Source organism: Meriones unguiculatus, chromosome 10 (genome assembly GCF_030254825.1).
Source record: "Meriones unguiculatus strain TT.TT164.6M chromosome 10, Bangor_MerUng_6.1, whole genome shotgun sequence".
Classification (NCBI taxonomy): domain Eukaryota; kingdom Metazoa; phylum Chordata; class Mammalia; order Rodentia; family Muridae; genus Meriones; species Meriones unguiculatus.
The window spans coordinates 104,112,587-104,255,381 of NC_083358.1; the positions used below are offsets into that span (position 1 = coordinate 104,112,587).

Below are 142,795 nucleotides of genomic sequence, written 5' to 3' on the forward strand. Positions count from 1 at the left end.
TTTCACTCAGGTCAGTGTCAGAAGGGAACTTTTTGTGGGATGGGCCCCACAGATACAGCCAGGCATCTGCCTCCCACTCCTAAAGTGCCTTTGCATCATGGTTTCACAGACTGTAAAAATGCTGCACCAGCCTCTCTTTTCTAGAACAGTGTTGACCCTTGTCTGTGCAAATAAAACAGACTTAGGAAGAGTGTGTCTGTTCAAATAAATCCTACCCCTCTCATTTGGCAGGAACAACTAGTTCCCAGGACTCTACGGGCAACCCCCCCCCCCATCACTGTATATTTCCCTGGCTCTTTATGCTAGCATACAGGGAGAAGTGATAAACTTTTTATTTGGGTGCGTGTGTGCTCTGTGTGTTTCTGCATGTGAGTGTGTGTAAGAGTGTGCATATACAGTCCAGAAATTCACTGGACTGTAAATCCTTCTCTTTAAAATAATACATATTATTTTATTTTGATTGTGTGTGCGTGTGTGTGTGTGTGTGTGTGTGTATCTATATGTGAGTGTGTGCATGCTTGAGTGCAAGTGCCCTCAGAACCCAGAAGAGGGTGTTCGAGTCTCTGGAGTTGGAATTACAGGCAGCTGCGAGCTGCCCAGTGTGGGTTCTGGGAACCAAACTTGGGCTCTCTGCAAGGAAACACAGCATTCAAGTCACCAAGCCATCTCTCCAGCCCCAGCTTAGGGCTTCTCACTGACCTTGGAGTTCACCAGTTTGGCCAGGCCAGCTAGCCATCAAGCTCCACAGGTCCCCCTGTCTCTGCCATCCCTGCAGCGGGGTTTTGGATATGTGTTGCACATAGCTTTTTCCTAACCCTCTAAATTTTTGTGTGTGTGTTTTTTTTTTTTTGTTTTTTGTTTTTTGTTTTTTTTTTCTGTAACTGTTGAAAGTCCCTGGCATTATGTGTCTCGTACACGTGCTGAAGACAGCAGTGGAAGGATTTGCTGAGATGGGAAGGGACCAGAAAGCTGAGGAGATGGCAGACTGTGGAGGGCTCTTATAATGTATTGAGGTAGGGGAACGATCTAGAACTAATGCTTTGCTTCAAACAAAACCACCTGGCATTGTTGGCTAAACAGGATGGGGAAAGAGAATGTTCAGAGACTTTGCACTCATTCTCAATCCATGCTACCTTACCCTAGCATGCTCAGTGTCTTGGTGAAGACGATGAGACCAAGGCGACTCTTATAAAAGGAAGCATTTCATTGCGGTTTCTTACAGTTTCAGAAGTTCAGTTTGCTATTATAAATGGCAGGGAGCACGGCGGCAGGCAGGCAGATACTGAGCAGTAGCTGAGAGCTTTACAACCAGATCTGTAGGCAGGCAGGTAGGCAGAGAGAGAGAGAGACAGACAGACAGACACTGGGCCTGGCTTGGGTTTTGAAACCTCAAAGCCTGCCCTCAGTGACACACTTCCTCCAACAAGGCCACACCTACTCCAACAAGACCACACCTCCCAATCCTTCTCAAGTAGTGCCATTCCCTGATGGACAGCTAAATCTTCAAATATGTGAGCCTATGGGGTCCATTATCATTCAAACCACCACACTTATGGAGGGTGAATATCTTCCTCTAGGAGAGAAAGCTTAGCTCATATCACTCATGTCCTTAATCAGAGCTCAGGAACTTTCCAACTTCATTTATTTCAAGCAGTTTCCTGTTGGAAATCCAGCAGAGGGGTGGTCAAACTCTCCATTGGAAGTCTTAACAATTCACACTGCAGCTCTAGCTGGCTCCCTGGCCTGCCCTTGGCTTGCTTCGTGAACTGATTTTAATATTCCACAATTACCGCAATGTGCTGTGGAATCTCAGAGAAGTTGCTTAGGTTCTCTGAGCCTCATATGCCTCATCTGTAAAATGTGAGGCTCGGGTGAGATTAGTGGTTTCAGATTATTATTATTTTTTTTCCCTGAATGAACGTCCACGTAGCACTCTGGACTATAAAAATGATAAAAACAGAGCTCATAGCTGGACCTGAGGCATTTACTGACCCACTGTGTATTGGACGGAGCAAACCTACTGTGTGTTGGACATGATGCCAGAGGCCCAGGACACAGCCTCTTCTACCATGTGAGTGAAGGAGGGGACAGACAACTTCTGGGTTTTGGGCACAGGAGGATGCTGGCCAGAGAGAGGAGAATTAGTACCACTGTGAGCCAACCTCAGATGCAAAGAGGGGGAATCAGTGAGTCAAAGCCTGCAAAAAACCCTTCTAAGGCTCCCTTACATGGTGGGGGTGGGGGGCACACTGCCATAGTATATCTCATTGGTTCTCCACTTCCCTGGCCTGCTTTCCCTGTTACCTCATTGCTCACTTCTGAGGTCATGTCTTAAAGGAAGGATTCTACCAAATCAGTGTGTATCTGGAGCTTTCCTTGGCCGTGTGAAGAGGGTAAGAGGCACCGTCGAGGCAAGGACAAGAAGAGCCAGCGTGAAGTAGAAGGGAGTTCTGAGTGGCTTCTAGACCGTCCTGATTCCGTGCAGTTAGCAGCGCGTTCTTGGACTTGCTTGCCACTCGTTGGCCTGGACACTCAGGCCACTCCAGCCCCTCAGTCACTGTGTGCTTAGCGAAAGCAAACCACTCCTAATATTTACCCATCCCTTGCAAACGGATGACTGTGCATGCTCCTAGGTGAGAAGAGAGGCAGAGCGGCTGTTGGCTGCTCCTGGAGACGAGGCTCTTTGTCCCAGAGCTTGCGGCCCTCTGCCAGTCCCAGTGCCCTCCTCACCACACAGGCCTCATCTCACTGCAGCCCTTGGCAGCCAAGCAGAGCTCAGAGAGATGATTACCTCATTGCATGTTGTCTGCAAATGAGGAGTTCGGATTTAAAATGTCTTTTGAAGGGCAGGAGCTGAGGACTGGATTTTACAATAAAGAAGAGAGCAAAATAGCTTCTACACAAGCAAACAGGAGTAAAATGAGGGGGATGGAGAAGTAAGGGTTCGGGGGGGGGGGTGTTGATGAGCTGGGAGGGAGGACCTGTGAGAGTCCTATCTGTGTGCTGGTGGGGAGTCACAGATTTCAGCATAAGCATTCCAGCCACTGCGTACCGTGGAAACGAAAACACCAAAAATTACAGCATTTACAGCGTCCAGGAGGTAAACACAAGTCAGTCCCTAGCAAGAGATCATCCGAGAAGCCGGGACCAGAATACCATTTCTGTATCGTTGTAGGCAGAGAGGCTGCTGGCTGGCATGACAGAGAGCGTCGGTAAACCCGTCCTCGCACAACACGATGACAAAGTGCTCACGGCTCTCCTTGTAGGACATCCTTCAATAAGGGCTGATGGCATCGTGACAAAGAGCAATCAGTAAAAGCAACTTTATGGGGGTGCCGATGTGATGTATCCGAGTATTAAGCTCGATGACAATCTCTTTAATTCATAACGCAGGGGAAGATCTTAGGGATTCTGGAATGTACAGGCTGCATTTTCTTCAAGTAATCTTCCATAAATATTGTTTTTTCTCGGCTGAGCTTTAAAAAAAAATATTTAGAGACAGTAAGTTTGAAATCATCTTCTGGATGTTGGCTGTTCTCGGTGTTGGGTTAAGCGTGAAATCATCTGTTCGGCAGATTAATCATCCCAGCCAGGGCAGACCTACATCAGCTGGAGAAGGGCAGCTGTCTATGACTCAGAAGTAGAGCTCCAGTGTTCTAATGGGCAGGGTACCCTAGAAAGTCACTGTGGGTTCGAACTCAGACGTCAGGAGGTATGGATGTAGCCGCTGTTGGAGTGAGAAGTGCCCACAAAATCATGGACAGCGAAATATCTACTCCTGTATCCTCTCCAAGACAAATGTACCCTGCAAGTGAGGGGCTGGCTGAGCTAAAGGGGATGGTGAGTTACAAAATAGACAAAAAATGAGGCAATGCAGGCCATGGAGGTGACTGAGTGGACAAAGGCTCTTACCCTGAAAACTAACAACCAGAGTACCATTCCTGGAACCCATATGATGGAAGTAGAGGACCGGGCCCCTCCTATGAACTGTCCCCTGGCTTCCATATGCACTGTGCCGCACATGTACACCTGTGCATGTACACACAGATGCACATGCTAATAACACGTATTTTTTAAAAAAGCTAGAGAGATGGGTCAGTGGTTAAGAATGAGTACTGCTCTTGCCTAGGACCTGAATTCAGGCGGTTCACGCCTGTCTATAGAGTAGGCCTACACTTTCCCCATAAAACAGTGGCGTCTGCAGGTGAGCTCTGTCCTAGAGCTTCAGGGACACCTGCCCAGCCCTTGCTATTGTCAGTTAGAACAAAGGCTGGACTTTGCAAGGGTAAGCTGCATTCAGATGAACTGCCCATTTTAGGGAAAGGACATCCCTCAGGTTAGCTGGTCTATGGCTTCTCCTAATGCAGCAGACTGCTTAATAGATCCCTTCTCAGGAAGGCTTAACTTACCTTCAGGGTGAATGTGTTTTAGAGATGAGGGGATGTCACCCTACAGAGCAGCGCCATAGAGCTCTGAGCCAGCTCTGGCCATTACAAACTAGGCAGGTTCTCTTGGCTTTTTTTTTTTTTTTGTTATTATTAACCAGTGACTCTTCGAATATTCCAAACAAATATGATCCCTTCCTTAAAAGACAAAACTTCAAAACAATCTGAAGATAGCTTACTCGGAGCTCCACATTGTCTTCTCCAGTCCTTCCATGGGACTGTTTCCATATAAGGCAACTCTTCTGTGGCAGAGGGTTGACAGGCTCAGCAAATGAAAACATGGGATGCTGAGCTGAACCAGAGTTTCAGAAAAATGAAGAGTGACTTTTCAATATTACAGTGCTTCATAGAATATTTAGGGCATATTACTAAAAAGGTATTGTTTGATTACCTGAAAATCAGATTGTAGTGGGCCTCCTGTCACTAGCCTGTGACCCTACACAGCCAGTGTACTCTGTAAAGACTTAGTACTTGGGATGATGCTCCACTCACACCTCTGAGGTTAGTGGGATCAGGTGAAGGAAAGAGAAGAGCACACCCCATTCTTCCCGTGCCTTTACTTACCCCTTAGGCTTATGTTTACAGCCAGGGTGGCGACTGTCCTGACAAAAAGCTCTCTCCCTGGCTTCAGCTGGACGGGAGGACAAGAGGTAGGCCAGAAGGGGTAGCCTCGGGTACAGGCTAGCCCTTCCTTTCTCCTTCGATCCTTCCTCCTGCCTTTCCTTCCCTGCCCCCTTCCCTCCCTCCCTCTCTTCTCCATTACTGTGTGAGGAGGGTGTCCAGGGCCAGGGCCACAGAGACTTCATAACATGCCTCGTGTTTGCAGGGTGCTTTACAGCAGGGCTTCCTTGCCATGTGCTTCTCTCACACTGTCCCGCAAGGGGGGCTGCCAGGGGGAAGGGGCCTGTGGGATATTTTTGGTTCCATGGAGGTGGGCTTGGGGCAGCCTACATTCCCCAGAATATCTTCCTTAACATTTCCCACCTTAGCCTTTTAGGGCAGCAGGAAGGATAAGGATTGGCAACTGCTTAGCCCTCTTCCTCCCCTTGTCTGTTAGAAGGGCACTCAGCTTCCCAGAGCTCACAGCATCACCAGCTCTCACTCCTCACCAGGTGTGGCCTTCCCAAGCCATCATCCTCTCTCTTTTTAAAAACGCTAATTCCATTTTTCTAGTTCTACCATTTGGGCTTCTTCTCTCCCTCCCTCCCTCCCCCATCTTTCCATTGCTGAAGAATAAGACCAGAGGCAAGTGTCCTACCTCTGAGAAAAGTTCCCGACCCTTACATTTCTCCTGGATTAGTAATCCCCTAATTTCAAAGGGGAAGTTACCTCCAAACACAGAAGGAAGTTTTGAATGAAAGTGATTACAAGGGATAAAATGTTTCGATAGAAAACACTTTTTTTTTTTCTCTAAGACATGGAGGTCAAGGTGATTTGGAGACCATGCAGAGGCTGTTGGCAGTAACTGAGTAAACTACCACATCTAGATGAATCTTAAGAAAAATTAGCAAACTCATTTATTTGGAAACATTTTAACATTTTCATTCTCAAAGTTAAACGATACAGTGTTTTGTTTTGTTTTTCTGTATCTCAACAGGAATATCTGTTTGGGAGGAGAGTATGTGAGGGCTTTCGTAGGGTGTTCAGAGGCCACAACTGCAGGCAAGTGTTTATTATGAAGAGCTAATAAAGGGTGGCTGGGATTCCTGCCCTTGATGGTCACAGAATCACAGTGAAACCCAAGCTGGGATTCATCCTCCTTGGGGGTGAGGGACGGTTAATTAGGATTACTAGAAAGTGAGTCTTCTTGCCTCAGTCAAGCCCGTACAGGAACCAAACAGAACCACAGGTTGGGGCAAGAGGCTTAACCTGTTGTAGAAAGTTACTCACTCCGGCAAATAAATGCCTGTCATAAGGGAAGCATCATCAGGGAGATGAATGGAGCTACTGTGGGCTTCTTCGTCAGAGGCATAGTATCAACTGGTAGTCAGTGCAAAGAGTGGTAATGGAACCCAGTAGCTGGTGTTATTAATTCATGCTTATTTTCTGCTACATCAATGGCTCATCAGTACATTCTCATGACAAAGTTGACTGGTTGCCAGTCAGTTGACATCCTGGATCCACTTCCTCTTCTTTGCACTCGCCTGGCCTGGACAGTCTCATTTATTCCCACCTGTTGAGTTGCTCACCATAGTTCTTTCTGTGATTATAAACTGTACCATTTGTTTAATCGCACCTGAGTGCTGGGATGGGGGGAGAGAAGGATCTTCCCCGCCCCTATCACGTTATGTGTACCCTTATTGTAGTTCACATCTATCGAGCTCCTGGTCTGCTGGACTCACTATACAGTTAGCCTTTTGTGAGGTCTGTAAAACCTTCCCCAGCACTGATCACTTCCTGGCTGGTTCCTGACTGTCCTTTGCACCTGCTGCCACACCCACTAAGTCGCCGTGCTGGCTATAAGCACCCCAGAGGCAGGAACTGACTCATGGCTGTAGTTCCAGGGTCTAGCTCAGAGTCTCTGCACATGGAGGGCGGGCTTTCCAAGTTCCAGGGTTGGTTTGTTAAACAAAGGGCACAGAACTCCTCTGCAGCACTGCGGGGATACAAGATGACAATGCGTCAGCCTCTGAGGTCCTCCTGCTATTAGACAGAGGTGGAAACAATACGCGTCGTGTGCTGAGCTGACCCTGATCAAGTGCCAAAATGTGCAGGCCAGACTTAAGCATTCTGGGTGGTAGGAAAGCAGAAAGATTGATGAGCTGAAATCCGAGCTTCCGGAGGAGCCAGGCCTTACGTTCCTCTGTTGTTCCGGCATATTTCAAAACTTAACATTAGGCTTGTATTCGGGCTTCATAGAATGGAGAGAAACAAAAGAAAATTAAACTTCCCTCAGAAAGTCTAGGAAAAGGTTGAGGTGGGGAGGGAAAAGGAACAACTGGGGTACAGGTGGGGGCGGGGAAACTCTGGGGAAGGTTTGGTGGCAAGATGGAAACTAAAAAAAAAATCTTTGAGGCAAAAGATACTGGACACCAAAGTTATGACTTTAACTCTGTTTAACTGTTGCCACCCTGCAGGTAAATTCCCATTATTGAAACACCAGGAATTTCTTTCTTTTGGTCTTTTGAAACAGGGTCTCTCGTAGCCCATGCTGGCCTTGAGCTCTGTTTGAAGCCACGGATGCCCTTGAAGTGATCCTGCGGAGTGAAGGCCACCATGCCTGGCTGGAAATAAATTTTTAAGAGTCTCTTTCGGAAGGCTTCACACCTGACTTCACAGTCACATGTCAGTTAGCAGAAATGAGAAACACTTGTGGCAATCTGAACGGGCGACGTTCTGCACCAAAGGGGGCAGTTTCCCCAGGAACATCTGTGATTTGTTTCACATATATTAATGAGAGGCCGGGGGGGGGGGGGAGGAGGGGGTCGCGGGATACCAGCGAGCCTTTTTGAGTGTCTGAATCATCCCTCTGAAGTTTTAAACAAGGAACACTGATTTTTCCCCTCCAGCACTGTGGAGTCTTTTGTATTCAAATCCAAAGCACAGAACTCTATTGTGGGAAGAAAAAGTCTTTAATGGAAACCCAGTCGCGTCCACTTACAGCAATGAATATAGTCTCGCGCGGCAGACACTATTTGAAACACTACGGCTAAGAATAGGATGGTGTGGGGTTTTTTTTCTTTTTTTTATGGGCACCTTCGTTGGAAGTCGTTCTAATTAGTACCACAGGGACCTGGAGAGGACGGAGGCAGGCCCACCCAACTACAGGGTGGTGGGCAGTCAGGTCCGACGCTTGTGGGATCTGATGCTTAACTCAGAGTGCCTGGCCATCTCTCCCAAGCACACCAGGCCTCTGGACCTTGAGGGGGTGGCAATCCACAGCCTTTGAAGGTCTTTCAATCCTAGCTGGGTAATTATTTTTAGCAAGGGCTAAGCAGGGGGCGGGTGGCATGCTCAGCTGGGAACCAGAGGGTGTACGTGTGGGTTGCTGGCTGCGGGACCCTCGTGGGGATTCCACAGCGAAGGAATGCTGGGCGTCCCGGGATAGGGGCCCAGCGATGGGGTTTCCAGGCCAGCCTTCCAGGCCAACTTTTAAAGGTCGGAGGAAAGTTTTTCGAGGGGTGGGGGCCCGAGGGGAAGGCTGGGTGGGCTCGGACGTCTCCTCCCCTTTAAGCGGGTGGCCCCGGCGCCTCCTCCGTTACCTGGAGCGGGGAGGGGCTTGGGAAAGTTTGTGTTTGTTGCTGGCAAAGCGCCGGGTGGGAGGCGCGGGCGGGCGGACGCCACGGCTCTTCCCTTCTGCTTTCGGGAGGCGGTCGGGGCTGCGCCCTGGGATCGGCGGGGCCGGCTCCGGGGCCCGGCGGCTGGCGGAGGGCGGGAGGGGAGGAGGCGGAGGGCCGCGCCGAGCCAGGTGCGCACGTCCGCGCCGGCGCTGGGCTCGCTCGGCCGGCGGGGAGAGAGCGGAGCAGGCGCGCGGCCCGGCGGAGCAGCCGACTCTGGAGCAGCCGGAGCTGGAGGAGGAGGAGGAGGAGCGGCGGCGGGGAAGGAGGAGGAGGAGGCGGAGAGTCGCTCCCGCCGGCCGAGCATGGGGCGCCCGGCGCCGAGGCCGCTGCTGCTGGCGCTCCTGTCGCTGGGTGAGTGCGCGTGGGGCGCGGCGGGGTCCCGGGGGGGGGGGCGCGGCTGCTGCGCGGGGCCTGGGGCACCCCGGGTGTCCGGGGCGGCTCCCGGGAGACCCGGCTCCGGAGCGCGGGGCAGCCGGTCGGGCGGGGAGCGGTCTGCGGCCGACCCGAGCCCGGTGCACATCCTCCTGGGCCCGCGCCAGGGGTGCCCGGAGCCGCCCGGCCTGGCCGAGCCGGGTCCTCACGTGTGTCGGGGGAGTGGCCGCTGGCCGGCTCCCCCACAGCGCTCTCTACCTGTTGGCCGCCGGGAACCGGGCTCACCTTGAACTCCCGGCCCCGGAAGGTGCGGGCGGCCCCGGCCCGCGTGCCCGGCTGGGCGGAAATCTGAGCCTTTGCTGTGCCCCGCCATAGCCGCGGCCGGTCCGGGTCGCTCTTCATGCGTTAGCCCATGCTTAGTTGCTTTTCCAGGGAAGCAGGAGAATCCAACTTCCTTCCGCGAAGGTCACTGGCTGGCCCGGAGCGTTTCGGTGACAATCGTATACCATCCCCATCTATTCAGTTGTGGCTAGATCTGCCTCAGCGTTGCCTTCCAGGTTTTCCTGAAGCCGGCTAGGTTCGGATTTATACACAAAGACCCGAGAGCCCAGCTCTCCCAACTTTTCTACCTGTTACTTTTGTCGTTACTGCCCCTTTCTCTTCTACCCTCTGGAAACCCTTGGTGCCTCTTGGTGGTTTGGCCCAGTATCCTCTCCCCCCACCCAAGGAATCTTTCCTGGGCTTACCGCCCCCCCCCCTCCATTTTCCATTCACTCCTTACACAGACACCATCTTCACGTAGATACCCTGGTTGATCTTAACCAGCCACGAGGTGTATTTATTTAGTGCCTGCCTTGGTACACAGAAAGGCAGATCCCCAAGTGCCATTATATGCTTGGTTCCTTGTGATCAGTGTCGTCTAGGACAAGTGGAATTCCAGACCCAGCCCTAGGTTTCCCTTCCAAGCCCCTGCAGAAGACAGACCTCAAGCTTTTGCAGTGCACATGGTGGATGTTGTCTATACCAGCCAGGCCTCAGCTGCATAGAGCCTAAATGACTGCACTTCCGATGGCCCGAGGGTCCCAGGGGAGGCCTTCCTCCACCCCTCCCCTCCTGCTGGCATTAGGATTTTACTATCCCAGCCCCCATGAGTCCTGGCTGCCTGCAAACTAGCCTTTCTAGCTGCTTCCTGGGATACCTCACCTCTGAGGGGTTTTCTGGAAATGACCGCCTCCGAGAACTGGTCTAGCCACAATTGTAAAGCCACAGCCCATGTGCAGAAAACATCCCATAGTCCTGTGGCTTCTGATCCTAGCCCCTTTAACTTCCCCCCACCAGGCGCCTGCCCTTGTAAGTTGTGTATTTGTTGAAGATAGCTGCAGATGTTCCCCACCATTGAACTGGCTTACGTGTCTGGGTCAAGCAGGGCCACGGCCTATGGTTGCACAGATTGTGCAGGCCGCCGCTCCCAGCTGCCACTCACTTTGTGGTTTATGTGACTGATTCTCCCTGGGGTGGTCAGTTTGCAGTCTTAGGTATGAAGCAGCTCAGAGGGTAGCAGGAGGTAGAAATTTAAAAAGAGTGCCCTTGAATGGGCTGGGGGTTACAGCTCTGTGGAAGAGTGCTGGTGTAGCTCTGGGTTCTATCCCTCACCCCCAACAAACAAACAGACCGCAGCCAACAACCAAGGCACAGGGGGAGCACAGCCTGATGATGGCCAATGCAGATTCACCAACCAAGTCTCTGAACCGACGACGACATGCCATCGATAAGCTCCGCCCCTTGGTACCTCGCAGGCTGTAGCTTCAGCCTGACCCCTGAGGCAGCCTTCTAGTGGACCATCACTTTCCAGAGTGAGCCCAGAAATGGCGTGTATAGATAAGCAAGCTGAAGAGATGTCTTCCCTCAGGTCTTGCTGCCGGAATAGAATCTCAGTGTCGCTGCCCTCTGCCACTGACTTGCATGGTGACCCTCTGGGCAGTGACCTCCACCTGTACCCTAGCCCTTTGTTTTGTTGCTTTTCCCAAGCATGGGTTTAAGCTGTGTCCATCCTTCTAAGGGAAACCCACACTATGCTTTTCCAGTCTTAGCCAAGGAAGGCCCTGGAGGTTCCCCAGGAGGACAACTTTCTGGCCCCTCCTGTTGGTTTCCTCCAGCTCCCCTCCAAGGTCATCTTTTCTCTGATGGATCATTTTGGGGTTCCCACCTGTGTGCATTGCGCCCCTGTGATTCTCCTCCCAGGGGATGCCTGTTGCATTTGCTTTCAACTCTCCGCTTTAGCTAGTTTATTCTAAGGACCTGCTTGCTAGTTCATGGAATCTGTTGAGCCTCCTAGCCCACCTACCCCTGCGCTTCCCATGTAAATCCCTTTGCCCTGAAAGCTCTCTTCTGCCTTAAAGTTTTCTCAGTAAGCCCACCGACCAAGATCAGGCCAGAACCACTCAGTCCCTCCTTGCCCCTGTCTGTCCTTCATCCCTTCATTTGTATGGAGTTTCATAAGTGCCTACTCTGTCTGTGATAAGAGTAGTGCCTTGAGTACTGGGAGTTCCCAGCAAATGACCAAGGTACAGCACCTCACTGAGTGGTTGACTGGGCTGGAGAGATACATGATGAAAACAGCGCAAGCCCTGACACGGGGGAGAAGCAGGGAGGAGTGGGATTCATTTTGACTTGAGGGTGGGGGTTGCTTTTGCTGAAGAGGTGACATTTGAGCTGAGCCTTGAGGGTAATTAGAATTTTGAAAGAAACAATGGAAGAGCATCCCCGGGCTCTGGGGAAAAGCCTGAAGTGTGGGTGAGTGAAGTGTGTGGCTCCCTCAGAAACGGCACCCGAGTTCCCTGTCCTGAGATGGGAGGAGGAGATGACTGGGGGAGGGGAGAAGCAGGAGGAGGGGCTGGAGAGACTGTGTACTGTTGGCTCCTTCAGGGTGGCCAGGCAGCCTGTGTTTCATGTCATAGCTCCTGTTCAGGACACCGAATGTCATTGTTCCCAAGTCTTACAGCCCTACTCGATTTTTTCCCCAAAAGTAGGGAGCCCATTGGAATTGCTCTCTTTTTATCCCCTTAGGATAACACATAGGGCATGTTTGACCAACTAAACATATATAAATGGGAATGTCCGTGTGTGTGTGTGTGTGTGTGTGTGTGTGTGTGTGTGTGAAGTGAGTAGCCATGAAAAGTTTGCAGCGTGGTGGTGGGTGGGGCTAGAACCTTAACTGGTGTGCAGCATGAGACCTGGAGATTATGGAGAATGATTAATATATTCTCTACATCTTTTTTTTTTAATTGCAAATCTACTGAAATAGCTTTTAAATGACAAAAGCATCACACCTCTATTTTCAAATTCCATTGCTGTAAAAGGGTATTATGCTAATTAGGCAGGCTAAACTGCCTTAACAGGTATACTTCTAGCACAGTGGTTCAAATAGTAAGACCCCTTTTCTCCCCCCTGGGTGGGCCCTTGTTTCACACAGCCATTCTTGTCCCCAAGTTGTTGACCCCTCCATCTGGTTTTTAAGATCACTTTATCTGTCACCCTTACTTTTCAGCCCCCCCAAAGGAGGGAAACAGCTTGGATGTTATAATGGATACTTCTTTGGCCAAGCTAGGAAGTGACATCATTTCTGTGTATGTTCCATTGGAGACAGTTTAGTTCCATGTCACACTAGCTGCAAGGGAAGCTAGAAAACACAGAGGAACCTGGCGGCCATCTGTCGGCTACTGTGAAAAACGGAAGGATGGATTTGGGATTTGGAGGGGCACCAAGCAGTCTTATACAGAATGCATGGCACAAGATAGACTGTGTCTCCCCCTCCTCCCCCCATGGTACTAGAGAATGAAACCAGAACCTTGTACACTGTATTCCTGAGCCTCATCCCCAGCCTTGTTCTTTTCTGGTGGCTTCTGTAAGGGCTGGGCACCTGCCAGGCACAGAACACCAATACCTATCACTTGAGAGCCAGGCTCTCGGTTACCGTCCATCCGTCATTGACATCTTGGGAAAGTCTGTTATTTTCTTCTTATAGGATGAGGACCTGGGTGCCCAGAAGACTGAAATCACTTTTTCAGTCATGGCAGGACCCCATCCTGTCCATGCTAAGGATCAGCTGACCATTGCTCACTATGCCATATGCTGTCCATTGTTTGAGCTTTAGATAAAGCAAAGGTGATCATGGTTAGAAAACAAAGCTGTAATTTAAAATAGGATCCGGGGTGTGTGGGGGCCCAGGTACAGTCTAGAAGGGAGTAGCGGTGTCAGCGCGTACTCCTCAGATGTGACGGCCTGCAGCCCCTGCAAGTCCTCCTTGCCTGCTCAGAGGAATGAATGGGGCACAAATGAAGCTTGCTGCTCCACAGGGCACTGGATATAGAGGAAAGCTCGCAGGAGAAGCACGCATGAATCCCCCAAGCTTAAACAGCCTTTGAAGTGCTGTGGTCTTCAGAGATTCCTTGGCACTTATTTCAGCCTTGTTAACAGAATTCCTGTATCTGCCAGGCTGATTAATGCCTGCCCTGGCTATAATTATTCTTATTAGCCGGCTGGATAGGCGCTGTGGTTGCCGCTGATACTCCTTGCAGGGCAGTCGAACTAGGCGGCTTTTATATGGCTATTTGGTTTTAGTGATGAGCTGCTGAGCTGATTTTTCTCCCTATAGATGAATCTATACGTACATACTGGCGCTGCGTCTGGCAGCAAATAAAGTGTGGGCTTGTCTGTCGGAGTGTGTCTGCATCTCACTTTATCAAATGAAGTTGGTGGAAGCTGTCAGGACCAGTTCATAGCCGTTTGGTTTAATTGCATTGGTTTCTTTAAGGCAGGGCTGCTGGGCCATTTGACTCTGCTTTGGGAAAATAACACGAAGTGGCAAAAAAATTCTAAATAATTCATCTTTAGAAAAGGCAAAATGCTGGAGATGGCAGAGTCCATGGCTGCTTTTTTATTTTTTTTTTTAAGATCTTGGACTACCATCTCTACTCCCCAACACACACACACACACACACACACACACACACACACACACACAGCAACTACAGTCTTTGGGAAGGAGCAGGCTCAGCCCCAGTGGCAAACGCTATCACTTACCAGCAGTGTGATTTCCAGGAGACAAAAAGACAATGGAAGTGTGTGTTTAGGTTCTTTTACTGCTTATTTCTCTCGGTGCTCCCCAGTGTTTGTGCTGGGTTATGGCGTCACTAAGTGGCATGGTTCAAGTTTAAGCATGACATTCCACGGCTCCACGTGCAGCCTGTTTTACACCTTTGTGAGCAGCTGGAACGTGGAGGCGTCGACACCACTTGGAACGTTTCAGGGGATCGGGGACCGTGTGTTGGATGCTGCTCTGTCTTGGGTGAATCTGGCTGAGAACATTAAAGAGCAGAGTTGTGCTCACAGGTTCAAGGTTCATTGCAGAATGCTTGCCGCCGTGGAATCTAAATGACACAGAGGCACTTTGCAGACAGATAGGTTACTTCTCAGGCCTTAGAAGTGACCATGAGCCAAGAATATCTTGGAAATGGCTCTTCCTTGTTCTTGCTCAAAGCTGGAGAAGGCCAGTACTTCACAGCCTGTGGGCTGGGTGAGGAATCCCTGTCAGTTTCGTGTGGGTTGCAGTTGTATCGGGATTCTGGTAGTGGGTCCTGGGAGCCCCCAGTCAGAGGCCACCGCTAAGCCCTTGAGCCTTGTAGATACTATCGTTGCTGAGTGTGCAGTGACGAAGGCTAGTTAGTGCCTGTCACTTTCAGGGATCCTCAGCATCCCACCCCTTCTTCAGGATGCGCTGTTGTTTGGAGATGGAAATGGAGTCAGGTTTGGTAATGTCTGCTGGCCTTCTCAGATTTAGAGAGGCAGAAGCAGGAGGATTGAGAATTCAAGAGTAGCTTGGGCTAGATAGTGAGACTCTGGGAAAAAAAAAAAAAAGAAAGAGAGAGGGGGGAAGGGAAGGAAGACGCTAAGCAGCTTTGAGACATTGTGTGGACATTTGTCCACACAGCAGATCCTGAGCCGGGGTCAGTTGAACAGGTCGGGCCTCCTGAGGGCTGGGGATTTTGAAGTGAGCAGAGCAGGGCAGCTTCAAGCCTACTGTACGTGGTGGCACAAGGTACTAGACGTGGGGTTAGGACCTTGACGGAAAGTGGGTGAAAGAGTTGGGTTGACGGCAGGTCGGAAGGAAAAGTTCTAGAAGTCGTCATGGGGAGGGTCGGGAAAAGAGCCAGCGGAGCACCCTCCTGGCAGGAAAGCCGAGATGAGTGGGAGCTGGCTTGCTGAAGAGGGAGTGGGGGCGGAAAGGACTTCTGCGAGCCAGAAGGCTAGAGAGAGAGAAGTGCAGGCCTGGCATGGAGGGTCGCGCCTGTGAACACGGCCCTCGCAAGACTGTCATTGGGCTGGGGCTACGCGGGGAAGGTGGATTTGTGAACAAGTGCTGAGGACTACTAAGTGGATAAGCAAGGACATCCCAGACAGCAGGGGCTGTCACCTGCCTTCCCAACGGGGGGCCAGGCAGAAGACCACTGTGAGGGCGGGGCCTGACTGGTAGGATCCAGGAGACACTAGCGAGTGGAAGAGCCACACGGGGAAACAGCTGGAGAGAGGGGAATAAGCATGACTGCGTCCCAGGTGGACACCACAGAACAGGGACAGTGAGGCTGGACCTCAGGGGGAGTCCTCGGCTCTGCGTGGTCCAAAAAGGGTTTGTGGGGTACAGGCAGAATTTGGGAGGAGTGCTGTAGTATACATGCCCCCCCCCCTGCAGTCCTCTTAGCCTTTGCAGCTCTAGAAAGTCCCCACAGTCCCCACATTGTAGAGACACTTTCTGTATGCCCCCTTTCTTCTCTGCATGTTTACAGCTTCTGGGTGTTATCTAATGTCTGGATCGGCAGAACTAACTTACTCTCTGATGGCTATTTTTATGTCTCCTCTGTGTGTGTGTGTGTGTGTGTGTGTGTGTGTGTGTGTAAGTGTGAGGCTTGCTGGCCCACAAGCCCCAGGGATCCATCTGTGTTCACCATCCCAGTGCTGGGCTTACAGTGTGCACCGCTGGGTTTTTACATGAGGGCTCGGAATTGAACTCAGGTCTTCTCGGCTGCATGGCAAGCACTTACATACTGACCCATCTCATTAGCTCCCTTGGGTGGGTTCTTGAAAAATTACAAAGGAAGGAAGAGAAGAAGAAAGAAAAGAAGAGTGTTTGTGCGTGCTAGACAAGTGCTCCCCCACTGAGCAACACGCTCATCCCACCCGTGCCATGGCGTAACCCATCTCTTTTCTGTCTAATCACCTAAGAAGGCTTCAGTAATTTGTTACAGATAAACTATTACATGTGTGATTTTAAAAACTATTTCTATACCTGGTACCCCTCCCAGTTGAAAATAACCTACATGGAAGGGAAAAAAAATGTACTGAGTTTAGGCTTTGGAACCAGCCCTCCTTTGAACTCTCTCTCTTACTCTGGGGACCTTAGATAGGTTCCTTTACTACTTTGAAACTCACTTTCCATCTCTGGGAAATGGGGATGAGAGCCTCTCCTATAGGATTGTCGTCAGTATAAAAATTATCTTTAGAATACAAACATTCCAGTCAGCGTGTATCCATACTTACCTGGTGTGGTCTGGGGTCGACATCAGTGCCTGGGGGAACTCTCCAGATTCCGTCCGCTGTGCTGGATCTGAGTCCAGGAGCCTCAGATGCACACTAATGAGCAAGAAGTTTTAGTCCGCAAGGGTACACAGCACACAGAATATACGGCAGCGTGGCTTTCTCAGCGAGCACCGAGACAAAGGTCATGGTCAGACTGGAGCGGGTTAGTGCTGGGCTTGGTGGATGTGGGAGGCATTCAGTTAGCAGTGCAGGATGAGGATGGGGAGAGAGTGGGCATGCAGTGGAAGCCGCCAGCTTGCTTTTGTGTTTAATCCACCAGATTTGGCACGTAGGAGGGATGACATCATGTCTTTCCATGGAATTGAGGTTAGAAGGATGGGAGACCCAGGACTTGAGGGAGCCGCTGAGGACATCCTAGGGAAGCTTGGCCAACGAGGGCAAGTAGGACAGACAGGTGAATGGGACGTCAGGGTTTGATGGCTCTACAGAGGGTTTGAGGGTCCAGGATCTAGAATCTCCACCATTGATGGGGCAGCCGGTCATCAAATAAGCCCTTAATCAGAGTCTGTTGTTTTGGTCAGTTTAGCTCTAATATCAGACTAGGGTTGGCCTCAGGCACTTAGATAAGAGCCGTGTAACTTCCTAGAACCCACAGCCCCCGATGTAGTAGAGAAAATGGTGAAAACTGGTGCTGAGTTGGGGGCCAGAAAGCAAGCAATGTAAGAATCCTCTAGGAAATGCCTTTCCAGCTTCTGTGTAGTGCTCAGCTTGTACCAAGCGTTACACTTACCATGCACTGACTTGTTGAATAGGCTTTGTGACCACACCAGATTGGTCCTGTTATTATGGAGGGACTTGGGCGGGGAAATCAACTGCTCGGGGTCACATTGTCAGTGACAGAGCTGGTAAAACACAAACTCACGCACCATTCAGATGGACCTCTCCACATGAGACGGAGTCGATGCAAGTAGCTAGCATTTGTTCACAATTGTCTCACTGTCTTTGAAGACCAGAGGCTTGGATCCTGGCCCTATTCCTTCTCCTCACTGGTTTCTTGACCTTGAACAAATTGCTGAGTAGCTCCTTGCCCCCGTAAAAAGGATTAGTTTCGCTGGTCCTGAAGGGCTTACCTTCTATGTCCAGACTTCTCTGAGCATACTGACTGTTGCTGTTGGCCATATGGGCTCCTTGGTTGGTCCTGGCTTTGCTGGCCCGTTGCCATCTTCCCCAGCCCTGTTTGGGTTTGCAGCCCATGCCTGCTTCTCACTTGCCTGGCCTGGGGCTGGTCACTGGTTGGTGCCACCAAGGGCTCTGGATATTGTCTGCCGTTCTGTGTATCAGCAACTGCTCCTCATCTCAACCCATTTTGTGTGCTGTGAAATGGGATCTCTTTCTGGGTTCTCTAGGGCTCTGGGATCCTCATCACCAGGCCAACTGGGCTTCCAGACTAATATCTAGGGAAAACAAACAAATAAGCACAGATACACAGAAATGGTAAAAACCCATCCAGTGTTTTAAAGCGGCTGTTAACTATATTCCTGCCTTTTATTTGTTGTTGGTGCTAGTTTTGATTTGAGGATATACATTATTAGTAGGTTGGGATTGTGTGATTAAGTCCCAATGTTCAAAAATGTAACTTGTATTTTGTTCTACTTTTATCCTTCGGGTCTCCCATGGAGCCTGATTGATGGCTCTGCTCTATAAGACTGTGCTTGCACTTGCATGCCTACCCAGCTGGTGCCCTCTCCCTCTCCTCTCTCTCTTTTACTGCTCTCTACTTCCCCTCTCCCTCCCACCCATGCTGGCTTCATAGTCTTCCTGCTTCCATTCATAGTCTTCAGCCTCCCAAGCTCTAGGCTTGCAAGCACGTGTCACATGTCTAGCACAGCAAGAAGGGATACAGATATTGAGATGTGTCTAAACATTGACATTGTTTTGGATTTGACACCCTTCCTGAAAAGGTCAGAGAGTTCAGATTCTGATACCCCTTCCCCGAGTAGGACCCTTAGTTGGCTAAATGTGCCCTGGTGTTTCCAGGGGTTTTCATCCTTCCTTGGTCCGAAAGGAGAAAGTTCAGGATGTTTCTAGGTACCATCCCACTGAGGGATGCATCCTAGAAAGCTTGTGAGACACTGATAGGAGCCTGTGCTTCTGGCCCATGACTGGATGCGGCTTGGCTGTTGCCCAATCCTCCCTGGATGCTTTGAGGTGCAGCTAAGTAGAGCAGTGCCATCCCACTCGTCTTGTGTGCCGGTATTGGCTAAGAGAGACCCCTTTAGGGGTGAACTCTGAGTGCTGAGTAGCTTGCTGCTTGGCACTATTCTAGAGGTGATGGGTGCGCCCTGCCTTCGAAATGCATCGTCTCCCTGGATGACCAGGAGCAACATAGGACTTGGTGTTGATCCAGGGTGTTGCCTCTTAGCTTATATTTCAATGAGGAGTTAAAAAAAAAAAAAAAGGCGCTTGGCACAGCTATTCATTTTTCCATTTTCTGAAAGCTGGCACCTCCAAATGTTTTTTTTATTTATTAGAAGACATTACAGTCTGTCATCCTTGATTGAGAAATCCATACAGTAAATCCAAGTTAAGATGATGATGCCTGACCCAGGGCCGGGTACATGGCGGGCACTTTGTCATATTAGTCAGTGGGCATGGCTGTGGCTGTAGAAGGAACAAATGTTTATGCCTGACTGCTAGTCTCCTTTGCAACACAAGGCATTCCTGCTTTCCCTCAGAGGCGCCGGGGAATATTTGCCGTGTTCCTGTTTGTGACACATTACAAAGGAATTAAGAGGTGCAGTCCCGAGAGGAAGGAATGGAGCCAGTTGTAACTGAACAAAGGGGTGGATCCTGGGTGCTTCTAAGGGTCTGAGTGAATGAGTTATTAGATGGCCATGCTTATGGGTCTGTCAGAATTAAAGGGCTGTGTAAATGGGTCCGGGGGCTGTTACTGTGGAAAACCTTTGCAGATCAGGTGGGCCAGGGAGTGGAAAGGTGTTTGGGTAGGGAAATGACCAGTGGGAGGAGATGAATGTGCCCAGCGTGGAATCCCATTTAAGGATTAGCTGACTTAAGCCGGGAAAGTAAGAGACCTCAGGGGCCGTGGATATTAAATTCTGGGAAGGGGAGTGGGTGGACAGGAAGACTGTGTGCAAAGTCACCCTGAAAGGTGTTGGCAGCTTCGTCAGTGCCCACAGAGCTGCTGGAGCCACATGCACACACGGCCCGTGAAGCCTTCTGGGGCTTCCAGGAAGCAAGCCTGCTAAATGAAGGTGATAAGTCAGACCATAAGCCTATTTTTGGTTGTTTCTTACAAGGAAAACGGCTCACCAAACAATTACTGATGTTCCCCTTCGGTCTTTTAACACCGCGTTTCTTCAGAGGACTATCCCCCGAGGAGAGACACAGATCAGTTGTAGAGGAAGGATGGGATGTTCGTTGGTGTTCTGCGGAAGCAAGGTTTATGTAGTTGTGTAGCTTATTCATTGGAGCCCCACTTTAATAACCATTTATCCACAAACAGGCTTATCTGAAATATCAGTATGAGTCCCAGAAAGTGCAGTGCAGTGCTTGGTATATGAGTAATTGGGTAAGTTCCTCTCTTCGGGCATCCCTGGAGGGTCACAGAGGCAGGGAGGGTTCTTGCTCACCTCCGCGTGTAGCAGCATGGTTGGATTTACCTATATGCTTAGAGAGCACTTGTGGGATATTTGGATATTATATGTATTCATGTGGTACACACACAAACACACACACACACACATTCACACATGTGCACACACACAAACACATGCCACACACTCATACGCACACACACATAGAGTGAGAAAGTCTCCGCCCTTCCTGTGGATCGTCCCTGCTCTTTTCTTGGCAGCTTGTGTGTAAGACACAGTATATGTAGATTGTCCCTTCAGTGTGCCCCGCCCCTTCCTCCCTTTGTGGGCTTGGTATAGCCACAACAGCATCTGCTCCCCCCTCCACACCCCTCAGCTTCATCCTGAGGTTCACAGCGAAGAGAACAGACCTCCTTCACCCCAGTGATTGCTTCCAGCACCTTGTGGCTGGGTTGGTCCCAACCACAGAGTCTGCTTGTCATCACTGTTGTAGCAAGCAGCCAGCTCTGAGCCACGTCTCACTGTCTGCATCGCTCACGCCCATTATTTATTGTCTCTTCTGTGCCAGTCATTATTCTAGAACCTGGGGCGCATACAGACATAGACACAGTCCCTCGATTCCTTAGCTGACAGGTTTGACATCCACGGGAGGAGAGGTGGTGATGGAGAAATGTCCAAGGATTGTTAAAGACAGAAAGTTGAGAAGAGCTTAAGGAAGCCGGGGAGCATTCTGCTACTTCAGGTATAGGTGCTTTGGCCAGTGGAGTCACTGCCGTGGTCACCTCTTCATCTGTGCATGCGTTTCTAAAGGCTTTAGTGGCATGTCATTAAGGCTCTGAAGCACCTGGGCACTTGGCTGTTACTATCCCAAAAAGGAGTGCCGTGGCGTGGCAGGAGCTGGTGTCGAGAGTATCGAGACTGGCAGGATCGCTTGCTGTGGTGCTTAACAGCCCATCTCATTGACGGTGCCAGGTGTCATCCTCACAGTCAGCTGTCACACTTGCTCCATTCACGTGCCCTTCGCTTCCCGTGATGAGCTCGGCCAAGAGCTTGGTTGAAAATGTCTTAGTGTGGGACTGTCTCAAAAGTGAATGAGATTGAGTACTCCTGTTAACCCATCTGGAGGAAGAAGAAGCAAAGGGCCACCATGCCTTTGAAATTCCAGGAACATGTGGAGAGAGCAGGGACCACAGTTACTATAACATCAGGCTGGGCTGGGGATGTGGCGTGCAGGAAGCCATCTGCCCCTGGTCTCACATCCAGTGAGGGAGACAGACTGCTTCAAGCTTGAATGCTGATGTGTAGGCTGCAGGCCTTCTACAGGCCTGAACTCTGCCTGGGTGGGCACCGAGGTTTCAGCAGTGTGGACTCATTTGAGCTCATTAAGTCAAGAAATTCGGTAGGTTTTGTCTGGCTGAGAAGGGGCAGGTATTCCAAGCAGATGGAAGTATGCAGGGAAAGAGATACCCTGATTTATCAGTGCTTCTTGGCTTTTTTGTTTTGTGGGGGGTTTTGTTTGTTTGTTTTTGTTTTTGTTTTCCCTTGAGACAAGGACTCTCTGTGTAGCCCAGGCTGGTCTTGACCACATTACATATCCCAGACTGGCCTTGAACTTTTGACTCTTCTTTCTGACCTCCTAAGTGCTGGGGTTTCAGGTGTGGCACACCCCCCTCTTCTGCTTGCTGACTTTGAATGAATAAAGAAAGCTTGCAGCTGGAGTGAAGGCAGTGTGTGGGGCATGCCTCCAAAAGAGCCATACATGTGGCCCAACACAAAATTTTAAACTTACTTAAAACATAGTAGATTTTTATTTTGAAAAAAAAAAAAATATATTTTTTTGTGACTTGATCACTTGGTTCCCACAGCAAAAATTTTTGTTTTGTTTTTGTTTTTGTTGTTGTTTTGTTGTGAATCGAGTTCCAGGACAGCCAGAGCTATACTCCGGTCTCAGAAAAAAACAACAACAGAAAAGAGCCTCCCGTGTCGTCCGGTTGAGTTGATTTGTTTTTGTTTGTTCTTCTGGTTTCTCTGAAATGCTTTCGGTCCCTCTATTCCTTTACTTACTGATGCTTTTCTTGTTATAGGATCTGTCTGTCCCCAGTCGTGCGTACCAGTGTCTTGTTCATTGACCAACAGGGGCCCTATCAATTCGTGTGGCTCTCTATATACAGTGGGTTTGTAGGAAAGAGTTTATGAATGCAAGGCATTTTCATTCCCGTCTCACTGATTGAATCTTTTCTTCAAAAGCCATCCAAACAAACTCAGGACCGTCCCATCTAATTTCTTGCATGGCAGAGAATCACACTCAGCTCTTTCTGAGCCTCCTCAGGGAAGCTACTGTAGACCCCACACCACCCACGGTGCCTGGCAAAGTCTTCGGATCTCAAGAACAGGTTCTAGGTCTTGCTGGAGGTGGGGCGAACAAGCCGGAGGAAGAGGAGAGGCTGGCCAAGTAGGGAGTGGGGGAGCATTGCCGGAGAATCAGCTCAGGTGTCCTTCATGCCCATTTCGAGCTTAAGCTGACTCTATCCCCTGTTCTCTTTAAATTCGCAGCTCAGAGGAGGACCAGGTGTTCGCACACAACTTGGCAGGCGACGCTGGGCAGTTTGTACATGGAGAGGAGCGAGGATGGCTGAGTAGTGAGGGATGCTAGGCAGAGCCTGGGCCTCTAGCAGCTGTTCATTTTATAGAATGTGCTGAGCCAATCCTTGTGGATAGCTGGTGCTCCATCCGTGTCTGTGGTCAGAGAATCATTTTAAATCATCTTGTGTTTATTGGGTTATTCTGTTTAGTCAACGGTACAGATTGCCTCAGAGTGTTTTTTTTTTTTTCCCCATCTCTTTTAGAAAGAGTTATCATTTGGTCATATGACTTTTTGGAACCTCAGTTTCCTTATTTAATCCTCTCCAGGGTGAGTATTAAAGCATGTGAGCTCAGTTTGCAAACTGTAGGGAACAGTGCTGTAACTGCTGCTTCTGGTTGGTACAGCGTCCCTGAGTGCATAGAGTCAATACTTAGTTTGCTCTATTAGGTTAAGTTCCAGCAGGGAAGTGGAGCCACTCTGAGTATTATGGGATAGGAGTTAGGTTTCACACAGCTGTGGGAAGAGCTGAGGAAGTCAAGTTGAAATGGGATCTGGAAGGTCAGGAGCCGGTCACTGATTGGCTGTCCTGTGCCTGGGTGGGCGGGCAAGCCGAAGCCTGGAAGAATCCGGTACCAAGCAGTTGGAGTCTCCTAAGACTCCAACTTAGAGACCCAAAGGATATATCCCGTTGTTTAATTCTGTGCTTGCATCCAAGTACCCAGTGGTCTTGGGGGTCACGGGGTCCACAGGAGCAACCTCTGGGAAGACGCAGGAGAGGAAGAGCAAGGACAAGCTGGGCTCAGGGGCACTTCTGTTCTGTCTCCCCCTGCCTCTACCTTGAGGACCACCAGAGCAGAAGGCCTGTGGCTCCCTCCTACTGCCCAGATCTCACGTGTTGTTTTCTCTCGTCCAACTCTAACCTGGAGTTGCAGGGAGAGGATGATTCTGGAAAATGTAGTGTGGGCTTAGCCAAGTTGATACAATCCAAGGCCCACAGTTCCATAATGTAGCATCAAAGATTTGTATGGCCTCTGCCTACCATGGTTTCTCTAGAAGCACTGCCAGACGGGGTTCAGTTAGTTGAGTCCAGTCTGTGAGTCGTGACCTGGGAGTCTGTGCTTGGTTGCGGAGACCCTCCGGCCCTGACAGGCTTCCTTACCGCCACTGTCTGTGATACAGGAGGTAATAATGGTTATTGAGGCAGTGGAAGCGCTGGCTGTGAAGAACCTGTTAGTTCTAGTTCACGTGGACACAGAAAATGGCTCCCGACAGTCACTTCCTTCCTCTCTTGTGACCTAGGGAACGTAGTCTGAAGGCCAAGAGATTTCTAGATATAAACAACCATAGAGGGCTATAGGCCTGTTGAGGGAACACGGTTTCGCCCTCTGGAACACCCTTCTTGGTCCCTGTGGCCTGTCACACACCACCCCTTCCAGCTGCCTAGTGGACAGTTCACTGTCCGAACCTCACTGGTTTTCTCCAGTGCAGCCATTCTCAACCTGTGGGTCTCCACCCCTTTGGGGGGGGGTTGTATCGGGTATCCTGCATCTCAGATATTTATATTTTGATATTTGTAGAAGAATTACAGTAGAAACAAAATAATCTTATAGTTGGGGGGGTGGCCACAACATGAGGAACTTTAAAGGGTCTCAGCATTAGGAAGTTTGGGAACTGCTGCTCTGGTGTCTTCCTTGGAAAGTGGTTTTTACTGGCTGTTAGCATCCCAGATCCTTCCGTGCAGCAGAGAGCTGCTGCCTCGGTCTGATCAACCCCTCGTCACCCCACCCTCAACCCCCTCCACCCCTGGTAGTCCATAGAGGAGAGGACCAGGAGTAATTCACTGGCTACCAACCACATCTGCTCTGGGCACATGCTCTGTACGTAGATTTTTGTCCAGGCTCCTCCCCTCACCTGACCATTTTTCAAAGGTCTAGTTGGAATAATGACCCCGTGTGAAGCCCGTATCACCAAACCCCTTCGTATGGGATTGCTCTAATTTTTTTGACCACCCCCTCGCTCCCCCCCGCCCAGGCCATGTTAGCACTTCCCTTCATTATACTGTGTACCTCTCAAGACTCCAGGCACACACCATGTGCCTGTGGCCCAGCATAGGCGTTCCTTGCACTGCATTTGTTCATTGAATTAATCGTTTACATTTGTTTAATGTGTCTTAGAGAGCACACTAGTCATTTTCTTGTTGCTGTGACCTAATGCCCGATAGGAAGCAATTTAAAGAGAGGAGGGGCTTATTTTGGCTCACAGCTCCGCTTAATTTGGTCCCTGATGGAGGTGCCAGGTGGTTCCATGGTGGCAAGAGTGTGCGTCTGGTATTCTTCACCACCTCACTTCCTGGTGGAACAGGAAGTAGAGTGCAGACAGGCTGTGGAGCCAAACTATACTTTCAGCTAGGCTCCACCTCTTAAAGATTCCACAGCCTTCCAAAACCACTTGGAGACTGAGTGTTCAAACACAGCATATAGGAGACATTGTGCGTTTGAACCCCAACAGTGAGGGTCCACTGAACTTTTTAAAGGTTTTTGGAAACGGGAGTTCTCTACATAGCCCTGGCTGTTCTGGAATTTGCTTTGTAAACCAGGCTGGCCTTGAACTCAGAGATCTGTCTACCTCTGCCTCCCTGAGTGCTGGGATTAAAGGCGTGTGCCACCCCTCCCCCTTAACTGAACTTTTTTTAAAGGGCTCATTCTAGTAGAATGCCTTGCTGTGGGAAGGCATTTTGAAGTATCGCCGTGTGTGACTTTATTTCACGTCTCTGCTGGCCATAAATTGTTTAATGTGTACGTTGCAGCTATCCTATCACTTAGGAACTGTCTTGACGAACACTGGCATGCTTCCTTTATGCCAGCTCTCCCAGAGGCAGGCTGAGGGAGACAAAGGTTTTTCATTTGTTGAGGCAGGAACTCTGGCAGAGGCATTGACTGTAAGGTTTGCAAGTTTGTGCTTCTGTGTGTGCTCGCGTCTAGCTCACAGGAGGGCTGGAACATCTTTGCAGGACTTCGTGGGCACCTGATCTCCTGGAGGACCAGGGAAGGGTGGGTTCGGGGTCTTTGGCAGCCGAAGCACCCTGAGCTCCTTATTTCAGGGCTCATCTTTGCCTGTACCGCTGTCATCGTAGCAGCTGATACAGCTTACAAATGGCTCCAATCTGCAAGCCAGATGATAAAAATTTGAGCAGTAATAGAAACAGATTGCAGGAGTGCTTTGTAGGGAGGCCACACTCTGCAGGTCTTGATTTAGAATAATGTTGATGATAACCTGAGAAATAAAATTATTTCCCGTGGCTATCAGGGGGAGGTGGGTAAGGGTCGATAAATAAAGCTTGGTCTTTATTGTCTCGTTTCTCTTCATGATCCCAACGGTTGCCTGGTTGCCGGTAGAACTTGCTGCCTCGCACATTGCTTGTGTAGTTGTTTACCTAGAAAGCCTTGCCTGGCATTTTCAGCTTCTCCTCAGCTATTCCAGGTACAGGGAACCTGAAGGCAGCTAATCACTTTCTTGAGTACGCTAAAGGGAGGGAGGTGGTAATCTGGAAAGAACTCTCCATTGTTATCCAACCATCTGCTGCAGAGTGAGAAGTCAAGGCCTAGGGCTGCCTGGGCACCCTTCTGAGAGGACTTCCGTTAAGGGTCCACTGTGTGTGTGTGTGTGTGTGTGTGTGTGTGTGTGTGTGTGTGTGTGTGTGTGTTAGAGTTGCCATCACTTTTATTGCTGTGTCTGTGCATGCACACGTCTGTATGGGCGACCGTGGAGTCCAGAGGAGATAGTCAGATGCCTGGAGAGTTACAGGTGTGTGAGAACCACATACTGTGGGTATCTGGAACCAAACTCCAGTCCTGAAAGAGCAGTAACCAATGAATGAGTTGTCTCTTCAGCCTCCTGGAATTATTTTAACAAGGCTCTTTTTCATTCCCCACCTATCTACTTATTAGAACTCTTATCTCTCCACTTCATGACTCATTTTTCTGTTGCTTTGTTGCCCCCATTGGGGAGTATGAAATATTTCAGAAGGAATTTCCAGCTGTTTTTCTCTCCCTCAGAGCAGACAGAACCAACAGAGGCAGAACCAACTCAGCTTTTGGTTGCAAGAAAGCTCAGTGTGTAAGCTGCTGGGCTGGGGCCTCAGCCCTCACTTTTGCTGTCCTGACCGTCTTCAGGCCATCACTTCCTCTTCATCTGTAGCAGGCTGGGAACACCTACCTCCTGGTATGCTTGTTGGACCAAAATCCTCTGAACGATGCTCAGCTCAGAGCATGGCATGTCGGAGACACAGAATATGGTCTTAATAAATCAGACAGAATGCATTTCAGGGTAAATACTTGAGCGACGCTCCAAAAGTGTGGATAGTTTTCTGTTTCTTCCCCAGTTGTTATCCTCACCACCCCCAACTCCCGTTTTGTTGTGTTGGCTGGTTGCTGTTTGAGACAGGCTCTCATGGAGCCTAAGCTGGCTTCTAATCTTGCTGCCTTCACCTCCCAAGTGCTGGGATTTCAGACGTGCACCACCAACACCCCGGGCTCAGCCTTTCATCTTTGTGGTTACCCTAGAGGTTAAAACACACATCGTTGCACATTTAACCAGTAACCGTTTCAGCCAAATTTACTTACCATCAGCAGAATTAATGCAGAAAAGTTTAAATTGGCCTAAGGTTTTTTTTTTTTTTAAATTATTATTTTGCTTGAATTTTTATAATTTTTGATTAAATGTACCTTATTTAATTATTTAATTAAAGTAGCTAAAAACAACAAATCCTGTCCATTGTTGATTTCTCAGTGTCATCTGGTGAGTTTCTAAAAAATACTACTGTTATGTTGTGCAGGCAATTCAACTGGCCCGCTCTTAGGGACCTTTAGGGTCCTGATAGCGTCCTGTGTCATTGCCTGAGTTCTACCTCTGATGTCATCTAGGCCAGGTACTTAATGGTTGGTCTGCCGCTCTCTGCCTTGCTCCCTTGCTCCTCTCTGTCGTGGCACCCCACCCCCTTGTCTGTCTCTCTGTCCTTCCCTCTCTCCATCTCCATCCAATAAATATCTTTCATACCAGATCTGTCGTACATGTGGCGTATTTTAGAATATATATCCCAGCAACTACATTTTCATTTGTGTTGTGTAGTGTATGTGTGTGAGCACACACGGTCCTAGGACAGCTTACGAAAGCCAGTTCTCTGGCCAACTGAGGTCATCAGGATCAGGGTGGCATGTGTCTTTACCCAGTCCTACCAGTGAACTTTTTACCACTTCTGAGACCTCTGAGCTCCAATTTACTCCACCCCACCTACTACTCATATACTTTCATTATGTATATAGATTGAATTAAAAAAATGTCACTGATATTATTTGGTCAGATTCTGTAGTGCCACCGGGATAGTCATTCTTGTCTCTCTTTTTGCCTTCTTGTGTTTCAAGAAGAACCAGCTGTTTCTGTCTGAACAACTCTACTTAGTGTGTTTTTTATGCCAATTAATTATCTTTTTCCTTGCGGTGAATTGGTTGAAAGCATATTTATTTTGCTTTCCACTTAAAAGTACCCCATCCCTTTTTTCTCACTTGGCAGTTACTTTTTGAGACATCACTTTAAGGCTGCCATTCCATGGTTTTACGAGCATCATTTCCGTTGAATGTCGGTTCTCAGTTGTGCTGTGGCCCCTTCTCTGCCTCGGCAATTTTCCTGGCCTGCGCTCCCGTATTTATCCTGCTAGTGATATATAATGAATGTAGCTTGCTTTTGCAGCACACGAGCACTCAGTTGAAGACAAATCTTAGCCATAATCTCTTAAAGAATTTATTCTCTCTTCTCACACCTTCTGGGACTTTCTTGCAAATATTTGTAACCTTTTTCCTGTGCCCCACGTAGCTCACATCCTCCGTCGTGTGTTTTTATCCTTTCACACCTGGAGTCTGTTAGATTACTTATCCTGGATGCTTTTATGCTACATCTAATCTGCTATCGGGACCACTTAGTGAATCCTTAATATTAGTTACTGCGTTTTTTTTTTTTTTTTTTATTTTTTAGAATTTAAATTTCCATTTTAATAGCTTCTAGTTTAGTAAAAATCCTGTTTCCTACTTCTTTAATAGGTCATGGTTATTTTCGTCTCCATGTCTGGGCACATCAGTGTCTCTATTCCTATGGCTCTGTCTCTAGTGTGTGTTTCTTCCCTTTTATTTTTAGCTATTTGATTCTGTCATCTCATTTTTTAAACTTTTTATTACTATCTCTATTCATGCATGTGTGTGTGTGCGCGTGTGCGTGTGTGTGTGTGTGTGTGTGTGTGTGTGCGCGCACGCACACGCGCGCACATCTATGTGCTAGTGCCCTCTGAGGCCGGAAGACAGTGTCAGATACCCTAGAGCTGGAGTTAATACATGATTGTGAAAGGGGATGCTGGGAACCTAACGCCTTCACATGATCAGTACGCACTCTTCCCCTCTAGCCATCTCTCCAGCTCATTATTTTAGTTGACTCTGTGTGGTAGCAGAGGTTGATCCCAGGGGCCTTGAACTTACCAGACCAGTGATCTCCCATGGAGCCCGGCTAGCATCGTGACTGCCCCATAAGTGATAGTTGAATATGGAGAAGCCATTCAGTCCCTGGATGATCTCATCTTCTGCCCGACAAGATATGCTTTTTTCCTGCTGCACCAGAAAATCAAGAAGCTTCCCTTTCTCCAGTAAGTCGCTCGGATGCTGCCAGTCTAGAATGCTGTCTTGCTGGCTCTAGTTCCTTTTTCAGCTTTGCATTTTCGATCCAAGAACATGGCCCTTCCAGCCTTATAGCTAGAAGCTGTTTGAATTCAGAAATCCAGTTTTGGTATCCTCATCCTGTGAGTTGGTTTTAAAAATGCTTATGTACTTGCTAGGCAGCTTGCTGTTTGAAGCAGGCCTTGCTGTTTGACTTTATTTGCCCAGGCTGACCTGGAATTCACTCTGCTGGCCTCAGGCTCTCCGGGATCCTCCTACTTCAGCCTCCTAAGTGCTGGGATTACAGGTGTGGTTTAACCTGTTAGTTTTTCTTTTGTGTTTACCTCCCAGCAATTCATCCTGCCTTCTGATAAGTCTTTATGTGAGAGGAGAAGCCCTGTATCATATTTGCCAGGGTCACTTCTTGGCTGGTATCCCCTGGCAGGTCCATCCCCTGTCCCCGTCTACCCCCCCCCCAATCTTGGCTCTTCAAATTAGTTCCTGGCTCTGTGAATTGTTCAAAGCTCTGTGTTTGGACGTATATTTCCTGGCCTAAACCACTTAAGAATCTGGCAGGTTTCTCAAGAGTAGAAGCACAGGGCATGATTGGGTTCACATGACCGTGATTCATCCCTCACAGAGGCATTGATCCAGGCTGCCCCAGTTTTAACCTGACCACCGTGCTGCTTCCCAAAGGTAGCTGTCTGATCCACACTAGTTTATTATGCCAGAAACAGTCTCCTACAAGGGGAAATCTGAGTTACCCACTTCTTAGATTTAGGTCTACTTATCCCTCCCTCAAATACCTCGTGGGAACTTACAGTGAAATACACAAAGAGGTGCAAAGAGAGCTCACAAGGTAACATGGAAAGTAAGAAGGAAGGAAATAACTATTTGGAATTTAAGCAAAATGATTTTCATAGTTGAATGTCATATTTAATACTGATGCTCCTTGAAGCCAGGGTACAAAAAGAAACAAGAATTTTATATGTATTTTTTTTTTTGGAAGGGGGAAGACATACAAGTTGAAATAATGACCGATGAAGTTAGAAATGATTTTATTAAATTTTTTTTTCCCTGTAGACTTAATAAAAACCATTTTAAATGAGAATCTGTTTACTGCTCTATTTGGGGACCTGGTAGAATGGAGCCTAAAAATGAGGCAGACTAAACTCTCATGCAATAGCCAACTTTATTCAGAGCATCAGACAATTTATACTCTGAGGATTAAGAAGAGTAAAATATACAGTTAGGAGCACAGGCTGCACATGGCAAAATGTTTTTCCGTAGAAGTCTATAATTAATAGCAGCAAGCAATAATGAGTAATCTGAAGTAACCCCCCCCCCCATTCACTACTTCTGTGAGGAGCACGGAAGCGCATTCCAAGAACAATTCCGTGATTTGAAGAAACTGAGGGCATAAAACTCTTGCTTTGTTGGAGTTTTCTCACCAGCACGCAGAAGTCCCCTTGCGTGAGTCCGTTCTTGGACCGCGTTCCACCAAGAATCCAAAGGCAGTGGGTGCGGAGGCCGGACGCTCCTGAGCCCTTCTCTAAGCGGATCTCAGCTGAGCAGGTTGTGGCAAGTACAAGGATCTTAGCAGTGGGGATTGGCGCTGACTCACTTGGTGTAGAAGCCTGGAAGGTTTGACGTGTTCTGAAGCTATCATAAGTGGCCCCAAAGGTCAAAGATACCTTTGTAGTTTGTGTTTTCTGGAAGGGGATGCTGGTACAGCTGTCCCATAGCTTTGGCCTTTGTTTTATAATGGGGTTCTGTTGGGGTGTTTTTGTTGTTGTTTTAAACTAAATTTTAGTGGGTTTCAGCCAGGTGGAGTTTTGTAATGCAACATGATAGCATCCTCAGTGGTACCTTCTTCACTTGAGTAACTCCTCCGTGGGCTAGGCTAACTTGGCTGTGCAGTGGAGGATGATCTTGAACTTCTGATCTTCCCGACTCTAGGCTCAGTTTATGCAGTGCTGGGGACTGAACCCAGTACTTCCTGAATGTTAAACAAACCCTCTCCCAACTGATTCCGAGTAGTACCTTAAAGTAAGCAGAGAAATGGTTTCCGTTGGGCACAGTAGGTAACACAGGCATTTACTCCCAACATGCAAGACACTGACGACATTAAGCTTGAGGCCAGCCTGGACTAAACAACAAACTAAACGTAAGTTTAAACTAAATGGCTTTCATAGAAAGGTTTCTTATATTGACCCCTGGAAACAAATGAAACCTTGATTAAAAAAAAAAAAGATACTAAACTTTTTTTTTTTTTTTATTACTGCTGTATGCCTTCCTGCCTGCGTATGGGCATGCGCACCCCTCCATGTGGGTGGGAGGTCAGAGGACAACGTGGCCTTTCTCCTTCCACCATAGCATGCCTTTTGGAGCTGGAGCTGGTGGCCAGGCTGGCACAGCAAGTACCCTTTACCCACAGAGTCACCTACTGGCCCTCAACTGTTGCTTAGAAAAGGCCTTTCTGTGCCGAGCTATGGTGGCATTGTTTAGGCTCAGAAATGATTGGGACTCTTAATTTGAAATACTGGTAGCACTTGGAAACTCAGTGGAAATTTGTCTTTTCCTCTTTCTCTCAGTTATCAGCTGTTACCAAAGGTTGTGACAAAAATTGGCAAGTTTGGCTCTGCAGTTCCTCTTTTTGATTTGAGAAAAGCCATATGCTCTCCCTTTTACAAGTTATATTTATTTTTAAGTATCGTTTGTCGCTATTTAACAATATTAAGAGGAATCTGTACTAAATACCAGATTGTGGCTGGCAAGTTGAAACTCTCCGAAAATCTGAAATCTCCATTTGCTCGGATGGGAGGACACCCCAGGTTCTGGCATGCAAGACATTGTTCAGGTTTCTGAGTTTTCAGATTAGAATTTGCTCTTTCAAGCATCTGTGCCCCCTGCCTCACCCTTTGGGGTGAAATGGCGAATGACTGGAAGTTAGGGGTTGAGGAAAATATAATCTACTGTGTATTTTTGAAAGTCACTTTGTAGTGGGTAGAAAGCCAAGAAGCCAGTGAGGGAGTTATGGCAGTAACGGTGGAGAGAGAGGGAAGCTTGGGCCAGGGGGCTTGCTTACTTGGAGACAGTTTTTGCCATATATGGTAAGCAGCCATTGAAGAATTCTGATCCATAGGACTCTGGAGAGATGGCTTAGTGGTTAGGAACAATGGCTGCTCTTTTGGAGGGTCCAGGCTTGATTCCTAGCACCTACATGCCATCTCACAACTTCACAACTGTTTAACTTCAGTTCCAAGGGATCCAACACTGCTTTGGCAGACACTAGGCCTGCAGATAGTGTCTAGATGTACATGTAGATATACAAATACACATACAATAAATCGTTAAAAAGATAGACATCTATAGAGAGATCCACATAGATATAAAATACACATAAAATAAAATAAATCTTTAAAAATTTTTGACTGGATTTGTATGTTTAAAAAAAAAAAGAAAGGATTCTAGTACTCATGTGGGAAAGAGCTTGGAGAATTAAAATAATGAGCTGGATTCACTTCCAGAACTCCAGTCACTAGGAATAAAGACAGAAACCACAGAAGGGAGGTAGGTTCAGGGCTCAAGGCCCTGGGAGCCAGCTCTTTGCCAAGGGATAGAGGTAGGAAATATTTACCCATTTGGAAAATCCCAGGAGTGAGGGGTGGGATGGAGTGTCAATCGTGGCCATATTTTTTTCCTTTTTTTCTCCACGTGTATGTATGTGGTATATATGTGTGTGCACATGTTCTTGTGTGGGAGCTTACATGTGTTCAGGGGTGCATGACTGTGTGTGCGTGTGAGCATGGAGCCTATAGGTATACCTTGAGTGTGCACCTCAATAGCGCTCCACATTTTTGGGGTTAGTGTCTCTCGCCGATTAGCTAGACTGAAGGGGACCAGCAAGCCCCAGGGATCTTCCTGTATCTGCCCCTTCCCCCAGCACACTAGGTTACAGCTGTACAGCAGCACCACTTGAAGCTTTTTATGTAGGCACTGGGTATCTGAACTCAGAGCCCCGAGTACTCGGTGCCCACTTTACAGAGACTGAAGCTCCGGCAGAGGGCTCGGTGGTTCTCCGGAGGTCACCTCTGTGCCGCTGTGAAGGTTCTCATGGGAGATCCTGAATTGTCTGGCCATCTCTAAAATTAAGTAAAGAATTGATCGCTTGTTTCTTTTTCTGAGCGGCGGTGATCATGGCTGTAGAGGGCTCGGTCACTGTGAGTAGACAGATATTTTATTTTAAGACTCTTTTGAGTTACTAGAGATGAAAATTAACTTAAAAAAAAAAACCATGAGGGCAAATTGCAAGAGACTGCCATGTCCAACGGAAAAAGGCACATGTGTTCATGGGCGCACACGTTGGAAGGAGTGTGTAGGAAATGGCATGGAAGGCATGACCACGCCTGAAGATTCACATGCTTCTCTCCGCCCTGTGGTCTGAGGGTTCACCCAGATCTGCTGTTCTGTGAGTAGCTTTGTTCTGCAGTCAGGAGGGCTGCCAGGGGACAGTCCTCCATACAATACAGGAGCAAAAGCGTCTCTCGGAGAAGTTGAAAATACCCAGGGGAACTGGGATTTCCCCATCTTCGCCCAGGTTCCCATTCCTAGGATCTGAGGTTCAAGGTCAGCCTGAGTCCGCTGCAGCCAGTGGTGACTGAGGCTGTGGGTGGTGTCTGTCTGTAGGCCCTGAGCTGCCACTGGAAGAAAACAGCCTTTTCAGCGCCGGTCAGCAGAACCCGGGGTTATCCTCCTATTCTCTGCGTGGATACGTAACCGCCCACGCTTCTACCAACTTTTAGATTCTGATTTTTAAAGTTATTCAGTAACTTCATACATGTATACAGATGTGTATACAGTATGTATGTGCCCTCTGCTCCCTGCCTTTTACTCCTCCAGGCTCTGGTCTTGAGACAGGGTCTTGCTAGGTCAAGGAGCCACCAGCTCCTCGACTCAGGTGATCCTTGACTTCTTGAGTAGCTGGGGTTAATATAATGCTTTATTTAATTTTGCTTTCTTATTTATTTTCAGTGCTAGGGGTGGAACCCTGGGCCTCACTCATGCCAAACCCATTCCTACTTTATTTGATTTTCACGACAGAGGTGTGATTTGGGGTTCAGCTGCCTTTCTTAGGGCAGGAAGTTGTTTGGGGCCTGTCCCCAGCTCAGCTAGGACAGGAAGACAGTCAGTCCCCATACTTGAGCAGTGTTCACACTGTCTGTCAGTGTTTCTTTCACATGGTTGCTTCCTTTTTCCTTTCCTGAAGAAAAGGATAATTGATAATGCATTCGAAGTTAGAGGAAACAAGAGTTACTTTTTTAGAAACGACCCTCAACTTTTTTTTTCAACCCTGAACCAAATGTATGCCATGTTTTCATCATAATCTTCACACATACCTTTGTTTACCTAACAAAGCGCTGTATGTAGCAATATTTATCCCTTACCAAGTGCACTGCACTCTAATCGCTCCTGTTCATTTAAAATTCCATTTTTAAAAGCACACACAACCACTGTAAATTCATTTTGGAATCCATTAATAGGCGGCCACAGAGTTTGGAGAACATGAATTACACCAGCAATAACCAGGCAGCCCTGGTGTGTTCCTTCCTGGGACTCATGCCCCCGCAGACCAGGTAGCTCCAACAACCGCGCCTCTTCCCTACAAGCTAGAGGTCAAAGCGAGGTGGCCACAGGGCCTGTGCCTCCTAAGGCGGGGCCTGCCTCTCCGAGCCTGTGCTGGCTGGCTGCCAATCTTTGGCATTCTCAGTTCTTAGATGCATCACCTTGATCTCTCCCTTCATGGCCGTGCAGTATTCTCCCTTTGTGTCCAAATTAGCTCCCTTTTAAGGACGCCAGTCATATTGGCTCAGAGGCCTACCCTGTGCCATATAACCACATCACAGCTTGCCTGATGACATCTTCTGTGGCCTTATTCCCAATTAAGGCCATGTTCTGGCATACTGGATTTTGGAATTCAGTGTGAGAATTTTGCGTGAGGCACACAGATCAACTCATAGTGGCTGATAGAATTATAATAGCGACACTAACAGGCCCCATCATATTGAACCTGCATTAACTTAGAGGACTCTCAGCGTAACATTCTGTTTTATTAACTCATGATAGCATCTTATCTCATTTTATAATCAAGGAAGCCAAGCTAAGAGAGATTTAACCCTGATCTTGACTCAGAGCCCATGCTGTCTCCTGTATGACTCATTGCTGTATCAAGAGAAGTAGTCTAAAAAGAAGTATAACAGCCAGGTCATAAACACTACAGAACTGTGCTGAATGAAGTTCACTGTAGTGAGACCTTCTGAAGGGACTCACCTGTCCCTAAGCGCCCTGTGCCACAGCTCTGTGGATCACGTGCCCTCCTGGCAGGTAATGCCAGCCCACCGCCGGCCCTGTCCGCTGCGTTCCTCTCCCACCACAAGCTGCTGAATTCCTGACAGCACCAGGCAGCCTCCCTCCTTCTGAGCTTCCCCATCCGCCTTCTGAATTTAGATCAGGGTGAAGAGTAGAGAGAAGGAAATGAGCCAGAAAATAGAAAATTAATACTTGGTGGAATTGTCATATTTTAAAAATAATTTATAACCAATGTCAGATAACAGGAGTTAAATCATTTTATCAGCAGGCTGCTCTAGGATTTGAAAATTGGCATCCATCATTATAAATCAGGTCTTGGGAATGGTCTCTAGGGATGAAGGTTGATGTGGGATGGGCAGAAATGTAAATACGAGCGTGGCTATGTCCTTTCCTTAAATACAGGACCTTTCCATATCTCATCGCATATAAAGATATGTTAAATGCTAACAGAAGAGACAAAGCTATTTGAGGCCACCGTTAACCCACTTTTCATATGTAGTCTGCCTGTCAGCACTGGGAAACTGGTTGTGTGGAAGGCATTCATTTCAAGGTGCTGCTTCCAACCCATAATTTCAGGGATGGCCTAATCCCCTTCTTCAGGGTCCATTTTCTTAGAGACTCAGATGCCACATTCTGCCCTGGACCCCTGAGCAGAAGCATCCATCAAATGTCACTTTCATACAGAGAAGGACCTCCGTGATTAAAGGCCCACCTTCCATTTTCCTGTCGTTGCAGCTGTCTGTCGCGGGCGTGTGGTGAGAGTCCCCGCGGGCACCCTGGTCCGAGTGGTAGGCACAGAGCTGGTGATCCCCTGCAACGTCAGCGACTATGATGGCCCCAGCGAGCAAAACTTTGACTGGAGCTTCTCGTCTTCGGGGAGCAGCTTCGTGGAGCTCGCCAGCACCTGGGAGGCGGGCTTCTCGGCACAGCTGTACCGGGAGCGGCTGCAGCGGGGTGACATCCTGTTGAGGAGAACTGCCAATGACGCTGTGGAACTGCATATAAAGAATGTCCAGCCCTCAGACCAAGGCCACTACAAGTGCTCAACCCCGAGCACGGATGCCACTGTCCAGGGCAACTATGAGGACACAGTGCAGGTTAAAGGTACGGTCTTCGCACGGGGCCAGACTTTCCTCTGCTGCCGCAAAGAGACTCGGTTCCCCCGTCCATAGTAGTGACGGTGTCTTACCTGATGATGGGCAGAGGGTGGACCAGTTGTCCCCTGGGAGCCCCATCCCCTTTCCCGGTGTAATTCTGATGTATCCTGTGGCCAGTGAGTTGTAGGCGCCATGGTGTGGTTCACCTGTGGGAATCCCACTCTGGAGCCAGCTCGCCTGTGCAGTCAGCTCTTGGCTCTGCCACTTGTCAACTAAATGGCTCCTGGCTCAGTCCATGCCTCAGCTTCCTCTGTCCAACAGAGCCTGCCTTAAAAGGTGTGGGGACAGGAGAGCTAACCCAGGCCAGGCCTTTCCAGCTGCGTCAGCTGGCAGGCATCACTGAGCTTCGGCTCCAAGGGAGGAATAGACACTCCGATTTCATGTCTTTTTCTCTGTGATCTTCCTGAGTTAATACCTGTTTGCATCAGAAGTTGTGCTTGCTCCTTGTAGACGAAAAACCATGTGGTTACTGCCATTTCATGAACCCAGCCGGGCAAAGTTGACATCATAGGTATCTGCAATAGCTTGAGTTTGGGTTTTCCCAGCCTTCAAGTGCTGCTGTTGGATTTGCTCACACATTCAATTATCTGAATCCAGTGAAGAAGATAGGGCAGGCAATTTCCCTAATTTACACTCGAGATGGAAGAGCATAGGTTAATTACTTGCTTAAAACGACATAGCTCATTAGTAAATGAGCAAGAAGCCATTTTAATTTGAGGCTAACAAAACAGAAACAATATTATTACTATTCATTGTATGTTTATTTGTGCCCTGTCTTTTTTCTGAAAATATTTGTTTCAGGTCAGGAGTGTGTAAGTAGAAAATTATAATAGAAAAGTAGTGGGCTGATCAGGTGTCGGTCCACTCTTTGTCGTGGTTGGTAGAAATTGCTATAGCATAGCTGTTGCTTTTCCTTTACCAGACAGACCATGAGGGAATGAAATGTCAGCCATACCATTTCATACATACCAAGGCATCAAGCTATCAAATCTACCTCTTACATCTTCCCATAAAAAGATACAGAATGTACCTGGCTATGGTGGCACACACCTGTAATCCCAGCACTTGGAAGCTGATGCAGGAGGGTTGAAAGTTTGAGACTAGCCTAGGCTGAACTGTACAGTAAGTTCAAAACCAGCCTGAGCTACATGGTGAGACTCCATCTAGGGTTGAGGGCTGGGACATAGGAACCTTGAAATTCAGTGGTAGAGTGATTGCGTTGATATCCAGGCTCTGGTTTGACTTCTAGAGTTTGGCGGAAAAAAGATCATGAATTTTTTTCTTTTTCTAAGATTTTTACTGTTAGACATTTTTGCTCTGAGTTAAACAGTACAGCAGATGACCCCTCTATCAGGTCAGGTACACCCTTGAGATTTATTATGAGACAGAATGGCCCCCCCCCCACCCCTTCCTCCGTCTCCCTGCTCCTCCACTAGTCTTTGAAGGCAAGAGAAGTAAGGGGAGGCTTTTCTTGGCTCAGGAGAGCAGAAGGAGAGCATGAGAGAGGCTGGCTGGCTGCCCAGGTATAGTCTCTGGCAGGAGGTAGACGTGGTCCAGCATGTGCCTGGCCTTGAACTCATGGGCCTTGAAGCTGTGCATCCTTCTCCTCCGTGAGGAACTGTACTTGAGAGTGTAGCCACGCTGGCTGTACTCACTGTATGTAATAGAAGGCCACTATTTTAGTTTTGTAGAAGTGATGGGCTTGTGGGAAGTCTTCTAAAGGAGTAATGGTTTCTGCTATCTGGAGTAATCCCTTTATGAGTGTATAATCAAGGGAAAGGCCAAGGGGCTGATGAATTGTGATGCTTGAATTGTGATCCACATGTGTAGCTCCTGATGTGCTTGGAAGATTTTCCCAGCCCTTGGTAGACAGCCCCCACCTGAGTGCACAGATCACGTGATCAGCATCCATCACGTCACTTCTCCCAAATCTCCCTTTCCTGGACCATAGAAGTGGTGTGCAGAGAGAATTCTGGGATATTGATCTCTTAAACCACACACACATACACACACACACAGACATATTCTAAACTGTGTTTTGTTTTAGCACCAGGTGTGAGGATACATGATTTACTTCATGCCCTAGCAGAGATGTGGTTTTGCCAGCTGCAGACAGTTTCTGTGTTGTGTGACATTTGGAATTCTGGGAACTTTTCAGATGGTGTCTAAGTGCTAGGGCCCTAAGAGGCGGGGTGGGTTGTTATTGGTGGTTCAAGGGGTTTGGTTGCGGTTTGTTAGTAATTGTGCTCAAAGAAGAAATCAGATTCAAGGATCCCTAGCTCTCTCTTTCCCCTCTATTCTTTTTTCTCCCCTATCTAGTGATAGGGGGTGAAACGGGGCGGGGGATAAAGGGTGGGAAAAAGAACCCACAAAGTAATAAGACAAGCCACAGTGGTGGCTTCTTCCAGTAGGTGCTAAGAGTTAGCAGCAGAACCTTCAGCATTTCTTGTCCCCTTCCTTTTGTGGATATTCTCTGCCTAGGATATGAGCCACAGGTACCTCCTACCCACCCAGAATCCTGACTTGGCAGCTCGCTTGTCTCTAGACTGTAGGCACCCTCCTCCAGCCTCATGTTCTAAACAAAGGATTACTTGGCAGTCATACCAGGCTATTTCATCCTGGTGCCCGGCACTGTCCTGGTACTTATTGGACTCTCTGGATGACTCCATGAAGGAGGTACAGTCATCACCCACCCCTTTCTGGGAAACTGAGACACAGAGGGCCGAGTAACCTGCGTCATGGTGACAGAAGCACCCACAAACCTATTTTAGCTGGAGTTTTGTTATTGCCCCGTTTTAATTTCTGTATAATTGCAACTCAGAAAGTCAGTTGAGATTGTGGGTGTATCAGAATGGGTGACTTGCCCATCTGGGCTTTAAGATGGGATGAGGAACCCTTCTTGGGTGGCTGCCATGGCTCTCGGCCAGACTCGTGGAAGGTGGCCTATTCTTTTTTTTATGGGTCAGACCATTAGTGACCACTGAGTGACATCTCCCTCTGTCCCCCACAGTGCTGGCGGACGCCCTGGTGGTAGGCCCCAGCTCCCGGCCTCCTCCGAGCCTGAGCCTGCGTGAGGGGGAGCCCTTTGAGCTTCGGTGCATCGCATCTACCGTGTCGCCGCTGCACACCCACCTGGCGCTTCGGTGGGAACTGCACCGTGGCCCCGTGCACCGCAGCATCCTAGCCCTAAGCCACGAGGGCAGGTTCCATACAGGCCCTGGCTACGAGCAGCGCTACCACAGTGGGGACGTGCGCCTGGACACAGTGGGCAGCGATGCCTACCGCCTCTCCGTGGCCAGGGCGCTCTCTGCAGACCAGGGTTCCTACCGGTGTGTGGTCAGCGAGTGGATCACGGAGCAAAGCAACTGGCAGGAGATCCAGGAAAAAGCCGTGGAGGTGGCTACCGTGGTGATCCAGCCAACAGGTGAGCTTTTGAAAATGGCGTCACCCCTGTGGGATTTACCTCCCTGCTGTATTTTGGGAACTTGGGCTGCTGCTTACTTTGTATAGGAATGTTCTTGTCTGACTCAGAGGTTAAGAATGATGTCCTGTCAGAGAACATGGTGTTCCCTAAGGCTGTGGGTGGGGCCACTCATACCTGTTGCTTTAGCTTTTTTGTTGTTGCTGTTCTATTTATTTGAGTCCTTAGATCTGCCTTCCCTGATGGCTTTTGGCTTGTGTGTGTGGCCGACTCCAAACCTCTTGCTCATGTGCATCCCCTAGACCTGCCTTTCCAGCCCCTATCAGATGTGCCACCCCTCCCAAGGGACGGACTCCCCAAGGACTCCTTGCTTCCCATGTCGTACATATTCCAGAAAAGTCCAGCCAGGGTCCCTATAAACTTGTTTTTGTCCTATAGTTTATAAATAGGCCCATTTTAAAAATCCTCAACTACTAAAGCAAGAAGATAGGAAGGCACAAAAGGGAAGAGAAACAAGAGAGGAAACCATTATTGACTTATTATTCGACAAGCATTGGTCGAGAGCCTACTGTGCTCAGTATTGTGCTGTGTCCTGGGCTCAGAGGTACTGCAGGCTCAATCCCAGGTCACTGGAGCCTACAGCCTCTGCAGGGACGGAGTCCAGAGAAACCCTTGCAGGCTAATGTCACTGCTAGGGATAGCTGGGTGTGCTTGGTTGTCTAGGATAGCGGAGGCTCCTGCCTCCTGGGAGACCTTGGCTGGGCTCATTCCCTGCTCAGGAATGTGAGTATGTGGCTGGCTCTGTTTACTGGAAAGGAAAGCAGGAAGCTGTAACCAGTGATTGTTTTTTGCAATGTGCATGGTTCTGGGTAGCATTCCTCGAATCAGAAAGTGGGTGCGAACATCTTCATAAGTGCCTTCTGTCAGCTGAGGCGTGGCCATCGCTGTGGGCCTTGGCTCCGTTGGCTGCAGAAATGACTTTCCCCATGAACTGAGGTCACACCTTCTTTAGCTTAAGTGGTTGTCATTTGGAATCTGCCACAGGAAACCTGTAGCTATTCCATGGGCATCAAGCAACTATTTTAGTGAGGCGGGCGGAGTAAAGAGCTTAGCTTGGCAGCTAGTTCACCATCTGATGGAAGAATTTCAGTGGTAAACACAGTCCCCGTCTTGCAAATCCCGTAGCAACTAGTTGTACGATTGGGATTCAAGACTCTCAGGCAAATTATAGCAGCTAGCTCCAACCTGAGGCTGAGGCTTCACCATCTTCTCTGGTGTTGAGCCCAGTGCCTCCCAGTTGCTCAGCAAGCACCCATTGCTTAGCTGTGTTGTCCTTTTATTTTGGACCTTGCTAAACTGGTCCGGCTGGCCTTGAACTTGTGTTCTGCCAGCTTCAGCCTCCAGAATAGCTAGGACTACAGGCTTGCAGCAGCGCGCTTGGCCTTGTGATATTTTTGTGTGTATGGGCATCTTTGGCAGTCTTTTGAAGCCTGTAACTCTCTTAATTCTTGAAACATACTACACAAGGTGACGGGGGAAAGAATTATATTGAAGTAGTTATCAAAATACCTTTAAGACGAGTTTGTTTTATACTATGTTTCATTATTAACACATGAAAATAAGCCACGCTGGCAGGCCTGCAACCATCATAGTTTCTGGGAGCATTGAATGCTAGTGATGTTTCCGATGTCCACAACTACTGTAAGGTGATAAAAGAAGACTTTTAGTTTCTGTTTGCCAAGCCCCAGGAATAGGCCGTACTACACCTTGTTGCTCATTTTCACAAAGGGAGGAGCTGAAACATTCTGGCTCAGCTGAGGTTAATGAAAATAAAAATAGGGACAAGTTTTCCTGCCCACACGCGTGGACTCCCTAAATTCTCTGTGGATTGTGAGAGGGTTATGAGTTCACTTGTGTGCATGCCCTCTCTTTCCCTCCTCTCTCCCCCAGCCTTGCGGCCTTCTCTATATCTTTATTTATGTTTTTAGATAGGCTCTTACTGGCCTGAAACTCACAGGTTTATCTTGAACTCACAGAGATCCCCCTGCCTCCGCCCCACAAGTGCTGGGACTGAAGACATGCACCACCATACCCAGCTGGGGGGATAGTTTTTGCTTCTTAACAACCTCTGCACTGGTCACACATGACTGCTGTTCTCTGACCACAGTGGCATTGTAAAAGGCACAGACCTACTCAGATAGCAAAGCTCTGGGAGTGGCTGGTGATACAAATCTTAGTATCTAGCTTGAAGATTTAGCTTAGTCAACAAGGGAAAGCCTGGGCTTGCCACAGGCTTTGCCCTGATCTCCTCTTCTCCTCTTGCATTCTGAATCTTTAGAACTGGCTCCTCCTCCCCCTAGCTTGCTCCATTTCATCTCCCATTGTCTAGAGTATATATATGTAGTTATATAGTTATATTTCATTATAGGGAAGATAATTAGCCACTTTCACAGAGAAAATGGCAAAGTGGACTGCACATCTGAAAAGACATTGCTGCCAATATTTCTGGACCCTAGGAATGTATTTCTTGGTCTATAAAGAAGGAGAGAGAAAAACAAGTTACTTTCAGACTCTTTTTCCTAATTCTATGCCCACCTCATTTTCTGTCATGTGTTAGGATGTTGGCTTGAAAAGTTGTTTGAAGAACTGTCAAGCTTTGGAAATATTCATGTCTGCAAGAGGTCATGGGCTCTTGGACTGGGTGTTTTCTAAACTGGGCACTAGTCTTTGTCCCTGAGCTTCCTGGGAATTGCAGTGGTTGTTGAATGGGTTTTGCTAGAAGATGAAGACTGTGTCTTACTTGACTCCACAGGGAGAAGTTGGCTGTCTCATTTAGTGACAGTTCCCAGAGCATCATTGTAACTTGAATTTTTCCACTCTGATTACAGATGTTTGACATCTTAAAAAAAAAAACCAAAAACTAAATAGAGTTAAATATTTCCATTTAAAAGCTTTGGCAGTGGAATGCTGAACAAGACCTTCCATGAGTCTGTGACACCCAGTTCTTCCAGGCTTCACCTAAATATAGCTTACTTTTAATTGTCCACAGTCATGAGAGGACGGTAGCATGGAAAATGCAAAACTCATTGGGTTTGGGGTTTAGAGCGTGTCTCATGCCTGACTTTCAGCTGGGCATGTCTAATGGAATGATAGTCTACATACATCACGTCGTGAAGGACTGACTCACGGGGAGAATTGTCTGCTTTCACTTTCCTGGCTCATCTTTGTAGGATTTTCTACCCTGCCCCCAGGGTGCTGGAGTCAGTGACACTAGGAGAGGGCTCTGCCATGGAGCTACCGTGCTTCAGCCCCCATATCAGTGAAATGACAGCACCCACCTCATGTTATTTTCAGAATCAATATACAGTAAGTACATCAAAGCTATAGAAGTTTTTGCTGGTGTTTGCTGGTATTCATTGCTTCTCTTTCCCAACACCAGTTTAGTGTGTCATGAATTTATCCATTCATCAACAACTCCTCAAGCACTTACAACTACACAAGGCCTTCTAATTTTAACACCATAGATCAGCCTTACAGGAGGTGGTCTAGAGGGAGGTACGGAGAAGGGAGGTTCTAGAAGGGGAGAAACACCGTTTGATCACTTGACAGACTTGTTTTTCCTCTTCTAGCTCTGCAATTGGCTGTGCCCAGGACAGTGTCTGTGACTGAAGGAAAAGACCTGGACCTTTCTTGCAACATCACAACAGACCGTGTGGATGACGTCCGGCCAGAGGTGACATGGTACTTCAAGAAGTCACCTGATACCCCCTTGCTTGCCTCCCACATGCTGGCTCGGCTGGACCGTGATTCTCTGGTACACAGCTCACCGCATGTTGCTCTCAGCCACGTGGATACCCGCTCCTATCACCTACTGGTGCGAGATGTTAGCAAAGAAAACTCAGGCTACTACCTTTGCCTTGTGGCCCTCTGGGCTCCCGGACACAATAGGAGCTGGCACAAGGTTGCGGAGACCATGTCTGCCCCGGCCGGCGTAAGCGTGACCTGGCTAGGTGAGTAGCTTGATGATCGAGCGCCTCTTGGCCTCTCTGCCCAGTCCTTCCTGTGCGCTCAGGAAGTGTGAGGCCTTCTGCCTTATTTAGGTGTTTGGATCAGACAAATGTCCTTGAGCTCCCCTGCTCCCAGGCTGTAGGGAAGCAAGACAGGCTGAGTGTGGCCAGCAAGGGGAAGCATAGGCAGTATTTGTTCTGGTGCACTTGGAGGATGTAGGTTTCCCTGTGTGGAGAGCCGCCTGCCTGTGGGAGCTGAGCTGGCCTCTTGGCAGGGGCTCTTTGTTGGAGGGAAAGACAGCCATTCTGTCTCCTTACTCAGACTCCTGGGCATTTCTGCCCTGGGCTAGTGCTCCCTGAAGCTCAACAAGAAAGAGCAGTCACCTCCTCCAGCCAATGAAAAGTGTCTTCTACCCCCACAGACCTGGAAGCCCACGGTGGTTTTATCTGTAGGTACGATTAGCAGTATGGCCGTCCACCTCCCTGTCTCTCCTCAGGTGCTCAGCCCAGGTGTTTCCCAGGTGGAGGGGCAGAGGTGTTCCCTCACCCCATGCTTTTAGAGCAGCTTGTCTCAGGTGGGAAGTCTACTGGTATGTCTTCTTGGTGTCACCCAAGAACTGGTGTCCCAGTTGTCATGTATGTCATCTCCCTGGAGTGCCCTGCCCTTATCACATATGTGGTTGTGGCCATGTTCTGCCTTGTCACACGTGAACTGATACGTCCCCATCTCGTCATCATGTGTTCTCTCTGGAGAGTGTTCACTCTATAATATGTGTGCTCCCAGGTAAGTCCTCTTTCGTCATGGACACACTCTCTAGAGAGTGCCCACTTGAGCGTGTGTGCTCCCTGCTGCCCTCACCGTATCATGTATGTACTCCTGGCTGCCCTCATGTTTTCGTGTGTGTGCGTGTGTGCTCCCTGACAAGTCCTCAGTTCATCATGTGTCCTTACTGCCCATACTTTGTCTCGTGTGTTCTTCCCTGCTGTCCTCACCGGACCATGTCTGTGCCCTGGTCCTTGCTTTATCGTGTATGTGATCCCTACCATGTCTTGGCCTTGTCTTACATGGCATTGCTGCCTTCGGCCTGAGCTCTCTTTCCTGTGGTGCCCTTTTCCTCGTCTTTTTCCTATGCGCCTGCCCACTGGAACGTGTGACTGACTAGCTCCTCTTTTGTTCATCGAGGCTTGTCATTGCCATTCAGCTTGGGGGGAGGGGGGACAGTGGGGTATGCCTGGCTCCCCACCTGTATCATTTCCCCAGTGGTCAAGTCTGTGGTCAGCTCTTCTGTTTTCACTGCCCTGACCGTGGTTTGGGCCCTGACCAAGGAGGCAACACAGATCTTTAAAGGCCAGGAAATGACTTCCTCCTGTGTCTGATGCTAAACCTCCTGTGTCGTTCTTCTCCGTCTTCATAGACGTCCTCTGCAGGCTCAAGGGTGAGCTCTCTGTCTGTCTGTCCCTAATAAGCCCTTCTTTGGCACAGATGGGAACTTGGCAAGTGGTATCAGGGGTGAAGGGCAAAGAGTGGTTAGAGAGCAGTCTGTAGTGAAAGTCCAATCGGGACAGAGACAGGGGTGAGAGAGAGGTGTGGGGGTGTTAGTCAGCCCTGCTAGCAAAGTGGTGCTTTGATAATCTGAAAAGCTAAAGGAGCAGGCTTATCTGGAAAAGGCTTTCATTGCTGCAGTCAGAGCCTGTGTGTGAGATGCACTGTGAAGTCCTGAGCTGGAACAATGTTGGCCCAGCTAGGACTCTCCTTAGCAACCTTCAAAATAAAACAGATGTTGTCAGCACCAGGAGAAGAGTTTTCATCTCTGGAGTCGAATCTGTCTCACGGCTCTGATCCTGGTGCATTGTGTGGTGCTGTCAAATCCCCACTCTGGCTTTCTCCCCTCCCTCTCCCCTCCAACTTCTGAATCCTAGCTCCAGGATTTTTTTTTTTTTTTAAATGCTGCCTGCACTCCAATTCAAGGGCTTCTTTGAAGTTCGGGTGTATTGATCCCACATACCCTGGGGGAAGTGCAGGCACCATCAGACATCAGGGAAAGCTCTGGGAGGGAGTGGGCTTTGTCACTGGAAGGGATTTGTTGGTGACGTGTTCTCCAGAGACGGAGGGGAAATAAAGAGGCTAAACTGTGGGAAAGACTCCTTTATTATCCTAAGGATCCTGTCGTTTGTTTTCCTGCAGAGTGCCCGCTCCACTGTGAAAGACATCAGTTGCACCTCTCCAGTGCACACCGAACCCCAGGCCCTCACCGTGCCTTATTCGGGAATAGGCACTCGATCAGTATTGACTGAGTGGGAAGGGTACCAGCCCCAACATACAGATAATAGAAAACCCATGCATAGAAAAACCAGAACTGGATGCAGCCATGGCCGTGGCTTAGAGTGTGAGAGACCCTTGCACGCACGTAACACAACGGGAGTATGAGCCCTATGAAAAAAACAACTGAGTTCTTCTCGTTCTTCCCAAGACTTCACCCCGCTCCCTGTCTGTGACTCATGCTCTGCAGCTGCTTGGACACTTGTCAGGAGACGACTCGGGCCCGAGTACAGCCACAGGCCTTTAGTCACAGTCTGCAGACTGCATTCTCTGCCCAGACACTGAGGCAACGAGCTAGCTGACCTACGTGTTGTCTCTAGATAATTTGTAATTTGTGTGTTCCATCAAATGCAGCTGGGAACTTGTATAGGATAATGAAGATGGGACCAAAAAAAAAAAAAGGCAGGATGATAGATGACCTACTAAATATATAGATTGTCCTAGGTTATGTGACATGGAATGTTGTCACAGAGGCATTCTTAAGAAAGTTGGATCCCTGTGCAGATATAACACTCGGTTTTTCGCTTGACATGTTAAGAATTACAATTATCATCTATTGAACACTTACTTTTGCCAGGCACTAAGGGAGAACTTTGTATGCATTCAGTGGTCAGGTAGGATGACCATCCCTGGAAAATTCACTCCCCCTCCCCAATGGATAATACTTGATTCTCGTTTGGGATGGCTCAGAATTGTGGCCCGAGTTGATGCTATCCTAGGCATTGTCGTCATATGTGGGGAATGTCTTTCGTTTTGAAAATCAGCTCCACATCCTAAGCTGGCCAACCCCAATTCCTAAGGATGAGCTCTCCCTGCTCTCACCTTCAGAGCTGCTGCTGCTGCGCAGGTTGGTGAGGGTGTGGGAACTTAGTTCTGTTATGTTACATGGGCCTGATACTGATGGTCTGCAAAGTCAAGGGTCCTGTGCAGCAGGCGGGGATCTGGGTGGGGTTTTTTTTTTTTTTTTTTTTTAAGAAGGTGAGAAAAAAAGGGCCGTTTGCTAGGATTGGTATCCCCCTTTGAAGGAGGAAAAGCTGTAAGTTGGTTTGCAAAATGAAGAACAAAGCAGCAGACATTAAAATATAATCAAGATCAAAAGGGACAAAGAGAATCGGAGAACAGATACTTGAGGGTAGTTGGGATGAATTAGTTGCTGCATTTGAACACTGAAATTGTGGAGTTTTGAAATCGAGAGACAGAGAGATGTGATTATCCAGTTCTCTGAGGAAAGAAAACAAACTCTTTTCGAAGAGGCAAACTTTTTCTTGGCACTGAATTTATCCCATACTTTTTCATTTCCTGGGCAGTAGATAATTTAACGGGCAACTGTTTTTTTTTTTTTACCAAAGGCCTTCAGTGATCGTTCAAATGGATGTTTCTTATACCCACACTCTCTAAGAGCTGATGGTGTGAATTGTAAGTGTGTAAAGGAGTTTCTCTCGAAAGAATTTGAATTGCTTCAGGAAACAAATGTTGCTTTGTGTTTATCCAATTTAGTGTATGGCTGAAAGGTAGGGAGCCCAGCAGAATGGCCAGTTAATCTGCACATGTTAAGCCATCTCTGACTGCTATCAGATGTCTTAAACGAGCCTTTGGCAAGAGTTGGATACTAATTAGTTTATGGTTGAGCTCTCTGCAAGTACCAGACTTCGGTTAATTAGAGAGGGTTCCGAGGGCTCGGGAAGCATGAGTGGGAAGAGGCACCACGGTGGGAGGAGGCACAGCTGAGCTCTGAGGGTCAGCCTAAAGCACCTGATTTGCAATCTTCATCACTGGAGGGCCGGCCCTGTTTAGCAATGGCCAGCAAGGGAGGTGATTGGTTGGTTGGTTTGCTTGCTTGCTTATTTGTTTTTCTTTAAAAGGAGCTCTTAATCTGCTAAGTACTTGGTAGAATCGCCAGAGTTCTGCCCCTAGGACACCTTGTTTAGATCTGTGGAGCTTTTAGCATGGCTGTTGCCTGCACCTGCCCAGGATTATTCCAGAAGAGTGAATGGTGGCGCATTGGCGTCAGCGAGCCGTGTGTGGATTCCTGCTGTAGGCTTTGGTTTTATTGGTTTAGTGGGATAATGCATAAAGCGCTTGGCACAGTACCTGGCAGTTACACGCTCCATTCCCTGGTGGTAGTGGTGGTGATCTCTTAGTGCTCAAGGGTCTTCTCCGCCAAGTTGTTAGCCAGTTAGGACGCAGGAGAATGTGTGCAGGCATGGGGGAATCCAGCATGGAGGACACAGGAATGTGTGTGGTGGAAGTCACATTCCCAAGAGGTGCTGGGGCCAAGCGGGTTACCCTCCCCCCACCAGCTCTTCCAGTTGTGCTCCCAAACCTGTATGTCTATGGCCCTCTCTGAGAGGAGTGAGTGAGGATGAAGAGAATGCAGGGAGGGCATTTTTTTTGGCTGATCATTTTGCTCTGAAATGGCTAAGGCTAACTTCTGTCGTGATAATTGTTCTACTTAGGCTCTGCAGAGCCGTTCCCCCACCACAAGACTTTACTTGTAGACATCTCTGTTTAAATATTAGAGAATCTTTATTACACAAACGACTGTGCCAACTCTTTGACAGTCGGCCCCTGAAGTATCTGCCCACTTCAGAATCCACAGACGTAGACTGCTCCTTCTGTTCTCTCCCCCTTGTGCGATCCACCCATTCCTCTATACCAATGTTACAGGGATCTTAGAACGCAGTGGGGGGTGGGGGTGGTCGGTCAGAGCTTCTCTGATAGCATCCCGATGGGCTTCTGGGAGGGAGCAGGCTGTGAGAAAGCCTTGGTATCCCTGGGGTGGAATGAACCCGGCCAGCTAAGTTGAGTTGGGAGCCAGACCAAGTAGATAAAGTCTCCCTTGCAGTTTTGTTCATAATCTTTACAAAAATTCTCTAACTTAGCACCCCCCCTTCATGTTTTGCTTGTCATTTAAAATAAACACGGAAATAATACTGATCCCATAACATTGTTGTAAAGATTAGGCCAAATTCCAAGGAAAGTATGGCCTTCTAGAAAGGCCAGTACCTTCCTAAGGCATCTAGGAAGCCCTCAGTAAATGCTAATTGTTACCATTGTTGCTGTAGAATGGGGAAAGGGCTGTATACCGGCTTTATAGAATTGTCGGAGTAAATGGAAGGCATCTGTATGCCTTGCTGACACACTGTAGGAAAAGCCTGTGGTCCTTGAAAACAACAGGCAGGAAACACTTGAGTCTATAGCTCATTCAGTGATTCTCAGAGTTTTTCATGGTTTTGAAAGTTGTGACAAAGACACGTAATGATCCATGTTTCTAGTAGAATCTTTCTTCTGAGGAGGGGTCACCTGTGGGCCTACAGCTTTGGAGAGAGTGTGTACATGAGCAGGTGTGAACCTGGTACCCAGATTAGAGAGCAGGCCCCTGTTCTCACATGCTGCTGGCATTCATTTTGGAATGGCTCCGTGTTCTGTGAAAGCGCTGATGGCGTGGGTTGTTGTTTGTTTTCAGCCTTTCAAAACAAATTTACAAACATTCACAGCAGAAGAAATAATCACCAGCTTTAACTGTAAGTATCTTGCTCATCTGATTTCAGCTCTTTCCTCCTTTGGACATGCACGCTTTCTCTTTTATCTATAAGAGCATAAAACATGCTTCAGATGCCGTATCTTTTCTTTTGTGAGTTAGGATCTCTTTCTTTCTGTAGCCCAGACTGGCCTTGAACCCAGGATCTTCTTGCCTCTGCCTCTCACATGCTGGAATTACAGGCATGTCCTGCCACACATAGCCTTCATATACCATTTTACCCCTGAATACTTCAGGATGCATCTTAACTGATGAGCAGTTTTCAGACGGAACCCTCCTTGCATTCTTAGCTGATTTCTTGATGAGATCGAGCAGAATGTAGCAGTAATCAGTGGTGAAATACCATGCCAAAACCGAGCATTTTTATGCAAAATATTAAATCTAGTCCAATTCAGCCAGTATGCTAATATCTTTAATGTAGAAGGTGCCTTATGCATAGTATGTGCAGATGGGTGCTCTGCATAGTCCTTAGCCTTGGGAAGAGTCCTGTGAGGTTCCATGAGAAGTACACACAAATAACAGACGTTCAGGGGCAGTGTTCTAGTAAAATCCCCAGAGAGTAGGGAGGCTGGCAGGTGGTAGGAAGATCCCTTTTGAATACTTCCCGAATGAGGAGTGGGGTTATGGGATGGATGGCATGTGGAGCAAGTCTGGAGGAGGCATTCTATGTTACCATGGTGAAGCCACAAAGAAAGGGGTGTTGTAGGTGAGGCCCAGAGAAAGACACACCCTGCACAAAACAAACAAAACGGGGATCCACGTCCTGACTCATGTCACTCTGATGTCGTAAGTGGTATCCTGTCTTCTCTAGGAGTGTTCAGCTCACAAAGCTGGTGGACAACCCTGACAAACCTGGACACTCATTTCTCAAGCCAAGAGCCCACTGTCTGTATATCCAGTCTGAGGCTGGTTGCAGTGGAGATGGGGCTGAGGATGGCTCTAGGAGCAGCAGGAGAGCAGCCACGGAAGCCCACGGAGACATTTTCCTTTCCTGCCAATAGGAGATTCTTCTTATACGCAGATGGTCTGCGGCCCTGCTGTGTTGTGCCCTCCCCATCTCCTGGATTCACAGGAGGGAGACAGGCTCCTTTCAGGGTGGAGAGTGGAACTGAGCAGGAGATCCTGCTCAGCTCTTTCCTCGGCAGATGGCTGAGCATGCGCCCTGGGTGATGAGGTTGAGGGTGTAACAGGGAGGATGGCAGAGACTGGGACAGCAGAGTGCTGAGAGAATGGAGAGCAGGAGGTATTGGGTTAGGGTGGGTTCATGTGGTGAAAGTCTTGATTGTAGGCTCTGGTGCATGCTCTGAACTGAGCAGGTAGGAGGAGCTCCTGGAGGCTTATTGACTGTGACTTGCCAAGTGTATGGATTAGAGAACCACTGGGAAGCCATGACAGCCTTGCTGGAGGTAGCGAGGGCTACAATGATGGGGCTGTTCCCTGGGATCTCACACTTAATTGCTGTGCATCAGGCTTAGAATGGGAAGAGTGGAAGGGATACTGAGGAGGCAGAATGCCTAGGGCTTGTTCCCTCGGGGTATGTAGGCAAGAGGGAAGAGGGGGAGATGGGGTGCACCTCATGCTGGGGTGGCCAGGAATATGGTCCTAAGAACAGTCAGTGGAGAGTTGAGAGGGGCAGTTTGTGTTTCTTTGGTTCCAGCTGTGTTTTCCTTCGCGTGGATGGGTGTGGGGGAAGACGAAGCACTGAGGTGGGTCACATTGTGACCTGGCTACAGGTAGGATGGTGTGGAGCCTCAGTCAGCATTCCTGGTGCAGCCGTACATCTGTGTTGGGCTGTGAAGTCTAAGGGAGAGTTGGGACAGAGCGGGGTACAAGTTGGGTTCTAAGACACTGACGGAATGAGTTTGGGGCATAGCCAAGGAAGGAAGAAGAGGGTAGCAAGGAAAGGTACCCTGGTGGAGTTTTCCCTGACCACTGAAAGGTCAGCCATGTTTCCACTTCTTTATCATTTTTTTTTATTTAACTAGCTGACCAGTTAACATTGTATACGTATATTATACATATGTGTGTATGTCTGCATATTATATGAATGTCTGTATGTATTGATTTTGGTTTTGTCTTTATTTTTGAAACAGAGTCTCAGCATTTAACTGTCTGGCCTGGAACTCACTGTTGTAGACCTAGCTGACCTGGAACTCACAGGGATTCACTCACCTTTGCTTCCGGAGTGCTGGGATTAAAGGGCATGGACGTGCATGTGTTTAATCTCAGCACTCAGGAGGCAGAGGCAGGTGGATCGCTGTGAGATCAAGCCTGGTCTATAAGGCAAGTCCAGGACAGCCATGGCTACACAGAGAAATCCTCTCTCTCAAAAAAGAAGGTATACACTACCACATCTGGCTTAACATCATATATATATTTATGGTGTACATATGATATACTTTATGTGTGTGTATGTGTGTTTGTATATATATATAGTGGGTGAAAGTAAACCATGAAAGACAGAAGGATTTATTATTAAGAAGTACTTGATCTGTTTTAGAGAACAGAAGTCCCAAGGAGAGCATCAGGGCATTCCAGTTTCACTGGTCACTCGGGCTCAGGTTCAGACCCATAGGAAGCTGTTCTCTGCTTATATTCCCTGGGGGCAGTAATTGGCAGTGTCATTGCCAGCACAACCTTGAGTGTCCTGAAAATTGTCCCATTGAGTACTGGAGCTTAGAAGCTGTACAGTTTGGAGGAGAGTAGGTTTGGCTCCAGAGAGATGCTGGTCTAGAAAGGTAGGAAGGATACAGCCCTGGAACGGGATCTCCACCCATGCGCCGTAGGAGGATATCACTTGCCTTTTAAAGGTCTCCTTTCTGGGTATGAAATGGGAACGATGACTAGTGAATAGTGTGTGAGGGTTCTTGTAAATGTTGGCGTGAAAGTATACTTCTCCCAGTGTGCTTTCATTTGTGTTGAGGGGAGGGTACAAGAACAGTAAGGCCACAGCATATTTGTGGAGGTTAGAGAAGAACCGCCTGAAGTTTTTTTCCTTCCACCTTGTTGAGGCAGGCTCTGTCGGTCCTGCTGTTTCTGCCATGCTGTACTCCAGGCTAGCAGGCCTATGAACTTCCAGGTAATTGTCCTGTCCCTGCCTTCCATCTTGCCAGATAAGTGCTAGAATCACAGATGAGTACCACTAGGCTTTTTACGTGGGTTCTAGAGATCCAACTAATGTCAGTCAGTCTTGCACAACTAGTACTTTTGCTGGCAGGACCATCTCTCCAACCCCCTTTATGTATAATGTCATTCTTAATCTTTGCAGCGAGGTTAGGATGTGTGGGTGTGGTCATTGTCTGCATTTTTACAGAGGAGGCACCAGAGAGCTTAAGAACTTTGTTCACACTTGCCTGCAGGTCAGTCTGCTTGCTGATGACCCCTTTGGGTCGTACAACCCTTTCACAGGGGTTGCCTGAGACTATCAGAAAACACAGACATTTACACTGTGATTTATAACAGTAGCAAAATACACTATGAAGTAACAATGAAAATAATTTTATGGTTGGGAGTCAACACAACGTGAGGAACTGTATCATAGGGTCACACTGTTAGAAAGGCTGAGAACCTCTGTTAGAAAGGCTCGAAAGCTTGACTGTCGGGTGCTGAGAGGCCTTGTTTGTCATCTGCATGTGAGGACTTTCGCGGGTTTCTGGGAGGATGCCCTTGCCACAATCACTTGCTGCTGGGGAGCTTATGGTGTGTTAGCCCCCTTCCAGGAGGTGGGAAAACATCCTCAGAGCACCACAACATTCATTCATTCTCTCTCTCTCTCTCTCTCTCTCTCTCTCTCTCTCTGTCTGTCTCGTGAGGCAGCCAGGGTACATGTCCCAGCAGCCTCTGGCACCTCTGTACACATCATCACAGCCGGGCTGCTCGCACAGCAAGGCGAGGTCTGTGGGGTTTCCCTCCACGTGGAGCCCAATCTCACTCGCAATTAAATGCTCGTGAAGACGAACATTTGAAAGAATTGAGGTTCTGAGTTCTTTCCATTTCCTATCCCTGTGAATCATGCTTGGAGAAGTCACGATGTTATAAATTTCATTAGAGGTGTAAATCACAAAAGAACAGTTCCTTGACCTCAGCAGTTTATAATCTGCGTGAGTCATAAATAAAAGCAGCAAGAAATAAAACAAAATTGCTAAAGGTGATGGGGATAAAGAGAGCACTGGAAAATGGAAGGCTCTGTTTAAGTAGAACCATTTTTCCTCATAGAAGAAAGAGTGTCTAGAACGAAAAAAAAAAAGGTCAACTTTTCTAATAATCTTACCATCAATCTAGGGAACAGATGTCGAGTACCTACTGAGTTCCAGGATCTCAGGGATGAGACTCTCAAGCAGAGAGTCATTGAAAGCATGTAAGTGGTGCAGAAACGACACGGGAGCTCAGAGAAAACGCCGTCCCCAGTGACACTGCGGCTTGCAGAACAGGCCAAGCACTATTGTACCACAACGCCATCAGCCTATATGGCGGTAGAAGAGCCTCCCAAGTAGGGGTGACATGTGGAGGGGGTGGGGAGAGGAAGGAAGGCTACGAAGGGGTGTTGTACAGGCTCCTTAAGGGGGAAGTATGGAGGAGGCCTGCAGCCAGTATCAGGAAGTGAGCGGGGATACTGAACAGGCTCACCAAGGCCAGGTTCACTATGTGATGGCTTCATGGTTGGCAGAGTTAAAGGGTGAGCTGTGTGTGGCAGTGAAAAGAATATCCTTTCAGGGAGTCTTAAGTGAGGGAGTGTTGGCTGATTGAATACAGAGTCAGGGGAAAATAATAAACGAGGATAAGACTTTGTATGTGAATGAGGACCAGAGGGCTTGCGTTTGGGGCACAGCCAGGACTGGTGGGATCCTTAGCCCTAGTGGGACTGGTGGGCCTCAGGTTGCACGTTGCTATTTGATGAGACCTTTGCGTTGCTGCTCCAGTGGGAGCTTCGGAGGTCTGCAGGCGTGCTTGGCATCCTAGAGACAGTCCTTAGAATGTGGACACTAAGAAGCTGAAATCTTCCTCAAAAGCTCCAACCTCCCCGATCACCTGTTAGCTTCTCTCGTCCTGCGGAAATAAGGCTTCTGATCCTGGCCATTTGGCTTCTGGCCTTGGGAGTGAACTAGCTAGCTTGCTCTTTTCCTTCCTTCCCTCCCTTCCTCCTTCCTTGCCTGCTTTCTGAATTTCGTCTTTATCTTTAACGGGTATGGATGTTTCGCCTGCGTGTGTGGCTGTGTACCACATATGTGCAGTTTACGAGGCTGAAAGGTTAGATCCCCTGGAACTGGAGTTGCAGATGGTTGTTGTTTTGAAATCCAATGCAGCGAGGGGGGATCTTTGGTGGGCCCGACCCAAGGTCCTTGAGAAATTACACCATGGAACAGATCCGGTGTAAGAAAGGTCTATTCGGGGAGGGAAGAGGACCTAGGAACGGGATAGAGGTGGACAAGTAGACACGTAGATAGGCAGACAGGGAGGAGAGCTGCGCTGTGGAGAGAGCTGGGGTGGCGGATGGCAGCACACCCCTGGCAGTGGTGGCGGGTGATGGTGGCAGGTGATGACCTAAGCAGTTGCTAGGTCCCTGAGAGCAGGCCAGTGGAATTGCCTGTACGCTAACAATTGTGATTGCCACGTGGGGGGTGGTGGTGGGAGGTGAACCCAGGTCCTCTGCAAGAGCAGCCAGTGTTCTTACCTTCTGAGCCATCTACTTGACCGCCTTAGGAAGAAGTGACCTTGCAAGCTTTGAGAAACGCTCTTTCTGCCTAACACGGAGACTCGACTTTTATCCTAAGAGTTGGTAGGATGGACACTTTGTCAGAATGTGAGTGGCCCTTGACTTGGGCTTTGCCAATTCTTACGTTGCTGGGTTTTCTCTCTTCCCTCCTTCAGAACCAGAGTACCAGGTCTACCTGAACGCTTCTAAGGTCCCTGGCTTTTCAGATGACCCCACGGAACTGCAGTGCCGGGTGGTGGACACGAAGCGTGTGGAGGCCGGTGTCCGACTCGCTGTGTCGTGGTACTACAGGATGAACCGTCGCAGCGATGACGTGATAGCCAGTGAGCTTCTTGCAGTCATGGACGGGGACTGGACTCTGAGATACGGAGAGAGGAGCAAGCAGCGGGCCCGTGACGGGGAGTTTATTTTTTCTAAGGAGCACACAGACACGTTCAGTTTCCGTATCCAAAGGACTACAGAGGAAGACAGGGGCAGTTATTACTGTGTCGTGTCTGCCTGGACCAGGCAGAGAAACAACAGCTGGGTGAAGAGCAAGGACGTCTTTTCCAAGCCCGTCAACATATTCTGGGCCTCAGAAGGTAGGCTCGCCGTGCTGGCCATGGTTCAGTTTTGTTTTAGTCTCGTACGTCTGTGCTTGTTTAAGTCGTCATCACCCTCCGCTCACACTAGGAAGACATGCTGATACACGAGGGAGCTGTGCTTACCGTGTGACCTTCTTTGCCCTCCTTTGCCCTCCTTTGGACTCTACTACCTCTTCAGTGTCCCCAAGCCAGGAGGAAAGGGCCTTGGCAACTCGCTAGCATTAGTAAAGCCTTGCATGTCCCAAACCCCGTTGTTCCTTTACCTTGCTTTCTGTTGCCAGCCTCCTCTCCGAGGACAGTTGTCTCAGGGACCTGCCTCAGTGGTAGTGTTTCCCTCGCACATTCCTTGACTAGCTGGGCATAAAGGAACCAGGCTCTCTTCTTGCTTTTCTCTACCGTTTTCCGTGAGCCCCAGAAGCCCCCTCTCTGCAGCTCCTTGCTCAGGGCCACGCCTCCTGTCACTCATCTTGATTGAAGCCTGGATCTGCTTGGTTGCCAGTGCTTCTAGCTTGGTTTCACGGCCGCTCCGTTACTACTCCTGGCCGGCTGGCTTTGTTGAAATAGTCCTGGGTGCTTTCAAAAGGAAAGGATGCCAGTAGAAATCATGCTTAAATTGGTCTGAGGTGTGTACAGTCTAGACGCTGGAGTAGAATCCTTAGAGTAGCCACCATGGAGGACGCTGGTATAGACAGTGACAGTGCTTTCATCCTCGGTCCCCTGTCTTTGTCTAAATGTCACATCCTCTGTCCTTTTTGGTTCCAATTCTGTTTATCAGACCAGCTCACTTCTGGTAACTGAAACCCAAGCCCTTGACAGCTCAAGTGCCATGCGTCTGGTTCTCTAAGCACAGTCTTTCTAGTGCGTTCCCTTTAGAGCTTCAGCCCTGTTGATCCTGTCATCTGCCATTGTTCCTCCTCCTTACTGAGTCTTCGCTTCTCTCTTACCAGGAAGTCCAACATATGCCTGTAGCCCTCCTTGATAAGTGGCAGGCCTAGGGGCTAAGGAAAATTATGTGATCACCTACGGATGTCATAGCCGAAGGTCCTAGCCAATCATGTCCCTCCTTTGCATCCGTAACTCTCGTGCCCTGCCTTGCTCTGTCCTATATTCTGCTTAAAACACAACCCGACTCAAAGCCAATTTTGCTGTCTCTTTGGCTGCATATGCAGAGCCAGATGCAATTGAAGGAAATAACTTTCTAACAGTGGTCTGGTCTCCCTTCCAATCTCCAATCCTCTCTGTCACGTGGGCTCTCAGCACTGAGAGTCATTCTGGTTTCCTTTGTGTGTTTACTTCTCCACTCTCCTAAGTGATAATTGCATGCCACCTGCTCTATGCGCCTCCTCCCCCAGCGCCATCAGCTCCTTGCCTTGCTTCTCCATCCCCTATAAAAAGATAGTCAAAAGAGAACCTCCATCCGCCATGCGCAGCATTGAGCCTATTACTTGCCCGTATGTCTTAGCAAAGGTCTCACCGCTCAGGCACATGACCTACTCTCTTACATCTTCAATATTCTCTCTCCTCTGGTCCTTTCCCATTGGTCTGCTAACATTGCTGTTAGAGAAACTAATTCTGATTTATCTTCTTCCTTCATCTTCCTGTGTCTTACAACCCTGACCACCTCTCTCACCTTTTGTAGTGGTGCGTTTGATTTAACTATATTTAATATCTCTTGTTTCTCCATTTCTCTATGGTCTCTGCTTTCCCCCTTAACTGTATATATAAAGATCGCCAGAGATTAACACACCGCAGAAGCCTGTCCTTCCTGGGGTGGGACTGTCCTTTTCCTTCCAGAAATGCTTTGGCTTCTCCCACGGCATGTGGGGTGCCTTTCTCAGACCTGTTTTCCATCCTCACTGGCTGCCTCCCTACTCACTCTCCCAGTTCCCAGCCAGGACACACCAGGACGTAGTTTGTGAATTTCTGTCTGACTCCCTCAGCAATGTCCTCACACTCCACGTATCAGTCACTGACTTCCATCTGTGCGCATTTATCCCAACATGTTCTGGAACTCCAGATCCAGTGTTATGCTGCCTTATTGCCTGGCAGGCACCTCTCAAATTGCTGTCCAAAATGGGACCTCGGGTCTCTGCAGCCTGTCGTCTTCCACCTTTAGATGCTGACCTAAACCTTCACCTCTGACTCCTCATTTTCTTTTTTAATTTTGTTTTGCTTTGTCTTACTTAATGTGCTAGGGATTGAACCTAGACTCGAGAGTGTTACGCAAGCCAGCCACACCCTGACACCTGACTTCCTCCTTTTGGTTGTTTGATTTATTTGAGGCCCTTTTGTTTTCAGGGGTGAGATCTTATGTAGCCCAGCCATCCTCAAGCTCACCATATAGTCAGAGATGACTTTGAATTCCCAAAACTCCTGTCACTACCTCCCAAGTGCTGGGGTTACAGACACTACCAAGCCCAGTTCTAACGCCTCATTCTTAAGGCAGGTTTAGAGTCTATTGGCCTGTCATGGGTCACTCTTAATTAGACATTGTTTTCTCTCACCTCTAGTTACATCACCTGCCTCCTATCTGGTGTCCTTGCATCCACACCCTTAGCACCCAGTCATGAAATTCTTCCACCGTAAACCTTCACAGATTCCAAATCTCAGAGAAAATCCCAGTGTCCTCTCAGTGGCCACTTGTGCCCTGTAGAGACTGATCAGCCTCTCCCACAGCTCTCCCACTGCTCACTCCACTCGGGCTCTGCCGCCCTGAAAGCTTTCCACTCCCTCAGGTGCTTGGTCACTTAGTGGAACTGGCCGACTCCGTCTATAACTCTGCTCCCTTTCCCTATATACATTCCTGCCCTTTCTCTCTCTTTTGTCTGTTATTCTTGTGTAGGTCTTACTTTTTTTGCCACCTAACCATAGTATGTGTTTTATCTGCTTGTCTTCCTCTACCAGCATATAAGGGGAAGGCTCCTGTACCTTCCCTGTTGCGTTCCCCGTGCCTATGATATGAAAGATGACAGTAACCATGTTTAAATCACGAGTGGATGGCCAGACTCACAGGAGACTCGAGAACGAACATGGCTGGCTCAGTAGAACCACAGAAAGCATCATCTCTCTGAAGACAGTGTACATGTGCAAAGATTAGTATTTGACAGAGAAGCCGAAAGAACACACAAACTCATTGGTAGTGTCATTGGCTCAGAATCTTAAAACTGCATCTCTAAAGTTAAAAGTGTAAACTAGGTGGAAGTGGCCATATCTGCAGATACAATTATATCATATCATATCATATCATATCATATCATAGCAATTATAGTTGTTATAGTACAGAGTTAGGCAGAGAAGAGCCAAGCTCGAACACAGGCTAGCTCAAGAAGGCGTACAATCCAGGCGCTTAGCAGAGAAGGCTGTGGTGTGGCTAGCCTAGCCCAGCTTCCCTGGCTCGTTGGATCTTGAGAGGCACCTTAGCTCTCTGAGTTCCTTCCACGAAACATCTCTAGGATTTGAAATTTCTGCAGTCCACACTTTCACTGTCTATGGCACCACAGATCGCTTCTGACTGCTGCTTTCCCCTGTGGCCGTTTTCAGCCTCTTCACAGATGCGTTACTTTGTTTTGGAGTTTCCAGATTTTCCTTAGTGTCATCGTGTGGCGAATTGTGAATAAATCCTTATTTCCTGGGTGCTTTGATTTTTAGGTGCATATCCACTTTAACCAAATCTGTTAAAAATGACCTCCTTCTGATTCTCCCTTCCAGATTCTGTGCTTGTGGTGAAGGCCCGGCAGCCGAAGCCTTTCTTTGCTGCGGGGAATACATTTGAGATGACTTGCAAAGTGTCTTCCAAGAATATTAAGTCACCACGCTACTCTGTTCTCATCACGGCTGAGAAGCCTGTTGGAGACCTCTCCAGTCCCAATGAAACCAAGTACATCATCTCCCTGGACCAGGATTCCGTGGTGAAGCTGGAGAACTGGACCGATGCATCTCGAGTGGACGGTGTCGTGTTAGAGAAGGTCCAGGAGGATGAGTTTCGGTACCGAATGTACCAAACTCAGGTCTCGGATGCAGGGCTGTACCGCTGCATGGTGACGGCCTGGTCTCCTGTTGGGGGCAGCTTGTGGCGAGAGGCAGCGACGAGTCTCTCCAACCCTATTGAGATTGACTTCCAGACCTCAGGTGAGCAGAGAACTCTGCAAAGTCGTAGACTGAGCCTAACACGTTAATCAAGGGCCCTATCCTTTGTTCATTTTTGTGTGTGGCATGTATGTGTGGCATACATGTGTACATGTGTGCTTAAAATCAAGAGGAAGCCATCAGGTGTCTTGCTCTGTCACTCTGCCTTATTCCCTTGAGACAGTTTCCCACTGGGCCTGGAGCTAGGCTGATGGCCAGAAAGCTCAGGGATCCTTCTCTCTCCCCACCACCAGCACCACCACACACATGCTGGGTTGCAGGGTTTTTACGTGGATGCTGGGGATTTGAACTCAGGTACACATAATCAGGAAGCAATCCCTCTTACATATTGTGCTGTGTCCCAAGCACCTGTCGTTACCTTTTCAAATACCTTGTGATGTAGAATTCATATACCATTTAGCTTATCCATGTAGGGTCCATAATTCTATGGCTTTTTATATAGTTATAGGCTTGAGCCGCCATCAATCACCATCGTCAGGTTTAGAACATTTCTGTGGCACCCAAACGAAACTCAGACCTCTTACCTAACAGTGTCCAGCCTCTCATCCCCAGTATCTATCCTGCTTTCTCTATGTATGGATTTTCCTGCACTGTGTACGTCACACAGATAACATCTTTTGTCTGGCTGATTTAGCTGAACGTAGGATTTTCAAACATCAGCCATGTTGCAGCATGCATTCCTTCCATGTTTTCTGACTGAGTACTTCCCCGTTATATGGTTAGGCCATGCTTTGTTTATATTTCATCAGCTGGACAGTTAGGGTGTGTGCAGTTCCCCGCTGTTATAATTCTGTCATGAACACATATATGCAAGGTTTTTGTTTTTGTTTTGTTTTGTTTTTGTTTTTTTTTTATTGTAAGCAAATGCTTTTATTAAAAAAAAAAAAAAAAAAGACTGGAACTTATACTTCAGCCTTCAGGGAACACAGCTGAGAGAAAAGAGCCAGGCTTGTCTGCAGCCCTAGGCCTGCCTCTTAGCAGTGTCTCCACGCAGGGATGACCCTCAGCCTTGCTTTGCTGCTCAGTTTCGGATTAGGTAAATGCCCTATAATTTGGCATCACCAGAGTTGCTGTGGCGCTGTGGTGTTGTTGGTGAATCTGTCAGCTTGGTTTCTTAGGAATGGTTATTTGTGATACGCATGTCTACTCACAAACGAATGTCTCCTTAACAGCTAGAATATTACCGTGCTGTAAGGCAGAAAGGCCTGCATAGCTACAAGGTATATGTGCTCAAGTGGCAGTATTTCAGATTTATGTGACTCAGTAGGCTCTGGCACACCTGTCTGTATATGTGTCACTAGGGTCTGAGACATCTCCTTGTCACTAGGATCTGACACACTTGTCTGTGTCTATGTCACTAGGCTTTGACACATCTGTTTCTGTGTTACTAGGCTTTAGCACACCTGTCTGTATGTATGTCACTAGGCTCTGGCACACCTATCTGTGTGGATGTCACCAGGCTCTTACACACTGTCTCTGTGTATGTGTCGCTAGGTGTGTGTCACTAGGCTTTGGCACAGCTGTCTCTGTGTGTGTGTTTCAGTGGGAAGATGCTTTTCATGCCTCACATCCCCAGTTTCATCCAGAGGATCCACTGAAGAGTTGTCACTTGTGACTCTCAGACCAACAGTCTTCACTATCTGCCCTGCATGCCAGTCAGGGATTTGAATGCCTACATTTCTACTCACTCTAAAATTCCTATCACTAATTGAATCAGTATAACAAACACAAGATGCTCTGACTAAGTTGTTGAGGGGTGGAGAGATAGCTCAGAGATGCCACGCAGAGGTACTACTTCTGCGGAGGACCCAGTGTAGTTCCCGGCATCGCTCACCCACCTTTAACTCCAGCTCCAGGGAATCAGTACCCTTTTCCGACCTTCCTTCGCAGTGGCAGTCATGTGCATGTATTCGTACACGTGATTAAAAATAAAGTATTTTATTTTTAACCTCGCTTAGAAAGATAGTCTTTTAAAAAGAAATCATTCACACCTACATATAGGTAAATCAAATCGGCCTGCCTCTGTTTTCAGAGTGCTGGGATTAAAGGCCAGTGCCACCTACCTGCCTCTTGCTGGGTGTTTTTTTATCATGGGAGGGTGCGGGAACTTAAACTAACTTATCAGATGCTTTCTTCCCCCCCTTCATTTGTGTTTGTTGAGATGATTGCATGATTTTCTCCTCTTTTGTATGTATTAATTCCATCTTACTTTACATTTGTTATCTGATCATTTGTTGTTTTTTTTTTTTTAAACAAAATCCCAGTCGTTCGATTTTACCAATGAAGACTCAGGAACTGGATGCTGGGGTGAAAACCTGCTAGCTCAGAGAGGCAGAGAAAGCACCCAGCTGACCTTCCTACCCAGCTGACATCCCAGAAGGAAAAAGGAAAAAGCCAAAAGCCCAAAGCCCTTTCATCTTCTCCACACTGTCTTACATACCACTCAAAGTCCCTCCTTTCTGTTTCTCTCTGTCAGCTGGTTTCTTGCTCCACCTCTTGACAGAGGGTTAACTATCCTGTTTACAGAAAGCTTTTGGATTAAAGGTGTGTGCTAGGGTTGAGCCACTCCACAACTAGAAACAGGTTTTTACAGTTCAGAATCTCAGGGTTCACCGATGGGAGCCAATATCCTGCAAAATCATTCTTTCAATTTTTTTGGAAGATGGGAGATATATGTATTTCTGGGTTAGGGACAGATACTGTGTCTATTTCTTAGTTCTATAAATCTCACCATGGCAGCTAGCAATCAATCTCTTCTTTCCTTCCAGGTTGAAAAGATTCCCTAAAACCTATATTCTGTCATACTCTGTTCCCATCTTAATTAGAAGATGCCATCTGATTGACCAGCCTAATGCCCACATTGCCTCACCACCACCCAGTAAATTTGAACTCCCAAGAGCCTTCACTTCCTGTACACCAACAGCCCTCCTTTAAGATCCACGACTAGGAAGTCCTCCCCAGGTCCACCATTCTGATCGGATCTCAAGCCTTGGCCTTTGTTAGCAGGGTCTGGGTTTCCCAGGGGATGTACTAGATCATGGCTTTCACCGACCCACGTATCAGGGCTAAAAAGAGATTTAAGCATGCTGACGTAAGATTCAGCCTTTTAAAAGAACAGCATTTTTTTTTTTTTTTTTTTTTTAATATACACATTGTACATAGAGTGAAAGCACTCAGAGGTTAAGGGCACTGGGCACTCCTCCAGAGGACCTGGGATTGAGTCCCAGTATCCACATGGCAGCCCACAATTGTCTGTAACTGTCCAGTCCCATGTAATCTGAAGCCCTTTTCTGGCCTCCATAAGGCCCAGACACACATGTGGTGCTCAGACATACACGCAGGGAAAACGAGCATATGCTTACGATATAAATAATAACTAAAAAATTAAAATAGAGCCAAGCAGTAGAAAGCAGAGCACTTGTGGCCCTATGAAACACTTAATTTCGCTTGTTTGTCTTTCTGAAACTTTTCCTTTGGAGCTAGCTTCATGACTTTGAAATCTTGGCTGTACACATGCTTTTCTGACCCACTTCCTTCCCCTTTAATGTAAGATGATCTTTTTTTTTCCTATTACAGTAAATGCTGGGTAGGTAGACACTAGCCCTAGACACTGGCTGCAGAGAGGGGCGTCGTTAGCCCTGACCCCGTGGTTGGAGGTGCAGATGGGCCGCAGGGTGTGTTTGCAGTAAAATGCTGCCCCTAGAAGCCTCTTTCTAGGGTGGGGTTGGACACAGTGGTGTCAATGTTTGCATTTAAAAGTTAAGTGGTTCCCATACTCTCAGCCCACTAGGGATCCAGAGGGCCCTTAGTGACTCTGGCTGCCCACTGAATATTCCGAGCATAGTCTGTGGTGTGTGAAGTTAACCAGACAAATTCCCTCACAAAACAGCATTACCACAGAAATTGGCCATAACGAAAATATTTCTAAATGTCCCGTTATTCTGGGATAATGGCCATGTTAACATCGAGCTATTGACTTCATTAGAAGGAAAGCCACTACTGTGAGTTGTTTGCCACAATGAGGGCCTTCTTCCCTGGGCTTGTCTGCATTGTAAGACAGAGCACAGACCCTCTCACAAGCCCTCCCTTGGTTCCCACGGGCGTTTTGACTTGTGACTCAGAAGGTATTTGGGGTTTTCTCTGCAAATATAAAGAAAAGTGACATTTGTTCAAATTAGTTAAGTCTTTCTTCGCTGTTTCAAATAACAAAAATACATAAATCAGTAGATCATTTCAATGTTTGGTCACTTGGGGTTATCTTAGAAAGAGCATGATTGCTTTCAAAGAAAGCTCTTAGCAGGGTTGTGTATTATAACGAAGTTTTTAATCTAAGGGAAAATTATAATTCCCTTGTTCACCATGGCCACTGCCACCCTGAGCTAACAGAAACAGCATTCCCAGGCATTTTCACAGAACTGGTTCAGCGCAGTAAGGCTGGCACTGTCCCTCCGCTCAGTTGTGGCCAGAGCAGTTCCAGAGTATGAGGACCTAAGGGAGCTGGGGCCATAGCTGAGGCACCTGAAGGAGATGATGTCCTCAACCTCTGTCTCATTTTTCTTCCTTTCCAGGGACTGCCGTGTTCTCAGGCCCTGAAGTTAGGTTCCCAGGTCTCCCTAACACTCCCACCTCCATAACCAGCCTCTCTTAACAATTCTCCTCGGACTACACAAATTATTCATATCCAGAGTGCTAGGAAAGCAATTTAATGACTTATTATTAGTCATCAGATTGAAGTGAAAATAGAGCCAAAGTCATTTCAGCTCATTGCCTTCTGAAGGTATGACCTTTTGCACACTTTCCTGATGGAGCAGCTTTTTATGGGTGCTTTTAAACATGCTTTGGGGTACATTTTCCTTTCTGGTAATCTGAACAAGAAAACAGTAATGTCTCTATTCCTCAAGTAAGCATTAGCTCGGCTTCCCAGCCCACGTATTTATGCTTTCCTGAAAATCCCCAAGTAGAATCTCATAGCACTGATGTTCTAGAACTTCCTTTCACATTTTGCTATTCCTAGATTTTAGAAGCTGGTATGAAAATGTTAAGCATTAAGCTGTTGGGATCAGTTTGGCTTGAGCTATGAGATGTTGTTACCTAAGAGGGAATCAGAGGTAGTTTTAAGGCTATCATTAGGCTGCTGGTATTCTTAGGGAGATGTGAGACAAAGCCTATCTCAGTGGAGGTTGTTCTGGTTTGTTTGATGCTAGTTTAAACTAGATGTGCATACATACACACAAACATGCACACACATTATGCATATATATATAATATGCAATTTTTATGTACACATATGTATATGTATATATGTGTGTGTGTATATATATATATACACACACACACACACACACACACACACAGAGAAAACTTCCATAAGCACCCTGCCTCCCCCAACTTGGGTGGTCTTTTAAAGGATTCTCCAAGCTACCTCAGTTTCCTCTGAAATCCTAGCATTTTCTCAGTGCCCCCACCATACTTCATGTAAGCATTGCCTTACTGGATTTCAGCCTTTTAATCTGGGGTCTCAGGGTTCCCACCAGTATGGCTGAACATACTGAGGTCACTTAACCCAACTGTGAGCAAAAGCACAGGGTCAGCTCCTGACCCTCTGGTCTCTAGGCCACCTTGGCTAGTTTGAACTGCACTGAACCAGAAACCAACTCAAACTTACCAGTTGGGAGGTGAGGTAAGCATATCCATCAAAGGAAGCTGTGGCTGTCAGGCAGAGAAAGTTCAGTTCAGGTTCAGTCAGGACTGAATTCGGGTAGATGTGCCTAGTGCACGTCTTTGAATAGAGAAAGGAGATCTTAGAATACCTATTTTATGATTTTTCTAGACCAGTTCCAAGGAAAGAGAACCACGTTTAGGTACTGTTGGAGCTTCAGGAATGGAAGTTGAACTCGTGTGAAAGAGAATAATGTGACTTAAGTGTTGCTCTCTTCCAGGTCCCATATTTAATGCCTCCGTGCATTCAGACACGCCATCCGTCACCCGGGGAGATCTCATCAAATTGTTCTGTATCATCACTGTCGAAGGAGCTGTGTTGGACCCAGGTACCCTCCCTCCATTCTTTCCCCGCCTCCGGTTGCTTTTTGTAAATGTTTCTCCTGTCATTCTCACTGTGTCTCTTAGATGTAGGGGCTGGGGTTTGGACTGTCTGTTGATCTCCACTTGTCTTGCAGGGTTTCTATTGCTGCAGTGAAATACCATGACCCAAAAGCAAGTTGGGGAGGAAAGGGTTTATTTGGCTTACACAGCCACATTGCAGTCCATCATGGAAGGAAGTCAGGGCAGGAACCTGGAGGCAGGAGCTGATGTGCAGGCCATGGAGGGGTGCTGCTTACTGGCTTGCTCCTCATGGCTTGCTCAGCTTGTTTTCTTATAGAACCCAGGGTGGCCAGCCCTGGGGATGGCACAACCCACAATGAGCTGTGTAATCAGCATTTGCTATTTTGTTCTTCTTTCTTTCACCTTTTTCAACTCCCTAGCACTAGATAAGAGAGGAAAAAAAATATAGAGAAGAAAGAAGAGATTCCTCAGTAAAGTCAGATGTTGGAAAGGAGATAATGTCATCATTAGACAACTTCCTGGTGATTAAGGGCATCCAGTTTCTTGGAGCAAATTTGATTTTCACTATCAGGATATCTAACTTCCTGTTGCTAACTACTTAGCAAACCTCAAGCAACAACAACCAACAACCCCCATCCACCCCCAACGACCAATACCACCAACCCCCTCATTGGGGCTCTGGCATTTATATGCCGTGTGGAAAGTCCCCAGAATTCCAAATGTCACACAGTTGCAGAAACAATCTGCAGCTGGCAAAACCAGGCCTCTGCTAGAGCACGAGGTAAATCATAGTCGGCTGCTGCAAAGCAGCCCCATATCCCCACACCTGGGATTAAAACAAAAACATATAATATTTCTATGTTTTTATAAAGAAACCAAAATCCCAGAATTCTCACTACAGGACTGGGCCCTCCCCAGTCAGTTACTAATTAAGAAAATGCCATACAGCCAGATCTTATGGAGGCGTTTTCTTAATTGAGGTTCCCTCCTTTCAGACACAAACTCTAGTTTGTGTCACGTTGACAGAGGACTAGCCAGTGCCGCACTTTTCCTGACTGGCTGCTGGCTTGGGTCTGTGAGGCCCGTGTACCTGCTGTGAGAAAACACTTTTCAGCGAAGTCAGTCGATCTCTTCCTGGCTTGTTGTGGCCTGGTTGGAAACCCACTCACAGATTCTTCCTCCTTCCGTATGTCATTCTTTCTCTCTCGGCTCCTTCCATATACAAGAACGGCTGGGAATGCTGGGATAGGGCAGTGGACATGTTCAAGGTCTGCCCCCGAGAGCTTGTACCCATGAAGAAATACAGAGCAGAGGAGAAGGGATTTATAACTTAGGTTATCTTCTTAAAGCCTTTCCCCCATTGTCCTGAAGATGGAACCTTGCCCATGCTAGGCCTGTCCCAAGCCACATCCCCAGTTCTACAAATCTTCTCTTTACAGAAAAGATTAGCCTTGCCAACAGATGCCTCAGAATTGCTGGCCCATCCCTCATGCATTTTCTGCTTGGTGCAATCAGCAGCCAGGTGACACCCTCTCTTTTTGGTTCCTCTGGTCTTAAAGGAGCATTAAAGGCATTAGGGTGTTGTCCCATTGCTGAGAAGGACTGTACCCACCTTTGCCTTTTCCCAGAGATTCTTTGAAGAGCCTAGCTTGCTGAGGCCTGCCCTTCTCCCACTTACTGTGGCCCTGACACTGCCCCACCCCATCCCATTCCTAGCAGAGTCATTTACAAAGTCAGCCAAATTCTGTGAGTTCTCGTGTGTATCTGTGTTGACTGCTGGAAATGTGGCCCTGAGACAGGCAGGCAGGTTTTCTTCTGTGTGAAAGGGCAATGCTAATACACAGGGATGGTGGACCATGCAGGCCTCACTGGCATCAGGGAGTAAACCACTGGATAGCCACCACCATCAGGGTGGATGCCTAGCTTTTTTTTGAACTTCTGTTCAAAGGTTCATGTGGCTATAAGCTCAGGATCTACACACTTCCTGTGAAGAACCTTGTAGGAAGTAGTTTTGCCTCTGTGGGCCAGATGGTCTTGGCAGCCCAGCTCTGCCTCAGACACAGGGAAGCAGCAGTGGGGGATAATATGAACAAACAAGCATGGCTGAGGACCAGGAAACCTCTGCTCATCAGAACAAAGTGGGCTCCGTTTGACCGGCAGGCATGGCTCCTGATGATAGCAACATTTGCCCTCAAATGTGGATGCTCTTTAAAGGTAGGAGAAAGGAGTTTTTGAGGCTGTAAAGAAAGGAAAAGAAAGGTCCTCCCATCACGCATGCACACACACACACACACACAGGGCTGCCTAGCTTGATCCTTGGGGTAAGACATGAGAGGCTTGGTTCTGCAGAGAGAGCACTCGCTGCTTCACTGAAGCCAGGATGCATGGAGACAGAGAGGTAGCTTTGAAAGTGGAAACGAAGGGAAAAGTAGAAGAGATGGCCAGGGAAAGGCAAGCAAAGCCCCTTTAAAAGTTCACATAGTTGAAGAGCTGTTTTAAAGCTCATTTATGATATGTACGGAAATAAACCCTCCAAGTGCTCTTTCTCAGCAAATTAATAGGTCGCCAGTTGTGCCTTTCATGCTTTTCTCCAATGTAATTGCAAAAGCTATAGGTAGCTGGGATCTTGCAAATCACAGTTTTCCAGAACTTTGCACTCTTGGTCTGTGTGGGTGGAAGATTCTGAATAATTAAACACAAATTGTGATTTCCTTCTTTCTTTCTTTTCTTCATGTTTTCATTCATCCTGTGGGCTCAGAGAGGGAATTCTCTATGGGAAAGTTGCATAAGTGGGCTGAGAGCCAAGGTACTCCTGTATCACAGCAGGGCGGGAGTAGCCAAGCGTGGGTGGCACCATGGTCAGGCTCTGAGGCTGAGCAGAGGCTGTGTGAGTCATGGGGGGAGGGGCGTCCTGATCCTCCAGAGTGAGCTGGGAGGGTGCAAAGGAATGGAGCCCAGCAACCATGCTAATATGGTAGCTGAGGGTAGCTAAGGGGCTTTCCAACCATTGGTGCTCGGTCGTTGTCTGGAAGCTGAGTGGCTGAAAGTTAAGGGTCTTTTGAAGCCTCCCTGAGGCATTTCGAGGAGGTTTGGTTGGAGAGCGGCAGGATCTGATACCTGCACCACCGTTCCTGGTAAGAGGAGGTGGCTCAGCACAGCAGCTGTCCACACGAGGGACCCACAGCCTTGCCAACAGGTAGTCATGCTCTTCCTTCTAGCAGCGTCTTCTTGTCCAGCCATGTGTGGAAATGAGGGCAGTCACTTTTAATGAGCGCTCGCCGTGGTTGAGGCATGGTTCTTGGCAGTATTTGTCCATGCTGTTAGTTGCATGTTTTTGTGTGTGTGTGTGTGTGTGTCTGTCTGTCTGTCTGTCTGGAGGCCAGAAGAAGGTATCAGATCCCTTGGAGCTAGATTTACAGGCAGTTGTGAGCCACCTCACATGGGTGCTGGGAACTGAACCCGGCTCCTCTGCAAGAGCAGTAAGTGCTCTTAACCACTGAGCCATCTCTCCCGACCACTGTTAATTGCATTTTACAGATGAAGAAACTTAAGTTGCAATAAACTAACGTGGCTCTTCTAGGTCATGTGGCCAGTAGGGACAGGGATTGTAGCCCAGGCTAGCCCACCCTCTGATACACACCGAGGAATGAAGTAATGGGAACACCTCTCTGCCTTGTCATTAGTAGCCACTCTAGACGTACATGTGACAGCAGAGTTTCCCTGGCAGCAGAGCCCACTGTGCACAGGGGTGGGTGGAGGAGTAGTGGAATTACCATTTGGACACGTTTAGAAATGCCCGCTTTTAGTTCAGCTCCATTCTGTCTTTCATGGTTCTGGGTAACATTTGTTTGCCTTATAGTGTGTTTTCCAAAGTTACCAATGCACTTACAATGAATGAATGAGTCTTATTTTTGTTGTTCAGCAAAAACTGCCATATAAAAAGTCCCGGGCCAGGGCTATAGCTTACCAGCAGAGCACTTGTTCAGCACGGCCCTGGGTTCAGTCCTCGCTGTTTTTTCAGAAAAAGGGATTTTGTCAAGCAGGCTTAAGATGCAACTATTTGTGATCTACGGCCTTCACATGCCGCCTGGATGAATCTTAGAGTTCAACAGCTGGTGTTGGTTAGTATGGTCAAGGGGGGGTCTGGGTTTAGCTTATGACCTCAGTTTCCACACTGAGTTAATCCTGTACCACCCTCTTTCCCTTCTTCCCAGCTTAATTTATTTGAGCCTGTTAGAACCTCAATTTCACAGAGTACTTCACGATCCTCCAGCTTTACTCTCCGGGACTATTAACTGTGTTCAATTTTCTCAGCTTGATTTTTTTTTCTCTCTCTTGTTTTGAACTTAAATACTTCTGCAAGAGGGAAGGAAAAAAATAAAACAACAGAAACCACAGAGAACAATAAACCCCAAACTGTCTACAACTTTAAATCTGGTTCAATTAATTTTATATACAATCCATGGTTCTTCTAGTTGAAGTGCCAGGAGACCCTACACTCCATGCCCGGGCTTCGCGCGTAGGTCTGTCTGTGGCCCAGATCTTCTTCCTGTGGTTCCTCAGGGTGGGGTGGTCAGGCTAGATACTCTGTCACGAGCACTGTGCGACCTTGCCACGGGTGGATGTGGCAGTCCATCGTCACAGGCTGCCTGGAGGTTCAAAGAGGCCAGACCTGACCAGGAATCAGGTTTACAGCCATGGGAATGTGTGCATCACCTCTGCTCACACACTGACCTCAGCACTTTGGCTAATCCACAGACGACATGGCCTTCGATGTATCCTGGTTTGCAATACACTCCTTTGGCTTGGACAAGGCTCCCGTCCTCCTATCCTCCCTGGACCGGAAGGGAGTCGTGACTACGGACCAGAGGGACTGGAAGAGCACTGTCAGCCTGGAGCGAGTGAGCGTGCTGGAATTCTTGCTACAAGTGCATGGCTCTGAGGACCAGGACTTTGGCAACTACTACTGTTCTGTGACTCCGTGGGTGAGGTCACCGACAGGTTCCTGGCAAAGGGAAGCTGAGATCCACTCCAGGCCCATCTTTATAACTGTGAAGATGGATGGTGAGCTTCCTTTCTGGGTGTTTAGATTATTTTCTAATACTGCAGCACATAGAATCCAGGCTTCCATAGTTTGATCCGGCTTGTTTGATCCAAGCTAGGGCCTGGCTTGGGCCAAAGCATTTTTGCAAGATGCTAGCTTTGCAATCCTGGCCAGGTGATACCACTGGGAAAGGACTTTTAGGAGCCTGGGCTCTCCTGTGGTTCTGTGGAAATCCAGTTCTCGGTATCCTAAGGTCGCAGTGGCTTCTGGGGGTGGGGAGGGCAGAGGGGTCTCAGGTTAGGCCGCAGAATAAAGACTGACTGCTCATGCCCACCTGCTGGTTTTTTTGTTTCCTTGTTTTTAAGATGTGGCTCAGGCTTGCTTCAAAAATCACTGTCTAGCCCAAGGCTGTCTTTAAACTCCTAATCTTATCTCTACTTCCCAGCACCCATTGTTTTTACTTCTTGGAAAAGGAGTGCTCCCTCAGAGCCACTACCACAGAGTGGGGACCTCTTGGAAGCTTGAGATGGGAAAGGGTCTCTCAGTTTTCCCCACCTATGCCAACACCACCCTATCCAGCCCACCTCTGCCCCTGAGCTTCCCAGAGCTGGGCGATTGTCCCTTTACTCTCAGAACGCATGTCTGCCCTATGAAAGCTTCAGAGTGCTATGCCATTTGGAACAGCTCCATGGAGAGAATTAATTCCAGATGCTTCATCGGTCAGGAGAAGCCTTGACCAAGAGCATGTTTCCTAGCAGTGAAGCAGTTTGAGGAGAAAGGCCTTGGAACTCCAGTTCCTCCTCACTTGGTCTTTCTGTTCTGTGGCTTTTCCTGGGGAGTCTACTTACACTATGAAGACAATGGTGACTGGGCAGAGAAAACAGTTTCACTTAAGTACAGTTTGGTGACCCAGGGATTTTTTGCTTTGTTTTTGTCTTGTTTTTTTGAGACAGTTTCCTCTGTGTAGCCTTGGCAGTTCTGGACTCACTTTGTAGACCAGGCTGGCCTCGAACTCACCGAGATCCGCTTGCATCTGCCTCCCCGGTGCTGGGATTACAGGTGTTCACCACCGAGCCTGGCTGACCCATTAGTGTTACAGGAGTGTGGGCAACATACAGGCACTGAAGAAAACTCCCCCCCCCCCCCCCGCCCCAACTCCCACCCCCACCCACATACCAGTAACTACTAACTACTTACTTATCAGAGAAGAGGGAGGAGGCCTCCTGAGCCACATCCCCACCCTCTCCAAAAGGGAATGTCAGTAAACCTGACCTTGAGAAGAAAGCACAGCCAGTCTTCCTTGAAGCTGTGCCCTGCTTGGAGGCCAGAGCTCCACAAAACCCTTTGTCCACGTCCTGGAAAAAAAAAAAAAAAAAAGTGGCAGTTGTCTCCCGTGGGGCTCTTAGGAAAATTAGATCATTCTAGACATTAAGGATCTGGCCCGAGGCAGGCATCTACCCAAAGTACCGGGGCTTAGGGGGAGGGAAGATGGCGCCAGGGTGGGATCTAAGCTTGTCATCTCTGCCCCATTTGCATCTTAAACTCTGCTTGAAGTAACTCCATATGAAAAACCCAGATTTACCAAACAAGTAAGGGAGTGATTATTCACTTTGCTCGATAATTTACTATAGTGTTACTTAAAATAGCGCCTTTAGTACACTTCAGTTATTTGATGCATAGGAATTGATTTATTCAGTCCTTTTTTTTTAAAAGATGCATCTGCCGTTCAATGTGCGGTGCCCTTACACTGACTTTTAAAAATCAATCTCCTGCCAAAACTCTACAAAGAAGTTGACATTCAAAGGCATCAAATGAAATCTCCTCACTGTGTACCCCCCCCCCCACACACACACACACGTGCCCAGCTCCACGGAACTGGGACATTTGCTCATTTCTTCAACAGAGCTGGGCTGCTCCCGTCTGAATCACATGCCAGGCGCAGGATATGGGATTTATGAGCGCTGACCTCCACAGAGGCGGCACCGGGAGGGAGGCGGGCAGGGATGAGCTTCCCCAGCACCCTCCTCCCAGCACTAACCCTTCTGCTTTCCCCCTCCCGCCCAGTGCTGAACGCCTTCAAGTACCCGCTGCTGATCGGCGTGGGCCTGTCCACCGTCATCGGGCTCCTGTCCTGCCTCATCGGGTACTGCAGTTCCCACTGGTGCTGTAAGAAGGAGGTACGGGAGACCCGGAGGGAGCGTCGCAGGCTCATGTCCATGGAGATGGATTAAGCAGCCGGGATGGACGGACCGAGGACCGTAGTAGGAGTGGTGGGGGTGAGAAGAGGACAGTGACGTTTGAAAACAAAGCGTGTTACACTAAAACCAGTCCTCTCTAATCTCAGGTGGGACTTGGCGCTCTCTCTTTTCTGCATGTCAAGTTCTGAGCGCGGACATGTTTACCAGCACACGGCTCTTCTTCCCACGGCACTTTCTGATATGTAACAATCGAGTGTGTGTTTCCCCAGCTGCAGCTTCTTAATGGTTAACCCTGGTCTAATTAGTTTTCTCCTAGCGGCTTATCGATCCTCTGATTTGTGTGTGTTGATCACTTTTGGTTTGAGGGGTTGTGGTGAGGAAGGGCGTAGGCTTTCGGTGTTGGTCATCATGAGCGAGAGGGTACCCGCCCACCTGAAAGCCAGCATCCACGAGGGGCCAGCATCTGAAGAGCTGCTATGATACTCTGCCCGTCACCCTGGCCCGGAGCTGACACAGACCTGTGCCAAGGCAAGCCGTGGCTTTGACTACCCTGCCCATCCCCCATTTTCAGGAGTTTAAACTGTACTGGAACCTAAGCTCAAGTCTGTAACTTCCTGACCCATACGCCTTTTGTTTCCCCGTCTCCTCTCCCCTTTTCCGTTTTCGGGTTTGTTTCTGTGAGAGTGAGGAAACAGCAGCCCTGGAGTCTAGAGTTTGGCTTTCCACCAAGCACCTTATCTCGCCACCTTAGCCTTAAGAATGAGTATGAAAAAAAAAAAAAAAATCCACCTCCACCTCTGTCCAGGGTAGAAGGTCTGTGAAGAGGACACTGGGGCAAGGAAGGGAGTAGATCTCGCGCTCTCTGGTAGCTCTGAGGCCCTGTGCCCCAGGGACCCCAGGGAGAGTAGGAGCAGAGGGCATCTGAAGGGTGCAGCTGTTCCATGAGGGGCACTGTCCCTGGTTGCCACGGGACCTGCAAGGGAGCCACAGATGGGCCACACTGAGCTCCCTCACACAGAGGCAGATTGCTGCCTGCAAGACTGACTGACTTCAAGGGATCAGAAATTGCCCAGAACAAGTATGTGTTTTCCGTGACCTTTTCCGTCCTTGAAGTCTTTTTCAGATCCCTGCAGGGGGTAGTGAAGAGGGATATACTTTGTGGACGTTAGCTTTCCTATTAGAAACAGAAGGGAACCCAGCAATTTCCTGTTATGTGAATGGCCTGTAAAATAGGGTTGAGAGCTGCTGTCTTGTGCCTGACAGGGCCCAGCAGGAACAAGACATCGGACAGACATACCTTCCAGGTCCCCAGTGCCTGCTGCATCGGGGCTTCAGCCACCCCAAGTCTCTCAGCCCAGCATAACACTGGCCTTCCACAAGCCCCTTTTCCCCCCCGGGCGCTGGGCTCACCTACAGGTGCTCCACTCCGCCCTCTGGCTCTGAAGGATTCAACATTGTTGTCTTCCAAATTGGGGGGTGGGGGGGAGAAGATTCCTTCCTCTTGAGCAATAAAGTAATAGAAAATGATGGCCATTCATGTGCAGCTCTTTGTCACCATGGGCCACTCCCCACCTTCTCTCCATGTGGCCCACAATGGCCTCTATTTCTCTGCTTGTTTTTGTCCACCTCGGGACTATTCCTGTGATGGAGTCTGAGCCGGCTGCTCTAGCCCAGGTGGGGTCCAGGTTTACAGTTGGTAACAAGCAAAGGGACAGCAGGTGTACCCCACCCAAGCAAGAGAGGCCAGAGGGAGAGGGAAGGCCTCTTGGCAGGTGTGGGTGTTTCTGCTTCCTTATTGCTAGCTCCCAGGTGGGCCACAGGTGACTGTTCAAACAGGAATTGGAGAAGCAGAAGCAGGGATTTTGTTAGTATGGGCCTATGAGCCCATGCAGTTACTGAAGAAGATTCAGGGTCATCGTAGTACAGCCCTCCTTAGGAGGAGGGAAGAGACGCAGTCCTGGATGAGACGAGGCACTGGGTGTACGTAAAGCCACAGACAGGTCCAAGCAGGCACTTGATGGTGAGACAGGAGTGTTCAGGCCTACCTTTCTCTTTTCAACTGATGTTGAGATCATGCCCAAACCCCCAAGTTGCTTAGGGCTAGGAGAGGGGCGAGAAGCCCCAGGACCTAGCTCACCCTGAGAATATTACCGTTCTGGGGCATGTGTCTTTTCAAGTGTGGTCTAGCACTCTTGATGTACCAAATAGGGTTCCTCATGAAGTGCTTCCTGAGGCTCCCAGCCTGCAGCACTGGTGTGAGGGAGGGAGAGGCCAAACCAGGCCTTGGCATATGAAATTGCACTTCTTAAAGAGAAACTTTATAGAAGGTCGGGTTTTTTTTCCCCCTAATCGCAAAAATCCTCCCACCCCACCCCCCGAAAGAGCCTAAGCTACATTCAGATCGAAGCCTCAAAATTACTTTAAATTGTTTACTTTATGATGTTTACACAAGACAACACGATTCACTTTTTTAAAAAATAAGAAAAACGCAAACTCTGGCTTTTTAACAACTTTTCCAATTTTTCATGCATGGGATCTGCTGGCACCCTGACTCACCAGCCGCATCAAACCCTCATTTAGAAATGTCCCGATGTGTGTCCCCGTCCCAGCCACAGGCTCCCTCCTGCCCAGACCTCTGTCTGTTTCTCTGGTGGCTTTTGCCTCCTGCTTTGCAGGCCGCCTGCAGCCATGACTTTGTTAGGGCATCTGTGAGCCAAAGACTGCGCCTTCGGAGCAGGAACAATAAGCAATACTAGACGACTTGCTACTTTCGGGGGAATTTTTTTTTTTTTTAAGCTTCACTGATGACAACAGAGGAAGAAGGGAACTGGGGTTTAGGTAAGTTCTCCTCCGCTGTGTGACCAGATTCTCAGTGACACACATTTGTGCAGATCACTTGGAGAACAAGGTTGGTTTTCTTTTCTATTATATGACACAAGGATCTGCAGACTTTTCCGTAGACGAAGAGAGGGTCTTGTGTATTTTTTGTCCATACTCAGTGTTCTACAAACTAATTGTGCTGTTTTATACTGTGGCCACAAATATTATGCAATGCACCAATTGTTTTTGTTTTTAATTTCATTAAAGGAAGTTTAATTTAAATTGAAGTTGTGTGAGGAAGTTGATGCTGGCTTCGTGGGCCTCTCTTCACCAGTAGGAGGGATTGTGGCTAATTCTGGTTGCACTGTCAGTGCCTTCTGATTGCTTCAAGTCCTGTAAAAACACTGTCAGGCCAGGGAGGTGATCCAGTCAGTCGAGCCCTTGCCTGGCAAGCACAGGAGCCTGACCACAATTGCCTGGGCCCATGTTTGGGATTTTTGTTGTTTTGTGTGTATGTGTGTGTGTGGGGGGGGGGGGGGGTTAGGAGCTGGAGAAATGATCCGTGACCAACCAGTAGCTCACTGGTGGCTCTTGCAGAGGACCCCGGTTCAGTTCTTACTGTCCACATGGTGGCTTTTAACCATCTGTAACTCCAGTTCTAAGAAATTGGCGCCCCTCTTCGGACTTCTCTGGACACAGGGTATGCATGTGCTGCAGAGCTGCAGGCGAGACACACAGAAAGCCTGGGCAGGCCGGGTGGCATACACTTAGAATTCCAGCGCTAAGGCACTGGTTTCCTGTCCAGTGAGATACCCCGTTCTGTCCTCCACATGTACCTGCGCACATGCGTACACACACACACACACACACACACACTCCATTGTAGATTTTGACCTACAGTGAAACAGCTTCATTCTGTAGGGCTCTTTAGAGGAGCAGAACTTACAGAATGAATATATATACATATAGGATTTATTAGAATGACTTACAGGTTATGGTCCAGCTAGTCCAACAATAGTTAGCTAAACTATGAACAGAAGATCTTAAGAATCTGGTAGTTGTTCAGTTCACGAGGCTGAATGTCTCAGGTGATCTTCAGTAAATGATGGAATCCCAAAGGAGTGGGCTCTAGTGCCAGCGAAGGAATGGACTTGGCAGCACGGACTGGCTCCCTTCTCCCATGTCCTTTATGTAGGCTACCACCTCAGAGGATCTAGATTAAAAGAGGGTCTTCCCATTCCAAATGATTTAATTATGAAAACAATCCCTCACGGGTACTGCACCCAGATGCTTGAGTTTTAGTTAGTTCCAGATGTAGTCAAGTCGATAGCCAAGAGCAGCCATCACATCCATGATAAGGTCCCCAGCAAGCAGAAAGGTGGGGCTGGGATCCTGTTGCTCAGTGTCCTCTTGGTCCCTGCTGAATTCCCATGACCTTTAGAGGTCTCCTTTCAGGAAAGAGAAGTTGGAAACCATTCCTCTCTGCAGATGAGGAAACACACACCCAAGTTCTGTGACCAGACTGAGACCGGAACAGGTGGTTTTCCTGACTCATGCTGCCGTTTGGACTCTGGAAGACACCAGCCCCTGCAGCATAAAAGCCACACTGTTTACCAGCAGACCTGGGCAGGAGCAGGTGCCAACAGCTCGTCATGCATTGTTCCAGCTCAGCAGGCATCTGCAGCCCACCCCCTGGACTGACGCTCCTCTTAGCCTTGCTTTGTATCCTGTATTTCCGTTTCCCATTTAGCAAGCACCTCATGTAAGTTATTCAGATGGAGTGTGTATCCTGTAGTTAAATGATCGGCTGTCAAAACGGCCTGTCATTACATTTCCTCCAGTCCAAACACCCGTGCAGGCAGAGCCTGGCCTGAGCAACCCTCTTCTGTTCCTGAAATGGTGTCTTTCTCAATGTCAAAAGCAAAACAAACTATCGCACACACCTACTATATACTCAGACACTACTGAGGCTGGCCACATGCCACAGGCCCGATCCTAGGCTTTTCCTTACCCTGGTTGCTGTAGAAATCTTTCTAACTGTCTAACTTGTACTTCCGCAGGCTCCAGGTATCCAACCATTGGGTCGAAGAGGCTGCCTGACAGATGTTCTGGTAACCTGATAGAACCACAAGGATTGGGGCATTTGCTGCTATAATAACTCAGTACTCAGTCCCACTCTGGAATTCTGGGGATGTGTCCTGCACAGTCACCACTTGTGGCGTGGTCACATCTTCAGGTTACCCCAAGGAGCCCCAGCACGGGCTCCTGAATGGCAGCTGCTCTGCCTCCTGTAACTAGAGGCCAGTGTTCATGGGACTCTGGGTGTGGAATCACCTCCATGCCAGCATCGGCTGTCACTGAGAAGATGGCTGTACTCACAGATGACATGCAGAGGACACATACTTAGACCATCTTGGAAGCCATAGGGGATGACGCCCACATCAGTGAGGAGAAGGGTGCAAAATGGGCAAGATCCTATCGTGTGTTAGCCCACAGAGGGGTCAAGCTTCTGGGGTGAGGTGCAACCATTTCAGCCTATTTGGGACACAGAGTCCACCCTACCTGTCTGGACCTCACTTTGATGTAAGGCAGGAGGAGGGTGGTCCTGAGCACACAGTAGAAGTGGGGTGGCCCTGAACTGGGTGGCATGTCTTTGCTCTATCTGGGCAGCCTTGAGAGAAGTCAGCAGAACATCAACTGTTAAGACCTCAAGCCTGAAAGGAAAGCAGCATGGTGAACACGTGCTGAGTGTATGGTGTGTGCCGTCAGCCGAGGCGCTCACCAGAGTCCTCCCTAGTCCGCATTCTCAGACCAGCAGCACTGGTTACCATGGTTACCATCCTTCGATGGTTGGTGAAAGTGATGGAATGTCGGGGTCAGAGTGTTGTCAAAGCATGTTGATAACACAGGATATCCATATGCTAGAGAATCAAGAAACATGGTCCCAAGTGGGTTAAAACCCAAATGTAAAATGAAAGCTAAAAAAAAAAAAAACCCAGGAGAAAGTGTGGGGAAAATGCTCATAACTTGGGATTTGATAATTATTTCTTGGGTATGACACCAAAAACATAAGTAGCAAAATAAAAAATAGGCGAGTAGAACCAAATCCCGCTTTAAAATGTTCCTGTGAGCCAGCTGTGGAGGTACACACCTGTAATCCCAGTACTCAGAGAGGCAGAGGCAGGCAGATCTCTGAGGTTCATGGCCAGCCCGGTCTGCAAAGGGAGTCCAGGAGAGCCAAGGCTGCACAGAGAAACCCTGTCTCAAAACAACAAAAAAGTGATGTCCCTGTGTCAAAACAAACTGACAGTGAAAAGGAGAAGATATTTACAGAGCGTATATGTGAGACATGTTAATATCCAGACTCTGTAAGAAATTTGATTATAAAACAAAAACAAAAGAAGGGAAAGGATTCACATAGAAAACTCTGTAAAGAATACAAGGTGCCCACTGTCACTGCCCATAGAGACATGCAAGTCAGAACCACCAAATGTCATATTAGATTGGGTAGTCTCAAGCGAAAGGTGCCTGGGGCTGTTTCTGTGTGAGAATGCAGGCAAGAGGCTGAGGGCCTGGCTCAGTGGGCACTTGCTGCTCTTGCAGAGGACCCATGGTTTCCAACCCATGGTAACTCCAGCTCCGGGAGGTCCAGTGCACTCTTCTGACCTCTAAGAGCACACACATGTGGCAAACACACACACACACACACACACACACACAATGTAAGTGAAAAATCTTAAAGAATGCAAGAAATGTTGGAATGAGCAGTGTAGAGGTAAAAGTACAGCCATTATGCAAGAGAGTATGGAGGTTCTTCAGGAGATTAAAAATAGAGCTGCCAGATGATTTAGCAATCCCACTTCTGGGAATATGTCCTAAAGAAAATATGTTCTCAAAGCAGTGTCTCCAAGAGACACATATGTTCATTATATCCACAGTAGCCAAGAGGTAGAAGCAACTTAAGTTTCCATCAGCAGATGAATGAGGAAACAAAATGTATGTACACCCTATGGAATATTGTTTAGCTTTAAAAAAAAAAAAAAGGAAACCCTGGGCTGGGAAGGTTGCTTGGCTGGCAAAGTACTTATTTGCCATGCACGCATGAGGTCCTGGTCCCCAACACTCACGTAGACACCAGGCATGGCAGCACACGCCTATAGTCCCAGCACTGGGAAGGGAATGAGAAGAGGTCCCTGGGGCTTTCTGGCCAGCCTGCCCAGCTGAATCAGGCCAGCTCCACTGCGACAGACTTGGCCTCAAAAAATCCAGCAGAGCGTGATCAAGGAAGACCCTTCCATGTGTGTGTTTCTTCTCACACAGGTAAAGCCTGCTCCCCTGACACACACATCCCCTGATACAATACAAAGATAGGTGGATGGATGGATGACACATGGATGGATAGCAGAGAGATAGATTGATTGATATAGATGCTAGATATAGGTAGATCTCCTTGAGCATACCACAACACGATTGAACATTAGTGATGTTACACCAAGTGATAGAAGCTAGTCACAAGAACCATTGTATTGGATTCCTCATACGGAGCATCCAAAGCAGTCAGAAAGCAGAGCACCAAAAGGTAGAAAGGAGCCGGGAGAGAAACCAGAGGATTCCAGCACTACCCGGTGAAAAGGTTGGAGATCTGCTGAGCAACAAGTGTGGATCTGAACCGAAGCGAGCATCTCCCACCGTTGAGGCTGCTTAAGCATCATGCATGCCCCGGAATTCAGTGGCGGGCAAGACAGCTGCAGAAGAGTTAGGGGAGAATGTAAAAACACGGAAGGGCTCGGTGCTCCCGTTGCACTACAGATGTTGATAACTGACTTCTTCCATTTTAAAGGAAAGGCATAAGTGGTCTTGCTTATGCAAGACAGAGTCTAGACAAGTTGGGTGTGGTGGCATAATACCACCACAGTTCCTTGTAATCGTGGAGCTCCGGAGGCTGAGGCAGAAGTATTGCTCTGACTTAGTTCAAGGTCAGCCCTGCTACAGAGTGAGTGTGAGGCTGGCCTGGGCTATGTACCCCTAGTGTGGCGGTAAACTAGGGCAAAAACCTGGGTGCTCAGGGCTGGCAAGGTGGCTTAGCAGGTTAACGGCGCTTGCTGCCAAGTCCGACTACTGAATTCAGTCCACAGACCCCGCCATGGAAGCAGCAAGCCTCCACATGTGCCTTATGTCACGTGTGCGCCGCACCAGCAGACACACAGATCAAAACAATCTTGCTATGTTGTACAATGGATGCTTGAACTTTGCAAACTGAGCAAGCCACAACAAATGGGTGTTTGTCCCTAAGGGTGGCCTCCTGTCCCCACTCCTTCCTCCCTATTGAGGAACTGTTGGAGTCTTCTCTAAACAGTTTGTGCATCAAAGTTGCTTGTCACTCAGGAAGTTTATGAAGTCGCCCTTCCCTGGGGAGTGTTTTCTTAGCAAGAAACAGGCCTGAGAATCCCTGCTGCGCCTCCTTCCTTTCTCCTTCCAGGAAGCTAAGTACATTTCCTGCTCTCCATCCCCTGTGCCCACCCTGCTTCTGTGCCAAGCCCTGGCCTTTGCTCACAGAAATTCAGTTCACACTTTTTCTCACGTTGAAAACTCCTTCAGCCTTAGAAGCTTATTGATGGGGCCAGGGCAGCGAGCAATCAAAGCGGTGGGGCTGGAAGCAAGACCTGACAGCATTCTCCACTACCGGCCCAGGGTGCGGTAGGGTCACCGAGAGCCTTGATTTCTTCCTGCGGTCAGAGAAAGTTTGACTGAGGTCGCTGTTGTCCTACACCTGGCCTTCTATAGCAATGAAGATAGGTGTGTGGCATTGAGAAGGCAGTTGCCTTAGGGTTTCTTCTGTTGTGATGAAACAACACATCACGGTGACCAGACACAATATGGGTAGGGAAGAGTTTATATCGGCTTACAACTCTCACGTCGGACTCTGTAACTGAGCTATGTCAGGGCAGGAATCCCGAGGCAGGAACTGAGGCAGAGGCCATAGAGGAGTACTTCTTACTGACCTGTGGCCTGTTCAGACTGCTTTTTTAACTCAGACCACCAGTCCGGGGGTGGCCCTACCCACAGAGGGCAGGTCCTTCCCACATCAATCACCAATTAGAAAAAAAAAAAAAAAAAGCATCATAGGCCTATCTAGAGCGGCATTTTCTCAATGGAGGCTCTCTCTTCCGAAATGACTCTAGCTTTTTCAAGTTGACATAAAACTAGCCAGCCCAGCAGCCCTGGAATCCAGCCACCCTGTGGGATTCCATAGATCAGCTTAGGACTTGGAGCTTCAGTTTGCTTGGCTATCCAGTGGGACGGCCAATTCCAGCCACAGTGCCACATTGTTCTATGAAGCTGCGCTGCACCAGCTAAGGAGGGGCCCCTGTTTGTTTCTGGGCTAGATGCGAATGATACAAGATCATACCGCTCTCTGTTTCTGTGTCTCTGGGACTACTAGTGAGGTGTGTCCGCCTGAGGAAAAATAGATCTTTTTATCTGTCTCGAAGGAACTGGGACAGGTCTTTCTTCAGCATTCTAAGCTGTCCTGTCCTGTTCTCTCCTGTCCATTCCCTTCCTAGCTCAGGGAGAGAGTACATCTTACACCCTTTCAACAGCTGCCATACAGTGATTCCCAAGGCAACAGAATTGCTGTCCTTTTGTCTCTTTCTCTTTTTTTCTGTCTCCTTTTTTTTTCCTTGACAACAGAAAAAAAAATTCTCTTTATTATTTTTTTCTCTCTCTCTAGAAAAGAAGCAACTTCACCCTGTCAATGCTCAATTCTGGCAGAAATGGAGGCACTAAAATAGAAAGAGAAAAAAATATTGTGGCAAGAGCCAGGAATCTGAAGTTGCACAGCACTTACTGGGTCATATACATTTCAAGGCTGCAGAAACTCCGTGTTATTGGCACCATGGTTCATGCTTATTTCTAAGATAATTCTCTCTTCCCTGCTCATGACAGATGCACCAACACTCTAATTTTTAAATCTCCCCCTTTGCTGGGTCATTTTGCTGCTTTCTTCAACAAAGAGGCAGAGCCTGTTAACACGTCCCTTACATTTGGATTTGGTCTTCTCTATGGCATAATTCTTAGAGCAATGTTCCGCTCACCCCAGATAGGAAACCGACGACAGACCAAAGAAACAGTACAACCAAAGACCGACTAGTGACTCTGAGTTTACTGAGACTACTTACTTTATAAGTAAGGGGTTACTTACAGGTGCAGAGATGTTTCAAAGGCAGCTGTGTTACTAAAAACCCCACCCCAACCTGGGCAGTACCTCATGAAAACTACAAACCTGGAGTTCTCTACACTTCCTACAGGAAGCTTAACAGCTGAGAAAGTCCCCTTTCCTTAACATCCTTGCTGCTTATATAACCTTGGGGGGAGTGGGGGGGCTGTGAATGTGGTAAGTTTTAGGGACTTCCTGAGACTTCTAAGTTGTTTGCTTCCTGAGTCTGAAGGAACTTCCCTCTAGGATGGAATGTTGCCTACATCTATGGGATCCTTTATGTGAAAATATTTAAGACACGTGGCAAAGCACTGAGTTGTCCAACCCAACTAAGTCATCACTATTCCCATTATCTGACACATCAGTGAAGCCACCCAGCTAACCCATAGGCTCATCAGTGAAAATATTTCGCACTGAAGCCACCAAGTCTTAAAGCTGTTTGTTACACAGTAGCTGATACTGTATGATACTGTGTGATACTGTGAAATATTTACCTAAAATAATAATGCCAGAAGGAGGCCTGTGACATCCCTAGCCAAAAGGGTAAACAGATTTCTGCATTTCAGGTTGTGCTGAAACTGTAATTACCAACTTGGAGGCTGAGTTTGAAATCCCAGCCACAGGAGACCTGCCCGTTAGTGTCCTCCCCCACACAGCCAGCATGCCCTTACCTGTCTTTGGGATTTTACTTCTTAATGGGATCTCCCTTCTTATCCCTTCTTACCTACTGGAATGGCACTGAATCTGTAAGGACCACCTATTACAAAGCAAGTGTTTTCTAAATGATCTTGGTGGTCCCTGCCTCTCCATTCATTCCTAGGGTTTCTCTTGCCTGACCATGCCCTGGACACCCCAGGCCTGCTTCCTCTGGTGGCTTCTGTTTTTTACCTTCAGTTGTTTACTGAAGTAGATTCCCGGTTCCTGAGGGGTGGAGCTTTCTTGCCCTTCCTTTACCTTCCAGCTCTTCCACACAACTTTGAAGAGCGAAGTCCAGAATCTTACCCAACAGCCCTTGCAGGTTAACTGGCGTCAGGGAACTAATTTTTAAGAGACCATAGCTAGTGAATTTAAACAGATGGCAGGATGATTCAGAGAGTATGTGTGTCACTAGAAAGATGGATGGATTAAATACCTCCATTTCCATGTTTGCAGTTGTTCCCCTGATCTGTGATCATTCCACTAAGAAAATAAATTTTACCTTAAAATGCCTTTGTCCTCAAGGTTCCTTTAGCCACTCACTCTCTCCAAACAAGACTCTAACTCTTGCAACTGCAGCCATCTCCTAGGGGACCTCACCTACTTTCTCAGTGTGAGAATCTGTCATGTTCTCTCCTGCTCACCTCCATCAGGTCCTACCATCCCAAGCAGAGAAGAGAGGCTGTACTTCACCATTTCTGGCATTTGGCATCTTGTTATGAGGAGGGACTCCGTGAGGATCTGATATTTCATCTCTCCATCCTGTCTTTATTTCAAGAGCCCATCATTGGTAAAACAAACAACTACAGAAATCTGTGACCCTTTTGTTTATAGCCTTGTTTACCTCCTTCACCTTCCAACCAGTTAACAATAATACAACATTTTGTTTTCAAAGTAAAAAAAAAAAAAAAAAATGTTGTGTTCCCACTAAGAACCTTCCTGATAGTTCCTCTGTTCTTGACGATAAGAGTTGGGCTGGCTTTCACAGCTCTAAGATCTGTCCCAGACAAACTATGGATCTCTTTCTAAGTGTCATCAAGAAGAAGGGAGAGTCAGCACCTCCCTACTATGCTAGAGTGTTTTCCAACTGTGCTTTTTTTTTCCTTTTTGCCTCTAGTTTTCTTCTTAAGCCAGTACCATCCATCCTAACCTTCAGTCCTGTGCACCAACTTCCCTTTCTGTCTTTATGTGGCCATAACAATGGTGGTCACCTGATTAGTAAGGGGTTTCCTAAGGTTAAATAGAAGGCTGTGAATATCTTTGTATGTGCAAATTCCTACAACACCAAAACATGGGAAGAAAAAAAATGATGTATGAATAGATGGATGGATAAATGGATGGTGGGAATATGGGTAGATAGATGGGTATATGGCTGAATGGATGATGGATGGATAGATGAATAGATGAATCAATAGATGGGTGGTGGATGGATAGATGATGGATGGGTGGATGGATGAATGGATGATAGATTGATGGTGAGTGGTTAGTTGGATGGTGAATAGATGGATGGTGGAGAGATAGGTGATGGTAGATGGATAGATGGGTGGGTAGATGGATGAGTGGATGGTGGTGGATAGATGGTTGATGTTTGAGTGGATGGTAGATGGTTGGATGGATGGTAGTGGTGGATGGAATAAGGAAGAATCTGCCTGTTTTTGTGCCCTGTAACAGAGAAAATTATTACTAATCTACCTAGAGCTGTTCTTACCAGACCCTGGAGACTGAGGCTGATGTCCTCAGGGAGGTGATCTTGCCTTCTGGGTCTAGAATACTCAGTTATTCTGGGTTCAGTGCCTGTGGTTGTCTGCAGGCACACTTCTGCTACTCGTGATTTCCAGACCCACCCCAGGAAGATAAAAATTAACTCAGAGGTCTTTTGATGGAGGGGATGGGAGCTAGTAGTCATTGAACACTACTGAGGATCAAATAATAATGTTCCAAGTGCTTTACCCCAAAGAGCTTTCTTGGCTGTCTTGTGAAGTATGTGTTGTGGGTAGGCCCATTTTAGAGGTGGGAGTTAGAAAAGGTTAGCTTTTCTTAAGCCACACAGCTGCTAGCAGTGGAATCTGCCCCAAACCCCAAGCAGCCTAACTCTAGAGCCTTCAATCTGCACATCTCATGTGACCCTGGGTTTGTGTTTTCCAGGGGCTCCTCTCATACTTCCTCCCTCAAGAGGAGAATAGAACATTTCTTGTTTTTCACTAATTCAGTTTTTTTTGAAATCCCTTCTTGTTTAGCTTCTGTGTGTATTTATTTCACCATGAAGATAACTAGTTATTTCACACCCAAATCTGAGTGACTATGAATGCAGCCACCTTTGCTTTCTGCAAGCAGTCTCCTTCTCTCAGTGGGCTGAAAACCACACCACAGCTTCCTCTTCACCTTTGCTGTGACAGCACAGAATTTTGTCACTCAGCTTCTGAGCAACTTCAGTGAGGAGGCTGCTCAGAAAGGTTGCACCAGTCCAGATGGCAGGCATCCTGTGTGTGGCATCTCTCTTTCTCTCTCTGAGTAAGTTTTATAACGTTGATGTTTCTACCATCACAGGAGCTTGTCATCCAGAGGCTGCTGGATGATGGAGCAGGACAATTTGGTGTTCATGGGGACAACTAGGTTATAGACTTCTGACTTTGTGATAATCTTTTACTTATTGGTGACAGTTTTAAGCTTCCTTACATGTCCTTGTGATCTAGGGCAGTGGAAGACTGTTGTATCCTGGGCACCTATTTTTTTTTTTTTTTGTCTGCCTTTGAGCTTTGCATGTCCCTGTCTTTACCTCATTTTCCTGGGCTGACCAACTCATGGGAGAGGAAAAGGTTTCACTGCCACACAAAGAGGCCGCAAGGTTTACCTGATGTTAAGATGTTTGGGAGTGACCAGATGTGTGTGCTTTGTGGATGTGAATGGCTAGAGGAAAAGGTGATGAAAGTAGGCTGAAGTTTAGGCCAAGCTAAAAAAAAGGTTCTGGGCGTCACCTGAGAGCTAAAGAGAGAGATAGAGAAGAATCAGGATGATAAATTGGCTCTGCTAAAGGCCATAAAGGGACCTTCATCTGGCCCAGGGACACTTATACATGTTTGAACAAGGTAGAGGAAGAAAAAATTTGGAGGTAAAGGGAAGAAGCAGATGAATTGATGAGGGAAGAGCAGGTACTAGGAATACTATGCACCATAATCAAAGACTATCTCAGCATAACTTATAAATACACACTACAAAATGCATAGGACTATGGAGTGAAATGGCCATAATAAAATAGAGCTATCAAAATATTTTCAATAGCCAGTGTGCTGGCATTTGTAATAACAGCACTTGGGAGCCTAAAATAGGAGATCAGTCTGAATTATATAGTAAACCCTATCTAAACATCATTTAAAAAAATAATGTATTTATTTTCTTTTTGTTTATATGTTATACAAGATCTGGAGGAATATCTATTAACCGTCAACTTCAGGGAAGTGGCGGGTATGAAAAGAATATTTTAATGACCACAAACATTGTCATTTACCATACAAAAAGCTGTGATTCCTTGTCTGCATCCATCACTGAAGGAAATAGCACATTTTCATTGGATATTCCTTTAGAACTTTTGCTTCCCAGAAACTGGGTGGAATTAGTGCAGAGACCTGGGCAGCTGGGATGAGGGAGGAACTGGGCTAGGCTGTGTGTGCTCACTGTGGCCAACGCGGTAGCTTTAAAAGAAAGACGGAAGGAGCACAACTTGCTCAGCACCAAGGGTGAACCAGCAAGAGCTGGTGGAGTGGAACCAGGATCACATCTCAGAGAGCGTGTGGCTGAGGATCAGACCTGGGGCCTGAAAAGGAGACAGGAAGCCTGCAAAGGGATGTGCTAGAATTACTTGCCAGGTGACTGGCACCTGCCAGCACCTTAGCAGGGCAGGCGTTGACAGACAGGTGCCTTGGTGGGATCCCCCATGAATTGTTATGTGTGATCCTGTTCAGTCATCTGGCTGAATACCCATGCTTTGTGTTGGGGAACTTTTTCGTGCATTTGCTTTGTGTGGGAGTGAAATGTGTGTACATTGCACAGTGATGCAAAAAGTTGCACATTCTTGTTCTGCTTTTTATTATTATTATTGCTGTTGTTGTTAATATTATGTAGTTTTCAATAAGCAGGCTGAAAGGTCTAGAGGAAGGATCAGAGCAGTGAAAATTCAAAAAGGAGAAGATGGCGCTTTTCCCCAACCGCTTCCACAGTTCCCTGACCTGGATTCTACATTTGCTCCTTCTAGACTTTGACTCACATTAAGTTCTAATTTTGCAGGGGATCACAGGTTTTATACGAGACGTGCATGAATCAGGAAGAAACTTGAAGCCTGCTATTTCTCATTATAATTCTAGAGAGGAGATGCAGGAAATTAATGATGATAAAGTAATCAATCACATTGTTTGGCAAATCTGGCCATTGTCCTAACTTCATTGTGTTGTTTTGGAATGCAGGGATTAAGTCTCCAGGACCTAACACCCACTCACCAAGCACTCTACCACTGAGCTACACTCAATGCCTCAACTTATTATTTCTCTAGATTATTTGTGTGTGTGTGTGTGTGTGTGTGTGTGTGTGTGTGTGTGTGTTTTCTCTGTGGGGAATGTAGGGTCAAGTATGGACTCAATTCTCTTCTACTGTTTCATGGATTCTGGTGATTGAATCAGATCATTAGGCTTATTTAATAAATGCCTTTACCTGTGAGCCATCTTACCAGACTAGTTTTATTTATTTATTTTTCTTTTAAACAGGAACACTAAGTAACAAATTAGAATGTGGCTCTTGGAAGCTAATGCAATGGGTAAATGCTCTCATGGACTTAGCAGCTAGACTTGCCTGCTCATCTATCACCTCTTACCCTGACCAACTGCCAAATATTAAGGGGCTATTAACATGAGAGGCCTTTGGAGAGGGACTATGTTTGTGTACTGAGATCAGGTTCGTGGAAGAACAGAGAAGTGTTCCATTTCATTCTGGATGGATGATGTCTCAGCCCACACACACCACAGAGCTTTTAATATGTAAAGAAAGAGCAATTGTTTGGTGTGTTGGCTGTTCCCTAAGTAGCTTTTGCATAAGGTGGAATTACTTTGAATTCTTTTGCTTGCTTTTTGGTTTTCTTTTGATTTTTGTTTGTTCAGTTGTTTGGTTTTTTTTGCTGTTTGTTTGTTTGTTTGTTTGTTTTTGAGACAGTGTTTTTCTCTGTAGCCCTGACTGTCCTGGAACTCACTCTGTAGACCAGGCTGGTCTTGAACTCAGAGATCTCTCAAGTGCTGGGATTAAAGGCGTGCAGCATCACCACCCCTCCTTTTGCTTGTTTTTGGACATGGTCTCACCATTTAGCCCTGGACATGGCTGTGTGTGGCCTGAATGTTTGTCCTCTCAGGGGTTACCTGTTTGAACTTAAATCTGAGGGTGATGGCATTAGGAGATAGGGCCTTTTTGAAAGGGGGTTGGCTAAATTGCCTAGTGCCCTTACAAGAGATTGGTGGAACCCAACTAGTCCCTTCCATGTGTGAGGACACAGCTAGAAGGTTTATCTACAGAAATCAGGCTCCCACTAGACACCAAATCAACCAGTGCCTCCATCTTGGAATGCTCAGTCTCTGGGGCTATTATTTCTAAGACACTACTCCATTTAGATTTTTTTTTTTTTAATTGCTATCAACAGACTAACACATAGACCATTTCAGAAGTGAAAGGAAAAGTGTTGAGGTTTTACAGGTTATTTATCAATTCATTTTTGCGGTTCTGGGGTTAAATTCAGGGCCTACTGTGTGCTAGGCAAGCACTCTACCACTTAACCATGTCCCCAGCCAGTATCCTTAAGATGGAAAAAAAAATGGTTTCCAAAGGCCAATTCCCAGGACTCACACATTGGAGAGTCTAACTGTCATGACCACCCTCTCTATGGGCTGTGTCAGGGCCTCTCTCTTCCTCCTAGAGAAGATGATGCTACAGGGGACTGGCCATTGCCTTCTCTTTTAGCAGATGGACGATTAGGCTTTTAGCACAGTAGCTTTCATTCTTGTGGTCCAGCCTCTTCCACTTGCCCTCTCTGGCTCCATCTGTCCCGTCCTCTTCGCTGCTGCCCCCCTCCCCCCCCGCAAAGGTGCCATTTTCCATCCTGCCACTCGCTACTTGTCACTCAGTTACCCTCTCAAGCCGCCAGCCTCATCCCGTCCCCCACGATGTCATGAAGCAGTTTCCATGCCCCACAGTTACACCTCAAGCCCACCGCTGCTTCTACTCTGCTGGCATTCTGAACGAAGGTCGGCACTGCGCTCTCCTCATCTGACTCACAGGACTCTCCCCATCCCCGCCCTCCAGCAGAGCCTCAGCAGGGCTGACCAAGCCCTTTACTCTTGGAACATTCTGTCCTGCAGCTTTGGTTTCCAAGCCACTGTGTGATGGCTGCCTTCCCACCCTCCTGACTTCCCACTCTCCCTCTATAAGTTTCCTCCCCGCCCATCTTTTAAACAGAGGATCTCACTGACCATCTTCTTTAGACTCCGTAACACTTCTGGACACTTGCATGCAATGGACCTAGTTGACATCTGCAGCCCAGGTTCAGGCACGTGCCAGGGCAGTGAGAAACAGTGGACATAGCTGCACAGCAATTGAGCACTGGCAGGTTCAAGTCTGGCTGAGTTAATGTGAATTTCGACATTGCTAAACATAGGAATAGGGCTGGAGAGGTGGCTCAGAGGTTGAGAGCACTGTCCTTCCAAAGGTCCTGAGTTCACTTCCCAGCAACTGCATGGCAGCTCACAACCATCTATAGTGAGATCTGGTGCCCTCTTCTGGCTTGCAGGCACACATGCAGGATGAACACCATAGAAATAAACCTAGGAATAACAGAATTTTTGAAAGGATTAAATAAAAAAATGTTTTTCAAAGTCTACAAAAGTGAAACACACATACTTATATATTTTCCCAAATACTTTTTGAATATCTTTCCTGTTTATTCTAGAGCACTCAAATTCCCTGTCTCTATAATGAAATGCCTTATCTTCGCACCCCCTTTCCTGCTGAGCACCGCTGTTCTTCCAGCTGACTTTATAAAGCATGGGGATGTGACGTCCTCGGGCTTCTTGTGCCTACACTGAATCCAGTCCAGTGCTCCTCCCTACCACACCGAAGCATCCAGAGCCCTGACCTCCGCAGCTGCCATCTCCACAGTAGCTCTTAAGTCACAGACCCTTTCTTTACACCCCTTCACCTTCAGCACCTCTGTCCTTAACTAGAAGTTACTGATGTCTGTTTCCAGCTCCCGCCATTCTCCACACAACCATCAGGCCGCTTTTCCTTAGATCCTTCTGACAGTCTCAGTGGAGTCCCTATTGCCTTATTCACCCCTCACTGTTCCCCATGTTAGTCAAGTTCTCCATGCTTCTAGACACTCTCATGCCCGCCCATCAATCTTGAGCCTGTTTCACACCTCCTATTTCTGAACAGGTCTTTTCATTTTAACTCGTGTCATCTTGTCATAAAGTTTCTTTTACCTAAAAGGTTCTGTCTCCACTTGGCCTGTAATCTTCCCTGTCCTCCATAGCCTAATCTTTATGCCATTTGTGCTCGTTATTTTTGTCACCTTGAACACAAACCTGGATATACCGGGAGGACGGAATCATAACGGCGGAACATGCCTCCATAGGACTGGCCTGTAGGCATGAAACTTGACTGCTAACCGATGTAAGAGGTCAGCTACTGTGGGCAGGACCATCCCCAGGCAGGTGGGCCTGGACTGGGTAAGAAGGGAACAGAACGTGAGCTTGGGACAAAGCCATTAAGCTGCCTTTCTCTGGTCTCTGCTTCAGCTCCTACTTCCTGGTTCTTATCCTGAGATCCCACACTGGCTTCCCTCAGTGATGGACTGTGGGTTCTAAGTGATCATAGAAATATAAGGAAACTAGGATAGCATCCCATGTACAAGCCTCGCCCATTTCCTTCCCTCCAGCTATGACACCTCTGTTCTCTTCAAATTCCTCCGGGGCTTTCAATTGTATCTTTCTCATCGAGACGATTGCCGCTCTAACGGGCTAGCTTACTAAGCTCAAGGTCAGAGATGACCCCATCTTTATATCTTAGACTCTAAAGTATCAGAAAGACTCTAAGTGGCTGAATAAATATTTATTGACTTGGCAAACAAAGCAGGGGAAAATGAAGTGCTAGCTTCCACAATAGAAACATTGTAACGTGCACTTATTTCACAGAGAAGTGATGAAAAAGCATTGCCAGGTTGCCCACAATAAAAATAACAATATACCATGCCCGGATGGGAAAAGATTAATGGTACCTCAAAACTATACTTTTAAAAAAGTTTATTTGTATATATGTATGTCCACGCCTGTGTCTGTGTCTGTGTCTGTGTGTGCATCTGTGCATGTGAAGGCCAATGTCCTTTCTCAACATCCCTCCATCTTGTTTTTCTTTATATTTTTGCAATTTTTTGGAATTTAAAATATAATTATTATATCATTTCCCCCTTTCTTTTCTCCTTCCAAACTCTTCTCTATCCCCCTTCTCAAATTTATGGTATCTTTTTCTTTGTCATTGGTACACGTATGTATATAAAGACAACCTGCTCAGTTCATTTAGTTTTGCTTGTATGGATGTGGATTTATGGCTGACCACCTGGCGTCGGATGAACAAGTAGAGGGTCTTTCCCAGGGATGAGCGTTTCTCCTGCTCTCGACAATCCTTAGTTGCTTGTTCTTTGTCTTTGACCAGGGCCCGGTGAGATTTCCTTCTTCCCTGTGAGTATGTCCATTGGTGTGGTACCTCTTCGGGTCTTGTTTAGGCACTCGTGTTGTTGGGGTGTGGGTGAAGCTTCTCTGTTTCTAGAAGACACATTCCCAGAGCAGATTTCCCGGTCCTCTTACACTAACAGTCTTTGTGTCCCGCCTCTTCTAATATGCTAGCTGAGCCTTGGCTGCAGAAGTTGTGTCGTAAATGCAACAGTTGGAGCTGGGCACCCCTTGGGCACTTGTTCTTTGTGTTTGGGCTGGTTGTGTTCTTCTGTAATGTGCTCCTTTTGTTGCAAAAAAAGTTTTTTTGATTAGCAGTAAGAGTTACACTTATCTGTAGGTACGAGGCTAACTATTTAGAAGGTCGTTAGGAATTATTCTGGCTTAGGAAAATGGTGGCAGTGGGTCCTTCATTAAGACCCGCCACCTCACTAGCCCTTGGTGGTCGGCTACGTCTCCAGCACTAAGCGTGATTTCTTTTCTGCTCAGTGAGCCTCAAGTCCAGCTAGGGAGCTGCTGGTTACCACCAAGATATGAGCGCCAGCATTGCACGCTAAGGATATCTTACCAAACTGGTCACAGCCAGATAGCCACCTTACATTTAGAAACAGAATCATCACTGTACCAGGGGCTCACTGGTTCAGACAGCTGAGCTTGCCTACAATCCTCCTGTCTCTGTCTCCCCAGCACTGGATGACAGGCACACCACTGTGCCCAGCTTCTACCTGGGTACTGGGGATCAAACTCAAGTTCTTACGCTTGCGTAACGGGCACTTTGCTGACTGAGACATCTCCTCAGTGGTAAAAAATATTCTCACGGTGAAATGTAGTATCTAAGAAAGGGCTAATTAATAAAACATTAAATTTGTGTATTTGACAAATAAGGAAAAAAATAAAAGCTGTATAATCACTACAGAGTTCAAGCACTAACATGATCAGGTCCGCAGAAGCTCCCACCCATCCGGCCTGTATATCATCATGGTGTAATCCCACCCCACAGATCACCTTCCCAACTCTTATAATAACCACTTCATGAATTTTTTAAAAGATGATTTTAACCCGTATGGATCAACTAAACAACAGAATGTGGTTTTGCCTATTTTAAAAATTTTTTTAATTTTTATTTTATATGCATTGATGTTATACCTTTATATATGTCTGTGTGAGGGTGTTAGATCTACTGAGACTGGAGTTACAGACAGTTGTGAGCAGCTATGTGGGTGCTGGGAATTGAACCCAGATCTTTTTTTTTTTATTTTAATTTTTTTATTTTAATCACAGGTTATTTACTTTGTATCCCAGCCGTAGCCCCCTCCCTCATTCCCTCCCAATCCCACCCTCCCTCCCTCCCTCATCTCCTCCCTGCCCCTTTCCAAGTCCACTGCTAGGGGAGGTCCTCCTCCCCTTCCATCTGACCCTAGCTTATCAGGTATCTCCAGGACTGGCTGCCATGTCCTTCCTCTGTGGCCTAGCAAGCCAGTCGTTGAGTTCATGTCAGAAATAGTTCCTGTTCCCCTTACTAGGGAATTCACTTGGTTACTGAGCTATCATGGGCTACATCCTAGCAGGGGTTCTAGGTTATATATATGGTCCTTGGTTGGAGAAACAGTCTCATAGAGGGCCCCCATGCCCTGATATATTTTGTCCTTGTGGAGCTCCTGTCCTCTCTAGGTCATACGAAGTCCCCCTTCTTTCATGTGATTCTCTGCACTCTACCCAAGGTTTGGTTATGAGCCTCCACATCTGCTTTGATACACTGTTAGGTAGAGTCTTTCAGAGGCCCTCAGTGGTAGGCTTCTGTCCTGTTATTTGTGTTATTTGTTTTCTCCTACTTTCCATGTCCATCCCATTTGTCTTTCTAAGTGAGGATTGATCATCTTACTCTGAGTCCTCTTTCTTGTTTATCTTCTTTAGATACACATATTTTAGTATGTTTATCCAATCTTATAGGTCTATATAAGTGAGTATATACCATGTGTGTCTTTTTTGCTGGGATACCTCACTCAGGATGATATTTTCTAGATCCCACCATTTGCCTGCAAATTTCATGATTTCCTTGTTTTTAGTTGCCGAGTAGTATTCCATTGTGTAAAAGTACCACAATTTCTATATCCATTCCTCCATTGATGGACATCTGGGTTGTTTCCAGGTTCTGGCTATTATGAATAAAGCTGCTACAAACATGGTTGAGCAAATGTCCTTCTTGTGTACTTGAGTCTTTTTTGGATATATGCCTAGGAGTGGTATAGCTAGATCTTGAGGAAACACTATTCCTAATTGTCTGAGAAAGTGCCAGACTGATTTCCAAAGTGGTTGTACAAGTTTACATTCCCGCCAGCAATGGAGGAGGGTTCCCAATTCTCCAGAACCTCTCCAGCATGTGTTGTCACTTGAGTTTTTAACCTTTGCCATTCTGATGTTGAACCCAGATCTTCTAGAAGAGCAATCAGTGCTCTTAACTGCTGAGCCATCTCTCCAAACTATTTTTTTTTAATTTTAAAAAGAATGGAATATTTTTTGTAGATAGCCAAAGAGATTCAAAGGTATGCCAAGTCTGATCAGACATAATCCTACATGTTATTGCGAATCATTATAATTTTTATTTAATTTCATTATAAAATTTCATTTTCTAGTATACCAGTACAGTGTATCTGTTCTACTGTTGATGGACATGTGGGCTATCCCTTGTTTGTGATGACAATGAATGGCACAGCTGTAAATATTCCTTCATGTGTAGCCTGGTGCACAGTGCCCACATTTCACTAAGGTTGCCTTGCTAAAAAGGTTTTAAATGTCTCTGTAGTCACTTTCTGGTAAGTAATAATTTAATTTTTTTCTAATGTAGTCTAATTCCTATTTATAGATAGTCAGCACAAAAAGTGTGATATAAATACACAACACTGAGATTTATGAGTGCTTAGATGTATTTTTAAGTTATTACTGGAAATGTGTGTGGTTGGGTATTGATTAGTTTCTTGGCCAGTTTTAGCTGTGGATTCAGATGCAGTTTTCAAGCCTCTAGTTGATTTTATCAAGTACTCACTTACCCTCTTTGGGGGAGGGGAGCCTCTGTCTGTGCCTTCGAATTGTTTCCCTTCTTATGAGCTCTGTGTTTATCTTTTCTTGCTCCCCATAGGAGTCTCCTTAACTCTTTGTCCCTGCTCTGCTTCTCTGGAGCCTGTTCTGAAGGATTCTATACTGTCAACTCCTCCATGCTGGCATCGCCCTCAATGGACTCTTAGGATGTCCTTCAACTCTGCCTTGCCCTTCGAGGGTTCCTGGACCCTTGGAGTAGATCTTGTCCATCCTGGTGGCATCATTGTCACTGGTCTCTGTTTTTTCAGAAACACAAAGCAAGCTTACTTTCAGTATTAATCATAAGAAACAAACTCAGAGTCGTTTCTGAAAAAGCAAGGCTGAATTTAAAACATTTCTCTATAGACGTTACTTTTAATCACATTTTCTTCTTTAGATCTAATATCCTACAGTTTCAATTAGAAAACATCCTAGCTGAAAACCACAGGTAAGAAAAAAAAAAATTAAACTCTGAGCCCAGAACCTGGGCCTCATAAAGCATCCGTTTTAGAGTTTCAAAGTAAAATTAAAGAGCCTTTCTAGGAAATTAGAAAAGTAAAAACAGCAAAACAAAGCAAAAGCAAATAGAAAAGAAAAACCTGTATAGTAGAGACAGGAAGTGTTGCTGCCATTTCCGGTGCTAATTTTATCTAGCCTTGCACCAGATATGGCTGAGAGCTACAGATATCTGCAACCAACCAGCAAGAAGGACTAAGTAAGACATTGGGAGCAGCACTGTTGACTTTGTGTCTCTCGAAAGCCCTTCTGTGGGAGAGACTATGCCCTGGAATTTGAGGCTTAAGAAAGTTTTTGCTGCTTTTCCATAGACTGCTGCCAAAGGTAAATGATCAGCTATTCTATTACCTTTCAAGGAAGTCCATTTAGTCAAACTACTGCTTTGTGGATGTGGCCTTGATACATGGTTGAAGCTAAACATTTTCAAGAGGAGACTAGGGTTATGCAAGCTTAAGTAAGAGAGGGACAATGACCTCGCCGAGCCACTCCACTGCCATCCAGCCTAAGGGAGGCAGTGAAGATCTGAGGTGATTATAGCTAATAACCTGCAGTCTCATTTACCAGGATGGTAATACGGAGAACTACATGAGGCGGTACCCCGGGAATTAGAGCACTCATCTATTTTTATTCCCCTTTCTTCCTTCTGCTTGCAAGCTAAGCTCGGCATCGGCCAGAGAGAAGTAAAAATTCAGGAAGGACCTCTGTACCGGGCTGAAGGTTACCCTGTCAGCATCAGCTGCAGCGTAAGCGGGCATCAGGGACCTGCCACCCAGGATTTCCAGTGGTCTGTTTACCTGCCAGCAGCCCCGACCAAGGAAGTCCAGATCATCAGTACCAAGGATGAGGGCTTCTCTTACACGGTGTATGCCCAGAGGGTGCAAAGCAAGGAGATCTACGTGCAGAGGCTGCGGGGCGACTCCGTCCTGCTGCGCTTCTCAAAGCTCCAGATGAGGGACTCTGGCCAGTATGAGTGCCACACACCCAACACGGATGGGCAGTACTTTGGAAGTTACAGTGCGAAGACAAATCTAACCGGTGAGCTATCGCTAGCCAGTCCCCTGGCAAGCCCGTCTCCGCCATCACTGCGCCCTGCCAAGGGAAAGGCTTTCCACTAGTCTGCTTGCTCTGGGTAAAGAGATGTGTTACAAGTAGGTGTCTCATGTTTTCCCAGCAACATATGCCACACAGATTGAGCCAGTGTGGAGCCTTCTCAAGGCCCCCACTCACACGTTGGTCGTAGCAGAGCATCAGAGAAATCTTTGTATGTCCCCTCATCCCCTTATCATCTTGCAACTTGACAAGAGAGCCGGCACCGATATCATAGGTGATGTCGATATTTTCCAGTCACCATTTTCCAGCACATCTACCTGTAGGGAAAGGATCGAATTCTTGCAACTACCATTTGCCTGGAACATCTAGTTTCCTTTTGCAGTTTGGCAAACTCCTACATGAACTTCAGGGTGTAAATTCAACATTAACCTTCTTTAGATCGCCTCCCGGCATATCCCCAACTTGATTCTTCCTAACGCCTGGCTCATTCCGTGATTACCAGCAGTCACCCAGTTATGTCATAATCGACTCTTTATATGAATCTCTCCCACCACCCTCTGAGCTTCCTGGGAATGCTCAGTGTTTAGTGCAGTGTCTATAATATCCATTGACTTGGTCTCGGTGCTGCTTTTAACATGAGCTTAGACTGTGTGGTTTTCATTTGAGGAAGAAGAGAAAAGCAGGGTCCTGAGACAGCTATGAAAAGTTTGGAAAAGATTGTATTTGGTCTCCGAATAACAAATTACTATTTTAGATCTCCATAACAGAAAAAGCAGATTAGGGTCTGGGGAGAGAAACAAAGCGACCCACTCACATGCAGATAGTGAGCTACAAAGTGGCTGAGGGCCAGAATCTAGGTCCAGCCGCGCCAGTGTTCCTCCCACTGGTGGCTGGGTAGCAAACCAAACTCCAGCCTATGCTGATGGAGCAAAGCCAGGATCCTCTATCACAAGTTCCCATCCTCCCTCAGCAATGGGGAAAGCCCACGTTTGAGAAGCGTATGGCTGGGAAAGCAAACTCAAAGGAGGTACCTTGCAGATGAGGTTTAGGCGCCATCTTCCCTGGAGAAGGTCCAATGAGACAAACATGAACGAGTAAGACAATCGCTGTTGCTTTGTTTCCAGTGATTCCTGACACCCTGTCTGCCACCATGCCCTCCCAGACGCTCAGTAAGAAGGAAGGCGAGCCCTTAGAACTCACCTGCCAGGCTACCAGAGCCACAGCTCAGCACACCCACCTCTCTCTCACCTGGTTCCTGATGCAGGAAGGAGGGAGCCAAGCCGTTGAGATCATTTCTCTCTCCAAGGACTTCGTATTGACCCCTGGGCCGTCCTATGAAGATAGGTTCGTGGCCGGGGATGTGCGGCTGGACAAGCTTGGAGCCACTTTCTTCAAGCTGTCGGTGGGCAGGCTCCAGCCCTCAGATCAAGGCCAGGTGTTCTGTGAGGCCACGGAATGGATTCAGGATCCAGATGAAACGTGGACTTTGATCACAAGAAAGCAGACAGATCAAACAGCTCTGAGGATCCAGCCGGCAGGTAATTATCTCCTCGGGAAATCTGTGAATTCACTGTCAGTAAGTATGGAGGGATATCTTTTTTTTTTTTAACCTTTTGTTGACTTTTTCTAAAAGGTAGAGTAAGAGTTTAAGTTCATTTTGTTTTTTGTCATCTGGGAAGCATAACTAAGATGTTCCAGGATGTTACATTTTGGCTCTGTTCATGGGAGATTTTATATGGGACAAGAGATAGGAAGCAGCTAGATCGATGCTACAAGCCAGCTTTGGAAGTAGTTTTATAACCATATTTGCCAGGCACTTGGGAAGCACATTATCTCCATTAGTTAATTGTAGTCCCAAATAATCGCCCACAAGGTAGTCGGTTTCTCATTTTAAAAGCAAGGGACCCCAGTTACAGACATATCCATCCCGCTGGGGACAGGGAGGTGCTGGCTTCTAACGCTGAATCTGCCTCTCCAAAGCCACCTAGCATAGGCAGCTGGGCCTCAAAGCAGCTCCAGTTTCCAATATGAAGCCTCGCCCCTGTTGGTGGCAGGACACCCCTCCACCAGGCCCCAGCTCTATAGTGAAATGGCATCACCTCCCATGATCCTTTGGCATTTCTGCTTTCCTTATGTACACCGGTTTAACAAGAGGGCCAGGTAAGACTGTAAGTGTCCGCTGTGGAAAGCGACACCCCAGTGGAGGATCAATGACTTTATACAATACTCGGCTCCACTACAGATCATCCTGGGGCCTTCAGGTGCCCGAGACACACTCAGTGGGTCCGACAAGGCCATATCACGTGTGCTCAGTAGGTCGGAAGATTCTGCTGGCCGTTTCTCAGACAAGTGAGCAAAGTAAGAAATAAAGGCGGGGGGATGTGGTTCAGAGGAAGAAGCAAATGCCCAGCACACAGTGAGGCCCAGATGTAATCTCTAGCACAAAAATGAAAGAGAAGACCAGAAGTCATAATTTACAGCAATTTAATACAGCATGAAATGTTTCACTTTCTAATTAAGGAGGCATGCCCAGTACATACTGGACACATCTGTATGTGCTTTTTACTTACTGGGGCTGCTTTCAGAAAACTCTGGATTCTGTCCTTTCTGGGTGACTTAGGATGGCCAGGGACTTTGTAATTTTCTTTTACTGTGGGGCTGTTTTGGAGCAGAGAACTCACCGCCACCACAGAGCTGAAAGGCTACATGCATGCAACCATGGTATCGTTATCAGGAGTCTCATCCCTCTTGTGCTGAAAGGGGCAGGTACAGTGAGTGGGCTTCCTTAACATCTGCCTTGCTTTTGTTTCCCAGCAAGAGATTTTGAAGTGAGCGTCACAGCCAGAAGCTCCCCTGACGAGGGAAAACCCTTGGAACTGGTCTGCCTGGTTGTTGGCAGAGACGGCGACCCACAGCTCCAGGGCACTTGGTTCCTCGACGGGAAGGAAATTGCTCAGATTGACGCTGCTGGGGTCCTGGACCTGAAGAGAGACTACAGAGGCAGAGCAGACCGAGGACAGCTGCAGGTCTCAAAGTTAAGCGCCCGGACTTTCTCTCTCAAGATCTTCTCCGTGGGTCCAGAGGACGTGGGCGCTTACAGTTGTGAAGTGGCAGACGTGGTGAGGGCTCGGACCGGCTCCTGGCAGGTACTTCAGAGGAAGCAGTCGCCGGGCAAGCAGGTGCAGCTGAAGGAGCCAGCAGGTGGGTGACACAGGGACAACTGTCTTCAGACCCTGGGTGGTGGGTGGGGCTTCCTGTAGAGTCTGGAGCCAGTCAGACCCTACGGAGGTGAAGTGAAGGGATAAGAAAGCACCAAGACGTCTGGAGTACAGTTCCTGAGCCACGGGCCAGGGGCACTCCTCTTCATTTCTCTCTATTTCAAATCTCTTGTCCATAAAAGGACACAAGTAGGTGACCTTAAGCCCCTTCTTGCCATCTTCTGTTGTTTGCGTTTACTTGTTTTTTTCTTTGTTTTAAGTTATGAATGCTGGGTTTTGTGTTTTTGTGTGTTTGTACACATGCATGTACGCAAGCGTATGTTTATAACTGCATGAATATTCTGCATAGGTGTGTGCCAGTGTATGTGAATGAATGTGTGGGGGTGGCACAGAGAGATGTGTGGGGTCCCTTTGCATGAAGAACACGCAGCTGAGTAAGCCGACCTTGAGTTGAGGCTGGGCAGCCATTTTTCAATTGCCTCCCGCTAATCTTGTTATGTTAACGTGCAGTGGGTCATACTTCTGACTCATAGTGAGAAATGAAGAGACAAATGAGAGCAGACAGACTCCATTCTCTGTGTCTGCTGCGATGCGGTGAGATGTCTGCTCAACTGGTTCTGAGCATCTCTATGAGTGAAGCGGCGAAAGCCACTGCTGTGGCTTGTGCGTAATTGTCCTTCAAAGGCTCAGCATTTGGTCCTCAGCGTGATGATGTGGGTGGAATTAGACCGTGGGAGCTCCACCCTGACAAATGCATTAATGCCACCTTGGGAGACAGGATTGTATGAATGAGGCCACCCCTGGGTGCCTGTCCCTCCTGCTTCCCCCCCCCCCCCATTGTTCTGCTGTAGCTAGAGGATCCCCACCATGCCAGCACCCACAATATTTGGCTCCTTAGGCCACCAGACTCGTGAGCATACGTGACCCACAGACAGACTCAGGACAGGCACTTAGTTCATTGCTACTTTGTAAAGGTTGAGTGAGTTTAAATATGTTCGAATAATAGGTGCTTTGTGTATAGAGTTAAAACAGATGCACCCACAACTAACATTAGAATCCTCTGGGCTGAGTGTTAAATTCAAAGTCTAGAATGAAAACTTACCCAAAAGCAAAAAATAGGGGGAGAAATTTTAATTAAAAATAAACTGGGCTAAAGTGAAAGCTATTCTTGCTACACTTACTCGTTAAGGGTATCTCCAAAGATAGATAAATACCCCTTCTGCATCTGCTTCCCTCTCCCCATTGGCTAGGAAGGAAAATAGCAGAGCTCTGGATGAAAGTGACAGGCCAGGAAGTGTGTTGGTGTTAGTTTCCATGCTAAACATTTGGTCTAAGTTTCTAGGATTCAGGAAAAACAATGTGGGCGGTTTACATATTGGCACAGAGCTTGCTAAATCTCTGAACTCCCCAGGGGGGGAAAAAATCTACAAACATCTTTAAACCTGGTGTGTGAGAATTTGTTCCCAGGAGCTCCAAAGGGTGCTTGATGGCCTCCGGCTCCTGGTCCTGCAGAGAGGGTTATCTTTCAAGGCTAACGAGAATTGTTTTTTTCCCATAGGCTGGAGTCCAAACTGGGCCTAAGATGTACGAATTGGAAAACATATTAGCATATTTATGGAGGGCTTTGTCTAACATTCTGTTTTGAAAGTCAAACTGCTATCTGAAATATGAGCAGACTTTATTGTTCCATGAATATTTTAAACAGAAGGGAACACCCACTGCCACTGTGCCTTGCTACACTTCTTACCATGAGTCTAATGACCACAATGAATTTTTGAAATGACGGTAGTTGAAGCTAACCATGATGGGTATGTTAAAGCAGTGAGATAATGAGTCATTTCCCTTTTAATTTTTAAACTGCAGTTATGAGTCATTTTTATATTAAAAACAAACACAGATAGCATGACCACTGCCTCTGACACCCAAAATGCTGAAGCAAGTTTGACCATTTGCTTGACCTGTTTCTGAAGGTTAGTCTTCATCCTGGCTCTGTAGCTGGTGTGTGCATGCCTGAGGCGGATCTCTCTCCTCGGTGGGGAAGAGCCCTTTGCAGATTCATTCAGATCTCCTTTAGATTTCCAGTGCCAGCGGTTCTCTTCCATTCTAGTCTTTTGCTTTGAACTGCCCCCACCTCCTCCGTCACCAGTGCCTCTTATTAAACACTAATTGTAGTAGCTAAACCCCTTTTCCGTACTTTCTGTCGCCCAAGGCCTACAACCTCAGTGTGGCCTTTCTTCAGTCCTCTCAACCAAGCAAAAATGCGGCTGCTTTTATTACCTTCATTTTTTTCCTGGAAAGAAACACAAGGGCTCAGAGAGGTCAAGTGTGTTGCCCAGAGTAATTCTGCCTTCGGGTCGTGGCGGGTGTTGGCTTAACACTTCGTGCTGGGCTATCCAGGACACGGTAGCTCCTGCTGTATCTCCGTGGCCCACAGAGCAGCCAGAACAGGGCCCTGCGCAGAAAGCGTTTGTTGAAAGAATGTTTGCCTTTCTCTGTGTCTTCAATTTCCCATCTAGAAGCCAGTTTTACATGTATAGTTGGACACAGTAATTTAAACATTAGAAGATTGTCATTTGCCAATGAGAGTAGATGGTAATATATAAATATAGTATATAAATATAAATTTTTCCAAAACTAGCTATTTTTTATGGTGGTATTGCAAACAGAGATCTAATTAATCATTTTCTTCCTCTGTTCAAAATACACACCAAGATAATAAGGACTCTCTAGGAAAAGGTAAGTAGGAAAATGGAAAATATATTAAAAACACTGATGGCTCTTATTCTAAAAAACAAAACAAACAACCTAAAAATTTAAATTATCAAGTCTTCATTACTTTCAGGTTCATTTTCTCACCCTAACAAATCAAACAAAATACTATACATGTAAAATAAAATACATGTGCCCAACTAGATTTTCTTCAGAATGGGCCAACTGAACAAAACCATAAGAAAAATAAGTATATATTATGAATCATATATGTGTCCATAGGCTCTCCTGGCCACTTGTCTACTGTCTTGTTTCTAATATTTTATAATTACCTTAGGGAAATTTTATTTTATTTATACACACACACACACACACACACACACACACAGAGGCACATGCACACATACCCAAGTGCACTTATGCATCTACCCATCTATCCATCATCCATCAATCCGTCCATTTATCTTTCTACCCATTCATGTATCTTTTCATCTATCTATCCATCCATTCATCCACTTCCCACCCCCCATGCATTTATCTTTCCATCCATCCATTCATCCATCCATCCATCCATTCATCTATCCATCCATTTATGATGTAAGTGTTTGGCAGATCTTTGTTCTGGGCATGGCACAGGAGGAAGCAATGGGCTCTGATTTGTCACAAACAGGTAAAGTTCTTATAATTCAATTCCATCATTTTTTTTTTAGAGACGTTTTTGTTACGTAACGCACTTTTCTTCCATAATCCACAGCAAGAAGTGTGACCGTGTCTGCTGAGCAGCATGCCGTGTGGGAAGGAGAGGAGCTTGCCCTTCTCTGCAAGGCAGCTGGGGATGCAAGTCCCTTGTCCGTGAGCTGGTGGCTCACCCCACAGGACCAGACTACACCCGTGTTTGTGGCTGCCATGGGACAAGATGGTACCATGCAGCTGGGAGTCTCTTCTTCAGGCCCCAGGCACCGTAGTAACAGGAGGTTGGAGAAAGTGGATTGGGCCACCTTTCGGCTGGAGATTGCCTCTGCCGAGGTCACAGACAGTGGGACCTATGAATGCAGAGTGTCGGAGAGGCCCCAGAACCAGGCCAAGGATTGGCAGTGGACCCAGAAGATTTCGGCCACTGTAAAATCTCTGAGTGAGTCCCCGGGGAAAAATCCTTACCTGAATGTGTGTCAGTCACGCCCTTCTGGACTGCCGTTTGAGTGGTGTCATCCAGAACCCCCACCAACAGTCTATGTACTCTGAGCACCAACAGTGTATGTACCCCGAGACACGCAGAGCAGGGTCTGCACGTCAGGCCCCTCACCAACCTCTTTATTCATCTTTATAAAGATCAGCCTAGAGTACAACTCGTAAATTGTTCAGAAGTCACACCAGGAGTTGGCTTACAGATGACTATAGCCAAGCCTGCCCCGTTCCGGCAGCCGCCGGGCATCGTGAAGTCTTTTCTAGCATTGACAAGAGATTGACACTGAACCTTGTGGGGGTGGCGGGAAGAGGGAGGAGGCCAGACCCTGGCTGTGAGTGTTCTACTCTCTGAGTGGGGAGAGGAAAGAAGCCAGCCCCTGGCTGTGAGTGTCGCCCCTGCTCAGCGCAGCTGTGTGAGTGGCATGCTTTGGAAACACTGCCTGTGTTGTTGTGGCTGCTGAGGACAGTCGGAGGTGAGGGGGGAGAGTTGGAGAGCTGAGGTTGGGGTTTGGAACACGCTGTGCTGTGCCCTAACTTCTACCCCCCGATTCATGATGTTCCGAGAACACTAATGGGTGGCCTTGTGTGAAGGGTGGCATTGAGAAAACTTGGAAGTCCCGGTGCTTGGGCTGGGTAAACAGGAAGTGAGTCTTACTCCCCCCCCCCCAACAGAATCGAGTTTACGAGTTAATCTGATGAGCCGTCAGCCGCAAGTGACCTTAGCCCGCACCTTCGACCTGTTCTGCATAGTGAGGGCCAACCACTCGGACCTCCAGCTGCCCTTCTCGGTGACATGGCAATTCCAGCCAGTCGGCTCCGGAGCCTTTCATCAGCTGATTCGAATCACCCACAACGGCACAGTCGAATGGGGGGATGTCCTCTCCCAGTTCCATGGGAGGACAAAAGTTTCACAGTCTTCCTTTCGTTCTCAACTCCAAATCCACGATGCTGCTCTGGAGGACGCAGGGGCGTATCAGTGTAAGGTGGAAGGCTACGACAGAAACTCCCTGCACACAAGTGGGCCGGCCAGGGCATCTGCCACCTCCAACCTATTAAGGATTACTGTCACCTTTCCAGGTAGGCAACACTTGAGATTGATCCCTCATTTAAAAGGGAAAGGATGTATATGTTTTTCTTTCCAGGTGTGATAATGCACACTTATGATCCCGGTAGTCAGGAGGCCAAGACTGGAGGATTGAGAACCTGAGGTCAGGCTAGGCTCCAATAGTGACACTCAAACAGTAGCATCAAAACTCTTTCCACTTTGTGTAAAGCGTAGAAACTAACACAAAGCATCTGCTCATCCCAGTTGTCGTGGTAGAGTAAGCATGATGCGCTAACACTGACATGAGGTTAGTATACACGGGACGGCTACACTGGCTGTTAAAACAACGAAATGTTTCTGCAGCCGCTAGTAGCCACTGCTCTTTGGCCTTTCCACATCTGCCATGAGTTCCCACTGCCAGAAGCTAAAGGACACTGTGTGGCACAGCAGATCCTCCAGGGCCCTCCGGAGGAGGAGGAGGAGGAGGAGGAGGAGGAGGAGGGAGAGACAGCCTTTTAGGTCAGTCACTGCTGGTGCCCCAGCATCTTTTTCGTGTTTGGAAGTGGTGGGGATCCTGTAAATTCCTCTAGAATACTGTCCTGGTGAGGGTTTCATTGCTGTGAGGAGGCAACGTGAGTACAGCAACTCTTAGAAGAAAGCGTTTCATTGGGGCTGGTTTACAGCTTCAGAGGGTTAGTCCATTATCATCATGGCGGAAAGCATGGCAGCGTGCAGGCACGCAGGGCGCTGGAGAAGACACTGATACTTCTACATCTCCATCCGCAGGCAGCAGAAAGAGACTGTGTGCCACAGTGGGCATAGCTTGAGAAACAGGAGACCTCCAAACTCACCCCGAGGTGAGACACTTCCTCCAACAAGGCCACCCCTACTCCAGCAAGGTCACATCTTCTATCGTGTCATTCCTTAAAGACCACACATTCACATTCAAACGCATGAGTCTAGGGGGGCCGTACCTATTCAAGCCCCCACAGATACACTACCTTTTATGGTTCCGGTCAAATTCAGTCTTAATAACAGAACTCAAAGGCTAACAGTGTAAACCCAGGAAAACCCAGCCTCAAGGATGGCTGCCATGCCATGCGCTTCCTCTCTCCTGACTGGTGACAAGGAGCGACTTCGAGATCGCTCAGATGTGATGAGCACTAGGTTTGGAAGAGTCACTTAACCTACCCCTGTCTCAGTCACCGTCTCTGTAAATGGCTGGTGTGCATGTGGACTGGGGTGTGTTGCTGTGCACTCAAAGTGGGCCCTCGGGCGTGGCGGCCACCGCCCGCTCTTGCTGCTGAGACACACTGTTGTTGATAGCAGTGTCCTTGCCCATGAAGTATTCCTTAATTTACCCGTCCTTCCCACGGTGTTTGAGATCGCTTCCACAAACTTTCTTTTTGTTGCTCTCAGCCCCATGGCACGAGGCGGCCTTTCTAACACTAAAGATTCCTTCTCATTCTCCATTGAGTCACTATTTTAATTTTTTGTTTGTTTGTTTTTGTCGTGCAGATTGGCCTGAAACTCTTAGTCCTCTTGCCTCAACCCGCTAAGGGCTAGGATTGCAGGTGTCTGCTACTATGTTTTGCTTTTCTTTCCTCCCCTCCACCTAAACTCAGGATAATATCACTTTTTATATAGCCAAGGATGACCTTGAACTTCCAATTCTCCTCCATGATAGATAAGCACTTATACCACAGAGCCCAGTGTCTTAAAAACAATATAAACAACAACAACAAAACCCACATTCATTTGGATTCAAGTTTGGTACGTCCCTGACTCTCCACACTTTTCTAGAGTAAAAAAAAGTTCTGTCCATCGATACAATGCACCCATTGACAACTTCCATGTTCATTATCCAGAATCGTTTCTCTTCTGGTCTTGAGATGCACACCTAACTGCTTCCATGATACACCTATTCTCAGTGTGAATAAGTCATCATCACCGTCCAAAGATACCCCTTCCGTATTGTCCATGATGTGATTGCTGGTCCTCACCACTTCCCAGAGCCACAGGTGGAAAACTGAGTCCTCCTCACATCCAGACTCCCATGGCAAGAGATGAAAGATCTTCAATAATCCTAACCACCTGTTTCTCTAGTGCCTCCTACTTTCCATCTTAGCTCCGACTTCCGACCTCACTGAACTGCCTGGATTCAATTATCCACCTTTACGTTCACGTAGCTGGTCTTTTACTACTTTGTGGGTTCTTATTTCTTCCACACTTCCTTTCTCCCTTTTCCCACACTTTCAACCCCATAACACTAGATATGAGGGGGGGAAAAGGATAAAGAGGAAAGGAAAGGGATCTCTGAATAAAGTCAGGGGCTGGAAATGAAGTGATATTTTCATTAGACTACTTCTGGCTGATTAGGAGCATTGAGTTCCTTGGAGCAAGTTTTATCTTCACTGTCAAAATATCTAATTTCTTCTTCTTCTTCCTTTTCCTTCTCCTCCGTCTTATTTCTTTGTTGTGCATGACTGCTTAATAAAGTGAGACCAACAGCTGACAACCAATCGAATTTATATACCCTCTGAAAAGTCCCCAGACTTCCAAATATCACATAATCGAAGAAACTCTCTGCAGCTGGCAAAATCACGCCTCTACCAGAGCACGGGGCAGCTACTGCAAAGCAGCTCTATATCCCCATACATGGGATTAAAACAAAAACATATTCTTCTAATATGTTCCATGTTTTTAAGGAAACCAAATTCTGAAATTCTCACTGTACTCTCATGTTCAGGGACTTATTCAAATCGTTCCTTTTGTGTGGAATTCTTTTGCCTTCTATTCATCTGAATGGTTGCTATTAATCTTCAAGATTCAGTTCGGGTTTGCCTCCTCCAGGAAGTCTGTCCTCATTCCTGTTCTTGGGTTAGGTAAATCAGTCGATGGTCCTGATATTTGTTGCTTTTCTGCATATCTCTGTCCTACATGGGTGACCAATTATATAATCTGGAAGTCTTTGTTCCTGCTGTACATCTTCCTGTAAACTGTGAGTCACTAACAGGAGTTAGTCACAAAATACCTAGAATAGCCTAGTATGTGATATCATATGTAACTAACAAATGTTTGTTGAAGGGGAAATTAAGGGACCTAATGGCAATATCAACAAAAGTAGATTGATCAACAAGAATGAATGAAAACAAGATTTGTGAGATTTATTATGCATCTTATGACAAAGGAAAAATCACTGGTGTTAAAAGCCACAGAGTCCATATCCATATAATATTCTCACAAAGGAATGCCTGCAAAGACAGAATTTTAATAGTCCACGCACAATTTCCTCTTGTTTACTCATGTCTGAAGGCAGCTCTAACTAGACTTTGACAAATTGGGCATCCAGAAGTAGTTCAGACAGTAAACACACGCAGACAGAGCGCTCATGGTCTCATTTTCTCTCAAAGTGATGCAAACATGCTATGGAAGAGATTGCTCTGCTTAAATACAACCGTATTATCACATGGGGAAGAGCTGGGCTTTTCCCCGTGGCTCTCCTCCTCCTCACATGGGAAGGGTAGAAGGAGGACCAGCAGGAAGACGCTATGAAGGAAGAGAGAACCACCGACTTGCAGTCACACAGAATTCTCACAGGGGTGTCTAGTCTTTTGGCATGGTAACGAAATATTTTCATCTGGAAAGTTTATATCCAGTCAAAGTACCAAACTCTCATAGGCTATGAAGTAAGTATGTAATTTTGTGTCGGGTCACATTTGCAGCTCTTCTTCCCCACGAGCAGCTTGTGAGATGGACAGAGCTTAAAGATGGAAAAGACAGCTTCGTCAGCTCTTGAGTCGTATGGAAGATGAATGAACAGCTGGGCAGCTGCTGGGAGAGAATTTACCCACACGATGGCTGCAGAGTAGAGGTGCTTAACATCAGGTCACACATCGGATAGCCTGCATATCGTATATTTACATAATTTTGCGGTAGCAAAACTACAGTTATGAAGTAGCAACAAAATAATTTCATGATTGGTGGGCACCACAGCATGAGGAAGGGTATTAAAGTGTCACAGGATTAAGAAGGTTGAGAACCACTGCTGCTGTAGAGGCTGTTTTGCCCTAATTCACATGCCAGCTTACAATGCCATTTTTGTTTTTGTTTTTGTTTGTTTGTTTGTTTGTTTTTGATGGGTTTTTTTCCCTGGCAAAGTAACTCTTTTCTTTTCTTTTCTTTTTTTCTTTTTTTCCAGAGAGCAAACTGAGAGTGAACTCAAGCAATCAGGTCCAAGAGCTCTCCATCAGCACCAGCACTCACATAGAATGTGCCATCTTGTCCCGATCTACTGGAAACCTTTTTCTAGCCATCATTTGGTACTTCTCTCCCATCTCTGCAAATGCATCCTATCTGAAGATCCTAGAAACGGACCAAACCCATGTCGTAAAATATGGGGATGAATTTCAAACCCCTCGGAGCAAGCAAAAATTTCATTCTGAGAAAGTTTCCCAAGACTTATTTCTGCTGAGCATTCTGAGCATGGAAGACAGTAACCAGGGCTTCTACCACTGTGCAGTGGAGGAATGGCTCTTGTCTACAGATGGCACTTGGCAAAGGCTTGAAAGAAAGACTTCAGGATCCACAGAATTGAGACTCAGGCCTACAGGTGAGCCTTCGAAGAGTATTGTTTTCCTATAGGATTTTCTTTAGCAGCCTTTAGGGTGTGACTATAGAGAGATTAAAAAATATAATCTGGACCATAGAAATAATAGGCACCTATAAATGACTAAAGGACCTGGTAACCCACCAGAGGAGGAGAGGTTGCTTAAGGTGAATCAGTATGAGGTTTCAAGCTCAAAAGAGAACAAGATCCCTTTGCCTGGTTTCCTTATCAGCTTGGCAGCCTGGTCCGTGCAGCTGCCCAGGGAATCGTATCTCCAGATCTCTATAATAACAAGCTGTGTCACTCCGGTGGGGCCCTACTGTAATTTGGCAGAGAAAGAGTAATACGAAGCATATTTCTCCCACTGTGAACAGAAACTGTACAACTCTATAGGGATGTGTGGAGAAATTGCTTTTCAACATTTGGCTGCCTAAACATAAGGCAAATAAGAGTAGTTAACTGTTGGAATGGCTTACTGGGGGAGTCTTCTCCACCTCTGGAGATCTTTAAAAATGTAATGGGACTTCCATCCATTCCAGCTAGTCTACAAGTGCTGCTGTCTGTATGCAGACAGGCTTGACTAGGTCTCTCAGTCCTGGCTGGGTCACGTCTAACTGTTGATTAAAGTCAACAGATGGGTACCACGGCTAAGGAACTGGACAAGAGCCAACAGTGTGATGTATCTAATTTGATCTAATGGGGTGCTTAAAGTACTGATTTCAAGCTGATGATAATACAAAAACAAAAACAAAACCCTAAGATTGTAACTAGGCATTCCCATTTGCCAGAAACAGGACTGCAAAGATAAGACACAGCTCCTGCCCCTGGTGAGCTTCTGTGAGAGAAGCAGAGGTAAAACATAGCATAGGGAGAGATCTCTTCCTCTGTCCAGGCTCCTTTCTCTTGTGGTCCCTCCCCTTTCTTTGTTAAGCTTGGGTGCTCCTCAGGGAGCGAGCGATCCCAGGCTCTTCTGTTCGTAGTCTCTGCTTTTCTCAGATCTTCTAAAGCACTGCCCTGGCTTTAACTATCACCTAGAAGATAATCACCCGAAATCCCTGGGTTTAGAGAGTGTAAGCCTTAGGCTTTTGGACCCTACTGTTAACTTCTACTTGGATGCCCCGGAGGCCACACACACCCCGTCGCATTTATTATCTCTTCTGACCCTCATGATTGCTTTGTCTCCTTATGCAACTGCTATCCCTGTCTTCCAGTTGTCCTAGCCAAACACTTGTGTGCCTGTGTGTGCCTGCACGTTTTACGGAGGCAACATCTCTTGGCTCAAGCCCCTGTTTGCCAGGTAGAAATATGGCCTCATTGTTAGATCTTCTGGTAGATCAGAAAATTCTCACAGTCTGCACCATCAAATCAATTGCATTGAGAGGTGCCTGGGAAGATAGTAGAGTCCACCTTGGGTGTATTTATGAGAACATTTCCAGAGAGGATTAGCTAAGGGGAGACCTGCCGGGATATGTAGAGCATCCTCAGATATGCTGGGGGTCCCCGACAGAATACCGTGGAAGAGGAAGGAAGCCCGTGGCTGTAGGCATGCACTCTCTCTACCTCCTTGCCGTCCTGAGAGCAGCTTTTGCTGCATGCTCCAACACTATGAAATTCTGCCTCACCTTAGGCCCAAAACAATGGATCTAGATGACTCTGGACCAAAATCTCTGATGCTGTCAACAGAATAAACATCTCTTTCTCTAAACTCTTTCTTTTAGGTATTTGCTGCAACAACAACAAAACACTAATATAGGAAACTGATTCCAGAGAGGTGGGGTCAATGCTGTGACCCCAACTGATGAGCTAGTTCTTAAGCACTTGAAACTGGTTTGAGGGAAGAGTTTGGAGAAGCAGGCCAGAACATTGCTAGAATGTTTTAAGCAGAGATTAATGAGCAATTCTGGTGGAAAAAAAAATCTGGTAGGAATATGGACAGACTGTGCTCATGAAATGAGGACTCTATTCATGTTGTTGAGTTCTGGCAAATATTTTGTTCATTCTCTGAGACTTGAGTGAGGTTGAACTCAAAAGAAAAGGAAAAAAATTCATAGCAACTCGAGCTATGGCATGGTTAATGCTAACTCCTTTTAGCCAGGTTTACAGTGACAATTAGGAGCAAAAACAGAGCAGAAAGATGTGAAAACCTTGGCATCTGCCCAATAAAGTTGGGGCAGAGGGTCAAGGAAAGGATGACTGCTAGAGATTGGTCCACATATTTTGCACCAGTACAAAAGAAAAGGTACCTTGGAGGCATCTCAGGAATTGGCTAGACCCACCCATCAAAGACTTAAGAATGTAAAAGAATAAATTCCTTGAGAAAAATTTTCAATTGACAGCCAGGTGTGATAGCATTCAACTAGGAAGACTGAGGCAGAAGGAACACAACTTCAAAGACATTCTGGCTTAGGCACAGACTACCCTGAGCTAATGAATTTTTTTTTCTTTTTTTATGGCTTTCCCTTGAAGTGAGAACAACATGGCTGGGGTCCGCTGCTCACACTGAGCTTTGTAGGAAGTTGGTTCTGTAGGATCCATTTTACTGGGCTTAGCCACATAAGAGGCCACTGAAGCCATGGTACAAGGACTCCTGGTCATAAGTCATGCTAATTTTAAGCTTTATCAGCCATCTACATGGTGCTAGGTTTGTAGACTGCAGAATATAGGTGTTATTGGACCATGGAGCCTGAAACTAATAAATCTTTACTTCCTTTAGTTGTTTTGCTCAGGTATTTTTGTCCGGGTGATAAAAGCAAAAACAAAAACAAGACAAAACAAAAACCTAACTAATGTCACGGGATGACATTTCTCACCTTGCGAATGTGTGTAGTTAACCAGAGTCTCTTAAAATACCAAGACGCCAACCTCCATGAGACTGTGGGTTGCCACTGCCCACCTGGGTCAGGAATGAATTCAAGAATAAGGTGCAGGGAGATAAGATACTGAGGCAGGCTGGTCATCACTGTAACAGGAGATTTTCTTTCAAATTTCAAGAAGAGAATAAACCTTAGTGACAAAAGCCAAAGTGAAAACAAAAGCAAGGCCGAACGGGTCTCTTGAGCTTGAAACTGGACCTTGGTGGAGTTCCGCTTTGGATCAGAAACCAGCTTGCAACCAAAGAGGGGGTGGCCGGAGGCAAGGACACAGAAGATTTTATATGAATTAAGATTTCACGTGATTCCCCATGAAGGACAAGTAAATACTAATTAGACTAAACATAGTCTAAGATCCGAAAAAAAAATTTAAGAACAACAAAACAGATTAATAAATGGATTTGTAGCAGAGTTGAAAATGTAACGTACACTGTAATTTCCGGCCTTAACTTTCTGTTTTTTTTTTCCTTGTTATAAATATTGGGGGTGCCATTCCAAGTCCTCACCTGCTGGTCAGTGGGGGAGGGGGAAAAAGGAAGGCCCAAAGCTCTTTAAGGCATGCTAATTAATAACGGAGACGGTATCCTGACACTTGGATCTCTGTTCTGTCTCTCAGTGTGTCTGAACAATGGATAGTATCCGGGTGTGGTGGGAGAAGGTGATTTCATGAGGAGCAGTACTAGGACGGTACATAACATGCGGAGTACTGAAAGTTGTGAACGGCACCTGTGGGAAATCAAGGAGGAAGTTCAAAGTCAGGCAAAAGCTTCAAGCCCAGCTGAGGTTGTGTCTATTTTGGTAGGAAGCTCTATCAGGCAAGAGGTCAGGCTAAAAGAGGGAAGTGTTTAGCTTGGTTCGTAGCAGAGAATCTTCCGGCAAGTGTGAAGAAGGATGAAAGGAAAACATTAATGATGAAGGTCCTAATGTCTGGAGAATGCCAATGAGGAAATGATGTGGAAATGATGTGGGGCTCAGAGGTGAGCGGGCCGGAAGTCTGCTTTTCTCTAACCATCCACCACTTTGCCTCGTAGGAAGTCAGGTCCGAGTCTCCAAAGTGAGCTGGATGGGAAACGCCAGCGAGCACGGAGAGGTGGACATCGGCTGCAGCCTGGACGGCCCAGGCGGCACTGCCTCGCTGTACTCCGTGACGTGGTACCGGAGCAGAGGAAACGCGGCGGGTCAGATGCTGGTGCACCTGCAATACGACGGCCTGCTGGAGTACGGCCCGGCGGGCCGCGGGAGGCTCCTGCACTGCTACCGCGCCTCTCCCACGGACTTCATCCTGAAGCTGCGTCGGGTGGAGGTGGACGATGCCGGCGCGTATTGGTGCAGGGTGACGGAGTGGCGACAACATGGCCACCCGGGCAGGTGGATCAACCAAGCCTCGGATGAGTCGCCACGGATGGTGCTCAGGGTGCTGTCCTCAGGTAACTCGGGGGTCAATCAGCCGCTGGCTCATAGACATACCCGGCTCCCCTCGGTGCTCCCTCCCAGCCTTTCTTTTGTCAGGCTAAGGGCACTTTTTCAGATTCCTTAAAGGAGATGACTTTTCTGCCTCTCTCCATAGTAACTCAAGCAGCAAGGTCTACGTGGGGTTTGGGCACACACTTGACTAATGGGCGCATCTGACCTGTCCTGACCTTCCCTTCCCAAGCAAAAGGCCCACAACTCCGTGTGTGCCTCCAATATCAGAAGAGCACGTACAGCCAGCACAGTTCTTACCTCCTGGCTGCTCCTCTAATCTCCAGATGCTGTTTTGTAGTGGAAAAGAAAACAATGCAGAATGAGGTGATGGTTGCGGCGATAATGCTGCTGTTTTACACACCTGAATCACAGTCGGTTGCTCCCAAATACTCCCTTGATCAAGAGAAGAACCAGTGCTGGGATCTCTGTCTCTCTCTGTGTTTCTGTCTGTCTGTCTGTCTCTTGCTCTTTCCTGTTTCTCTCTGTATCTGTGTCTGTCTCTCTGTCTGTCTGCCTCTTCACCAAACTGTCAGGGCTTTGATAATATTGCTAGTCAAACATAGCCAACTTGAATGACTGTTGTGGCTCAAAGCTTTAGAGACTCTGGTCTGTGGTCATTTGGTCCTGTGACTGGGTCTGCAGCAGCACACCATGACAGGAGCGTGTGGCTGAGGAAGCAAAACCACTTACCTCATAGCTCGGATGAGAAAGAGAGAGAGAGAGAGACGGAGAGAGAGAGAGAGAGAGAGAGAGAGAGAGAGGAAAAGTTGTTGTCTCCCTGTCCCCCTCCAGTGCCATGCTTTCAGTGACAGGAAGCTCTCCCGTTAGAACCATCTCCTAAAGGCCCCACCACCTCCTAGTGAAACCAAACTGAGGAGCAAGTCTTTTCCACATGGACCTATTAGAGGATGAGATAATCACTTAAGGCCAAAATGATAGCAATAGTCATTTGGTGTCCTCCTTCCCTTGTATCACTGTGTCTGGGAAAACGTCAAAGAAAGATGGATGGCACATAGAGCTGCCTTATAGACTCCAACAAAGAGAACCATCACCCAAAGGCCTTTGACCAAAGAGTGACTTTCTTTATATGGGAAAGTCATCCTCAGCCAATGTCTCAGCTTAATGCAGTATCAGACATATGATGGACATCTATTAGGCATGTGTTAATAAAAAGAGTGGTCTCTTCCAGCTAGACTAATAAACTGTGGCTAGGGATAGTATCTGCCAGCTCATTATCTTAGCTACTTCTTTCCATGCCACTAAGACTCAAATAGGTGAAAGGTGGACTACAGGCTGAGCTTACGTTGGAAAAGCATCACTAGGAAAACTAAGGCAGAGTCTTGGTACTCCACCTCAGGAAAGATAAATGGGATTTATTATACAGTTGACATTTTTAGGAGACCAGCTGGCTTTGGTGACAGTCCCTGTAAGGGGAAGGATGTGAATGGCAATTCCTCCCAGGCAAAGAGGGCCTCACTGCATCCCATCAGGCTCCATCTGACTCCATGTCTGGGGCTCCACCATTCTCTCTCCCTGTCTAGTCTTCAGGGCTTCGCCATCCTTCCCTCACATCCAGTCTTCAGTAATGCTTTTTTTCTTCCAAGTGTCCAGGCAGATTTCTTTTATCAGCTTCTTATCCCAACAATTAGAGGATACTCCACACATCTGGGCACACCCCACAAATGTTTTCCTCTGGAATTCATGGGCTCTATAGAGTCAGCAGTTTTTACAGTAGAATAAATAGATAACAACCATAAAAAGGACAGATTCCGTGACTAGCAAGCACATCTCCTCTGAGACAGGTGAGACGCTGTACAGCATAATCTATGTGAGATCATGCAGAACAGGTGTAAAAAATGAATTCTGGAAGGAGACATTAAAAAATAGAGTCGTTTGTGTCTCCTCTGAAAAAGCTCTCCAGCTTGTGCCATGGCCAACAGGGTTTTCATTGCAACTAACATTATGTGTTCTCAAGGAAAGCCTGTGATGGAGCAATTGGCCTGTTCCACCCTGCTGCTCCTGGCTGGCGGTTAGGGGGAGAGTCTGGAGTGATTAAAAAGTACTTAGGGGTTAGAGTCAGATAAGCTTAAGCTCAGATAGCAGCCCCACCACCTACCAACCATGTCATCAGACCATGTTTCTTGTATGATATTTGGCTTTCTCATAAAAACAGGATATAATACAATTTTTTTAAAAACCTGGTAGAGACACTGGCATGTTATAAGGTTTGAATAAATGTTAACTCCTTTTCCTTTATGCCTTGAACCAAACTTGTTACATACATATACACACACTGTCATAATTTCTTTTCATGCTGCTGTCATAAAACAGCATGCAACTTAAGAGGAGAAAAGATTAATTATGGCTTCTAGTTCAAAGATACAGTTCAGCTGGGCAGTGATGACACTTGCCTTTAACCCCAGCATTTGGAAGAAAGAGGCAGGTGGATCTGCAAGTTGGAGGCCAGCTTGGTCTACAGAGTTAGTTCCAGGACAGCCAGGATTACACAGAGAAACCCTGTTTGGGCAAAAAAAAAAAAAACCCAAAAAAGATACAGTTCATCATGGTAAGAAAGTCAATGAGGCAGGAGCTTGAAGTGCCTTGTTTCATTGTATCTGCAGTAAGGAAGAAGTCAGCAATGAGTGCTTATGCTCAGCTCACTTCCTCCTTTTTAGGATCTTAGTCTAAGGAATGGTGCCGCCCACAGTGGGCAAGCCTTCCCACTTCAGTTAACATAATCAAGATGATCCTCCACAGATTTGCCTGTCTCTGGGTGATTGCAGATTCTGTGACACTGATGACTCATACACCACCATACATTCATACATACATACATATGCTTATACCCGTCTATATAATAGTTGCAGACCATTTAAGCTTTCTCAATAAATAATCATATGAGCACACAAAACTGCATAAGGCAGAGATTGTTCTTACAGAATGGGGAAAGTTGAACCCACTGTGATAATTGTCATCGGAGACGTAGTCTCGGGATGCTGAGGGAGCAGCTGAACTGGAGTGGAGAGTCCAGTAGGGATGCAATCTGGGAAGGTTCCCTAGAGCATGGATGTATGAGAAAAGAGAAAACTATCTTAGGGAAAGGTACACAAGACGGCAAAAGGATATAAAACTTCATGTCAGAGCGAGGGAACCTGGTTAGGAAGGACTGCAACTCAGAGCATATAATACAAGGCTAAGAGATGAGGGCGTGAAGGTGGGGACAGGCACGAGCTCAGTGTATGCGCTTAGTGTAGAAAGTGAGGGGGCACTTTATCGAGGTGCTTATGGGGTGCTACTGAATAAATTCAAGGATGGCAGTGACCCCACTGCAGTCACATCTAGAAAGTTCCCATTGGGTGCAGCAGAGAGACTGAAGTGGAGGGAGGAAGAGCTCCATGAAACTATAGCCAAGATGAGGCAAGATGGAGGCATGAGCTCAGGCAGCGCTAGTGAGCAGGAGGGAAGAATAAGCAGAAGGCATTAGGAGGTTGATTGTATAGACAGTCCGTGGGCAGTGAGCGAGCAGAGGAGGCAGATTTGTACTGGGGCTTAGGTAGAGGTCATTTACCAAGCAAGCAAACCAAGGCTTAGCAGGGGAGATAGGTCCAATGTGTGTAAACTGAGCTTACACAACTCAGAGAGAATTTCCAAGAAGCGTTTATCTGGGAGATAGTGGGAATTCCATAGGTGAAACTGCACCCGACTTGTACACTAGGAACTATCATTGTGTGGCCAGTAATGACGCTCAAGGAGGGACACCCAAGGCGAAGCACCCTGAGTCAGTAGTGGAGAACCAGAATAGCTTATCAGGAGGCAAGGGAAACCCAGGAGACTGAGCAACACAAAGCAGCTGTTTAAGGAAAGAACGGGGGGCCTAAAGAGATGCCCGAGTGCTTGAGAACACTGCCGTGCAACCGTGAGAACCAGAGTTCAGGTCCCGGTACCCAGGCAACAAACCAGGCATGACCTCATATGCACTTGTGACCCGGAACTGTTGGAGGCAAAGTTAGGAGGCTCTCTGGGGATTTGCTACCTGCCAGCCTAGGTGAAAAGTAACGTGAGCCAGGTACAGGAGAGACCCTGCCTTAAAGGGACAGGGCAGAGTGGTAGAGGAAGCCACCTGCAAATATTCCACCCCCGCACATACACACGAAGAATGGGAACATCTCCTCAGGACCTAACATGGTGGGAGCAGAAAAGCAATAAGAAAGGCAGCCTGAGGTGGCTGAGGTGTAAGGGAGCAGACACGTCAGATGCACGTTGCTTCCTCAAGACCTGCAGAGGGCAAGAGAAGACCATGAGAAATGGCAGAAAGCACTGGTGAATTTTAGGGTTCAAGCTGGTAGGTCCGGGAGCGGTACAGAGGGGAAGGGACAGTGTGTGTGTGTGGGGTGAAGCCTATAGAACAGCCCAGCATCTGGCTGCTCCTCCGTGCCACCCTTCCCTTTCTGCACCTCAGCCTTCCTGTCCCTCTGACTTACCTTCTCTCAGCCACCAGCCTGCAGCTACCTGTACCACGCACATCACCACTAGCGGACACAGACTCTGAGAACACACAGGCACTGTGTGTCTTTCAGCTCTGGCCTGACACCCAAGATGGGCACCGATGTTTGCCAGCTTGCGGTCTTGCTCCTGCTGAGTGCCAATTCTGCATGTTGACAGAATCCAAATCAAATACAATTTAATTTACCACCTCCTCTGTTTGACCACAGAGGTTGGTTTTAGGGTGCAGGAAAGAGCCATGGATCACATGACTTGAGCAGAGGCAGACAGACATGTACTGGACCTTGCTGCCCCGCCATTATGATGATGATGACTCGGTAGGGTAAGGGCCATAGGGCTGATTCTTTCTAACCTCACCTCCAGATCCTAAATACAAATGTGTTATCCTTTTATTTGGGATTTTTTTTTTTTTTTTTTTAGTTAAGGTTTCATAGATCCCAGGCTGTCCTCACACATGCTATTTAGCCAAGGATAACCTTCAACTTCTAATCCCCCTGCCTCTGCCTCTTCAGTGATAGGATTACACATCTACTCCATTACATCAAATTGATATGACGCTGGGGATCAGACCCAGGGTCGTATACATGCCAGGCAAGCATACTGCCAGTAATACTGTTCTGAAAAAAATCATCTTGATGCAGTGATAGGCCAGTCCCTAAGGCTTTGTATGGGGTTGGATTATTTGTGTCAGTATAATACTCATTATTATACCTCAGCTTTTATTTAGATGAGGGTTTATTTAGAAGTGGATTCTTAAAAAAGACATGCATTCCTACCGCACTGAGGTTTCTAGAGAGGCCATGTGTTTCCTTTCCCCAGTGTACTTGACAAGGTCTGCCTCAAAGCACTTAACTAACACCTGATGAAGGAATGAACAAGCTCACCTTCAATTAGGCGAAAACAGGAAGCTGTCAGGGGCCACTTGCTCTGAGATGCACTTGCTACAGAGATCCAAGCCTACTCTTAATTCCTGGCAGGGGCTAGCTCTCTCGAGTGACCTCACATGGCCCAAGTTCTGAATGGAGGTGGGGAGAGATTGGAAGCACCTTTATCCTCTCTCTCTCTCTCTCTCTCTCTCTCTCTCTCTCTCTCTCTCTCATCAGCATTTCTGAGGAAGTGTCCAAAAGAAAAGCTGTTCGTGTGTGCCTGGTTGTGGGCAGAAGGAAGCTGTTCAAGATGAAGTGTGTTCTTTATGTTTTTGGCTTCATACTGCAGGGCCTTGTACATTGAGTCTGGGGCACTTACTTGGATTGATTCAAAATGCCAAACTATAATGGTTTTGAGTGTCACCAGTTCTCATCCAAATATGGGTGAGAGGCAGATGGTGGGAAATGGTGACTGCAGGATCCAGAGCAAACAGTGCCCTCCCCCGGGAGGCAATTGAGAAGCGCTGGAGCTGACAGTTGCTCACTGTTGGCCAACTCAGCTCTGTGAAGAGGGCACTGTGCTGCCCTGTGGTGGCAGATTGCTCCAAATGGAGCATCCTCCTCCCACGAAGACAGTTCCTTCCTGCTGAAGGCTAGAGTCTCAGGGGCAGAATAGCCCAATGCCAGATTTCTTCCTATTTCCTGTGTGTCTGCCCCATTTCACCATCATCATACTGCCATCCCAGCATCTGTATAAGACTTGCCACGGACTCACCTCCTGATTCCCTCCCACCCCTGACTGGAGAGAAAGCCAGTGTATTAGTTTCTTTTTTATTGCTGTGATGAAACACTGTGACCAAGGCAACTTATAGAACAAAGAATTGGTTTGGACTTTTGATTCCAGAGGGTTAAAGGCCATGACAGCCAAATAGAGGAGCAGTTAGCAGGCATGACAGCTAGCAAAGCTGCCGAGGGCTCACCCGTTGAACTGGAAACACAAAGCAGGGAGAGCGAACCAGAATTGGTGTGGATTTTTAAACTCAAAGCCTGCCACAGCGACATACTTCCTCCAGCAAGGACATACCTCCTGAACCTCCCCAGACAGCACCAACAATTGGGGACCAAGTGTTCAAATGTCTGCGATGGATGGGGATTTCCTATTCAAATCACCACATCCAGATTCTTCGAAAGGATCACTTGATTTTTCCACTGAGGGGAAAGATTTGGCCATGAAAGAAAGTGAGAAGTCTGTTGTGTTAGTCAGTTTCCCGTCTCTGGGACAGAGAACTGAGATAACATATAAGGATAAAGGACCTATTTTGTCTCACAGTTTTAGGGTTTTCAGGCCCAAGTTGATCATGGCTTTGGCTAGCAAAAAGGTGGGTAAGAGAGTGTAGCACTGTGAGAAGCTTGTCACCTCTTGGCATCCTGGAATCAGAGAGAGAGAGAGAGAGAGAGAAAAAGAGGGAGAGACAAAGAGACACAGAGACAGAGAGAATACCAGAATTCCACTGTCCCCTTTAAAGCTGTGCTCCCAATGACCTCTGACCTCCCACTGAGCCCCACCTCTTAAAGGACCCATTACTTTCCAGTAGCACCAAGCTGAGGCCAAACCTTTGCTATCTGGCCCTTTAGCAGACATTCCAGATCCAAACTAAGGAGCTGAGGTCTCTATGAAGACTCAGCAAGCTTGGAGAGGGTTGCCTGGGAGTTTCCCAGCATTCCCAGGAATATTCTAGCCAATGTCTATTGCTTGTCCACTCAACAAATGGCCTAGGTATTGTATTAAATGTTATATTACATATTATCTCATCATATGGCAGCTTTATAGCTTATTATCCCTGCTTAGTTGTTAAGGTAACAAAGGATTTGGGGAGGTGAATAACTTATCCAGTATTTGTAAGAGTGAGCAAAGAGGGAAGATTTGAACCAAGATCTCTCTGAAACAGAATTGGTGCTCATTCACTCCCCTGTCAGAATGCTCATGGCCAGTCTTTTAACAGGGACTCCCTGGCTCCATCCTCTCTCAATGAAAGGTCTTGGGTCTGGGGTCAAGAAAGACACCAAGGCAGAGTGTCCTTTTGGATAAGAAGTTTATTCCCAGTGTTATTAATGCCAAGGATAGACAGCAGCATGGTGGGAGCCCTAATGAGAGTTCAGGCCCACGGGCAAAGCAGGAGGACCCCTCTGAGAGGTCTCAGGAAGGGGAAGGTCTCACATCATGGGTTTGCAGCCAGCCTGTATCTGACTCACCTGCTGCCGAGTGGGTGGGGTGGAGTGGAGAGGAGATTCCAGGAAAAAGATGCACAGCTCTGAGGATGTGAAAAAAGGGAGAAAGAGGGCCCGTCTCATTGAAGTGTACCCCATCATATGGGTGGAGGGATGCATCAACACTGGTACCCTTTCGATAGCCCAGGGAGTCTAACCTTGAGGTCTGTAAACTTCCTTGGGGAAGTGAAAATCCTGGCTGCCTGTCATTCTCGGGAGTCTGGACACCTGAGGAGACTGTTTACACTTTCATAGATGGGCTCTCTGTAGGGGGCTTGCCATTTCCTGACAGTGGCTGTTGCTATAAAAAGAAGTTTCTGTCAGTAAGTATGGCTGAGCAGTCTGGCCTATTCTTTGACCATGCTTGCGAGCATCACCGCATGAGACTTGGGAGAGTAATTAGAGTCCACCTGGATCACTGGGGAGAAGAATGCAGGAGGAGGACAGAGAAGAGTTAACAATTAAACCAGCCTTGGTGACACACATCTATAATCCCCCGCCTTTGGGAAGCCGAGGCAGGAAGGTCATGAGTTCGAGGGTCATTCAGGCTACATTGTGAGATTCTGCCTCAGAACAAAACAAACAAAAGAAAAAAGGTCAAAATCGGTCTCTGTCCTTGATCACTTGAAAATCTTCTTGATTTTCAAGAAGAGAAAAATGAGATGCAAGATGAAAACTACAAAGGAGAATAGGAAAAAAATCCAGGCCACCAGCTTCTGTAGCCGCGTGCCAACCTCTTTCAGAACTGACAGCAGAACGTCCGCCGAGGACCGTCACTCTGCATAGCATGACGGTGGCCACCCCGGTTCTGGCATGGGGTATACGCTTGGCAGTTGATTCCTTTGTCAGGATCTTAGAGGCCTTCTAGAAGACATGCTTCATAAGAAACTAGGATACGTAAGACACAGTCCCCACCCTCAAGGAGCTCGCAGTGCCAGCCTCAAGCAAATGTCTGGGTTCTCTCTTTATTCCCAGCAAAGAGGCAGTCTTCGGAGTTAGTGCATCTCTGAGGCCCCAAAGGGACTTTTTTTTTTTTTTTTTTTGCAGCAGGAGGTTGGTCAGAAATGACCTATTAAAACTGTTTTTATCGCCGAGAATCTATAATCTCGTAAATTCTGTGGCTTAACCTTTGAAGAAGAGAGCGCTCGTGTCGTGGCGGCTTCCCAAGCGAAGCGCAGCCACTGTTAGCGCCGGATTGTTCAGAACAGCCCCGGTTTCAAATATGTCATAAACGTAATTGGAAGACTACGGTGAGCGGTAGGTAGCACTTACACGTGTGGCTTCCCGCTGAACGCCTCTACCCTGGGCCTTTGGCCATTGGCTCAGGGCGCCGTTTCCCAGCCCCTGGGGCGTCTGGAGTCCCCTTAGCCCTGCTTCCTTGGGAAGTGGCCAGGGGCCCCAGTGCCCCACTTGTTTTTCTGCTGCCGCTGCCCTCCCAGCCGACTGCAGCCCCCGAGGATCACATGCTCTGGCAGGCCTCTGTACTGTGTCTTTGACCCTGTGGCAGCAATCGGTTTGGTTTTGCTCGACTCGGCAAAAGTTCTTGAGCACATGTCTAGGCGCTGTGGGTGATGCAGGAACCTAGGACGTTGTTAGATGGTCTCAATCCAGGGAAGAAAGGAGCCTAAACAAAGGGCTGTGTGAAATGGGGGTGGGGTGAGAACTGGGCTGTGTGAGAAGTCTGGGAGAAATGAGATCCAACCAGACAGGGTCTGTGTGCAGTAGCTTAGATACAGGAAGTAACAGTTGAGCGTGGGGGGCCAAGGAGCTGGGCTGGGCTACCTGTGTGACATGGGTCGGGAGAGAAGCACCCTCCTCCATATTTACAGCTGCTGTGGAGGGCAGCTCAGCGCACTGTGAGTTTCAGGAGCAGCAGTGGGAATAGCTCAGTTAAAAATTCAGGGCCAGCTACACAGTTGAGAACGAGGGCTGAATTATACATATCTTTTCTGAGGGAAGAAGATTAAAGGAAAGGGTTTCTTTTTTGTTTTGCTTTTCTTTTTTGGCTAGTGGTTGTAAGTAGGTCATTGGCAGCTCTATAGCTGCCATGGCCAGGCAGGGGAAGAGGTGTGTGTTGGGAATGTCCTCGGCCTGTTCTCCCAGTGCTCTGCCTTGTATTCTTGAAGGATGAAAGGCGTGTGCCAAGCCGCCCTGTTATCTGCACAGACCTGCCTATGATAGCGCATAGGGAGGTGTACGGGACTAATTGGCCCAGATAATTCGGACACTGATGTCTCTCTTCTGTGTTTCTCTCTGGTTGCAGAACCCACCTTCCCTTCCCGGATCTGCTCCTCCGAACCCTTACTTTACTTCCTCGTCGTCTGCCCCTTCCTCGTGCTGTTGCTTCTGCTCCTTTCCCTCCTCTGTTTGTACCGGAAGGCCAGGAAGTTGTCGCGGCTGAGTCTCCATGCAAAGAAAGAAGAAGCTCTCTGGGTGGGCATGAAAGGGACCACTGGAGACTGAAGCACACTTCGGAAGGAAGCCGGGGAGGAAGGGGAAGGCTGCTGAATTCAAGGTGCCCCTGCTGGTGGAAGGAGTGTGGAGGAACTGGATTGGACCAGCCAGGGTGAATGAATTCTGCTTCAGACCTTGGCCAAGTTACCTAGGGATCAGAAAGCACATGTCCAGAGCTTATGTTGTTTACCAGATCCCTTTAAGTATTTCTTTGTGTAGCACCCATCTTACTTTTTTATTTGTTTGTTTGTTTTTTGTTTTTTGTTTTTTTGTCCTTCAGAAGTAGATATCATCATTGCCTCAGCTTACACGGACCTCACCTCCTGGAGGTCCAGCCCTCCTCTGGAAAGAGAGGAACGCCATCTGGTGAGCCTTCCTTCCTCTCCAGCATCACCTATTCCCTTGGAAACATCAGCTTGGCCCAGTCACGAGGGAAATCATTTTCCTCTAGATAAGAAATGTAGGAAAAACCTCATGTCAGGAAAACAAGAAGAATTGAGAGCATGGACTCGGTTGCCCGGAATCTGACTCCCCAGTCAGTATGTAACTTTTTTTCTAGGCAGAAATCCAATTTTTTCCTAATCTCTTTTACAAATGCCTACTGAAAGTGTAAGAGGAGGTGTCTAATCAATATTGGTTCTTTGACAAAAGGATAACATGTTGTGGGCTTTTTGAAGCTTTCATTTGGCTTTGTACTTTATGGTTTGGGGGAGGGTTTTTTGTGTTTTGTTTTTGTTTTTGTTTTTTTTTCTTGAGAAACGGTCTTACAATATAGCCCAGGTTAGCCTTGACCTTGATCTCACTGTATATTCCTGCACTGTGTAATCTAGGCTTTCCTCCAATTTACAGTGGTCTTCTCCCTACCAAAGCCATCTTCCTTGTGCTGGGATTAGAAGCATGCGTTGGTGCTGGGAGTGGTATGAACACCTTTAATTCTAGAATGCAGGAGGCAGAGGCAGGTGGATCTCTGAGATTGAGGAGGCCACCCTGGTCTACATAGTGAATTCTAGGGAAACCAGGGCTATACAGAGAAACTCTATCTTGGGGAAAAAAAAAAAGAGGATGAAGAGGAGAAGGAGGAGGAGGAGGAGGAAGAGGAGGAGGAGGAGGAGGAGGAAGAGGAGGAGGAGGAGGAGGAGGAGGAAGAAGAAGAAGAAGAAGAAGAAGAAGAAGAAGAAGAAGAAGAAGAAGAAGAAGAATGTTGGCATGCCTCATTTAAGAGTTAGTAGTCATTACTAAAGAACATCCCTGACTCCCAACTCCCAAAACCTCCTCCTCACCCTGCCCCACCCCCCACAGCCTGCCACCATAGTGCTTGGCCAATGCCTTTTTTTCTTTGACAGTACTGGGTAGGAGGAACAGTTTCAGTAGAACTTGGGAGAGGGGTCTGCCGTAATGTTCCCTGTCAGAGTTTGGGCTCAAGGGAAGCAGCAGGTCAAGTCTGATTCCTGAGTTTCCTAATTTCACCATATAAAGTCCCAAGGGTGAGGCATCATAGTTTAAGGCTTTCAAGAGCTGTTTCCACTGTGCAGGCCTGGTCGTAGCCAGAATTGAAAATCAATCAAGTAAAGGACCTCAGATAACACATCTATTTATTGTCTGTGTGACCACCAGGGTTTCTTCAGTACTTAGTAATTTGCATTTCTAAGGAGAGCCATTTATTTTTAATTATTTTATCAGGCACACAGTCCTCTCCAAAGATAATTAGTTCCTTTGCTCCTTTGCAAGCAGATTATCAGTGGCTGTGACAACTCCCACCATAGACCTGCTGGTTCTTTAATCCGACTTCCTCTAAGGCCTCATTTGAATCATTCCAAATGTTTTCTTAAATCACCAAGCAACACATTAACTGCTTCTCTTCCAGGTAAGGAGGAAAAGAAAAATGAGATTGAGGTCTTCAGAAATAGATATGGTGGCTCCCCCCATTTTTAGAGGTCTTTTAAAAAAATTACTATTTTATTTTGTGTAAGGGTAATTTGCCTGCAGGCATGTCTGTGTTCCACACGAATGCAGGGACCACTAAGGTCAGAAGGGAGCATTGATATCTCTTGGAACTGAAGTTACAAGTGGTTGTGAGCTGCCATGTGGGTGCTAGGAAAGGACCCGGGTCCTCTGGAAGAGCAGCCAGTGCTCTTAACTGCTGAGCCATCTCTCCAGCCCCCAGGATTTTACTTCGTAGCTATGGCTGGCCTGGAATTCACAATATAAACCGGGCTAGCCTAGTACTCATGGAGACCTGCCTGCCTCCCTCGAGAAAGCATGAACTGTCATGTCTGGAAGCAACGTGCATTTGAATTGAACCCTGGCCAGAGCGTCATGGCATACGCTGCAGCCCTTCCCGTCTGGCCCATTGTAGTACCCTCCCTGCTTTCCCCCTCTCTCCTTACCTTTCACCTCCAAGTCGGGTGTTACTTCTTTTCCATTGACCCCAGGACAGACCTTCTTAGGGCAGACAGAGCTTCTCCAGCCAGAGCGCAGCCAGGGGAAATACGTCCCCGAAACAGCCCCTGCTTGTCAGGCGCTGTGGTAAGCTAAAGGATGGTGACTGAAATATGTTCGCCTCCATAGCGGCATTGTCTGCCCCATCCCGGATGCTCGCTCTCTTCCGTAGGAGGAATGAACAGCTCACCTGATTGCCTTAGGGCCACATTGCACTATTGGTCCAACAATCAGTAGGCACTGAACCCCCAAACTCCTTAACTTTTGAGCATCGTGTGTGTGTGTGTGTGTGTGTGTGTGTGTGTGTGTTCTCTGTGTTGACCTGAGTGTGTAGATATATGGACCTGTGTATGTGTGCGGAGGCCAGAGGTAGACACTGGGATGTCTTCCTCAATCACTACTCTGCCCTATTTTTTTTTTTTTTTTTTCCTTTTTGAAGATTCTCTCACAGGACCTGAGCTCACCTGTTTTGGACTTGACCTGGCCAGTGAACCACCAGCCAGTGAACTACCAGCCAGTGAACCACCAGGATGTGCTAGGCTTGTGCTCCCCTCCCCCACTCCTGCCAACCCAGAGCTGGGACTGCAGGCATGTGTTAGCATAGTCTGCTCTTATGTCAGCACTGGGGACTCAAGTCCTCTTGCCTGTACAGCTGGCATTTTACCCACCCAGCTGTGGTGCTTCTTGAATAAAATTAGCTTTGATCCAGCATAAATATATATATATATATATATATATTCTCTCTAGAGTTGTGCTCGTATTTGTTTTAGTGCTTGAACCTCATGGAGAGCTTCTCTTGTGCTTAGTAATTGCAACTTTCCTGGTCTGTGTCCCCACCTGGCTTTACTTTCAGCTTTGTTCTAAATCCTCTTTGGCAGCTCGACAAGGCTTTGTCGAGGGGATTGGCAAACCTCGGCCCCAGGGCCCGATGCAGCCTACACCCACGCTTTAAATATAATTGACCAGAATATAGTCATTCTCATTCTCTTCCACTCTATGCATGGCCGCCTTTGTGAGGAAATGACCACGGCGGGAGGTTGCTAAGGAGACACCGTGTGCTGGTCGGTTTTCGTTGTCAACTTTGCACAACTTGGACTCACTTGGAGAGTCAACTTCAATCAAGGAATTGCCTACGTCAGACTGAGCAGGAGGCAAGTCTCTGGGTGATTTTCTTGACTGCTGGTTGATAAAGGAGGGTCCAGCCCACTGTGGGCAGTACCGTCCCTAGGCAGGTGGGCCTGGGCTGTGTAAGGAAGCCAGCTTAGTGAACCAGAGACTGAGCCAGTAAGCAGTGCTCCTCCTCCATGGCTTCTGCCTCAAGCTTCCCTCAATGATGGATTGCCACCCGTATGTATCAGACAAAGAAACCCTTCCTCCCCAGGTTGCTTTTGGTTGGAATGTTTTTTGTTTTGTTTTGTTTTGTTTTGTTTTGTTTTCAAAGCAGCAGAAAGAAAACTAGAACATCATGTGACTTATAAAGCCAAAACCAATTTCCTTCTGACCCTTTCCAGGGACTGTTTGCCAGCTTCTGTCTCTTCTAGTTAACGTTCTGTCCTTTGTACCCATGTATTATGCTCCTGAGACACTTGATTTGACCTATTACATCTACAGTTGTTGTGTATCTGGTTGACTTAATAAACAGTCTTGGGCTCTCTGGACTGGTGTGTGGTCCAAGCCATTCTTCACTTGGCATGCTCCTGAGCAGGCTGGCGGTAAGGTTGGAAAGCTCACCACCAGAGACTCCTCGCCACCGTCTCTAAGCGAGACGAGCTGACACAGAGATGAGTAAGGCAGCCTGCTCCTTTCATTAGTTTTAGTCTTTAGAGACATATGTAACGCTGATTTATTGCTGAAGATGAATGCAGTGGTGACAAGATGCAAGCCATGCTAATTCCTCATGACTGTTCAGAATTTATTCACCATCATAGAGTTTCTTGGCATCCTTCAAAGAAGGGCTTGTTTTTATCCCACAAGAAAGGGACCAAGGCTCAGAGAGGTTAGGACTTATCCAGGTCAACTAGCACTGTGCAATAACAAAAATTCAGGTTTACCAGGATATCCTAAACTGCTGGTTCTCAGCCTTTGTAGTGTTGTGAGCCCTTAATACAGTTCCTCATGTTGTGGTGACCCCAACCGTAAAATGATTTTCATTGCTACTTCATAACTGTAATCTTGCTACTGTTATGAATCGTAATGTAAATATCTGATCTGCGACCCCCGTGAAAGGGCCATTGGACCTCCAAAGGAATCACAACCCGCAGGTTGAGAACTACTATCCTAGGTTATCTCATCACAAACACTGCACGTAAATTTATTGCTATGGGTGCGCAGAGGCGCGGGGGTTGGGGGAGGGTTCTGATGTTGGCAATACACACAGTATATGGATCAAAATGATGCTTATTTTGTTTTCCGTGGCAGAGTTCATGGTGGTAGCAGCAGCTCCCCACTCCAATAGTTTAGCCTAATAAAGCAGTTTGCTCACATCTCAGCAGCCGACTTATAAATAGATTTTAAACCACTTCAAATCATAAGCGAATGTCACTGTATCTCGATTTTTTTTTTTCCAGGCCATCCCTGTGCTCATATGAAATGAAATCAATAGTAGTAATTCAGATTTTACAGGCTTTTGTCACGGCTTGCTTACAACGGGGTCTTAGCCATCAATAATGCCCTTCGAATGTATCTAAGGATTCTGCAGGCTTCTGAGGATTCACGTGCATTCCCAAGTGAAGTCCCTCCCCGTGATTCCCTGTTACTTAGTTGAGTATCACAGGCTCCATGGAGCTTGTGACGCTGGAGCGTGATAGCTGGGAAGGCAGCACTCACTGATTCTATCTGTGTCACACTCCGCTCTAAGGGGACGAATCCAAGGACTCTGCGACTTTCTGCTCTCTAGTTATTCTCTCGTGAAAATTGCTCTATTGACTTTGCAATACCTTCTTTGTAACATCTAAACGCTGACCAGTCTGGGACCAGACTGGAAGATGAACATTCATCCCTCCACTTCTGTCCCATGCCTGAGGGGATGGCATCTTTCCCTTTGCTTCCTGTAGGGAGGTCATTCAGGCCTGCTTGAAGGGACGCTACCCCAGTCAGGATCCAAAGTGTCTGTATTCCCTCAGCTGGCACCTCTGTTACACTGGCTATTCATTTCACCCCTAAGGAGCTAAGTGCTGTGACCACTTAGCAATGAGAGAAGTGCCATAAAGGAGATGCTAGGATCTGAGGATTAAAGGTAACGGCATATCTTTGAAAGAGTTGAGTTGAGGTACACAGGCGGAGGAGACCCTCAAGGAAAATGCAATGCACAGAGTGGCTCCGGGTTGATTTAAGTGCACAGCCCAGAGAAGGCCGGGAGAAGGGGTCTCAAATGTGCAGAGATACTTGGATTTTATAGCGACCATTGGCCAGCCAGGAGTCATGGCTTAGCACGGAAGGAGAGGTTAAGCGTTCAGGGAATGAAAATGACCAGCGAAGACTTTGGTTCACATTGGGCTAAGAAGGCAGTGGCACCCAAGTGAAGCAGGGCAGCTGGCTGGAAAACAATAATGGAGGTTGCATCAAGTTTGTGAATGTCTTGGGTGTAGAAAAGATTTATCAGAAAATTTCAAGTTTTAGGCAAATCTGGGCCACTTTACAAGACTTTGACTCAGAGACTCAACAAAAAAGGAGGAGGAGGAAGAAAAGGAAAAAATCCAAAGTATCACATGAAGGTCACAAAGTAGCTAATATTTATTTGTTAAATACAGTGACACATCATGATATATACAGAAATAGCAGACAGTTATATTTGTTACCTCAACCTTTTTTTTTTGTTCATCTTTTTTATTTGAGATAGGATTTTGCTATGTAGGTCAGGCTAGTCCAGAACTATTAATCTTGCCTTGGCCTCCTGAATGCTGGGATTATAGATATGTGACATCATCATGCCTGCCTCCATTTACCCTTTTTTCCCCCATCACTTCTGCATTTAATTTGTCTGTTAGAAATGTGAAGCTTCTACCACATCACCTCTGAAACCAAAGTCTCTTCTGGACCAGCTACCAAATAGAGATGTTTTGTTGAAAGCATTTGCTGAAACAAAATGCTGCATTAGGAAAGGCCCACAATTCTGAAGTTTACGGGGTATCATCTCCAGTGTGTGAAAGTCCAAAGCTATTCTTTCTGTGAGGCAAGGGGTGGCCAGCTTCTGCTTTGATCTGCACATCCAAAACAGGATTCTTGATAACTCGTCTCAACCTCCATCTTTTTTTTTTTTTTTTTTTTTTTTTTGGTATCTTGTGCTCCAGTTATAACAGATACTCACAGAATCCCAAACTGTGTTTCTGGTTGTGTGTTTTTTATTGTGGAAACCTCTTTTCCCCTATGACTCTGACTAATCCCTTGAATTGACCTCACAAAGTCTTAGGAGGAGAAAGATGTACTGTTTATTCTTTTGTTTGCATGTTCTAGACTGGATGAAATTCAGATAGAGTTGTGATGCAAGACAGAATCTCAGAGCGATCTGTACCCGCTGCACACTCTTTGGTAACTGAGATTGTGCATGCCCCTGCTCTTCTTACATGGGACCGCTGCCAGGAAGCATTTCTATACAGCTTGATTTCACGCATAGCACTACATGGAGAGACTCGATAACACGGAACCTGCCCTTATCACTGGTGAGAGTTTGAGCTGGCAATGGTGACCAGAGTAAGCCATTCTTCAACATGAGGGATTTTCAACATTTTAGTTATTAGTTATAACACTAATCACTAGGAGCGCAGAGCATTGGGGTTCATACTGTTTTCCCAGCACATGGGAGGTGGGGGCAGGAGGATCGGGAGTTCCTCAGGCCAAGGACAGTCTATACTTCATGAAGTTCTACAAAAAAAAAACAAACAAACAAAGAGAAAATAATCATTGAGAGTCCTGAGCAGAGAGAATAGATACACACTATGACAATAGCAGTTAATGACCTTTGATAACACACATAAGTGTGTGTGCAGGGAGTCCCAAATTGAAGCATATACCATTAATAGCTCTTGTACGATAATACTATAGAGCAAGGATCATCAACTCAGATTTAAGCAGGTAAATTAAAAGGAAAACAATTTGTCTGAGGAGAATCCTTAGGGAGTAATGCAGACAGAGGTATTTGGAGCATGCATTTCTATTTAAAGGCACTCAGATCCAAAGTAATATATGAGATAATTGTGCAAGGAATTAGAAGGCTTTAGAGGATGGGTTCAATCCTTCAAATCCTGCAGCACATCCTGAAGCTATCATCAGATACCAAAACCCCACCATCAAAAGAGCGTCTCAAGGTTATGACGACAGCCACAGATCACAAGGCTTCATGCCCAGCTACTTTGCTATTTCACCATTCAAAAGTAGTTCTACCATACATTACAAATGAATTTCTATATAACAGATGAGGTGGACAGCTTTAGTCCTGTTGTTGGGGATGTAAAACAGCATAGCTGTTGTGAGCAAGCAGTAGGTCAATTCATTTCTTTTCCTTATCTTGTTTGCATTATCTTACTGTGAAAATAGAAATGGAATTACCATATAATTCAGTAACTTTGCTCCTGAGTTCATACCCAAATTATTGAAAGCAAAGACATGAAGAGACCTTGTATGCCCATGTTCACAGCAGCAGCATGTACAATAACCAAACTCTAAGGCAACCCAATGTCAACAGATATGTGAATCAATTAACAGAATATGATATTCTCTATCTAATATTAGTCATCCTTTTAAAAGGGAAGGACATTGTGAGGCGTACTACAACATGATGAACCTTGGAGACGCTGTAAGGGAAGCGTCCTGATCGTAAATGGGTGTATGATTCTCTCATAGGAAGTGCCTGGAGTAATCGAATTTATAGAGACATAGAGTCCAATAGTGTTTCCAGGGCTAAGTAGTGGGGAAATATGGGATATTTGTTTAATTCATTAGAGGGCTTTCATTTGGGAAGCTGAGAAACTCACTGAGACTGGGTGGTGGTGATTGCACAGCAGCGTGCTCGAACCTAATACCGCTGAAACCTGCACGGAAGTGGAAAGAATGGTGCATTTTACGTAGATTTTTAGCACATTTAAAAGTGCAGCGGCGTGGCCGACAGACTGCTCAGTTGGCTTTGGTGGGTAAGCTTGAGGGTGTCAGTTTCAGCCTCAGAACTCACATAAAAAATATAAATAAAAATAAATTTAAAAGGGCCTGGTGTGTGGCATGTGCCTTAATCCCAGAGGATTTCTGGGGAGGCAGAAACAGGTGGGTCCCTGGCACTCACTGACCAGCCTGCATAGCTGAAGCAGTGAACCCTTAGGTCAATAAGAGACGCTGTCTCGAAAGTCAAGGTGAACAGCTCCTGATGAAAAACATCTGAGCTTGACCTCCGACTGCCACCTGTATGTGAACAAACACATACACAGAACACGCACACACACACACACACACACACACACACACACAAAGAGAGAGGGGGGGAGCAAAATATAAGATAAAACACCAAAGTTTCTTCCCCACAATTATCTTGTTACTCTGATGTCATATTGCTAAAGAGTATCTCTTTTTTTCATGCAGTAACATTGAGAACAAAAAAATGACACCAATGCTATAATTTATATATTATTTAAGAAACCATTGCTTAGCTAGATGTCAAGGTACAGGTTCTAATTTTAACTCTTGGGAGACAGAGACAGGAGGACCATGAGTTCAAGGCCAGTCTCAGCTACATAAAGAGACCCTATTTCAAACAAAGAGGGGGAAAAGGTGTGTGTGTGTGTGTGTGTGTGTCCGGGGCAAGCATTGTATTACATGCCTCTAATTCCAGACCTTGCCTCAAAAACAAAGCAAAACATAAAAAACATTTAGACTATGCTCTATAGACTTTAATGATACATCAAATCACAATCAACTGTGATCTAATCACAATTTACCACTGTGCATGTTTTATTAAGAAATGCAAAACCGGTTTACCATGCAAAATTCAATCTATGTAAATCACTGTGTTAACAGAAGAGAGAGAAAATGTTTCATCATCTCAGTAGGTGCAAGGAAAAAATTTAATAGTTTTTAGTGCTCATGTCCAATACATTTCTCAGAAAACAGACAATAGAGGAGAACTGTCTCAAGTTAACTAGAATTATATCTCTTGAATACCCAACTGAAAGTTCTTGTAATATAATCCTGTAACGGTTCCCTGGTGCTCAGCACCACTGATGCAACGTTAGAGGCACCATTCTGCCCTTAAAACCCATCACAGATCCCAATCCTTGGCAAAATAGGAACAAAGACTTAGCCCATAGTTCCATGAGAGTCCTGAGCAAATAGTCCCTTAGTGTACTAACCTTGGTTTCTTGATTCTGTAGTTTTGCTTTGTGCTAACTGAAGTGTGCCAGAAGTGTGTGCATAGAAGACAAAGGGCTATAAGGCTAGGGGCTGCATGATTTGGGCACGTTTCCCATGAAGCCACTGGCCGGCAATAAAGACTTTTCCTTCATCTTTAAGAGTGTCCGTGTGGTTGTCTCTGTCTGGCTTACCTCGCAATACAACAGGACAAGGAAATAAGGAGCAAAAAGATTGAAACATAAACTGTCTTTATTTTCAGGTGACTTGATTGCATTTTCAGGAAACCCAAATAGGTGCTAGAACAACAGAAAAAAATGAACTGTAGTTTGATATCAAATAATTTACAAATCATACTTATAATAGAACGAAGTATCAAACGCATTGGAATAAATTTTAAAAATATGTGGAAGAATTCTACATTTGAAACTATAAATAAGACATTGCTGGGCTAAAAAAGACCTATTATAGAAAGACTATTTTCATAGTTAAAGGCTCAGCATCATTAACATGTCAATTATCTTTGAGTTGATCTACCGACATAAAACAGCTGTTAACAACGCAGGAAGGGGGCAAATTTGCTCCCTAGCGAGTATGTGGCAGTACATGGAGACATTTTTGGTGTCACATCTTGGGGAAGTGCTAGTGAATAAGAGACTAGGTATTTTCCTGAACACCCTGAAATGTATAGAACAGCCCCCCCCCATAGTAAATACATGTCAAGCCCCAGACTTCATTAGTGTCACACTTAATGGAATCTTGACTCAAATCCCAGCTATTTTTAGGCATCAATATGCTCATTCCAATACTAAATTATTTTGGCTCCAGATCATATATATATAGTTACAGTTAAATATATATATATATAGTTAAAGGGATTACATGATCAGATTCCAGGAAATTCTATAAAATACAATAATTTCCATTATTGCTGCTCCTTTAAATACTTTTAAATTAAAAATTGAGAATCAAATAGCTGACTGACATTGCAGAATTTTAGTATGAAAGAGAAATGAGGGGGTACACATACTCAATGAGCTTCCTGTGGTATTGACTGTGTGGAAAGCCTTATGCCAAGAGCCAGGCAGTAGTTGCTGACAAAGTTCCTTCTCTTAGCAAAGCGGGAAGTGGAGTGAACATTTATTTCATGAAGCAGCTGTCACAGGTTTAGAAGGATTGAATCTCTGTGACAATGCTGGGAAGAAAATGGCTTCGGTTGGAGTTCTCCAGAGAAACAGAAACAACAGGATCCAAGCAGAGATGTAAGAGGAGTTTTGCTTGGGGAATTGTTTCAGTTCTGGAGGCAGTGAAATCTCTAGTACAATATTTGTGGGCCAGAGACCCAGTGAAGCTAATGTGTGATTTAATCAGAACCCAGAGGCCTGAGAAACTAGGGGAGCTGGTGAGGTGATTCCCACACTGAGGCCAAAGGCCTGAGAACTGAAGAGCAAAGACATGTAGGCCTTACAGCCCCATGAATCAAAAGCCCTGGTGTTCAAGGCAGAAGATGGACGTCCCGCCTGAAGAAGAGAATAGGTGCCCTTTCTCCGGCTTTTGTTCTATTCTTGCCAGTAACAGTTTGTAGCTACCAACCAGGAGGCTGATCTTTTTGTTTAATTATTTTAGATTTATTTTATGTGCATTGAATGCTTTGCCTGCAGGGTATTTTTATGCACTCTAGGTGTGCGTGGAGACTACAGAGGTCCACAAAGGGGTGTCAGATCTTCTGGAACCGGAGTTATAGATGGTTGTGAGCCACCATGTGAGTACTGTGAACTGAACCTGGGTCCTCTGCAAGAGCAACAGGACTTTCAACCATGAATCCAACTCTCCAGTCCACAGGGCTGCTCTTTACATGGCTTACTTGCTCATGTCTTCCCGAAGCATCCTCCCAGACATACCCAGGAACAATATTTTATTAGTTACCTGGTCATTCTTTAGCCCAATCAAGCTGACACGTGCACTTACCCACTACAACTATAAAACAGGGGAAACACAGTTCTGTCCTATGATCGCTAAGAATTATGGCCCCCAGAGCATTGCTCCTCTACCACAGTATTTGAGACTCTATGGTCTCATTAACAGAGACACATAAGTAATGTGAGAATAGCAAGAGGACTCTGGGACAACAGCAATGGTAGATCCTAGGGCCCTGTAAATGCCAGCTAGCTCTTGAGACTAGGAAAGCAGGGGACCCCTTTGCACTCAACCTGACTTCCACAGTTTAAGCCCAATGCATGTCGAGTGCATGGCCACTCTGTGTTGCCTTATGAAGCAGTCTACAGACACAGGAGAGTGGTTTTTGTTTGTTTCTTTGGTTGGTTTAGGTTTTGGTTTTTTGTGATGGTCTCCTGTCACTGAAGGCAGATGCTACAAGTTCTCAAGGCCGTCTGTAGGGAGTCCTTGCATTGTTTAGTTGCCTGTCTGGCAGAAACTGTTTTACCACCCTGCTGCCTGCAGAAAATTAGGGTTCTCTAGTGGTCATACGACCTGCTCAATGAAAGGGTGTTGATATCAAAATGACCCGTGTTCCCTTATGCATGGCTCAAATGCCTTCTAAGCCCCGAAGCCAACAAATAGCACTTCTGTGCGTGGAGAACAGCTCTACTGAGCCAGAAACTTGAGCAGAGCTGCAGGCATCTATAGCGACAGGGCTACGGCTGAGCGGCAGGGCTCAGCTTCCAAAATGTGAGCTCTAGAGTGGGTGACCGACTCTGCCCAGCATCAGGTCCTAAAATGTAGGTTCATATAAGTGTACCTGTGGTGCCAGCAAGGAACAAAAAAAAAGCATCATTCATCTCCTGTGTCACCTGCCCAGTTCAGTAGTTTGTCCTTTGTAGTGGAGGTTTAGGTTTCTTTAAGAACCTAGTTATGTTATGTAAACAAACATTTCAAAGAACGCTTGAAGGAGACAGACAGCTAGACTATTAGATATCCTAACTCTCCTGATGACTGAGATTGGTATGACCCCAAAGAACCCAACAACCCTAAACAGCCAGAAGCAGCCAAAGAGAACTCCACCCCTTCTCTTCTACCTAGCATTGGGGAGTGGAGAAGAGAGGTAGAAAAATAAGAAACCCCAAATAAAAATAGAGTTTGAAAAATAGCACCAACAGTCCTTCTTCACGAAAGACATAGTAAACACAGGAGCTCTCACCAAGAAGCAAAACTTCAGTAAGACAGACTGAAGCTACTAAATACTGCTTCTCACCACCTGCTTTGATTTTTTGCCCCTTTTAGAGCCACAAATGAAGTTAATATCTTGACAGGGACTTGGCAGGGCTCGGCGCGAGGCTTAAATGACATGGCAGTGAGGGAGTTGGTGCTCATACCTTCAGACATTGTTCTCATTTCTGACCAGATCGCATTTTAATCCTTTCTATGACCGAAAAGGAAACACCGGCTCCCTGTGTTTCAATTGCTAGCATTCCGGGGAGAGCAAGACGTGGGGTTTGCACACAGGCAGAGACTCAGTCACAAAACAGGATTACTGCCCTTTTCTTAGCCATCGAGGTGAATGGAAGGAGGGTTTCAGGGAAGAATCTGGCTACCAGGGCAAGGGGAGCAATGGAACATTTGGATAATGTGGTCTGGGCACTTTCCAGTTAAATGAGAAGCCAGCGTGGTTTAGTCCAGGGGTTCAAAGCAAAGATACATAAATACACAGAAAATAATGAGAAATGGAGCCACTGGAGATGCCTATCCTGGGACACATTATACCTGTATTAATTAGCTAATTCAATTTACATGTAGATTTGAGTGCAAATGGCACATTTGGAAAAACATTGTATGTGGAAACATATGCTGTGGTAGATAGTAGACAATTAGCTTGGGAATTGTATTGGTGTGCTTGGGCCCAGAGCAAAACACCAGAGGAGGGTGACTGACACAACAGACATTTATTTTCACACAGTTCTCAAGGCTGAATCCCAAACCTATCTTTTCTGTTCATGTCTCTCTCTCTCTCTTTCTCTCTCCCTCTCTCTTCTCTCTCTCATACACACACACACACACACACACACACACACACACACAGACACAAAGGCACATGTATGCCATGACACACTTGTGGCTTTAAGAGGACAGCCTTGTGTTTTGGACTCTGCCTCCCCTCATGTTTGAGGCTGGGTGTCTCATTTGTAGCTGCATATGCCAGACTAGCTGGTCCCCAAGCTTCCCGGGGTTCTCTCCACTCAGTTTCCAATTTCAGTGTACGAGAACTGGTCTTGCAGGCGTGTGCTACTGCACCAGTGTTTACCTAGGTTCTGGGGACCCAAACCTAGGCCTTCACACTTGCAAGGTGGTAAAAGCTTACCCACTAAGCCATCTCCCCAACCCTTTTGCATCTTCTGCTAAGGGCATTAATCATTGTCACAGTGCCTCGCATTTAGAACCTCCGATAACTCTAACTGCCCCCCTAAAGCACCATCTCTCAGTTTCAGGGCATCGGCGTCAATGTATGAAATGTGGGGAACATAATACCGTAGCAGAATTATCAGGATAATCAAGGAGCTGTTTGTCCTGAATTTACCCTACGTGAATGTTCTTCAATTCTGGTAGCAGTTTTCAATGGAGGTAAGTTGTGTGAGTGCTATACGCTTTGTATGTTTTATTGTACAAGTGTACACACACACACACACACACACACACACACACTCTTAAGTATACAACCTAAAAGCAAAATCAGTCCAATGAAGTGAGCACAATTTCCCCACCTGCCACTTAGCCATGCTCCAGCTCTTCCATGAGAAGTAAGCGATCACCGAAGTGGCAGGAATGGTGGGTGTCATCATGAAAAAGTTTAAGAACGCAGAGAGATTGCTTAAGGATGCATGCAAAGCCCTGGGTAGGGACACAGAGAGCCGGGATGTGACTGCTCCCACCATAGTCGTCCAGCGATGCTGCTTTCACCTGTCCTACACTGAAGAGGAACTGCCCTGAGGGAGGGAGGGGGTAGAGGAACAAGTGGGAATAAAAGAGGAATGGAAGAGAAGAAACAAGGGTAGTTAGCTCATCACGGTGAGAAAGCAGAAATAACAGGCAGCAGCCCAAAGAGGGAAGAACCGCAGTTTCCCTGCTCTTTTTGGGCTCTCTGATTCCCACCCAGTAACACCAGTAGCTTGGATGGGCCCAGTGCAGGGAAGACTGCCAGCTCTTAGAAGTCCTTTAGGTAGCCTGAGAGGCTGAGGTAGCAAGTGTCAGAGAGTTTAGGTGGTCTTTCTGCCTCACTGGCACAGTAGACAGTGTTGTGTGTGAAAACAAGACTGTGGGCTTCCAGTTATAATGAGGTAATGTCAGTCCAGGAAACAGGGTGAGGAAGTGTTGAAGAGGAAGTGATGATGAGGCGAGCTGGGCTGTGTGGTTCAGCCAGGCTTCTGAACTGTGGTCCATAAGGAGGTGGCCTCAGATCTCATCAAAATAGCTAACTCCTCTCACTATGAGCTCATGCAGAAAAAAAAAAAAAATCCCTTACTTAGAATGTTCTGAGCCTTCATCTAAATGCATGTAAACCTTGAGAGAAGACCGAAAAAGGAGAGGGTGGAGGAGGCAGACTGGGTCAGGAGTAGGAAGTGAGAGATGCTGTGAGGCAAATCAGCAAGATAGGAGGTGATGTGGCTGAATGAATCAGCAGCCTAGTGTAAGACAAGAGCTTTGTCCTGAAGAGCCATATCCCTGCGGCCTTTGGCTTTTTCCTGTGCCAATCACCAAGAAAAAGCCAGGCCAGGATAGCCTCACTTCTCATTTTCCAGCATGCTTTGAATTCCAATGAGTAAAGGGACAACCATAGGGCAGCAGCCATGAACAATGGCAATAGCGTGAACGCTGTGAAACTCCATTCTTGACTGAGGGACTATGATGTCATGTTTACCTAGAAGGACGTGCTGCCTGCCTCAGCCTTTTTATAGGCAGCACTGCCAAAGGTAGGGTAGGTGGGCTTGTCAAGGGTTCAGTAAGGAGCAGTACTAATAAGCCAGCCCTAGAAGGAAGATTCAAAGAGACCTGGACAGGCTAGAAGGACGGATCAAACTAACAAGATGAGATTCAGAACCCATGGTTAAGTTCAAGTAAATTAGACGCACCGTATTTCTTGAATCCATGTGTGAAAAATGAAATTCGTGGTCTTGGTTGATTGCATACTCAATATAAATTACTAGCATGGCATATTTGCTGTAAAGAAAGAGGAGAGGAGGAGCCACATAATAAACCGGTCAGAGCCAAAAAGAAAGGAGAGAACTGTCCCACTGTATTCTCATTTGAGATGCCTGAGGTGAAGCAAATATCCCTTGAAAAGCATCACTGAGGGGGGCCCCAGAGGAGAGAATGGCAACAGTTGGAACGGATTCTCTGGAGGGAAAATTAAATGCACATGATATGTGACGAGGATGAAACGGCCATGTTAGAATATTTTAAATGGACACCAGACAAGACTGGATGTACCCCATGTAACTTCGGTTGACAAGAAGGTGGACGTTGCAGACAGAAAGGTTCCCTCTCAGTAGGCGTGAGACTCCACTGACAAGTGTGATAATAATAGAGAACCGGCTGTGAGCAAGAGTGCTTGTGCCACATCCATTAGGGATGCTGTGGCAGGGACCAGAGGGCACACTAAGCGATGATAAGGTTCCTTCCACTCTAGTTTCATGCACCCATGTAACAGGTATATGCTGAATTTCTATGCCCTGTATTTAGGAAGAAGAGTGCTGAACAAAACAAGTCTCTGACCTCGGCGCGTACGTGTAATCGGCAGAAGAGACAGACAATGAGCAAGCAAGCAGACGGCTATGTGCTTAGTGCTGTGTGGAAGATGAGGGGGACTGCCACAGAGCAGCAAGGAAGGGGCTCCGTGGAGATGCACACGGGGCAAAGGTGGCTGAGTCACGCTCAGGCTGAGGCCTCACCGGTGCGGGGCCGGCCTTCTACAGGCTCGGGAAAAGCAACGGGGACTGATGGTGAAGGATGAACAGAGGCCTTAGGGCAAAGGAAAGCTTGGCATTTGGAGGAGTTAAAGGCTGGTGGGGCAGGCGTGTGGTAAGCACGTGGCAGGACTGCAGTAGGGAGGAAGGAGAAACGGACAGGGCCAGATCCCATAGACACAGGGAGGATTTATATCTTTCTTCAACTTAATAGAAAGCCATTGGCGGGGGTTGGGGGTGGGGGGGAGGGGGCGTTGCTCAGAGAAACAGCAGACTCAATCATGCTTTTAAAAAGTTGGTGTCTCTTGAATATTTTTGTTGCCTTTGAATATTTTTTATTCTTTGAAAGTTTTAATATATTTATATAATGTATATTGATCTTATCCAGCCACTAGCACCTCCTCAAACTCCTCATACCTCTCCCCCACACCTCATCTCCTTCCCAACTCCACGTTATCTTTCACAAATTGTTATTAAGACCCTGGAGGCCAACTTGTACTTCCTATATGAACATGGGTGTGGGATCACCCACAGGAACATGGCCATGTTCTCAAAGGACAGCGACTTTCCCTCCCACAATAGCTATCAACTGCAGATAGCTTCTCTGATGGGAGTGGGTCCTCAGCTCCCTACCCTCAAGCTGTGTTAGA

At 47.0% G+C, this 142,795-nt stretch overlaps 2 protein-coding genes and 2 long non-coding RNA genes across 5 annotated transcripts; 3 read left to right on the plus strand and 1 right to left on the minus strand.

Moving 5' to 3' along the window:
• Positions 1-8,758: 8,758 nt before the first annotated feature.
• On the plus strand, positions 8,759-77,248 carry Ptgfrn (prostaglandin F2 receptor inhibitor). Its single transcript, XM_021650498.2, has 9 exons — positions 8,759-9,076; positions 36,688-37,056; positions 40,120-40,533; positions 44,160-44,540; positions 56,267-56,692; positions 60,404-60,823; positions 66,781-66,888; positions 71,663-71,968; positions 74,013-77,248. Exons 1-9 carry the CDS (start codon positions 9,028-9,030, stop codon positions 74,177-74,179), a joined length of 2,640 nt encoding a protein of 879 aa, XP_021506173.1. The 5' UTR covers positions 8,759-9,027; the 3' UTR covers positions 74,180-77,248.
• Positions 77,249-87,236: 9,988 nt separating this feature from the next.
• Cd101 (CD101 molecule) lies at positions 87,237-129,655 on the plus strand. 2 transcript variants are annotated; one of them, XR_009594797.1, is made up of 10 exons: positions 87,237-87,389; positions 97,877-98,257; positions 99,397-99,810; positions 101,087-101,473; positions 104,954-105,331; positions 106,057-106,461; positions 110,631-111,041; positions 114,940-115,335; positions 125,273-125,575; positions 125,744-129,655. XR_009594797.1 is itself a non-coding variant. In XM_060392976.1 (9 exons), exons 1-9 carry the CDS (start codon positions 87,347-87,349, stop codon positions 125,470-125,472), a joined length of 3,015 nt encoding a protein of 1,004 aa, XP_060248959.1. In that variant the 5' UTR covers positions 87,237-87,346; the 3' UTR covers positions 125,473-129,655. The 2 variants fall into 2 exon arrangements, 1 of the variants encoding a protein (XP_060248959.1); XM_060392976.1 differs by having other exon boundaries at positions 125,273-129,655.
• Positions 101,379-105,637, minus strand: LOC132656954 (uncharacterized). The gene is made up of 3 exons (XR_009594798.1): positions 105,358-105,637; positions 103,768-103,942; positions 101,379-101,552 (listed from the first exon to the last, which is right to left on the minus strand). It is a non-coding gene; the product is annotated as an uncharacterized LOC132656954 (long non-coding RNA).
• A 7,244-nt stretch (positions 129,656-136,899) lies between the features above and the next one.
• LOC110556636 (uncharacterized) lies at positions 136,900-142,351 on the plus strand. Its single transcript, XR_002476893.2, has 3 exons — positions 136,900-136,993; positions 139,668-139,806; positions 141,922-142,351. It is a non-coding gene; the product is annotated as an uncharacterized LOC110556636 (long non-coding RNA).
• The last annotated feature ends 444 nt before the right edge of the window (positions 142,352-142,795 follow it).

Excerpts from the sequence above, each read along its gene's own strand:
- Ptgfrn (XM_021650498.2), top strand. The coding sequence starts at position 9,028 with ATGGGGCGCCCGGCGCCGAGGCCGCTGCTGCTGGCGCTCCTGTCGCTG. Across the intron at positions 9,077-36,687 it reads GCTGGCGCTCCTGTCGCTGG|CTGTCTGTCGCGGGCGTGTG; the intron begins GTGAGTGCGCGT and ends CTGTCGTTGCAG. Across the intron at positions 40,534-44,159 it reads CGTGGTGATCCAGCCAACAG|CTCTGCAATTGGCTGTGCCC; the intron begins GTGAGCTTTTGA and ends TTCCTCTTCTAG.
- Cd101 (XM_060392976.1), top strand. The coding sequence starts at position 87,347 with ATGGCAGGCATCCTGTGTGTGGCATCTCTCTTTCTCTCTCTGA. Across the intron at positions 99,811-101,086 it reads TCTGAGGATCCAGCCGGCAG|CAAGAGATTTTGAAGTGAGC; the intron begins GTAATTATCTCC and ends TTTGTTTCCCAG. Across the intron at positions 106,462-110,630 it reads GATTACTGTCACCTTTCCAG|AGAGCAAACTGAGAGTGAAC; the intron begins GTAGGCAACACT and ends CTTTTTTTCCAG.